This window comes from Ahaetulla prasina, chromosome 4 (assembly GCF_028640845.1).
Source record: "Ahaetulla prasina isolate Xishuangbanna chromosome 4, ASM2864084v1, whole genome shotgun sequence".
In the NCBI taxonomy this organism is placed as follows: Eukaryota; Metazoa; Chordata; class Lepidosauria; order Squamata; family Colubridae; genus Ahaetulla; species Ahaetulla prasina.
The window spans coordinates 52,000,456-52,144,634 of NC_080542.1; the positions used below are offsets into that span (position 1 = coordinate 52,000,456).

Below are 144,179 nucleotides of genomic sequence, written 5' to 3' on the forward strand. Positions count from 1 at the left end.
AATCATCACGGACCATAGACCTTTGCTAGGTCTGCTGGCAGGCGACCGCCCAACGCCCATGGCACTTTCGCCAAGACTGACCCGATGGACTATCTTCCTGGCAGCGTATTCTTACAAATTACTACACCGGCCAGGAAAGGAATTAGGGCATGCAGACGCCCTGAGCAGATGCCCGTTACCAGAGACTATCGAAGACCCCACTCCGGGGATACCAGTTCTGCTAATTGACTCTTTGGACTCTGGCCCAGTCACATCCAAAGAGGTGGCTCGGGTTTCGTATAAGGACATTACAATAAGAACTGTAATTGGTTGGGTACAAAGAGGTTGGCCCGCTGCGCCGGGCGAGCGTTTTAAAGAGTTTGTAAAAAAACGTGGGGAACTCTCGGCTCAAGGGGGGTGCCTGCTATGGGGGGATCGAGTGGTGATCCCGGAGAAACTGAGGAAAAAGGTATTGGATCTCCTTCACGAAGGTCACCCAGGGATCGTGAGAATGAAGGGTCTAGCGAGAAGCTATGTGTGGTGGCCCTTAATGGACTCGGAAATTGCTGAGAGGGTAGGGAAATGCCAGGCCTGCCAGGAGTCCAGACCGCTACCCCCAACGGCCCTGATTCGGGAATGGGAGAGACCCCAGAGCCCCTGGTCTAGGATCCATATCGATTTTGCCGGCCCCTTCCATGGCCAAACCTTTCTGGTAGTAGTCGATGCCTACTCCAAATGGCTGGAAATCATTCTCATGAGATCCATGACAGCCGAGGCCGTAATTTCAGTCCTACGGCACCTATTTGTAACCCACGGGTTGCCCGACACTTTAGTCTCCGATAACGGCCCGCAATTCACGGCAACCCAGTTTGAGGGGTACTTGGCAGAGGAGGGCATCCGACATGTCCTCTCGGCGCCTTTCCACCCTGCGATTTAACGGCCTTGCAGAACGTTTCGTTCGGAGCGCAAAGGAAGCATTGTCCAGAATCAAGCCAGGCGATTGGCAAACAAAAATTGATACATATCTAGCAGTCCAACACAGAACCCCCTGTGTAACAACTGGCCGCAGCCCGGCCGAGCTATTAATGGGTCGGAAGCTTAGGTGCCCACTAGACCGTTTAAATCCAAACTACACACCAGACGGTTACAAAGGGGCACACGGTAAAACAAGAGAGATGGCACTAGGCGACCTAGTGTGGGCACACAACTACAGCGAGGGCCCGACCTGGTTAGCAGGAAAAGTCCTAGAAATAACAGGGCCAAAATCATATCTAGTAGAGATAGAGGATGGCCGGGTATGGAAACGCCACATAGATCAAATAAGGAAACGCATAACTAATAACACAGACCCTGACTATTCAATGTATGAATACACAGCTGACCCAAACCCGGAGCAAACGCGGGACTTATCTGAGTTCCAAGAAGTCCAGCGACGCCCACCGGTTCCTCCTGAAAACAGCAGGGACGACTCTGCCAATAATCCAGGGCCGGATGGCCTAGAGGAGGAGCTGAGAGGAACGAACAGTCCCTCCGGTCAGCTCGACTCACTCCCAGAAAATGCATTGCGCAGGTCCGAAAGAGTCAGGAGACGCCCAGTCTACTTGCGTGACTACGTTGACAAATAAGATGTTAATTTCATGTAAATAGTGGTAAAGTGTTTTCTGGGAGGGAAGGAGTGTAATGTATCTTTAAAAGTTTTGGCGGGAAAATAGCACGTTGCTGATTGGTTGAAGCCCCCGGTTAAACTGTATATAAAGAGAGGTTTTCCCCAGCACTGGCTGCTGGGTTCACCATATAGTAAAGAGCTGTTGTCACTATCCTGGTCTCCTGCCTCGTTATTGCCCGAATCTAACAAAACCCACACTGGCCTCTAGTAATAACTTTGTTTGCTTGAGCACTTGCCTGTAAAGTTGCCAAGAGTTGGACACAACTTAATGTGTCCAACTTAAACAACTTATTTGTTAAGCAAACAGAAAAAGCTTCACAGATCTAGTGCTTATCTTTTCAGATATTGATCTCTGGATGATTGGGTTGCAGTTTCCTGGATCCATTTTTTGAAGATACAAACTATATCAGCTCTTTATATATAGTTTGTTTGCTTGTGAGCAATAGGGAAATGTTTGCCACTGTTTTCTTCTCCGGTTTTTCCCCATCTTTCCAGTCTAGTTTTCATAGTTAGGAATGCCTGGTGATCTTTCCAAAAACTAACCAATCGGTCTCTGATGAGCGTTTTGAAATCTGCTAAGGCCGATTAGATGCTAGCCCAGCCATATCTTTGGTACCTTTTTCCAAATAGCATCCCTTTCCTGATTTCTCTTAATAGTTGCAGATTAAAGACAACAGCATTTCCAACGATGTCCAGACAAAATAACTTCTTTTTTTTTTTTTGTTCAAAAAGTTTTTATTAGTCAAAAAAGGTTTATACAAATACATATCAGGTATGGTAAATTTTCATTTTTCTTATCTAAAATAAGAATTTTACTCAAATTTTTTAACACATACAACAGCCATAAGGCAAGCAGGTGACACGAAGTAGCAAAGTTTGCAAATTTTAAATACGTAATAAAGAAGAGTCAAGAATAAACAGAATATCGTACAAAAGAGAATAAGGAAAACCAACACAATCCCAAATATCTTTATCACTTCCTAGTTTTGGATCTCAGAACTCTGGGTTCAGCCTGACCCAACTCCAGGGCCGCAACAGCGGCAGCCGCTTCAGCCCCATGATCTATAACCTCCCCTTCTTCAATTCCTGGGTCATCTGATTCCAGGAAGGCTTTGTGTTCCTCCACATAGGCCGTAGCCTCCGCAATTGTACTGATTTTTTTCGTAATGCCCTCCCGGAAAATCATCAATCCCTCTGGCATCAGCCATCTGAAGCCCACTCCTTCTGGTACAATTTGCTTGACAAAAAATAATATTTCTTTCTTTTTTCACGTACCTGTCTGGGAATCTGCCTCAGAATGGCTATCTCCCTGCCCCTGTAAATCAGTGCCCCACTCCTATGTTTTCTAAGAATTTCATCTCTCGTCTCTCTTCTCACAAATTTGACATGAACCTCTCTGGGAACTGCATGCGTGCGTGCATATTGCGAATTAACTCTATAAACTCGATCCACATCCCAATTCATGAAATCAACACTTCTCCCAAGAAATTCTCCCAACAATTTAGTCACAACATCTCTCAAGTCTTCTTGGTCCACTTCTTCCAAATTTTGAAACCTAAGGAAATAAGACATTTTATCCATCTGTAGTCCAAGCACAGCATTGCCTGTCGTCTCCTCTCTTTTCTGCACTGCCCGCATTTCACCCTCCAGACCTTCCACTTTCTGCTTGTTTTCTGCTGAGACTTGTTGAGTATCCTTTAAATCCTTTTGGATAGTCACAATTTCTTCTCTTATTTCCGTTTGGCCTCTTTGCAAATCATCCAGTTTCTTGTCCATATTGGATAACTTTTCCAGAATTCTCTCCATCTCTCCAGCAGTTGGTCTCTGAGCCTTTGCCATTTGAAAAAAAAGAATCAAAATCCTCAGGCAAGCACAGTATCCTTGTAATTTCCTCCGGATCCACCAGGGGGCACTCACAGGAGCAACGAGTCCAGAGTACAGTTAGTCAACCAGGAAACCGAAGGGAAGTGATGTCATCAAAATTCTCATAGTGAAGGCGGAAGCTGGACGCCACCACTGTTCCCCAGAAGGAGGGGGGGCCTCAAACCTTCCCTCCTAAATTTCTCCATCACCTCTTCTCTCCAGAGCTCCACAAAACCGGTAATCTTCTTATTTTAAGTTCTCCTCTCTCCAAAATAACTCGTGCTCCTTCCAACCGCAGGGGGGAGGAAACCCCCGCACTCCGGAGCACTCCACTCACGCCACCGATATTCCTTCCTTCTCCTCCTCAATTCTTCTCCGTGCCCTGTTCACCACCAGGCTGCTGCAGTTATAAATCCAATGCCCCGGTGTCACCGGGCACAGCGGCCCAGGCGACGACCAAAATAATGGCCGCGGCCTGTGGCCTCCGAACCCCGCCAAGCCTAGGACGCGCCAGCATCGGTCCCCACAGTCCTGTATGTCGGCTGGGAGACCCCTGGCGAGCCGTCCGTACGGCAGGTGTCCTTTTCGGAACACCTGGCCCCTGAGGGCCTCGGCGGCGGCCGGATTCGGGCGCTGGAGGCAGGAGAAACCTTCCAGACGTCCGTTGCCACTGGATACCGGAAGTCGTCTCCAGACAACTTAAACAACTTATTTGTTAAGCAAACAGAAAAAGCTTCACAGATCTAGTGCTTATCTTTTCAGATATTGATCTCTGGATGATTGGGTTGCAGTTTCCTGGATCCATTTTTTGAAGATACAAACTATATCAGCTCTTTATATATAGTTTGTTTGCTTGTGAGCAATAGGGAAATGTTTGCCACTGTTTTCTTCTCCGGTTTTTCCCCATCTTTCCAGTCTAGTTTTCATAGTTAGGAATGCCTGGTGATCTTTCCAAAAACTAACCAATCGGTCTCTGATGAGCGTTTTGAAATCTGCTAAGGCCGATTAGATGCTAGCCCAGCCATATCTTTGGTACCTTTTTCCAAATAGCATCCCTTTCCTGATTTCTCTTAATAGTTGCAGATTAAAGACAACAGCATTTCCAACGATGTCCAGACAAAATAACTTCTTGTTCATGATCTCCCTCCCGCCCTTTCCTTTTCTTCCTTCCTTCCACCGCTATCTCTCCCCTTCCTTTCCCATTCTTCGGCTTCTAACCCCGAGGTAGAGGAATTGGCTCAGGAATCGTTCTCCGCCCTTTCTCTCGCAAGGGGTGGGTCTTGGCAGCGCCGCCGTCGACAGCTTCTGAAGAAACCGCTGCCTCGCCTGGGTCCTTATCCGTTTGGGTCAGCCCAAGAGGGATAAAAGCCCGGCGGCTGGATGGAGCTGCTCAGAGTGTTCTACAGCAGTTGCGCCAACATGAGCTGCCTAGCCTTCCGCACGACCACCCTACTTGTCCTCTTCCTACTGCTGGCCGGGAGCGCCTTGCAGACCCATGGTAAGCTGATTTCTGACCCTAGGCAGGAAGCTGCAGGTAAGAAGGCGAACGGGCAGCTGTCTTCTTCCATCCTGGGCTGCCCGACAGCTCTTCGCTCTGCGCTGGTATGCGCTGGTAGCAGTCGCTGCCCTTGTGCCAAGCTGGGTTTCTGAAGGGTAAGAAATCGTACAACTGTGGTTATGGAATCCTTCCCCACAGTCGAGGGAGGTTGCTAGAGAGCGCGGGGTTGACGCGGTCACAGCCACTCGTTTGCCGGGCTCCGTGCCGATTTCTCTGCAACTCTACTCACTTGCTTAGAGGTACCTCGTCTTCCCGTAGTCTTATCGCAGAGAACTTTGAAGAAGGCAGAATTTAGCTTCCCAGCCTCACACGCGCAGAAACGAACTCTTGTAGTAGGGGCATACTATATCTAGGGAATGTTTTGTGCTTCGAAGGTCATTGTGCATTGCAGTCGTCAGACTTCAAGTGTTTTCCGTTTTCATTTAGTGCAGATTGGAAGAGAAAGTGGTGGTACCTGGGTAGCGCAATTCGAATATGAGAACGTAGAAAACTTAGCACTAGGCATCTGAAAGATGAGAGAGAGAGAGAGGGAGGGAGGGAGGGAGGGAGGGAGAGAGAGAGAGAGAGAGAGAGAAAAAGAGAGCGCAAAAGTTCTGTGAACAGAAGATGCTTCTGAGGCAGAATGGTCATCCGCTCCGTTTGCTGATTAAACAACGATGACACCAAAAAACAAAGTATCTTGTGCTTGATGAATCTCTTCTTGAAAACTTATCATTTCTGTGAAATTCATATGATTTCTTGTGGTGCTTTTGTAGAACCAGGGATCTTATTGACATTCACATAGAGAACTTAGGATTCAAAGAATATTTAAGAATACTTACCCATTGAGGTGATTTCAAACTAAAGGTGCAAAATATAAGCTTGAATGAAAACAGCAAATATATTTATCGATTAAAAATTGGTATAAGTTTCTCTGCTGTAAAAATCCCAAGCAATACCACATATCACAATTATAAAAAGTACTACAAAGTAAAAATACTCCATTATTTGTGTGTCAGATGACTGAGATTGTCCAATAGTGAAATAAGGTAAATTCTGATTTCTAACATGACAAAATAATTGACAAAAAAATTGACAACTCTTTTATTAGTAAAAAGCTATCATGTTATAATAATTTGAAGGTCAAGTTATATACCATCAGTATGACAAGAGTTTATAATTTAACTCATTAATAAATAAATCAAATAATTCCATAATTATTTTTAGATTAGAATTTAAAATTATCTATTTATTTCTCTTTCTACAAAATAATTTAAACAACATAAAACATTTTAGCATTCTTTCCAAATATTTTTCTTCCATGAATATTTTTAATTATTTTGTTAAACAAATTAAAATAATCTATGTTCATATTTCAAAATCCATTTATTTCTATCATTTGATCACTATTGTTCAATCTTTCGTGCCGATGGTAAATGACTCTGACTGCTCCTTTTATTATTTGTTCTCATATTTAACCTTTGTATATTATGTGTTATGTATTGAATATATATAGTTGTGTTAAGTCCTGCTAAAGTGAAACTAACCTTTAGATGACCCTAACCATTAACGTCAACTGTTTTGGAGAGAAACTTAGAACATTCATAGCTGGGCGGGCCTTTTTCTAGTAGTATGATTAGTTGAGGCCCTATGGGTCCAGAGTAGAAATTACAGGGATTTGCCTGTTGTTGGCAGAGTTCCAGTTGAATCAATAAATGCTGCTGTATCTATGCTGGCCTATTCTTGCCTACTGTAGCCACCACACAATAGTGGCGACGAGGGTGGGATTCTGCAGAGGAGAGAGCTGCTGCTAACCAAGAGACTGAAATCATTGAGTGTCAGACAGGGTAAAGAGCCCTAGTGGGATCACACTCCCCACCCTGCCTGTCAGTAAGACACACTGGAGGTACAGACGTACCTGAGGGATCCGTCCCCAGAACTCCTAAGTGCAGCCCAGCTCCAACAGCATAGTACAGGCATTAACCAGCACTACAGGGGCCTTCTCAAAATGGCTAAACTGGGAAGACTCAATGACTTTGATATTACTCACCCAGATCAGTGGAACTCATATGTCTCCCAAGTAGACAACTATCTCAGGGCTAACCAGATCACAGACGACAATCTGAAGGCAGCAATCCTACTATGTGTCTGTGGACAAGCCACATTTGATATCACTGAAAATATGATAGCATTGGCAAGCGTAGAGACAGTGTCCTACTCAGACCTCAAGAAAAAATTAAGCGAACATTTTGAGCCTAAACTCTTGGTCATCGCCCAGCGCCATGCATTAGAGCACATGCATAGAGATCCGGGGAATCTGCAACAGGGAGGCCGAATCTTCACTAAACTAGACTTCACCCAGGCCTACTGGCAGCTATAGGTAGATGATGCTACTGCAGAATCACAAACAATAGTCACACACAGAGGTGCATTCCGAGTGCGCCATGTGCAGTTTGGGGTAAGTGTAGCAACTCTTTGGAACAGGGTTGTTCCAAAGTATTATGGAATGAACACTGAAGAACATTCCCATCCTCTGTCTGTACTTTGATGATGTGCTGATCGCGGGGGAATCAGTAATAGTCCTGGTGGAATGTCTCTGTGCACTACTCCAACGTTTCCACAAGGCAGGTCTAAAACTCAGGAAGGAAAAGTGCCAGATCGGCGTGGAATCCACAGAATTCCTGGTTTTCCGCATCGACACTGCCGGAATCCACCCATCTGAAGCAAAACTAAAGGCAATTCAGGGGAGCTCTAAGCATTCCTGGGCTTGCTCAATTTTTGCGCAAGGGATTTGCCTGTCATTTGCAGAGTTCTAGTTGAGTCAATAAATGCTGTTGTATTTTGTATTTTGTTGTATGTTGCTGCTGCTTTATTCTTGCCTACTTCAGCCCACAGACAATATTATGTATATTTTAATATTTTTGCAAATTAAAACTTTCTTCACAAAGCAGCTGTGATTTTTTTGTGGCAGTTAAAAAAATATCCATGCTATACTAGCTGAGTTAAGACAGTCTGTAGTATAACCTACAGTAGCCTGCATTATATTCAAAGCATGATGTATCCCAAACCGCATGAAAATATCACTACTTCATATCCAAATATCACTACTTTTAGAAAAAGTGGAGCCTCAGGTATGATTTTAAACCGCTGCTCTGGTTCTTACTTATAAAACCATACAGCACTATTATACCTCCTGTTAAGGTAGCCAGGCTAGCTGGAAATACTGGATTAGAAAAGGTGTAGAAAATGAAAAAAAATGGGGAGACAATTTCCCACATTTTCTTATCAGTTCAGGCATGGTGGTTAGGTTATGCATAGGTTATTCTCAGGTATATGTAAGGATGCTGTATAAAAGTGAAAACATAACAATGCAGGTAATAACTGCCTAAACCAGAATCTAAATAGTCTGAAATTTTTTACTTATAAAATGTAAAATAAAAAAGAAGATAGAGTGAACTACATGATAAATGAATATGATAGTTGGAGCTTGGATGCTAACAGATTGTGTTAACATTGAGAATAACCACACAAACCCTTCAGAATAAAGTAATATTGGGGAAAAAATGTTCTTATTTTCTGTTTTTATCAGTTTATTTATTAAGACCAAGTTTCTATAGTGATAATGCAAAAATTAAGAGGAACTGGGAAGACTAAAAAAATGAGATTATATAATAAAGGTATAAATACAAGATGTTAAGATTATATTGATTCAATTAAAAAATGAAATATCTCTCAATAAACTTCTGAAAAGAAATATGTCCTCGATTTACAACAGTTCATTTAGTGACCATTCAAAGTTGCAACAGCACTGAAAAAAGGTGACTTATGACCATTTTTCACATTTGCGATCATTGCAGCCTCCCCATGATTCAAATTTGGATGCTTGGCAAATGACTCATATTTATGATGGTTGGAGTGTCCTGGGGTCATGTGATCACTTTTTGTGACCTTCTGACAAGCAAGGTCAATTGGGAAGTCAGACTCACTTAACAACCAGGTTATTAATTTAACAACTGCAGTGATTCACTTAACAACCATGGCATGAAAAGTTGAAAAATGGGGCAAAATTCACTTAACAAATCTTTCCTTTAGCAACAAAATTTTGAGCCTCAATTAGTCCAATGTGGTCATAAGTCGAGGACTACCTATATATGGTTGAAAACCTTGATGTTGTTGCAGTTCTAATATAAGGACAAATGCTTACAATCATATAAAATATTTTGCTTGCTTGTGTGGGATTCATTTATGAGACTACTGGTAGATTTGGAGTTGTTTATTTTTCAGTCAAGGCATTTATCCTTGGGAGAATATTTGGAATTAAGTATTTGGCATGGATTTCCATATTATATCTGTTGGAAAGTATAGCCAGGGGATAGATCTAGTAATATTTAAATATATATATATATATACGTAGGATTGCATTGTGAGTCTCTGGTTGTTTTTCCTCCACAGCAAGAGAATTGCGTTGCAAGTGTGTGAAGGTTGTTTCCCATAGAATTTCCACTGGGTCCATTGCTTCTGTGGATTTCATACCTGAGGGACCGCACTGCATTAGACTTGAAGTCATGTAAGTGTTCACGGCTAGCCCGCTGCATTTTAGTTACTCTACGGCTAGGCCAGCTAAGAGCTGTTTGATCTCACTCAGAAAATAATGTTATTCTTTCCACTGTCACAGACTCACCAGGAAAGATGGGAAACAATTCTGCCTGAATACGACAATGCCATGGGTTCAGAGGGTTGTCCAAAGATTTACAAAGGTATTTATAAAGATCATTTAGTACAGCGGTCACCAACTGGTGGTCCGTGAGAAAATTTTGATGGTCCACAGAAAAATTATTTGCATTTTTTATATTGCACTAAATCAGGGGTTTTCAAACTATGGTCCCTAGGCCGGATATGTGCAATGAACGCTTGTGTTATTGCACAGTCTCCCCCTTCGGGATCTTTTTGTGTAGGTTAGAGAGGAGCAGAAATTCCTATTTGGAGTCTGCTTCAGCCTCCTGGTGCAGGACTTTGGGCGAAGGCTGGGGGAGAAGCGCCACTGGGAGCAAAGAACCGGAGGGCCTTGTTCCAGTGGGACTATATCATGGCCTGGAACTGGCTGACCATCTCAGCCCGCTGAGCCTCCAGGTGCTGGTACCTGGCCTTGCACTCCTACAAGTCTTCCCTCTGCTTGGAAAGCCTATGCTTGTAGTCCTCAGTGAGGTGCTTCTGCTGAGTCTTCTTCTTGGTCAGATCCAATCTGAACTGAGCTGTTTTGCCAACTCTTTCTCATGGTGGCTGCTTAGATCCAATAACTGTTTCCTGTTGGGGCCCTAAGGAGCCCAGGTGGGCAGGCAAGAAGTGGCTAGGAGGGGAAAGGTGAGTTTAGGCTGGCGAGGTGCCCCTCGACATGAGTGACATCAAGTTGGCCACGCTCACCCAGTCACATGACCACCTAGCCACACCCATCCAGCCGGTCATTAGGCAGATTATATTAGTGGTCCACAGGATTCAAAATTATGGATTTAGTGGTCCCTGAGGTCCGAAAGGTTGGTGACCCCTGATTTAATAGACCTGCATACAGAAACCACATTCTAGTACAGCTATAATCCAGCAACAGTAATTGTTTACTGAAGGTAGTGAGATTTTTAAGCAACCTGAATAAAGGACTGCTTTTTTGTTGTTGTTAGAAATCTGAATTCTTTTGTTCAAATTCTATTGCAATATATTTCATACATATGTGTGAATACACACACAGAGAGAGATGATTTTAATAATATCGTCAAAAGTTGTAATATAAATGCAGTGTAATCAGCAAGAAAATGTATTTTATACCTAATAAAAGAGGTCCTATAAACACAAGGTGCTCCTAAAATCTCCATTAACAAAATGTAATTAGGGTAAGATGGTCTGTTGCAGACAGAAATAGTAAATCTATCGCTGAGACTACAAAGTACATGGACAAGAAAGAAAAAGTTGTATGTGGCTGAGACAGCTTTGCCTTTTTCTACTTTTCATGTTTTCAATTATTTCTGGTCTCTTGCAGCGAATTAGTAACCTGTGATACAAACACTATTGTTTGGCTGTGTAGCTGCAAGAATAAACACTGCAACTGTGAAGAGAGAAAGAGAGAAGGAAGGAAGAAAAAAAATTGACGGAAGACGACAACCCAAAGATTTAATTATTCCTTTAGTGGTTCCAACTTTGTTGTATTTATTATTCAAATATGTTAATGTATTTATTGCTATCTCTCTATATCAGTATTTCTTGGTCATAGCCATATTAAGATGTGTGGACTTCAACTTACAGAGTTTCCATACACTTAAAATTCCAGTGCCACGCTTTTGTGAATCTAAATTTCTTCATATCAGATATATGAAAGGAATAGCAAATAGCATCGCCTGCAATACTTGTTACTCCCCTCCGTCGTTTCTCTTTCTCTCTCTCTCTGTCTCTCTCTCTAACACACACACAGAGAGAGATATTTGATTGCTTGAAAGGGACAGACACACATCCCACAATCTTTCAGAATTATCTGCCTTTTTGTCCTTTTCTCAAGCAGCAGCAACTGGGTAGAGCCCGGGGGGTGGGGGAGCTGATTCCGATGGATCACATGGCTTTCTGCCTCATTGCCGGAAATATCTGGAGAGACAAATTTCCCAGTCTTCGCTGGATCAGCTGATCTGCAGGCCGCAGTTAAGGGGCCAAGGTGACCGGGGAAGAGAAGGGCTGCCTCCTGGGCTGCCCACACCTACTCCCTTCACTAGGGCTTATTTTGGGGGTAGGCCTTATATTGGGCCTACCCCAAAAAAATCAGAAGGGCTTACTTTCGGGGTAGATTGTATTTTGGGGAAAACATGGTATTCAATGCAATCTACATGAGATATTTATAATCCATGACTTGTAGTCATTTGTTTAGTGATTGTTCAAAGTTATAACCCTGAAAAAAGTTATTTACAACTGATCCTCACACTTATGGCCATTGCACCATCCCTGTGGTCATGTGATCTGAATGTAGGCACTTGGTAAGTGGCATTTATTTATGACAATTGCAACATCCTGGGATCATATGATCACCATTTGCAATCTTTGCAGCTAATTTCCAACAAGCTGGATTCATTTAATGACCGCATGATTCACTAAACAGCTATAGAGATTTGTTTAATCGTGGCAAAAAAGATTATAACTTTGGGCACTTAATCATTTAACAATTGCCTTGCTTAGCAACAGAAATTCTGGACCCAACTGTGGTCTTAAGTCAAGGACTACTTCTGTTACACATTGAAACTAATGAATGTTGATTGCCTTCTTGAATGTAATAATAGGTTATGAGCCATAGTGGAATTTATTAAAAAAAAAGTGGGATATAAAACTATTAATACGGTAATGCATACCAAAAAGTATAAGCAGAAAAGTACCCTATACTTTCCCTGCCAGCCTTTTTGGACCCTATTCATTTCAATGGAGCTTACTAAAGGCTAAATAAGGGCGGGGTATAAATGTAAACAAAAAAAAAATGCAACAGCCACATAAAAGCATTACCATTGACTAATACTTATTTCATATTTCATAATCATAAGTGGGTGGGTTTTTTTGAAAATTTGATGACTTTGTATTTTCAGTGAATGTTTTAGAAAGTGTTTCAATATGAAAATTTATGTGGAAATGTTAAGCAATGTTTTAAAACCACTTAATATTGTTTTTAGGTCTTTACTGCATCTTGTATTGCCAAATTACTTTGAGGCTTGGTGGATCTGTTGTTTCTGGAATACTAAAAAATATAATCTTCAATGAAGCCACAAAGTACAAACTAAACATTTAAAAGTATGCAACCTGGGGCTGATTTATATTTATCACTTTGGTGCATGAAATTTATATCTGGTAATTAATTTATCAATGCTCAATAGTCCAGTTTAGAAATATTAATCAATTATCTACATGATATTCTTTTTTATATTGCCTCTTGGACCAAGTGAATCATCAAGATAATATGTGATACATTATTATTTTATATATTACAAATTTAATGAATTGATAACAAGCTTTACATCGAGGGGGGCTGTGTAGAGAGAGTCTCCTCCTTTAAATTCCTGGGAGTCCATCCCAGCGAAGACCTCACCTGGAAAAATAACATGATCCAGGTTGCCAGGAAGGCTCAACAGAGACTCCATTTCCTTAGGGTCTTGCATAAAAACAAGGTGGAACAACAACTGATGACCTTCTTTTACCAGTCCACAATAGAAAGCGTTCCTCACTTATTCCATCATGATATGGCATGCCAGTTTGACAGCCGCGGATAGAAAAACATTACAGAGGGTGGTGAGCACAGCACAAAACATTGTGGGCTGTCCCCTGATACCACTAGATGAGATTGCTAGGGCTCACTGCTTTAGAAGAATGAGAAAAATCCTCAGGAACAACTCACACCCTGGTCAGCACTCCTTTACTGTCCTACCATCTGGAAGGAGATACAGAAGCATAGCCAGCTGCACGAACAGGCTGAAGAACAGTTTTTATCCATGGGCTGTCAGATTCCTGAATGTGAAATAACATCATATCTACATAGTATGATGGACTTGCAAGGCCGGTGCAATGTGTAACATGTTCACACTGGTGCAATAGGACTGGGTGTCTGTTAATATGATTTATTGAGTTAGGGATTTTCTGTCTTCACTGTGAGTTGTTTTGTGTTGGGGGGGGGTGCACTGAGGGAGTTCAACCAATCTCATTGTAAATATGTTGTGCACTGACTAAAATTCAGAAATCTATAATTTTTTAAAAAATAGCTGCAGGTAATGTAAAATAATTGAATATCATGATAGCATGTCTTTTAAAAATAAACACTTATATCTAATATTGTTCCTCGTGTACTATTTTGAGGGCAGCTACTGTATATCGAGCCTTCTCTCAGAAGATTCTACTAGAAAAGATGACTGGAACAGATATTTCGTCCTCACTTTCAGAAAGAGAAAAAAGGCCCACTAAATTTTAAACCCATCAATTTCTCATTTTTACCAGGCAAGCAGATTATCAAGCAATACATTTACGAGCACTTGTGCAAGTATGCTTTAATTTATAGGAGTCAGCTTGAGTCTTCATGAAGAAATCATGCCAGTCTAATCTTATCAATTTCATAAACTGATTAGTAGATCAAGGATGCCATACACTCAGTGGAGCCTTTGAAAGAGTGTCTCATGATGTTCTCTTTCATAAAATGGTAAAATATCGGCCAGAAGTTACTTCTATTAGATTCAGTTGGCTGAATGACTGCATCCAAAGAGTCCTCATCAATCACGCCACTTGTTTGCTTGCAGATAACACCAAATTTGGAGCGATTCAAAAATATTTAAGCAGTTTTAAACACTGAACTAGAGTAATTCCTAAATGGGTAGGAAAAATGTAAACACGTGTATATATTTGGGTAGACTTGGCTTGGCAGTAATAGATCTGAAAGGGGTACCATAAGTTAAACCTAAATCAGCAATGCAAGGAGGGTGTAAAAAGGGCAAGTACTATCTTATAGTGCATTTGAAGAAATGTTGAATCAATGACAAATAATTGTTTCATTCCAATTGTTTTACTATATTGTTGTGCCCTGGTCAAGTCTCATCTGTCACTATGTGGCATGATAGTTCCATAGGACAGTAACAAGCTGGAGGAAATTCAAAGAAAGGTGGAATGGCTCTCAGGCTCTTCATGATAGTGAAGAGTCTGTAGGTCACACCTCATGAGGAGCGTATGGGCATGTTTTGCAAGCAGACAGATCAGTTAACAAAAGGTATAATAGCAATCTTCATATATCTGAAAGGTTCTCACAAAGAAAAGGTTGGGGACTTGTTTTCTATTGTCCTAGGACAGGGATCAGCAACCTGCAGCTCTGGAGCCACATGTGGTTCTTTCTCCCCACTGCTGCGGCTCCCTGTCACTCAAAATTTGTGTCACAACCACTAATGTGCGACATCCACTGGCACACGATTTATTGAGCTTTTCAACCTCCGTAGGCCAAATCCAGTTCAGAAGAAAACAGGACTTTTAATTCAACTACATATGCTAGTTTTGTGGCCGCTCAAGAATAGTCAGGCACGGGAAGGGTTTTGTGGCTCCCAGTGTTTTCTTTTCTGTGGGAAATGGATCCAAATGGCTCTTTGGGTGTTTAAGGTTGCAGACCCCTGTCCTAGAAGTTATGACCAGAATCAATGAGTTAAAAATATTCATAGAAGAAGGGTCAGGCTAAATAACCAGAACAGCTTTCTGACTATAGGAGCTACCAACCAGCAAAACAGGCTGCTGCATGAACTTGTGAGTTGTGACCTTCCTGAGAGGTCTTCAGAAGAAGAAACTCTGTGATTATTTGCAGGAGATGCTCTAGTACAGAGGTGTCAAACTCACGGTCCCCGGGCCAGATGCATCACGCACTGGCCATGCCCATCCCCAGTTTAACAAAGGGGGGGAAAGTCACGATACGTCACGTGACGATGATGTGATGACGCGAGATTGACATCCTTGCTCTAATGGATTCTACTAGAAATTGGACCAGGTGAGATCTAATGTCAGATTCTATGGTTCAAAATAAGACTTGGATCATGCTATCATTAGATAAATGAATAAAAATTTCAATCATCATATAATATCAGTGATTCTGCATCAAGCTGGAAGGAAATACAGCATCAAGATTACATTTAGAATATTGCATGTGGGTCTAGGCACCGCATTTTAGAAAGGATTCTTTTGAATTGGAGTGTGTCCAAAGAAGAGTAATCAAGAGGATAAGGAACTGGGAAGAAAAAAATTATGAAGAACAACCGGAGTCACTGGATGTATTTACTCTGATAAGAGGAGACATCCAGGAGACATGATAAATGTCTTCAGACATTTCAAAGACTAACATGAGGAAGGTGGGGCAGAATTTTCAGAGTTGTTCCAAAAGATTGGCATTTCCTAATAGTAAGAGCTGTTCAGCAATAGAACAAACTGCTTTGAGAGATGGTGAGCTATCCTTCATTAGACATGTTTGAGCAGATTGAGAGGCTGGATAGCATCTGTTGGGGATGCTGTGGCACTGGATTTCTGTGCTGGGCAGGAGATTGGACCTGATGATCTCCAGTATCGATTCCAATTTGAATTTATGTTTCTAGTATTCCTTTACTCCCAGCATCTCACAGCACACACTTCCCTACGCATGCAGAAGGAACATTCAACTGTGGAAGCAAAAATGTCACCCACAATTGGAAGTGGTTAATTCGCAGATAGGTTTATTATTTCAAATGAGAGTACAGAATAACAGAGTTGGAAGGGACCTTGGAGGTCTTCTAGTCCAACCTTCTGATCAATCAGGAGACCCTATGCCATTTCCAACAAATAGCTCTCCAATCTCTTCTTAAAAACCTCCAGTGATGGGTTACCCACAAATTCTGATGGCCAACTATTCCACTGATTGATTGTTCTATCAGGATATTTCTCCTTATTTCTAGGCTGTATCTCTGATTAGTTTCCATCCATTGTTTCTTATCCTGGCTTCAGATGCTTTGGAGAATAATTTGATACCATCTTCTTTGTGGCAGCCCCTTAGATATTGAAAGACTGCTATCATGTCACCCTAGTCCTTCTTTTCATTAGACAAGACATACCCAATTTCTGCAGCTGTTCTTCATATGTTTAGCTTCCAGTCTCTTAATCATATTTGTTGCTCATCTCTGTACCTTTCTATAGTCTCAATGTCTTTTTTTTACATTTCGTGGTGACCAAAACTGCATGCAATATTCCAAGTGTGGTCTTACCAAAGCATTATAAAACAGCACTAACACTTTACTTGATCTTGATTCTAGCCCTACGACTGCATTGGCTTTTTTGGAGACTGCAGCACATTACTGGCTCATATTTAAGTGGCTGTCTGCTAGGACTCCTAGATCCTTCTCACAATTATGCTTTTGAGCCAAATATCACATAAACTATACCTGTGCATTTGGTTTTTCTTGCCTAAGTGTAAAATCTGATTTTTCTCACCACTGAATTCTGTTTTGTTGGATAGAGCCCAATGTTCAAGTTTATCAGGATCTTTCTGGATCTTGAGTCTACTTCTGGAGTATGGGCTATTCCTGCCAGCTTGGTGTAGTCTGTAGATTTGATCAGTTCCCCTTCTATCCCCTATCTAAATCATTTATGAAGATGTTGAAGATTACTGGACCTAAGACAGAACTTTGAGATACTTCACTGCATAGTTCCCTCCATATAGATGTTGTTCTATTAGGAACTACATGCTGAGTGCAGGGTCAGTCAGTTATGAATCCATCTAGTGATGATACTATCTATTCCACATTTTTCTATCTTACCAAGAAGTAGACTGTGGTTTACTTTGTCTAAGATCTTACTGAAGTCCAAGTAAATTATGTCCACAGCATTTTTCTGGTCCACTAATTTAATCACTTTTCCAAAAAATGCAATAAGATTTGATTGGACTTATCTATTTTTGACAAAGCCATGTTGGCTTTTGTTCTAACTATGCTTGCCCATAGGTATTTGCAGATTTGTCGCTTAATTATACTTTGTACCATTGCTGTCAGTGTGATTGGTCTTTTTATTTATTTATATATTTGTCAAACACAACAATATATATAAGCATGAAATAACCATATGAATTGGATACAACCAAAGGGAACATTAGGACAGCAACGGTAGCACCCTGGTGCTCTTATGCACACCCCTTACAGACCTCTTAGGAATGGGGTGAGGTCTATAGTAGATAGTTTTTGGTTAAAGCTTTGGGGATTTGGGGAAGAGACAATAGAGTCTGGTAGTGCATTCCAGGCATTAACAACTCTGTTACTGAAGTCATATTTTCTACAATCAAGATTGGAGCGGTTCACTTTAAGTTTAAATCTATTGTGTCCTTGTGTACTGTTGTGGTTGAAGTTGAAGTAGTCTTAAACAGAAAGTACATTGTAGCAGATGATTTTATGAGTTATACTCAGTTCTAAATTTTCTAAACCCAGGATTTCAAGTCTGGTGGCATAAGGTCTGTAGTTTTCTGCATCCATTTTTCCTCTTTTTTGAAGATGGGAACAACATCAGCTCTTTTACTAGATTTTTATAGAGAACTAAGTTTCAGACAGCATAATGGAGAAAGAAGAGAACAGAAGAAAATAGAATAGGTTACAGACTAGGATATAGGAAGAAAAAGAAGGATTAGAGTGAATAAAATTCAAAAAGATCGGTGTTTGTGCAAAACAGGAAAGAAGGAAGGGAGGGAGGGAGAGAGGAAAGAAGGAGATAAACATGAGATTAAAAGCTTAAAAAAAATAAGACATCTGAATTAGTTAATCATAAAAGTATTTACTAATTCAGTATTAGTTATACCTATCTTTCTCATTGCCCTGAAACAAATCAGGAGAATTTCTTGCCCATTCCTGTAGTTACATTGATAACAGGAAAAATGTATTCATTGCTTGATATAAATATTTGATTATTTCTGCCCCACCTATGTCCACATTATTTCTAAACCCTTGTTAATTTTTAAAAGCTCAACATCAAGCTCAAAAACAATCAAGAGGCATGCTTACTTTTTAGTTCCTGAACCATGCTTCTATATACATAGTCACATACTGTAATTCCTAGAAATATCAGGAAAAATGTTCCTAAAACCAAATCGAATATTGTATGCTCCTTTTCCCTGTTTCTGCTAACCGCATTGTCCTCTATTGCATTCCAGTGTGGAAACTTCCCACAGTACCATTGTTTATGAAAGCAACAAAGCCACATCCTAGAATCCAAAATTAAGGAAAGAAAACAAGGCATTTCACTAAACTTTTTCAATGTACTCCTAGTGTATATAGTATAATGTTTTTCACTCGTCATAAAAAAGAAGGCAGGACAGACTTATTGGCCTTTGTAGCAATCTAAGACTGTGGGACTTTTGACAATGAATTACAATTATTTCCATTTTCATGTTTGGGCTGCAGTGTTACTACTATATTCTACTGTAAAATATTTTGGCTATTTTCTCTCAGAACATCCTCAAACCCTCAGTAAACAAACAATAGATTTCACCAGTGAACTACTTGACTGGCATAGATCAATGCACAAAATATTGAATCACAAATCCCATTCAAGTCTCTTCGGCCGGACCACTAACTCACATATATAGATATTTTGAGACTAATCTCTTGGAATAGAATTTGATTTACTTGTATAATTATATCTGTAATTATTTTCTATATTGCTCTGTTTTCTCCAATTTAAAATATTGAATAAATTAACATTCCTTTATCCTTAGAAAAATAATAGCCCTTCATATTTAAATTATTGAAGTTTTCACATTATTGTTTGAGCAATAGCGCAAGAGACAGTGTTGCACAGTTATTGTTTATCATTGAGGCTGGTGGTTTGGTGGCTGTACCCATATTTCCAAGTACACAACCACAAAAGTTATGCAGAAACTCACTCTCTTTGCAAAGTGCCCTTGGACTAAAGGACAGAGATCTCTGTGAATAACTATTAAAATTGGTTCTAGGATTATAGGTATCAGTAGAAGCTGCTATGACATCAAAACTGTCATTATATACATCACAAATGGCACAAGCATATGTCTGTCATGACTCAAGTACATAATTCATAATGATTTTCATTATGTTTCACCACATAATTGTGTAATGATCACTGTGTCCCAATACCTGGAATGCTTGATTGAATGCTTGGTTTTCAGTGAAAAAAAAATCAAGGTGTCTAGGACCAAAAAAGAATAAATCTAGCAGAAAATGATGCGAGATATTTGAGGTTATTTTGAAAACAGAGAATTTAACCTATGAAAGAGAACAGAGTAGACCAACAAAGATGATTAGGGGCTGAAGGCTAAAATATATGAAGGATGGTTGCAGCCACTGGGCATGGCTAGTCTAGTGGAAAAAAGGGCCAAGGGTCACATAATACCAGAATTCCAATATTTGAGGAGCTGTCACAGAGAGGAGGGGGACAATCTATTTTCCAAAATACCCCAAAAACCAAACAAGCAACAATGGACGGAAATCGATCAAGGACAGCTTAGCACAATTGTGATGGCAGAGATTGTGCAAATATGAGATGCAGCACTGCAGCACTGCAATCACCCTGGCTGTTTGACCTTATAGCTGTTTTGCAATCTGGGGAAATCCATATTCTGAACAGAAGGCTATAAATATTCTCTATCAGCTTCACAGCCTAAGTGAAAAATTGCTAAGATGTAGGAAGTAACTGGGAACTAACCTCACTAACCTAGAAGACCTTTCAGGAATTCCAGAAATGAAAGAATTATGAAAATATGAATTCCATTAATAGTTCATTTTAATGGCTTTTTTCCCTTTAGATTTCAGAACTAAAGTTAATTTTTTGAAACAGTGGGTAATTTTTAGATCTTGACATGAGAATTTGGTCCTAAGTTAAAAATTAAACAATAGTAGTGTGATTATTGTGTTGGACCATTATAACCAAAACACTGAGTTGTGAAGCTCAGGGCACATAACTACCACTGAGAGGACTGGGGAAATCTTAAGGTGACTCTATCACTATGGTTAATATTCACTCTCTCTTATGCTTTGTATTTTTTATATTTTAATAATGACTGTTTTAATATATTTATCATTCTAATTAATTGTTGTACACTACCCAGAACCACTTTTTGAAAGAAGTAGAATGCCACACTGTATAAATTTGATAGATAGATATGTGGGGGGTGGAGTGTGTGAGAGAGAGGGGGGAAGGAGAGCGAGGGAGGGAGGGAGAGGGAGGGAGAGAGAAAATTATAGTTGGGATAAAAATAGTATAGTGAAAATATTAGCTAGCATAAGGTAACTTTCTATCTCTAGAAGTAGGGGAGGCTGCAAAAGTATGTCCCCAACCCTACATATTCCTGCAGTCTTGTGTAGAAGGAAGCTATTATGAAAGCTCCCCTTGGCAAAAGACCTGCTTGGTCTTTGCTATGAAACTCCTCTGCTGTGTCTTCTATTAGATTACTCACATCATAGCAAAAGCCCAACCAACCTAAAAAAATACCTAATTATACTCAAAAAACTATTTGCAAGCTAATACTGTGCTGAAATTTCAGATGAGTCCCTTAAAGCAAGGGTTTAAAGCAAGGCTTGGGGGCCAGATCCGGCCTGCAAAGTGCTTAGATTTGGCCTTCGGGGCCACCCTGGAAACAGCGAAGGACCGCTCCGCAATGCCTCTGCCAGCGAAAATGGAGATTGGGTGGGCTGCACACGCCTCTTGAGCTCCGTTTTCACTGGCAGTGGGTTGCAGGAGGCCGTTGCAGCTGAAAGCAGAGCTTGCAAGGAGCCTGTTTTTACTGGCAGAACTCTTGGGCCACCACAGGTTCCCCCAACACAAGTGACATTGAATGCCACACCCACCTGGCCACACCCACCCTGGCCCCCCAAGGTCAAACACAACCCTGATGTGGCCTTCAATGAAATTGAGTTTGACACCCCTGCCTTAAAGATTCCTTCCTGATATCCTTGGCTCTTCAGTCACAAAATTAGACTGAGCAGGCCCATTCACTCAGCAGTGATGTGTCACTGGACTCTGGTTTACCTTGACAAGGACGGGAAAGCTACTTGTGTGATAGTCAGGGGTTAAATGCTAGTGGTTCTCTCCGGTTCAGTGATAAAAAAAAAAAGCTACCCTTTTGGGTGAACCGGTAATTAGCTATTCCTGCAAAACCTAGGAATTCTGACATAAAAACGGAGGATTTTTAGGACTGGAATGTAATAGTGCAGGGTAGAGTCCTCCTGCTTAGGATCCAATCAGCTAGCCATGTCTTCTTAGGACCAAAACACCATTAGGACCAGTATAATTTTGCAAGAAGGGACAAATGCACTTACTATATATTGCCAAACTGTCTCATGAGTCAAGAAGGAAGACATTATGGATTGTGGAGTAGGCATCCATATTTCTTATAAGGGAGTTTCCTAGCCATCATGCTACAACCTTACTTACCCTCTCTACAGATCCGAGGAAAACAGACCAAGTATGTTACTTACTAATCACTTTAATCCATGAAAATATTCTGCTAACTGGTTTTTCTAGGAAGAAGTACTGTAAATAACTTCTTCTTTCTCTAGTCTGACCTAATCAGAAAATGTAAGCAAAGGACTAAATTTCTTTCCAAATATTTTGACTTGTTAAGTATCTTAATATTTATATTACGCAGAGGTCTAGAAGAAAATTTAGAAGAAAAGAGAGAAAGAATGAATAACTCCTTTCTGAAGTGATTGATTTTGGTCTGTTGCTTTTGGGATCTTATATAGGCAAACACACCAGAACCTCAGCTAAGGTCTCAATCCATAAAAGAAAAGAAAACATAAATCAATGCTACAATTAACTTCAGCAATTGTAGCTCAAGATTTGTTGCCGCTGGCTGAGGCGTTGCTCTTACTTGGCTTCCAGCCAGACTTGGAGGAGCAAAACAAACAAAAAAACAAATGCTCCAGACAAAAGCAAAATGGAGACTGTCTGCCTCCTTGTAAAAGACAAACAACAAATATCTGACAGGAGAACATCTAGTAAGTTGATTGGCTGCTCAAAATTTGATTTTCTGGAGGTTTGCTTTTTTCCATCCATTAGCATTTAATTTAACCCTTTCTCTGACCAAATTTCCTGAAATGTAATTTATCCATCTTACTTCTGCCAGCAAAGTAGATTGGAACTAATTACCATATTTTTCAAAGTATAAGACGCACCTTTTCCCTCCAAAAAAGAGGGTGAAAATCTGGGTGCATCTTATATTCCGAATGTAGCCCTGCCCAGCCTCTTAAACAAAGGTTTCAGAGGCTGAAAAAAGCCTCCGAAACAAAGCTTCAGTAAACAAGCCTCCAAACAGAGCTTCAGGAAAAAAGCCTCCAAAGAGAGCTTCAGAAAAAAAGCCTCAGAAAGGAAGTTTCAGAGGCTTTTTTTCTGAAGCTCTGTTTCGGAGGCTTTCAGAGGCAGAAAAAAAAGAAAGAAAAAAAAAAGCAAGGCACAGAGCTCACAGTCCTTGTTGCTAAAATTCACCTCTGGGAACAGTTGATTGGAGGTATTCCGGGAGGTCGATCCACCCACCAATCAGCTTTTTCTTATTTTCCTCCCCAAAAACTAAGGTGTGTCTTATACTCCAGTGCATCTTATACTCCAAAAAATATGGTAATAAGCACATAAGAATTTAAGAATTTTTGCGAAGTAATTTTATTATGGAAAAGCTAAGAAGCCATTATGAAAGAATTCCAAAATTTCTAAATATCAAATGTGGTCTGCTTTCTAGTGAAACTGAAGTTGAAATTCTTGTGCCTTAAGGCCGGGGAATAATCCTCTCTCTTGGGATGAGGGGGGAGGTCCATTTTCTTTGTCTTTTTTTCTGGTGACAAATTGTTTTCCTCCCACAATGTGGGGCCTAATTTTCACAGTTGCATTCACTACAAACAAACACAAAAATATTCTGAAATAAAGTCTAAAGTTACATAATATCCAGTGGTGGGCTGCCAATTTTTTAACAACTCTGCCCTAATGACTGGCTGGGTGGGCGTGGCTGGGTGAGTGTGACCAACTCAATGTCCATAATGTTGAGGGGCGCTTCACCTTGCCTGGCCTCTTGTGGCCATGGGGATGCTACAACAGTTTTAAGTGTGAAAAATAGTCATGTCACTTTCTTCATTGCCCTTGTAACTTTGAATGATCACTAAATGAACTGTTGTAAATCAAGGATTACCTGTACAAAAATACAAAAAAGACTTTGCTTTCAAAAAGCTGCCCTAAATACCAGTCATTAGATTAGAAATGGGGGGGGGGATACACACTGAAGATCAATGAGTCACAGCCGTCATTGAAAGCTAAACCATTCTGTCTGAAGATATTCCTTTTCCTCAGCAATACCTGCAACCTGGAGTTACAAATCAGGCTTTGTAATTAACATTGAGGAATTAAAATAGTTAAAATACAAGAATAACTATCAGATGCCAAGTTACAAAGGTAAGTGAAACCCACCACTGGCTTAGATTTAGATTTAGATTAGATTTTATTAGATTTTTATACTGCCCTTCTCCTGAAGGACTCAGGGCGGTTCACAGTCAGGGTAAAACAATAAAATGTGCACAATAAAACAATAATTAAAAAACTTATTAAATATAAGGCCAAATTAAAATCCATTTAAAACCGTAAAACCCCATAAAATTTACATCCAAATATTAAAAACTACTAAAAATTTCTATGCCAGTCCTGCGCGAATAAATAGGTATGTCTTCAACTCGCGGCAGAAGGTCCGAAGGTCAGGCAATTGACGGAGTCCTGGGAGAAGTTCATTCCAGAGGGTGGGAGCCCCCACAGAGAAGGCCCTTCCTCTGAGGACCGCCAGCCGACATTGCTTGGCGGACGGCACCCTGAGGAGTTCCTCTCTGTGAGAGCGCACGGGTTGGTGGGAGACAGTCGGTAGCAGTAGGCGGTCCCATAAGTAATCCAGCCCTAAGCCATGGAGCACTTTAAAGGAAGTAACCAACACCTTGAAGTGCACCCGAAAGATCACAGGTAGCCAGTGCAGCCTGCGCAGGAGTGGTGCTACATGGGAGCCACGAACGGCTCCCTCTATCACCTGCACAGCTGCATTCTGAACCAACTGGAGCCTCCTGGTGCTCTTCAAGGGGAGCCCCATGTAGAGAGCATTGCAGTAATCCAAGCGAGAGGTAACAAGAGCATGAGTGACTGTGCATAGGGCTTCCCGGTCAAAGAAGGTGCGCAACTGGCGAATCAGGTGGACCTGATAAAAAGCTCTCCTGGAGACGGTCATCAAGTGATCTTCAAAAGACAACCACCCATCCAGGAGAACGCCCAAGTTGCACACACTCTCCATCGGGGCCAATGACTCGCCCCCAACAGTCAGCCGCGGCTGCAGCTGACTGTACTGGGGTGCCAGCATCCACAGCCACTCCGTTTTGGAGGGATTGAGCTTAAATGACCTCTCTGCTAAAGGCTTTCATTCTATGAGCAAGAGTAACTTGGCGGCTGATACTCTTTGTCGGTGTGCTGCTGCCTCTTTGCCAGTGTGAACTGCCTTCACCCGCAGCCCCTTTGCCGGCACAAATGGCCTGTAGCTGCAGCCTCTTTACTGGCGCAAGGGCTCCCCTGCATCCCATTTTGGGCCTGGAAAGCCTCCTGGACCAATCTGGAAGCCAAAATAATAATAATAATAATAACAACAGAGTTGGAAGGGACCTTGGAGGCCTTCTAGTCCAACCCCCTGCCCAGGCAGGAAACCCTACACCATCTCAATCAGATGGTTATCCAACGTTTTCTTAAAAATTTCCAGTATTGGAGCATTCACAACTTCTGCAGGCAAGTCATTCCACTTATTAATTGTTCTAAATGGGGCACCGGGGCTGGAGGGTCACATTGGCAAAGAGGCTGCAGCTGCAGGCCATTCGCACCAACAAAGAGGTTTCCCACATGCGTCCCACCCCCGCACATGTGTGCAAAGACCTGAAGACCAACTGGCCAGCAGGAGGCGCATCACATGCATGGTAGAGCTGGGCTGGGGTGATGGCTGGTGTGCTCGCAGAGAGGGCTCTGTGTGCCACCTGTGGCACGCTTGTCATAGGTTCACTATCACGGAATCATTAGATCCATTTGCATCACTTAAAATACCAGCTGGTCTCACTCACTTCACAAGATCTCCTTAGGTAATCATCCAGATTTAAGGAAAGATCACATGCCCCCAGAAAAGCAGTTAAAAATCAGATAGAATGCCAAACTTGCATCCTGCCTCTCAGCCATTTCTTCCATGGCTATGCCAACCCTTCTGTAAATAGCTGTTCCAGCCGTGTTGGAAGTATACTCCAAAAACAACCCTTTAGCAATCTTTAAGAAAGTCAAGCCCCACAAAAAACTCCAGGGGGGGGGAATGGGACGGGGGAGGGGGGGGCAGGACTCAGGAGATCAGTTTATAGACAGAAAATCTGGGTGTAAGGCTTACAATGTAACAAGCTTGACCCAGAGGCAGTTTCTGAAAACACTTAAAGCAGCAGGGTAATTAAGATAAAGATTAGGCTAGAAATACAAGCATACCAGAATCTTTCCTTCCTGTGATCCTTGCCGGATTAGCCCTATAAAGTGGGAAAAGATTTCTTCCAACAATGGTTCTCTGAACTGCACAGAAAATTAACATCCAGTTAATCAGTGCGAACTGGTAGCAGCCCACCTCTGATAGTATCCCACATTATGGCTTCTCTACCTCATCCTTAAAATATTTTCTTTCCTTTTTACTTTTCAGCGTAACATCCACCCTGACAGAGAGTTGTATGAAGCCTATGGATCAGAGTGGGAAACTATGGCCCCTTTATGACTTGTGCAATTGAACTCCTAAATTACTGAGCCAGCCATGCTGGTTGGAATTGATTCCAGAAGTCATAAATGGGCCATAGTTCCAACACCTGCTATTAATCGTAGAGATTATCTTGTTGATGTTTTGTTTTATATTATTTTTATTATTAATAGTAATACTATATACATTTCATAAATCCATAATATAATTGTTTATTATAAACATTTCATGAACAAGCTAATTTATTTTAAAATTTGCTTTTTGGCTTCTTTTCTTTTCCTTCCTTCCTTCCTTCCTTCCTTCCTTCCTTCCTTCCTTCCTTCCTTCCTTCCTTTCTTTTTTGCAAAATCATTAATTATCTCCTCAAAATCTATTTCTACTGCCAATTTTCATGGATATGAGAAAATATTATCAGTTCTGTTTCATTAGAAAAATCTTTCAACTTCTATATATACTTTAAAAGTAATTTTTATATCATGTCATACTTCTGAGTAAATTTTCATACTGTTTTCCAAAATGCTGACAAACAATTTGCCCAATGGAAGATTTCACAAGGAACATACTCAGAAACACTGCATTTCCTTATGAAATTTAGTAGCTTCTTCAAAGTCTTCAAAATCCATCATACTTTCTGAGATTAGTATAAAATTAATAATATTAAATGTCTTTTGTACTATTTAGGCTGGCAGCTTTTCTTCACCATAAACTGTCACATATATGCTGGATTCACATAATGTACTAAGGTACTAGTTTTAATAAACAGTACTAGCAAATATCAAATTTAGTTTATCTGCTAAATAAGCTGTGATTGTCTGTTTTAATTATTCCTTGGTTCTCCTTGCATTTTTTTTGGAAAACCTGCCTCTCAGGTTTGTTGATTGTTTTGTTTTTCTTAAGTGATTTTGGATAAGTATGGGGATTACTTCTGAAAATCAGTTTCCCTAACCCTGTGGATGCATGCATGTGGCTACTACATCAGCTATAGAATGATTGGGCTTAGAAGAATGATTAATTATTAAAATATAGAAGCACCCAATCACAACCCACTCTAGACCAAATTCCCAGCTAACATGGTTATTTGTTTGTTTGTTTGTTTGTTTGTTTGTTTGTTTACATTTATACCCCGCCCTTCTCCGAAGACTCAGGGCGGCTTACAGTGTATAAGGCAATAGTCTCATTCTATTTGTATATTTTTACAAAGTCAACTTATTGCCCCCCCAACAATCTGGGTCCTCATTTTACCTACCTTATAAAGGATGGAAGGCTGAGTCAACCTTGGGCCGGGCTCGAACCTGCAGTAATTGCAGGCTACTGTGTTCTTAATAACAGGCTTTACCAGCATGAGCTAAACCGGCCCAAATAATTCTGGGTGAAGCCACCTAGAATTCCCAAGTAGGGAAAAGCAGAAGTTATGGATGGGGGGAGGAGAGATAAAATACAATGGTCTCTTCATTCCACTACATTGGTAGCCTAGTAGGCAAAGTGAAAAATTTAGCTGGCAGTCTGGGGTCTTTGATTTACTTCAAATCAAAGTCCTGCATTCTGAATAATATTACCACACACAGTGAAAGATTTAATACAATTTGGTTTATGATATTCTGGGTTACTTCACTGGGGAATTTCCACAAATAAAAATGAAAAGGACTCAATGACTCCAATCTGCAGTTACACAATTGAGTATTTTAACCTCCCACCATCCCATCTTCTGTTTAATGCTGAAAAAAATGCCATAAAAACAACATATAAGATGTTATTTTATTAGCAGAATCAAGCTAGTGTAGAAAGTTAGCACCCACTTCTCTCCTAGAAGAATGAAATGTTTTGAGAAATATTTAAAAGCTAGAATATTATATTTCCCTGGATGAAAAATTGAGAAACATTTTTAGGGGGAGAAAGCGGCCCCCACCTTTCTTAATAGCCCTCAGCAGATATCTACAAAACAAAAGACCTTCAGGTCCAGGGTGATGGGATTAAGAATGACCCTTCAGGATATAATAGGATTAACCCACTACCATCTACCACTGCATTGCACAATCTCCTAAGGACATTACATCACCCAGCAAACTTCAATCAAACTTAGGAGCTCAGACACCCTACTGAGCTAGCTATGACCCCTACATAATTCCTACAACACCCAATAGAATACATGTTCATGCACAGGAACAGGAAGCTCAAGTGCAAAGCCCAAGAGAAGGTAAAAAAGCCCCCACTCTCAATGCCATGTGGTCAGCTGCCCAGAACCACCCATGTACTTCTGCTTCATCAATAAATGACCCTCTTTCCAATCAGCCTCCATTCTGTCTCCAATGCCTTTCTCTCAGCTTGGAACTGAACCAGATAGATATTTCTTCCAACACTACTAAGATTTTTTTTTACTTGTTACATACGAATGCTTCAGGGTACAATGATGAACATTCCATTGTGAAAACTTATCTTTTTGGAGAAAAAAAAACTTCACTGTAAGCATAGTCTTGGTATAAACCTCAACTTTTAATCTTTGGGTTCTGCTGGTTTTGCAAACACACAAATACATCAGTGAGATGAAATGAAGGTACAGCAATACAGAATCTATCACAATTCCAAACATTTTGTATTAAAAAAAAAAACCCAAGAAAATGAAAATGTAATTGGAAATAAGAACAATCAGCAAATGCTGAACAATTATAATCATTTTTTTTAATTTCAGCTTGATTTCAGCTTCATTTAAAAGGCTACTTTATATGGAAATTACAAAACAGAGGAATAACACAGAGAAAGGAACAAGGGAGTGATTTCAGAATTGGTTGGGAACAGTATCACACTTGTATGCATAATTTCCATGCATGTGCAGTCCTTGTATCTGAAAGCTAAAATGTATTCAGATTTTGCCTTTCCTCTTGATAGTGATACTAGTCTCTTAAAACCCAGCACATTAGTCGCATATCTTGGATGCTGAGGTCTGAACCCAATGAGAGGTTCTGTGGTGAAATCTCATAAAAATTGATGAAAGAATATTGCTTTCATGGCAACAGTTTAGTGAGTCAGGACAAATACTGGCAGTGCTCTAAAATCACAGTGAGGTCTCCTTGCATAGAATCATATATTTGTCCCCTTTATTAGACCATATATTCATTGTTTCAACATAATTTCATGTGAATTGCAGCACGTGTGGAGTGAAACATTCTATGGTGCAACCATGGGATTTTACCTTCTAGTCAGATGTTAAGCTCATTTACTGGAAAGGCTGGGCAAATAGCAGCAAAAAGTGTTGAAACCAGAGAAGTCAACAAATCATTTTATCTGGTAGCTTTCTGTCTTGAATCACTTCTGAAAGATAATACAGGATTTGGTGCCACTATGAATAAGTTAAATGAAGATTTTTTTTCTAGAAACAGAATGTCATATATGTTCTGGACTGACACCACACAAATTAAATTTATTTGCTGTGGTCAGAAAGTTATATAGCACTGACAGGAGATATATATAGGAAGCAGGTCTTATGATACTCATATAAGATAACATTCCACAAATTCATTCAGAATTATGAGCTATTAAGCTTTTTTTTTTTAAAAAATGTTTATTAATAAGATCTAAAGACAAGAAGGTATGATCCCACCCCTTTTACGAGATGTGCAGAATAAAACTGTCCTTCAATTTTCAGAATACTTTACCAACATGAGAGGACATACGGCATAAAGCTAATGTTACTGGAAGATGAATTTTTCAATTCTCTCTTTCATCTCAAGATTACTTAAATGTACATGGAGATACAATAGTGACAATTCCCACTACTGTCAATTTGCCAAGTGGGCAACTCTTAGCAGATTCCCCACTTTCCATTCTTGTCCCATCATTACCATCTATCTAACTATAGGAGATAATAGTTAGCTAGAAGGATGGATTCTGGATGGATATGACAGCCATTATCACAAAATAAAATTGCCTGACAATCTTTGACCTAAATAATTATTCTGCATTCAAAATGATATTTCTTTAGGAAACAACTGAAGAAACAAAGAAGCATGCAATATTATTTAGTAAGATTTGTTACTACTACTAAATTTTTTTTTCTCATTCCAGAACAAATAATCACGGTAAATAACGAGAATTCATTTATTTTTAATCTAAATAAAAATGTTTATTGGAAAATATATCCTTTTTTTAATTCTTATTTATCGCTTTCCATGTTGTAAACCTTTTATAACGTATATTGAACACTTCTTAACTTCTTTTTCAAAACAGTTTGTATTTCACTGCTGCATATAAAATTTGATGAAGTAAAGAAAATCACAGTTTAGAGTCATATTCCTTTTAATATCTCTTGAATTAATCTATAAAAATACAAATTTAGGTTGAACAAAGAAATAATATTTGTCTCAAAAGCAGCAGCACTGTTTTTTAAAAGAGCAGATTCCAACAATATTTAAGCTTGGAACCAAAGTGGAATTGATTTCATTTTTTGCATTCACGTACTGATAAATCTTTCTGTTTGAATTGCAAGAAGAAAATAGAGAAAAGCTTTAGAAAATTGTTAAATTTGGAAAGAAACTGATTTCATTTGCTCATAAAGAGGCTTTCTTGAAATTGCTACCTTGAACATAAGTTCAAATATGGGGGATTCGACTGGAAGCGTCGCAGCGAGACAGTCGGGGAATAGTGAGCTCCTTTGAGCTCTGCTAAATCCCAGGCTGACAAACTGATGCTAAGGGGTCTTCAGATCAGACCTGTCCTGTAGGGATGGGGAAGAAAGAGAGGCATCTTGGATGACCAAGAGGAACCGGCAAGTTCCTCCAAGGTCGGAGAAAACTCTTTGACTCGGCGACGGGGGAGGTGGCCATAGGGACCATCATTAAGCTGGGGCAACCGGACCCAGGAGCGATGATTTGGAAGGAATATTGAAGCCGGGTGAATAAATACCAACTCACAAGAAAAAGAAAATAACTTTAATTTGGTAAAAGGTGTCCCGGCGGTGAAATAGTGGTTAAATTGAATGAGGAACATGAACATGAATACAGCAAAGAAAAATAAAACGGAGATACCAAGCCCTAAAGCTCGAAAGGGAAGTTGGTTTTCTTAGAATATAATATAAAAGGGCCTCTGGTGGCTCAACAGACTAATGCAGTCTGTTATTAACAGCAGCTGCTTGCAATTACTGCAGGTTCAAGTCCCACCAGGCCCAAGGTTGACTCAGCCTTCCATCCTTTATAAGGTAGGTAAAATGAGGACCCAGATTGTTGGGGGGGCAATAAGTTGACTTTGTATATAATATACAAATGGATGAAGACTATTGCTTGACATAGTGTAAGCCGCCCTGAGTCTTCGGAGAAGGGCGGGATATAAATGCAAATAAAATAAATAAATAAATAAAATAAATAAATAAAATAATTTGTGACACCCAAAATAGAAGAAAGGGGGGGGGAACCCCACAAACAGATTTGAGGAGGCTTGAAAATTTTCAGAGCATCTTTTTATTTATAAAAGGAAGAGTTGGGGGAAGTATAACTAAAGCCTGCTGAAACTTCTTCTTACTTTCTCTTTTCCCCGTTAAACTGGATTTGGACTGGACTTTAAAATGAATAGATTTGGATACGGACTTTAAATTCAATTTCTGGAAGAAGAAGAAGAAGAAGAAGAAGAAGAAGAAGAAGAAGAAGAAGAAGAAGAAGAAGAAGAAGAAGAAGAAGAAGAAGAAGAAGAAGAAGAAGAAGAAGAAGAAGAAGAAGAAGAAGAAGAAGAAGAAGTAGTAGTAGTAAATGTAGTTCTAAAAAAAATAGATACTTTCGTAACTTGTTAATTGGAATTGTGGATTAGAGAGAGACACCCTCAGGCGGGAGAAAAAATTACAACGATTAACGTGTTTTGGAAAAAGTTTTTCTTTAAAATGATAAGATCAGTGTGAACTTTGGGGGAGGATTTGTGTGCCTGCAAGCTGTTTGACTTTGATAATTAAACAAGGAGAAATACAACCCAGAAAATACAGAATGGTGCAGGAAATAATTGAAATGATGAAAAGGATGCACATGACTTTCAAATAGAAAACAAAGGAAATAATTTCAAGTCCTTATGGACAATTGAAATCAGATGAACTAGGAACTGTGTTAGAATCTACTCAAGAAAACATGGAAACTATGAAGAAGAAGCAAAAGAGTGTTATGGAAGATAAAGCAAAAAAAATCCTAATTGTGAAAAAATTAAATGATTGTGTGGGGAGTAATGATGGAAAAATTAATGATGATAAAAATAGAAATGGTGGGAAGAGACAAAGAGAGAAAGAAGGGGGAAGAAAAAAAACACAAAAAAACTTAAAAGATTACACTGGGATTGACAGTGGCAAAAGAAGAATACTTAAAAGGGGAATAAGGAGAGCAGCTGGAAAAATATTGCAAACTAAGAGAGCAGACAAAAATAGTGAGGGCAGAAAGAGACAAAAAGGAAAAAAAGAGGGGGGGGGGAAATACGAAGCTAAATGACCACAAAGGGACTAACAGTGAGAATATAAGAATGAGGGAAAAGGGGAAGAGGAGAGGGGATAGAAATACTGGACAAGCAAAGAGAGCAAAGGATTTTAAGAGAAAAAAGAAAAAAAGGAGAGAGACAAGAAGAAAATTAAAAAATAGCTGACAATATATTAAATGGTTTAAATATCAATAATGGAATCTGAAAGTATAAAAAGCCTTTAATTGTAATTATGGAATTTACTTAAAGCATTAGAAATGATATTATGACGATTTACTGAGTTCTTTTTCTTTTCTTTTTTGAATATGGTTAATATTATATAAATTGTTTTTGAATTGCAAATATATGAATGACTCTAATGTTTGATAAGTATTACAAATATTAATTGGGAAATAAAGGGTTTAATTTAGAGGGAGTAAGAAGAGGGGGGAAACAAATAGGGAAGTTGACAAATATTAGAATTCAGGGCGAAGGATAAGATTAGATATACAACATAAAGAAAGAAAGAAAATAAAAATGAGAGGGAAAAGGTAAAATATATTAATATATGCATATAAAATGTGTTGGAAGGAAACCAAAAGTTGTATAAACATGAAACCTAGTCAATATTCTGTTCAGAAAAAATGTATTGTATGTTTGTGTTTTTTTGTAAAAAAAACTTTTTATAAAAAAAAGAAGAATATAAATTCAAATATACATCCTATTTATTTTATTTTAGTATATTATTAGTTAACCCTTGAGAATTTTAAAAAATAATAATTTTCCCAATTAAGGTTTTATGAGTCTTTCATATAAAAATCCACAGGCAATATAAAAACTCCTTACATAGGTTTTCTGCAAAATTTCAGATGAACAAGCACAAAGAGGAAAGAACTACATTTATGAAGACCTGTTATGGAACCTTCTTTGGATGTTATTAAAATGTATTAGGTACTGAAAGCTTAGGGACAACCTGATGTGCATTTTAGATCCAAATTACCATAAATTCCAAGCTAGTTTGAGTATCTGGATTAAGCAAAGATGATGCTTGCTACAGAGATCATAAATTAATTATGTATAACCACAGACATATATCACTGTAATAAAGAGGGATCCATATCTCTAGAGGGAAAAGATAAAAAGTTGAATATTAAATATATAACACGTTATACTGTAATGAGAATTCTTTGTAAAGTTATAGAAGTTGATGTTTTGAAATAGTCTATCATTATTCCATTTGAAAATTATTTTGTCAATTTTGTTATTTTGTATTTTCCAGAGAGGGGGAATTAGATAACATCTAAAATTAGTCAAATTCTCCATGAAAATTCTCCATGAACAATTAGTTAAAAAAATTAGTAGGCAAATAATTATTTCTTTAAAATTATTGCAAGTAGACATTCATTTGACCATTATCCCAAGCAGTTTCACTTATGGACAAAGATACAACTTCCTGAGATAACCTTTAGAATGTCAGATAACTCATTAACCTCCTTAAAATAGCTGTGCCAAAGTGATGTAAATAGGTAAAACCACTGACAAGTGACATGATGATCTGACATTTTGTGATTAAACTCTGCACAAAGGCATTCATCAGAACAAAGCTATATAATGTTACAAACAAAAAAGTATGTGAAAGTGTCCCTGTGGGATTTGATCTTTGATCTTTCAGTGAATCATATTTAGAAGCCAAAGGCATTTTACCAATGAGAAAGGACTGCCCGATAGGATCTTCCTGAAATAAACACGGTAGGAAGACTGTCTTCTTCCTTGCAGTGCTGTCACTTCAGAAGCCGGTAATTTGGCTTTCTGACATGTCCAGGCAGGTTCAGTTTTCCGCTTCTGATGCTTGAGTCATCTCCATCTCTTTTATCACACCCAGGTCCTTGATAAACTATGGAGCCAACTGAGTTCTAACTAAACGAGTTGAGCAGCTGTGAGCTACCAATGTTACCTGGCTCATTTTTTAAACATTCCAACAGAGCACAGATAGAATAACATTATCAAAACTAGCCCTGCTTTTTGGAACATTGTGGAATCAAAAGCTTTTTATTAAGAAAGCGCATAATTCAAAATGATTCAAAAGTGCTTTAGAAACATTTTTTTTTTCAAATTCATACAGAAGCCAGAAAAGGTCAAGCAGTATTAATTATTGCAGAGAAATGCTGTATTCTCAATCATAAAAAACTGTGAACTTCACTGAAATATATCTGTTTGATGAAAACATTAACATTATTATTTCTGAACATGTTTGCTCTTAAGATATCCAAAGAAGTCTATTTTGTATTTCCCCCATTATTTAATCACCTATTGACATCTAGTGGTTAAAAAAAGAAATTAGATGATTTTGCCAGCTTTTGCTTGACACGTTTGCAAAATCTCTGGCTTGTTTACCATAATTTGCTAAATAAGCCGAAGATTTAACATTGCCCTAAGCCAGTGATGGCTAACATTTTAGGCACCAAATGCCAAAACTGGAGCTCACATTGGAACCCCGGAACCTGGAAGAGCAGCTGGCAATGGCACACATGCCCACAGAGAGGGCTCTACATGTTACCCCGGCACGCCATCACAGCCCTAAGCTATTGTTTCCCCAAGTGTGGGTCACAATTCTCAGGGGACTTGTGAGATACAGGATGAAAGTCACCACCTTAGAGGACCTTTAGGAGCAGGAATTGTGATGGAGGAAGAAAAGAAAAGAAAAGAAAAGAAAAGAAAAGAAAAGAAAAGAAAAGAAAAGAAAGGAAAAGAAAAGAAAGTAGGAGAGACAACAGTAACAGTTACAGAAACTACAATCTGGGATTGCAATTTCCAAGCTGCAGTATTTTAAGACAGTAAAAGAGAAACTGATTTAAAACAGAATCTGGCTGTCTTCAAAATGAAATGCAGTTCTCAGGAATGACGCAAAAGTAAGTAATTTCCACCAAAGTACAGTTTTGGGACTTTTTCTAATGAAAATGTTTTATTTGATAAAGTTGTCCAATTCTATTACTATTGAGTATGCAGATAACTATTTAAATATTAGAAATGGCACATTTCTTGCCCAACTTTCACTTAAAAAAACCCAATTATTTTAATCATATTGGGAAAGTACACACAAATTCATGTTATTACTTTAGAGGGTATTGTGCTGTTTGAAACCATTGTATTTAGCCGTAAACCAAACTGCTTTGGCTTACTGCGTAATGTACAAACTCAGTCTATGAACTAAACTATACATTAAGAAGCAATTAATTAATTTCTTTTTATACATTTATTATTTTAGTTTGTGTTATTTTTAACTGTAACTTTTAATGAAATTTCCATTTAAAATATTAGCTGCTCAAAGTAATAAAAAATCCCTTGCCACAAAAAAACCACAACATTCTCTTGATTTATGCTTTCTGACAGTTTACATTCTAGCCTTATATATCTTCATTAAAACGAAGAACTCTTCTGAAAGCATCCAGATTTCCTTAGGCTTTTGGTTTGGCTGTATAATCACCTCTCAGTGAAGCTGCTGCCAAAAATCCCAGTGCTCTGGATAGACTGACTGGGAAATCAGTGAGTCATCAGAAGAAAACCATTTCTGTATTGTTGCCAATTAAACTTTCAGGATAAGACCATAAAGTTACAAGGAAGTGACCTTGACCTGGAGAATTTTAGTTTTTCTCCCACAATCTTTTCATAATAATCCCTCCCCCATACCTATTCTATAAAGATATTTCTCTTGCCAGGATTCCACTGGAAAGGAGAGCAAAACTCCACTCTTTTATTGAATGCAATAGATGAAGCATATTTGAGCAATTCCAATTTTTTACAACTCCAAAATAGCACCAAGTCAGATGCACCAAGTTGTTGAAAATAATTATTTCTTGATAATTGATCGGTTCCGGTGTACCAGGGATTGGTCAAATCTGGACAACACACTTTGCCAGAACATTACAGAGCCACAATGGTGCAGTGGTTAGAATGCAGTAGTGCAGGCTACTTCTGCTGACTGCTGGCTGCCTACAATTTGGCAGTTCGAATCTCACCAGGCTCAAGGTTGACTCAGCCTTTCATCCTTCCAAGGTGGGTAAAATGATGACCCAGATTGTTGGGGGCAATATGCTGACTCTGCAAACTGCTTAGAGAGGGCTGTAAAGCACTGTAAACTGGTATCTAAGTCGAAGTGCTATTGCTATTGCTATTATGACAAATGCAAGAGAAGGTCAGTAATATGGAAAGCCTTTTTAATCAATCAATCAGTTTATTACAGTCTTAGAGACCAGAACAAATAAAAATGCTCAATAAAGATACAATTAAAAACTAAATAGCAACTAAAATCTGTAATAAAATTCACTCTGTCAATTATATAGTCTAACTCAGTGGTGGGTTTCAAAATCTTTTACTATCGGTTCTCTGGGTGTGGCTTGGTTGGTGTGGCTTGGTGGGCGTGGCAGGGGAAGGATACTGTAAAATCTCCATTCCCTCCCCACTCCAGGGGAAGGTTACTGCAAAATCCCCATTTCTTTCCGATCAGCTGGGACTCGGGAGGCAGAGAATAGATGGGTGCAGGGCCAGTCAGAGGTGGTATTTACCGATTCTCCGAATTACTCAAAATTTCTGCTACTGGTTCTCCAGAAGTGGTCAGAACCTGCTGAAACCCACCTCTGAATTTCAGAATGTCTTTGCTGCCATGAAGCAGCCACTGGGGTGGGGGTGAAAGGAGATTGCAAGCCAAATATGGTATCTTTAATTTGTCACAAAAACAATGTATCCCCGGTGGCTAAAAGGCAGTCTTTCTTGAAATTATGCTATAATGTGTGATGTTCCTGCCTTGAAGGACAATCCTCTTATCAATTAATAATTTGTACTAGTATTATTAATTATTATTAATTAATTAATAGTATTAATAGTATTATTAATTATTGTTAATTGTAATAGTTAATTATAAAGTATAATCGTCCTCCTTTAGGAGGACAATCCTTCTTTTGTAAGTTCTGTCCTCTCTTGAAAGTTGTCCTCTAAATGTCCTCCTTTTCAATATTTGAAGACTAATCTGTAAATCTCTGTATTCGTTCAATGCTGAGCCGATCCATTGCATGTGATGTAATGTATTTGTATTTGACATGACGATTCACCAATGCTCGGTACAGTGCAGCGAGACGCGACTATGAGACACATGTGTTCTGTACAGGAGAATCATTTTGAGAGAGTGCACTGCACACAAGAGGCTTTGTTTAGGTAAAGGTAAAGGTTCCCCTTGCACATACGTGCTAGTCGTTGCCGATTCTAGGGGGCGGTGCTCATCTCCGTTTCAAAGCCGAAGAGCCAGCGCTGTTCGAAGACGTCTCCATGGTCATGTGGCTGGCATGATTCAATGCCAAAGGCACACGGAACACTGTTACCTTCCCACCAAGGTGGTCCCTATTTTTTCTACTTGTGTTTTTACGTGCTTTCAAAACTGCTAGGTTGGCAGAAGCTGGGACAAGTAACGGGAGCTCACCCTGTTTCACGGCAGCACTAGGGATTCAAACCACTGAGTTGCCAACCTTTTGATCGACAAGCTCAATGTCCAAGTCCCTGAGCCACCTTTATTTACTTTGTTTACTCCTTACCAAAACACGACACGGCACATACATACACATTAGACTCACTTCTTCCTCAGTAAATATTCAATCATACACAGGTGAGCACAATAATTCACATTTTATTAATTCATTATCTAATTAATAATTTCCAAATATGTATAATTTTATTTACCAGTTTATTCGCTTGTTATTCGGTTTTAATAATTAATTTTATTTATTCATAATGAATATGCTTGCATCATTCATGTAGCTCTATATTTTATTTTAAATTTTAAATTTCATTTAGGGATAGAAAAATCAAAAAAGAGGAAATGCCATTTCAAGGATAAATTAAATAAGGAATTTCCATTCCTCATATCAGAGAAGGATAACATAGTTTACTGCAATATTTGCAGTGGAGAATTTTGTATTGCAGTTGGGGGCAGAACAGCTATTACTTGACAACCAATTGTACTAATTTAAATAATAGGCATGTTAGCATAATTACAATATAAAATGTTATTGTTATAAATGTTTTTTATTATGCATTTATCATATTATAGTGTATTTTGTATTATTGTTGCAATGAATAAATTGTTTCTTTTATCTACGATATTTTTTCCTTCAATTTATTTGTGTCCTCCTTCTCATCCTTCTCATTTGGTCATTAAGGTGACCAACTCAAAGTTGGTCATCTTAATTAAACTATATTTTGGAGATAGGGGCCTCCGTGATTGGTCCTCATTGCTCCTCCTAAAAAAGCTCTTTGCTCGTGGGCTGCAGGGTTGCATCTGTTCGGCCTTCCATGCTCTGGAGAAAAGATTCTCTTTCCTTCCCCAAAGGATACCGCAGGTCAGTTTTCAAAAATAATTGCGTCTGGCGGCGCAGGCAGAGCATCTCCGCAGCCATCTCGGAGCGGCGCAGGAAGAAGGCGGGGCCGATTCAAAGGCAGCCGGCGTGGTTGAGCAGACGGGGACCTCGCTATGGCGGCGACAAGCGTCCCCAGCCGTCTCATGCTGCTACGGGGGAGACGGCGGGGAGGCTTCTTCCTCTTGCCGGGCGTAAGAAACACCACAAAGAATTGCAGCCGGGGCACTTGTCCCAGCAACGGCAGCAGGTAGGAAATGCGAAGGGTTGGATGATATTCAGGGAGCGTTAAGCCTTCCCTTGATCTAGGTTGCAAAGGAGCAATGCTTAGAGGCTGTGTCTTTGCGCTTGTCAAGCGGGAGGGAAAGGAGAAAGAAGTAAAGGAACCGAAGGAGGGGCTGCCAAGGTAACTCAGTTGCAGGCTTCTCTCCAGCCGTGAAGGTGTGACTGGAGGTTCAACCCGGTAGGGAACCGTGCGTCTGAGCGCCTCCGGAACGGAAACGCTGGGGAACCAGCTTGGGTCTTATGCGCTTAAAGTGCGCTTCGCTCCAAAAGGCCCGAGAGAGGGACAGAGAGAAGGGGAGAGAGGGAGGGGAAGATAGACCTCTTGCAACGACTTCAAGGAGAGTCACAGCCCATGAGCGGCGAGGACATTTCCACCACAGAATCAGCTTTATATTTTTAGGATTAATTGTTTACTCGCTATCCAGCTCATTAAATCGCGTGAACCACTAATCTCTAGGTTTTGGAACTAAACTGGAGCAGAAGAGATGAAGAAACGTGACAGCGGGGACTTGTTAGTGACGACTATTTGTCATTGCATCTTCCTTCTTATGTCAAGTGTGTAGGTACCTCAATTTGTCATGAGAAATATATTTCAGTGGTGGATAGTTAGATGTCCAGTTTCTTGTATGCCTCTGATTTTGTAACCACACTCCTTCATTTATGTTATGTCATTCATGTTATGTCTGTGGGTTTTGTTGTTTGAACTTATCATGGTGATATTGCTATTAGTTAAGGAATTTTCTTTTCTTTTTTAAGGAAGAATGGATTATACATGATCTAAAGGAAAATGCATTCAAAATATTTGATTTGTCCATGACTGCAGTTTTATAAATGAGCATCCCCAATAGATAGCACTCCCTTGGGATGCCACATAAGATTTTTTAGATTGTTTTTTAAAAACTCTCTATTCTTCATTTGCCTGTTCTGTGCTTAATGTTGCAGCTTTCTGTCTGAATTCATAATTTTTCATTAATCAGATATTGAGAGAATACCTAGACAAATGTTTCTAAGGCCACCAAAAAAAGAACAGAATAAAGTTAGAGGGTTGATCCTTTCTTTACTCTCCTAGATTAGTAGGCAGGTAAAACTACCTATAGTTTATTTATTTTATTTATTTGTATCCTGCTTCATTATTTTTAAAAACAAGACGGTGAACATAATACTCCTTCTTCCTATTTTTGTCAGACACAAGAAATCAGGAAACAAGGTGGTTCAAATGCAAACAAGTTTAATGCATGCTAGCACTGTCTACAAGAATCTGAACTACTAATGGTCAAAGCAAATTGCCGGCAGATAAGAATCAACTGAATTCAAGATAGGCTGGACCTAGATTTCTTGTGGGTGCACAGGGAGTCAAGACTGATGACATGCTTGACCCCCCTACCTTGGGCTAAGTCTGGTCATCTCCTATAGTTTTCCCTACAACAATTCTGTGAGGTAAGTTGGGCTGAGAGAGAGAGAGCTGGTCCAAGGTCACCCAGCTGACTTTCATGGCTAAGGTGGGTGGTCACTTACTTTCTAGCTTGGTGCCTTAATCTTTTGCTGTTTGGAGGGAGTGAGAGTGCTTAGTGTCATTTAAAGAAATGAGAACTTTGAAAAATTGAGGTAGGTGGTCAGATATTATTTTCTGTCATGACTGGAATGCAAGATAGTCTTTGACTTTTGATCACAATTGAGCCCAAAATTTCCATGGCTAAACAAGACAATTAAGAGAAATTTGCCCCATTTTATGACCTTTCTTACCACGATTGTTAAGTGAATCACTGCAATTGTTAAGCTAGTAACACAGTTGTTAAGTGGCCCCAGCTTCCCCTCTGACTTTGTCAAAAGGTTGCAAAAAGTGATCACATGACATAGGGACACTGCAGCTATCATAAATATATGCCAGTTACCAAGCTTCTGAATTTTGGTCACGTGACCATGGGGATGCTGAAATGGTCATAAGTGTGAAAAACGTTCACTTTTTTCAGTGCCGTGGTAACTTCAGTTACTAAATGGTTGTAAGTCAAGACTACCTGTAATCATGAGCATAATCATTAACAGTTTACTATTACTCTTCTGGAGGAGATAATCAGTTACTCTATTAAAATAGGAATGAGGATTTTCAAAGCCACTCTATTATTTATTTTTCTTTTTAAAGACATCTCAGTTCAAAAGTTTTTGGCCAGTCTTGTTCAAATCAGACGGCAAACAAAGCATAAATGGATATTTGGTTTTCATATACAACCTTAGGACTGTGCTGCATTGTATTTAAGGAACTGTTTGTAACCTATCCACAAGTGGATTTGTGATCTTGTATTTTATTGACACAGTTCCAGGTTCAGATGAGATACCAGAGCTATCTCTATGTAATAGATAATTGACTAAATGGGAAGAACAAAGATTGCATGGATCTTAACTGCATGAATTAAGCTTCTTGATTTATCATTGCAAAGATCGATTTATCTATCAAGGCCATTCAGAAATTTGGCACCATCAATGAGCAGTTTGCTGGCACCTTCTGTTTTAAGTATTTCTGCTTTGTTCCTCATTCACTTTCTAATAAGACAATATCTGCAACTGTGTTTCCCCCACCTACCCATTTCACTTCCATTTGTAAACTGTTTGGGGGGGGAGGGAGACAAGCCAGGGTTGCATAGTTTGTCCAGCTTTTGCTGCGAGTAGAATCCAAACAGAAGAAAGAGAGAGAGAAATGTATATTGTTTCCAAGAAGAATACTTTCCTTATGATATCTAAAGAAGGCCATTATAAATAAATGCATTTCCCCCCCTCCCAGATATTCAGCAGAATAAAATTGTGGTATTTATGTTTAAATAGGTTTGGGACAGCTTTCTAATGAAACTGAGACAGCTAGAATGCTGCATTTATTTGGCTTGTAATAATTTTACTAGGGAGCCATTTGAGATTATTCTAGCCTATATTAATAAACTAAAGTTCTAGTAGATCTTTTGGAGTCTTTTTAATGATTTTGCATGGATGATAGACAGGCAGGCAGGCAGACAGACAGGCAGACAGACAGACAGACGTGATGTATAGATACATAGAAAGATAGATTTGAACCCTGAATGGAGGGCAGGATATATATAAATCACTCAAACTAACAAATAAAATTATGACTAATCTCTAATCATTAGAAATTCTTAACCCACCTAAAAAATCTCTGAATTTTATAGGCAATAATTTTCTAGAAATCAATGGCATAGAAATGTGTTTTCTTTTCGTCCTGGTATTATCTGTAATCAGTTGAGTCCTGGTTGAATGAAGAAGATATTAGACTTTGGGATTTAGCAGGGTTTAGAGCTGGAAATTTGTGACTTGTCCATTACATATTCTTTTTGTATACATTAAAGATAAGAATTTATGTAGTGATTTAACTAAGTGAAGAATAGAAAAGATGCTATCTCAAATTTTCTAAAAACTTTTCAGTAGAAATAAAAGAAGATGTAGATAGTTTTATATCTATACATAGTTTTTTGTTTGCTTGTCAGTTAACTATTAAATTCTTCTGCATGTTTATATTTTTAAAATGATGGCTTGCAAAAGCGTTTCCTGAACAATATGCTAATTACCAATTACGTTATTAATAATTTGTTATTGTTATCAATTATTAATAATTGAATACAAGCAGAATCAGCATTGGAGCTTCTTACTGTTTGTGAGAATTATGGTGATGATAGAATTTTTTTTAAAAAATTCTGTTCAATTGATACATAACAGCAGTACCCAAATCCCCATAATGATTGTAGATGTCAGTGTGCCCAGCAGGATTCCCTTGGCTTCTTCCATGTTTCCTAAATTCTGAAAACAAAATGAAAAACTGAAAAACTAGTACTATATGGAAACCAGTAGGTTAAAGCATATTCATAGGTAGTCCTTCAGATTTGACCATAAAGGTGCCTGCCCATTACAGTCATAACTGTAATGTAATGTAAGTTAATGTCATAACTGTCATTAGGTAAAGTGTCTCATCTAATGATCTCCCCCAATCCCTGCTCTCCCCAAAGAATTGTTAAACAAATGGGTAGGTTTTTAAGCATAGCATGAGATGCTGATTCCCACCTCATCAGGCTAAATACCCTCATTACCTTTTGAAGAACTCCAAGGCTTTATAGAGTGCTTGAGTGGATTGCTTCTTTGCACAGCCACATGGTGCAATTCCAAAAGAAGCTGCCATTTTGCCCCACCCACAAAATGGTGGCCACATTTCTTTCACCACTACACCACAGTTTGGCCCAGGGACAAACTGATTTGTTCTGCTGTCTTAATAAGGCACGCAGAAGCATTTAGAAGCTTTTGCAACCCTATGCAGACCTTGTTTAGAATAGAATAGAATAGAATAGAATAGAATAGAATAGAATAGAATAGAATAGAATAGAATTTTTATTGGCCAAGTGTGATTGGACACACAAGGAATTTGTCTTGGTGCATATGCTCTCAGTATACATAAAAGAAAAGTTACCTTCATCAAGGTACAACATTTACGACACAAATGATGGTCATAGAGTACTATTTAACACTTAATGATACAACACTTAATGATAAGCATAGGGTACAAATAAGCAATCAGGAACAATCAATATCAGTATAAATCATAAGGATTACCAGCAACAAAGTTACAGTCATACAGTCATAAGTGGAAAGAGATGGGTGATGGGAACGATGAGAAGATTAATAATAGTGCAGATTTAGTAAATACTTTGACAATGTTGAGGGAATTATTTGTTTAGCAGAGTGATGGCCTTCGGAAAAAACTGTTCTGGTGTCTAGTTGTTCTAAGGCAGCAAAATGTAGCAGTTTGTCTGGCCACCACCATTTTTCCCCCACCCACAAGTAGATGGGATAAAATAGTGGCCATGAGGTTTGAAGAGCTTCAAAAAGTAAGTGAGATAGAGGCAGGCTAAAGCACTTCAGTGTCCTGGCAGAGTAGGATGAGGGAAGAGAGGTGGTGAGTCTCGCAGAGTTCCTGTGATCAGTCACTCGTAAGGGCATGTAGGAAGGCCCCCTCCCCAGATTAAAATATTATTTATTCTTAATATTAAAAAGAGGCAGGACAGAATATTTCCCCTAAAGGAGAAGAGGAGAAAAAAATCTTAACAAAAAACAGAAAACAGCCCCAGTCTCCCTGCCATAGGGAAACAACCTTAAGGAGAAGCTTGAAGAGGCTGTTCTTTAAGAATGAAGATTTTGTATCCATTCAGAAAGACTGGGCCAATCTATTCATATGCAAGAAGAGTCCAAATAAGCAAAATTATTACGCAAGCAAAAGCTGACAAGATTAGTTCAGACAAACAACTAGTATTTGCACTTCCCCTTTTGCCTGTAGAGCCAGCCATGACTCCTACATGACCCCATAGGAATCTGCCAACAGCCATTAAAATATTTTTTTCTGAAAAGTTTTTTTACTTTTATTTCTCATGAACATACCTTAAATGTACAGTCTCTTATCTAACATACATATTCTCTTTTAACTTTCATATTAATACAATCTTATCCTAAACAATTTAAGGATACTACCATTTCATCTCCCTTGTTTTACAACAATCCTCCTTTTCCTCTCTTTCCTTTCCTTCCCTTCTATCCTCTTCTTCTTCTTTCTTCCTCTACTTCTCCTTCTCTACTTCCCCTTCCTTTCCCCCACATCTCCCTTCTTCCTTCTAACCTTCTCTCCTACTCTTATTTCCCCTCTCTTTCTTCCTCTCCTTTTCCCTTTCTTCTTTCTTCTCTCATTCCTCTTTTCTCCCCTCCTCTCCATCCGTCTCCATTCTCTCTCCATTATTTTATTCATTTTCATTATTTAATATGTTCCAAAGTGGTATTCAGGCAACCCCGATTTTTACTTTCTTTTCAGTTTCTTTTCTATTTTATTAATTTCACACATATCATCATAAATGTACATTTATATAATAACATTTTTTCTCCCCCTTTCCCCTTTTCCATTTACACAAGTGTCATCTGGGTTTCTATTTCTTTTGTTTTTGTCTTCTCTCTCATTTACCTATACCTTATCTAGTTTATTAATCTATAATCTTTTATTCATATTTCTTTTCTAACCATGCATAAAATCATCCCCATGTCTTGAAATACACCGATTCCTCTTTATCTTTTATTCTCAATGTTAACCTATTCATTTCTGCACATTTTAGAATCTTCTTTATTACTTTATAATCTCCTTCCAACGGGATTTTTTCTGTCTTCCACTTTTGTGCAGATACAATTCTTGCAGCTGTTATTATATGAATAATCAATATCTGCTTTACTATATTTCTCTGGTAATATACCCAATAAAAATGCCTCTGGTTTTAACTCTATACATTGATGCAACATTTCCTCTATCCATGCCTGTATTCTGACCCAATAGTTTTTTGCTTCCGTACATGTCCACCACGTATGATAGATAATACAATCCCGGCAATTGAAAACATTTCCAACATTTAGCTAATTTATCCTTAAACATTTTTGTTAATCTTTCGAGTGACAGCCATTGAAATATTAAAGGACACATTCTTACACAGGAACAGGCATCTCAACCACAAAGCCCCCAAAAATGTATAAAACCCCATGTACTCTCAACCCCATTTTGTCAGCTATCCCAGAAACCTGCTGCTGTCACTAGTTTCTGGTTATCAGATAAACAGAAGATAAACTGCAGAATGCCTCCATTTTATTTTATTTATCTTTTTTCCAGCTTGGAACCAGCCCGGATTTTTCTTTCAGCAAATGAATAACAACAGAGTTGCTATACCATTGTAACTTAAAACAGGATCATATATAATTTTGCGGCATCTGTTATCACCTGCCATATCTCAAGGACTACCTTTATATATTGTACAGTGCCGCTAGGGCACATGTGAATCTATTTTTAGAAGATACAAAAATAGTAAATTAGCTGTATGGTGACTAAAACTTTGTTCAGAGGTATATTCAATTGGGGAAGAAAAAGGCAAAAATGAGTGGAATTAGTGCAGAGAACAAATGCCATTTCAGAATACATGCACTTTTCACTGATGGCCAAATATAGCTTCTTGGTTCATGCCATGGTGTGCTGGACCCCAAATAAGCAAACGAGACAAGAAAAGTTATATAATTTACATTTTATTCGAAAACTTTCAATTAAAAAGGATTCCCTAAGAGAAAGGAAACTGGAACAAAGGCTTTTTTATTTTACTTTTTATTTTTATTTACTTTTTATGCTTTGCACAATGAAGAAACTTTAAAGTAAAAGTTGATTGGATTAGAAAATTCATCTGTCCAGTTACCTCATGAAAAATTAGACATCCAATAATATGTTAGAGTAAGAAATGAAAGGAGCTTTGTATTCTGAATAAAGAGTAAATGAAACATTTACATGGGAAAAATGTAAAGATACATTCATTGTGCTTTCCCAGCGCTGGGCTCAAATGTTTCCAATTATATCTGAAAGACCACAGACTTCTTAAAAAGAAACAAAATCCATGGGCAATGTCCCCAGTTCTGGACTTTCTCAGGCACTAGGTGATACACTCTTACGATACAGACAACACCCAATTTGACGTGACAGTGGTGTTAATATGGAAAGTAGACTCCACAGCAATTGCAGATGTCTACTTTCCTTGCAACATATGCAGATGTCTATTTTACCAATAGCATAATCACAGACCCAACAAGTACAAACAAAGGATTAGAGGCGCCTTTACATATTCTTCCTCCAATGTGATACAGGTAGTGCTTACTTATGACTTGCAAATTGTGATGGTAGTTAAGGAAGTTGTCCACACAATCATTTCATTTAACAATCACAATCCCCACTCTCCATTGTGTTCATTCGCTTTGGTATATTCAGTAGATTCAGAGCGGCTGCAGATTTCCAAGGCAGAATTTCTATCAACCAGTTATGAAGATGAGCTATGGGACATTGCTGGGGAAAACCCAAGGCAGTATGTTTATTGGTTTCTCTTTTCTCTTCTAGGAGCATCAGAGAGAAGAGATTCCATCTTCGGAATTCAGGCTTCTCTGCTTTCCCCATGCCCCTTAAACTCATTTACTTTATGAATCAAAGGGATGCTGTTAAGTAATAAATTTAGATAATAAAAGGTATTTTTCCATAGATGTTTTACTCATAAATTTTTAGTTTCAATAAACACGATACCACAGCTTCTTAAGTATTTAATTTGTTTAGACAAAAATCTCTCCCTTGAAATAATTATCAATAGAATTTGCATTTCACATTTTAAAAGTTGCATTATAGAAATAGCCAGAAACTCTTTTGATATGTTAATTGATTTTGATTACATTAAAAATAGCAAACCTATTAATAAATGTGAACATGTCAACATGTTGTGATTATCATGGAAGAGTGTGTTTTTTCTATATTGTTTGATTGCTTATTTCATATCTCTAGAGGATTACATCCAGAAATAGTTTTCCTTCTGTATATGAGAAGGAATGTACTTTAATATATAAAAAATTATATCAATATATAAAAATTTAATAAAACTAAAGCTAATAATGCTTGCAAAACTAAAAGATATTGGTTTTCATACAAGTAAATTAGCTGAATGTGTAACCTCAGTAATCTTATTCAGAATGCTGCCAAAATGCACATATTATACCAGTGGTGGGTTGCTATCGGATCGGGTGAACCGGTAGCTCCGCCCGCCCACCCAAATGCCTCTGCGGATGTGCAGAAGTGTTGTATGTGTGTGCCAGCACGCGCACGCCCACGAGCCAACCAGTAGCGATGGGTTTTGAAACCTGCCCCTGTATTATACATTTAATATGTGCGTTCTGTCAGCATTCTAAATAAGATTGCTATCCATCATCCCGTTGCACATCATTTAAAAGAATTGGCTCCTGGACCAGTTATATTAGTTTTCCATGTGATGATATAGACCATGGCTGCTGGTCACTGCATTCACAGCTGCAAATGTGAAGAGTTACCTCTTGCAGATATTTAGTAAATTGTATTCTGAGGATAAAATTGAGGGTGAAGAATCACTCAGTATTTTTTAAAAGAAATGCTGTAAAATAAATGCAATTAATTATATTAATAGTAGCTAAGATAACCTAAATCAGGGATCTGAAACACAAGTGTCATGGGCCGGAAGCGACCTGCGATGTGATTGGATCCAGCCCACGGGGCCATTCTGGAAAATATAAGCATCGCTTCAGCCCAGTCTACCCAATGCAAAGAGGAATACATCAGGCCAGCGTGGCTTCGGCCTGATCTAACCAATGTGAAGAGGAAACATGCCAGCAGTCTGGGGAATGGCATCAAGCTGGTTACGCCCACACTCGCCTGGCTCCCTGAGGTCAACCACAGCCCTGATGCGGCCCTCAATGAAATTGAGTTTGATACCCCTGACCTACATCAACAGAAAGATTTTTAAAATCATAACAATAGCAAGATTAAAATAAAAGTGTCTTTTCTCACTTTTATCATTGGGCAGAAGACAGAGAAGCATAGCCAGCTGGACAAACAGGTTTAAAAACAGCTTTTACCCAATGGGCTGTCGGACTCCTAATTACAACTACAATCACTCTATGCATACATGGAAACATATGACTGGTTTCTCCCTAATTACTTATATAAGGGCCATTTTTTATATTATTCATGTTGTTTTGTATTTTGTTATTGATTGCACCAGTAGAGGCTAGATCAATTTGATTGTATATATGTACAATGACAATAAAGGTTGTTGTTGTTATTGTTATTATTATTAAAAAGAACTAGGAAACAACATGAGTATTATGAAACAGAATCTGTACCTATAGGATATTTAAGTTTCAACGATAATTGTAAATGATTAGGGCTGGCATGTGTGGCAGATTTAAGTAGCATTCTCATATATAGTTGAAAGTAAACATAATATAAATTCGAATTTTGATCTAAATTCTGATTAGGCTTTTTTAATATGATGAAAATTTTAAATTAATTCATCAATGAGAGGATCCAATGGAACAGAATATTCATAACGGGGTTGAATTGTGGAGTTCTTGATATTCTCTGAACTTGGTTGCTGTTTGCAGATGTTTCATTATCTAACTGTGTAGCAGCATCAGTGCTAATGAATGTAGGGTTTGCTTCCTATTTGTATAAGATGCTTGTCTTGCTAGTGTTGATGAGGTTATGGTTTTCTCCTTGGTTGTTTCTTGATTAGGGTATTATTTTCTGCTTGTTAGCTGGATAATAAGCAGGATTGATGTCCTGTCCAGAGTGGCGGGCATGCCACTATATATAAATGAAAGCAAACCATGCATTGACTAGCACTGATTATGTTACCTAATTGAGTAATTTGCCTGCAAGCAAACAACCAAGCTCAAAGAGTACCAAGGACGTCCAGTCAGAGTGATGTCTGAAGTACTCCTTGCTTCCAAAGCCCATAATAAATTAAGTCTCTGTAGGGTTAGTAAGTCATAATGTGGCTTAATTCATTTAGGTTAAGTATCTATCCATTATGAAGTAATATCTGTGAATCTGGGTATTATGGCTTGTTCAATAAATAATGATTAAATATCCTGCCTTATTCCTTATGAAATTTGTTTAGTTTTGATAGTATTTCTCAATCCTCTGACATCCTCAAAATTTGATGGATCCTTTGCTCAGGGCTACTGGACTCTTCTTTGCAATCTAGATTTTAGCCAGAGGTTTGTCTCTTAATCTTTTGCTCCTTTTGCAGAATGCTCCAATGACACTCAGCCTCTTAGTCTTAGAACATATTCTTCAGCCTTTTTCCTGCTGATTTTTTTTAACTGCATCTCAAGGTTTAATCAGCAAATAAGGTTTGAGCCAGTGCTGTACCCTCTTCTTTAAGCACAAATACATTCTCTGCTTCACTTTTAACATAACATAACAACAGAGTTGGAAGGGACCTTGGAGGCCTTCTAGTCCAACCCCCTGCCTAGGCAGGAACCCTACACCATCTCAGTCAGATGGTTATCCAACATTTTCTTAAAAATTTCCAGTGTTGGAGCATTCACAACTTCTGCAGGCAAGTCGTTCCACTTATTAATTGTTCTAACTGTCAGGAAATTTCTCCTTAGTTCTAAGTTGCTTTTCTCCTTGATTAGTTTCCACCCATTGCTTCTTGTTCTACCCTCAGGTGCTTTGGAGAACAGCCCGACTCCCTCTTCTTTGTGGCAACCCCTGAGATATTGGAACACAGCTATCATGTCTCCCCTAGTCCTTCTTTTTATTAAACTAGACATACCCAGTTCCTGCAACCGTTCTTCATATGTTTTAGCCTCCAGTCCTCTAATCATCTTTGTTGCTCTTCTCTGCACTCTTTCTAGAGTCTCAACATCTTTTTTACATCGTGGAGACCAAAACTGGATGCAATATTCCAAGTGTGGCCTTACCAAGGCATTATAAAGTGGCACTAACACTTCACGTGATCTTGATTCTATCCTCTGTTTATGCAGCCCAGAACTGTGTTGGCTTTTTAGCAGCTGCTGCACTGCTGGCTCATATCTAAATGGTTATCCACTAGGACTCCAAGATCCCTCTCACAGGTACTACTATTGAACAAGGTACCACATATACGGTACTGGTGCATTTTGTTTTTTTGCCTAAATGTAGAACCTTACCTTTTTCACTGTTGAATTTCATTTTGTTAGATAGCATCCAATGTTCAAGTCTGTCAAGATCCTTCTGTAACTTGAGCCTATCTTCTGGAGTGTTGGCTATTCCTGCCAGCTTGGTGTCATCTGCAAATTTGATGAGTTCCCCATCTATCCCTCGTCCAAGTCATTGATGAAGATGTTGAAGAGTACTGGGCCTAAAACAGAGCCTTGGGGTACTCCACTGCATACTTCCCTCCATGTGGATGTAGTTCCGTTGAGGACTACACGTTGAGTGCGGTTGGTCAGCCAGTTACGAATCCATCTGGTGGTGGTGCTGTCTAACCCACATTTTTCTACTTTATCTAGTAGTAGGTTATGGTCTACTTTATCAAATGCTTTACTGAAGTCCAAGTAAATTATATCGACAGCATTCCTCTGGTCTACTAATTTTGTCATTTTGTCAAAGAATGCGATAAGATTAGTCTGGCATGATCTTGTTTTGACAAACCCATGTTGGCTTTTGGTTATTACTTTGTTTGCTTCTAGGTGTTTGGTGATTCGTTGCTTGATTATCTTTTCTAGAATCTTCCCCGGTATTGAGGTCAGGCTGATAGGTCTGTAGTTTCCTGGGTCTGTTTTTTTTCCTTTTTTGAAGATGGGAACTACATCAGCTCTTTTCCAGTCCTCTGGCAGCTCCCCTGTGCTCCAGGATCTTTGAAAGATATAGTTCAGTGGTTCTGAGATCACGTCTGCCAGTTCCTTCAGAACCTTGGGGTGTAATCCATCCAGTCCTGGTGATTTGAACTCGTCTAGGGTAGACAGGTGTTCACTTACCATTTTCTTCCCTATTTTAACTTGTGTTTCTAATCTGTTTTTTGTAGTGCTGTTTTTGATAGGTTGGATTGTTTTTTCCTTTTGTGTAAAGACAGATGCAAAATATGAGTTAAGTAGATCTGCTTTCTCCATGTAGCTTGTCATCTTCTTGCCACTTTCTCCCAGCAATGGGCCAATTGTTTCCTTGACTTTTTCTTGTTTTTAACATGTTGGAAGAAGCTTTTTGTTATTTTTACTTTTGTCGCTAGCCTTTGTTCATTGTGAGCCTTAGCTTTCCTCACTTCATCTTTACAGGCTCGGCTATTTGCTGATATTCTGCCTTAGTTATTTGCCCTCTTTCCACTTTTTATATTTGTCCTTTTGTCTTTCAATTTGTCAGATAGTTCTTTATGCATCCATGCTGGTTTCTTTTGAGATCTATTATTTTCTTCTTCATTGGTATTGTGCTAGACTGCGCTTTTATAATCTCACTTTTCAAAATTTCCCAAGCTTCTTGAGTTGTTTTCCCTCTGAGGATTCTCATCCATTGAATCCTTCTCAAGCTCTCTCTAAGTTTATTGAAATTAGCTCTCTTAAAGTCCAAGACTCTAGTTTGACTTTGTTCTACTACTTGTATTTGCTTAATGTCGAATTCCAATATTGCGTGGTCACTTGCCCCCAAGGTTCCTGTAGCTTCAACACCTTCTATCATTTCATCTCTGTTAGTGAGAATTAAGTCCAGTATGGCTGATCCCTTTGTCGCCTTCTCTATTTTTTGGGAAACAAAGTTGTCTGCTAGGTTTGTTAGGAACCTGTTGGATCTTCCACTTGGTGCAGAGTTTTCTGAGACTGCCTTTAACACTTTATTAAATGGATTACCTTTATTAATACCACATTCTGCTGAATACTGTCCCTCAAATAGCAACTCTATTACAATGGTAACAGACTGCTGTTTCCAACTCCCTCACCCCATTTCCTTTCCCTCCTACTTCTATTTTGTGGATATTATTAGAACACAATAATTGCAAGAAATATAGGTTATCAAAATATTTGTGAAAATTATTTTCAAAGCATTTTATTGCTATGCTAATAATTTTATCTATGAAAAAGGACTAATTTCACTCAGGGATGTTGCATGAATCTATAGTTTGCTAGGCACTTCTTAAGTAGGTCAAAATGAAGTCCTAGCTGAATCTGAAAACTTAAGGGCCATCTTCAGAAGATGTAGGAGAGGAATTTGCCATTCCGAAAGTGTTGCTTCAGTTTCCTCTCAAATACTATATGTTCACATGAATTGTCCAACAACTAAATGTGCTGCAATAAAACATACTTCATATGTTTCAAAGTATAACTAGTGCTATATTGAAATTTCCTTGGATTGTAAAAGTTTAGATGGATTCTCTTTAAAGTTTTCATTTTATCTCTTATAGGAATGAAGCAACTATTATCTCAGGGAGAAGGCTGGCTGCACAAGTCTGTGAGGAAATACAAAGAGATCTTGAATCATGGCTTACCCTTGGTCACAAGAGACCTCATCTCACTGTTGTTTTAGTAGGCGAAAACCCAGCTAGTCATACTTACGTAAGAAATAAAGTAAAAGCAGCAGCAGCCGTAGGTATGACTTCTTTAAAAAAAATAGAGTTTGTACATTGCCAACCCAAGTTGTTTATAATATATACAGTATTTTACTTGTGTGCAATTTTATTTTTTTGAATAGTGAGGCTTCAGTGGATGTGGCAGTGATGCAAAGCAGGAGATGCAACACACCTATTCAGGGACAATATTTTCATAAGGTTTGAGTGAGGTAGGACAAGATTGATACCAGCCTTACCAAGAACAACAGACAGGAAACATGGCCCGATGGAGCTTATCCTACTTTATTGTAAGGCTGCATTAATAGAATCTTGCAAACTTGTGCCATCTCCTTTGCAACCTGAGAATGGAGTGGGGATGGTTTCGTTTCTGAGGTTCTTTTTCTATCCATTATCTGTTTCCTAGACAATGTCTCTCTGCAGGTCTCCTAAAGTCATTCCTATGTACCATTACAGTATGATGCCTATTTTATTAATAAAATTTATAGCCTGCCCATCTTATCTCAAAGTAACTCTGGGCTATTTACAATAATAAAAAATAAAAACTATATAAACTAAAAGCATAAGTAAGTTAATACAAAAGCCAAGCTCCATGCCCCAATTAAAAAGGGAGGGGAGGAGTGGTGAAATGCTACTGGCTTGCACCGGTTCGGGCAATCCGGTAGTTAAAAAAAGCTACCGGTTCCTTTGAACCGGTATCTCCGATGATCAGCTGTGCCGCACAATTTAAAATCACTAGAAAGCAGGATTTCCTGCTTTCTAGTGAATCTAAATTGTGCAGCACAGCTGATTCCCCCTCGCTGCTCTACTTGCCTTCCCAAGCCTCCTTTTGGCATGTACTGCACATGCACACATGTATAGCACACGCTTGGCGCACAGCATGCATGCACGGCCAGCGAACTGGTGATAAACCGGTTCAGATTTCATCAGTGAGAAGGAGGTGGATCAACCACATTCACTCTGATGCTCCTCCATTGGAGCCCTAAGCTAACAAACTGAGACAGGTCTTTAGGATCTTCTGGAAGGTCAGACTGGGGGGTAAGATGTTCCACAAGTCAGGCGCAATGGCAGAGAAGCCCCTTTTCCTGGACCCAGCCATAATAATCCGGCTGACAGGACCTGCAGCATGCTTCCTCTGCCAGCATGGGTGGCCCCGGCCAATCCCAGTGGAATTAGATGGTTTCTCAAGTAGCCTGATCCATTCACTGATGTCTAAATTCATATATTTCTCAAAAAGGCACCCAATCAGGATGGCAATGATGCCAACATTTTAAATGTGTCATGACATCACAATTCAAGCTGTTTCAATTTCGCAGGCAAGTTTGTAAGGTGTCCTAAGAAAACCATTTCTTTAATTTTCAGTAAATTGGGTTTCAGAAAAGAGATTCAACAGTTCCAATTTGCTTACATATGTCCTAGATAGTTAAGCAATGTATGCATTTGTTTTACCTGTTTTAGAAGCTTGAGCAAAGATATATAATAGTGCCATTAAATGTGGAAGTAAATAATTTGATTTGTGTAGCAAATTTTGCAAGAGACAAAATGAAAACCATTGTTGCTAAGGATATTTCTTTTGTGGATTGTTTTAGGCATTTGTAGTGAAATAATACTGAGACCCAAGGAAATTTCTCAAGAAGAACTTTTAGATCTCACTGGCAAATTAAACAAGAATTCAAGAGTCAGTGGCATATTAGTCCAGTTACCTTTGCCAGGTAATGAATTCTGTTTCATATGGAGTCAGAAAATAAAATGACTGAGAATATATGAGAAAAATGCAGTTAAATTAGTACCTCTGTTCTGGTACAAGGGAAGAGATTTATGAATAATCTATTTCCTTGGCTCATTGTTATCTTTACTAGTATTTATTTTCCTAATGATTTTTTTCTAAATATTTGTTATTTCTATTACAATCCTTAGTCCTTTACAAGAGTAGCTGAAATCTGATTTCCAGATCGCCATCTATTTTACCAGTAGGACATCACTGCAGGTGGCAAGAGATCAGTTCTGCCCTTTCCAAAAATGTCCCAAAATTAGCAGTAGCTCCGGAGGAAGTTCAGCTTTAAATTGCCATGAATGAAGCTGAGAGAATCATAAAGAAGAAAGTCTTCCCAAATAACTTTTATTTAAGGCCATATAGGGCTTTCCTGGTAATAACCAGCACTTTTGGAAAGAAGCTGGCAGCCAATGTATGGTAGTACTGTTAATATAAAGAAATATTCTGAACTCTTCTCAAGTCCAGACTTTCTGGATGGATCCAAAAATTGCACCACTCAGAGCACATGCAAGAGTTAAGCTTAGAGGTTATCAGTGCTGGTAGCTCTGTTCTAAGATCATCTTCCAGGAAAGGATGCTATTGAAACATTCACTGAACCATTCACTAAATGACTGCCCTGGCCATTGTTGGAAAAAAAATGTATCTCTACTTGCTGCCTTGGGTTTGTACAACTACATTCACAATGGGTAGATCTGCTATCTCCTCAAATTATGAAATCTCACAAAAAGCACTTTCATTTTGCCTTGATTCTGTTTCAGCATACTGAATCCTTTGTTCCTTTTCTTAAAATACGATTTTATTAAATTTCAGAAGCATGAATAAAAACTAAACAAGCAAGAAAAATAGAAAAAAGAACCAGACAAAAATCAAGAAAAAAGTGGGAAGAAAAGAAGAAAGGAAAAAGTAAAAAGAAAAAGAATGGCTTCCAACTTTCCTTTGGTACAAACGTACATAAAAATCCAACACATAGTCTAAAATTAACAATTGTCTATATTGCTTATGTAATTCCATATAATTCTAATCATCAAATCCCAAAATCAAATTTTCATTTCTCTCATTTTTTTTTGCAAAAAGTCCAAAATTAGCTTTTAAGTACGGTAGAAATAAAACGGCTTTTTTCCCCCGTTAATCAAGGCTCTCAATTTTGCCATTCTGCCAGGTTTGCCATCAGTCTAACCATCCATTCTTCTAGATACTGCAAGTACTTCCACCTTCTTTCCTATAGGAATCTTGCTGTGGTTATTGCACATAAAATAATTTTTCATTCCCAATTGCACATGGGCATTTGGGGAGCCACTCCATTATCAATCATTATCTGGTAGGGATATAGAAAAATAATTTGAGCGTCATCAATATATTGGTAACACTCAGCTTAAAATTCCTAGTATTTAGCAGTGTCGTGTAGATATTGAATGCACAGAATTGGAGAACTGATTTATGTCATGCAGTTGTCCATTTCATAGAATCAGGGCTGGAAGGGACCTGAAAAGTTGGAGACTATTCCATCCTGGACCAATGGCTGGCCAATCGTTTCTTGAGGACCTCCAGTGACGGAGCACTCAAATTGTAAAAGGCAAACTGCACCATTGATTAATTGTTCTTAGTGTCAGGAAATTTCTTTTAACTTCCGGGTCGAAGGTCTCTTTAACAAGCTTATACCATTTACTTCTTGTCCTGCCCTCAGGTGCTTTGGACAATAAATTGACGCTCTCTTCTCTGTGATAGCCTCTCAAATACTGGTAAATAGCTTCTATCATGTCACCTCTAATCCTTTTTGTTAGACTAGACATGCCAAATTCCCATAACTGTTCATCATACGGTTTAGTCTCTAGACTCCTGATCATCTTTATTGCTTTATTGCTCTTCTTTCCAGTCTTTCTAGGACTCAGCATCTTTTTTGTATCATAGTGATCAGAACTGGATACAGTGTTCCAAGTGTGATCTCACCAGTGCAGTTTAAACTCATACTATAATTTCATGTGATTTTGATCTATCCCTCTGTTGATGCAGCCAAGGACTGCATTACCTTTTTTGGCTGCTGTAGCACACTGCTGGCTCATACTTAAGTGATGGTCCACTAGGATATCAAATCCCTCTCAAAGTTACAATTGTTGATCCAGGTGCTGCCTGTTCTGTACCTGTGTATTTGCCTCAGGACAGGACCTTGAGGAACTCATCAAATTTGCATCCAATACCAAGCTTGGTGGGGGGAGGAGGGGAATTGCCAATGCTTTGGAAGATAAAAATTCAGAAGAATCTTGACAGACTTGAGCATTGATTCAAGTCAAGATCCTTCTGAATCTTTATCTTCCAAAGCATTGGCAATCCCCCAGCTTGGTATTGGATGCAAATTTGATGAGTTCCCCTTCTACCTTCTTTTCTAGATCATTTATGAAGGTGTTGAAGATCATTGGGCCCAAGAGAGAACTTTGCAGTGCTCCACTGCAGGCTTCCCACCTTGTAGATGTAATTTCATTGAGGACTACATGCTGGGTGCAGTTGGTCAGCCAACTGCAAATCCATCTGGTGGTGGTACTGTCTACCTCACATTGTTCTGTCCCTCTAAGAAGTAGGATAGAGGTCTTTTTTTATCAAATGTCTCACTGAAATCCAAGTAAGCTATATCCGCAGCATTTCCCCGATTCACTAATTTAATCACTTTATCAAAGAAAGCAATGAGGTTTGTTTTTGTTTTTTGTTTTTTGTTTACATTTATATCCCGCCCTTCTCCGAAGACTCAGGGTGGCTTACAGTGTATAAAGCAATAGTCTCATTCTATTTGTATATTTACAAAGTCAACTTATTGCCCCCCCAACAATCTGGGTCCTCATTTTACCTACCTTATAAAGGATGGAAGGCTGAGTCAACCTTGGGCCGGGCTTGAACCTGCAGTAATTGCAGGCTACTGTGTTCTAATAACAGACTCCTTACAGCCTGAGCTATTACGGCCTGGTATGATCTGTTTTTAACAAACACATGTTGGTTTCTAGTGGTCACTTGGTTCATTTTTAGATGCTCACAAATCTGCTTGATTATCTTTTCCACAATTTTCACAGGTATCGATATTAAACTGATTGTAATTTCCAGGATCCAGGTTTTTCCCATCTTGAAGACTGAAACCATATCAGCTCTATTCCAGTTCTCTGTTAGTTTCCCTGCATGCCAGAGTTCTGAAAGATTTTGTTCAGGGGTTCACTCTGCCAGCTCCTTCAGTACCCTGGGGTGTAAACCATCTGGTCCTGGTTATTTAAACTCTTCTAAAGTGAATAGGTAGTCTTCTACCAATTTCTTATCCATTTTCACCAGCATTCCTGTTCTGTTTTCTTTCTATGATGTTTTTGATAGGTTGGGCTATTTTTTTTCTTTTGCATAAAGACAGATGCAAACAAGGAGTTAACAGTTGTACTTTCTCTTTGCTCCCTATTACCTTCTTGCAATTTTCTCCCACTAGTAGACCTATTGTTTCCTTGACTTTTTTATTTGTTCCTTTCCCATTGAGAGATTTTTTTTTCTTATTTTTGACATTTGTTGCAAATCTTCATTCTGAACTTTAACCTTCATGACTCCATTCCTGCAGATTCAGACTATTTGCTGGTATTCTGTTCTGTTTCCATTTTTTATACTTTTTTGTCCCTTAGCTTGTCAGAGACCTCTTGTACAACCATGTTGATCTCATCTGAGGTCTCTCTTCCTATGATATTGCTTTTGTTTGGGCCTTTAGTATTTCAACTTTTAGAGTTTCTCATGCACCCTAACTTTCCTTCTAGGATTGCCATTCATGGATTCCTTCCTAATTTCTCTCTTATTTTATTAAAATCAGACCTCTTAACAACATCTAAAACACTGGTCTGACTCTGCCCTTATTATGATGAATTCTAGTATGACATGGTCACTCTGCCCTAACATCCCTCAAATTTCTACTCCTGCGAACATTTCATCGCAATTAGTTAGGATTAAGTCCAGAGAAGCTGATTGTTTGTCTTCCCCTTTTTGGGTGACAAAGTTGTCAGCTAGGCACATCAGGAACCAATTCGATCTCCCACTACTTGCAGAGATTGTTTCCCAGTTGATGTCAGGTAGTTAAAGTCCCCCATTGCTACAATGGACTGTTTCCTGCAAACTTCAGCTAACAGATTAGCAAAGGATTGTTCTATTTTCTCCACCTGGTTAATAGTACATGTCTGTAGTAAATGCCTATGGCAATGCCATTTCTTTTTCCTCTAATATTGACCCAAATACTTTTAAAGTTTTCATCTCTAGTATTCTGTATTTCTGTAGAGGTCTAGTAATTGTTTTCCCCATCTGTTGAGTTGGTTCTGCTTCTTTTGAACAATTTATATCCTTCTAGCAGTGTGTTCCAATCATGGATTCCCTCCCGTTCAGTAATAGCAATAATATCATACCTACCCTCATATATTTAAACTTCAAGTTCTCCCTATTTGTTACTTAAACTCTGAGCATTAGTGTATAGCCTTTTATGGCTGATCTTCCATTTGTTTCTATGTCTCCTATTTTATACCTAAATTCCCAGTCCTTTTCACCACTCCCTTTCTCACTGTCTGATTGGTTGTCTTGGGGATTATGCTTAAAGATTGGTCTTCCTTCTCTTCCAGTTTTCTTTAAAGCCCTTTGGATGATCCAAGCCAATTATTTGCCATACACATTTTTTCTGGTTCTTATGGGATGCAACCCATTTCTTGCCAGAAATCCTTCCTATAGGTAATGTAAACTATGGTCCAAAAATCCAAAGTTCTCTTGAGCCAGTGGCTTACTTCTAGAATCCATTCCCTTGTTGGGTGTTGACTTTCCGTTGGAGATGAGAACATCACCTGTGCTTCCAAATGCCTTGCTTTTCTGCCCATAGTCCCTTGAAATTGTTCTCAGGCTCATAATTGCATAATTATGGGGATAATTATTGGTGGGCTTGATTATTTTAATAAGCCTCTCTGTCACATCTTTAAACCTTGCACCTGGGAGACAACACACCACCATTATTGTTTGGTTTACTTTATTTTTTAGAGGGTGGGGAGTCTAAGCTGTTTTATTTCCTGTCATTGGACTACTTGACAAATACACTTCTCCATGGGTCTGCATGTTTTCTTCCAGTATGAAATGGCAGGAACAGCCTTTTCAGATTTTTGACCTTTGAGTGACATACTGCCATTGCCTTTCCTGTTTCTTGACAGTTATTTCTTCTTTGTTGTGTTCGGTTTGGATACAGACTTCTGCCTTTACTAGGAGTTCATTATGTTCACCAATGAGTCTTGTCTATAGATTCTTCAGTTTTTCTTCAAGTAATTCAGATAATTTACATTTGATACTGATGGGCAGGAACACAAACATATTGGACGTAAATACAATGCTAGCCTCTTTTTCCATGGCTTTGTTATTCTTCATACAAATGCATCCAATAATACTATAGTTTTTCTTTTGTGGCATTGTTTATATCTCCATAAGAAGCAGGCAAACTGAATCTTTATAAAACAATCTCACAGTAGTGGCCAAAATTGTGGAAACCTTTTAGGAAAAGTGTATTTTCTAAAACTAGCTAATAACACCACTTTTTTTGGAGTAGTGCCATAAATTTATATATCAATAGAAAGTTAATTTAATCAAGAATGTAATGCAATAAATTTTATGAAGGATTTGCTATCACTGTAGAATAGCAGTCATAAAGAAGAAAATGAGTTAATGAGTCACATGTCAGTTAATACTTAGTTGGGTAACCTTTAGTATGAATTACGGCCTTACAACGTCTCCCCATGGAGTGGACCAAGTCTTTTAGTTCTGCAGCTATTATAATGTAAAACCAAGATTGAATGATTGCTTCTATTAACTGGGTTTTATTGCTTCTGACTAACAAATTTCTTTAGTCGGCTCCATAGATTTTCAATTGAGTTAAGGTCTGGGCTATTCTCAGGCCATTCCAGTAGTGGAATATGATTATTATTTTTTTTATTTCATTTTGTCACAACAGTATACACAAACATCAACATAAGTAAATCAACAAATTATAAAAGATATATATATATATATATATATATATATATATATATATATATATATATATATATATATATATATATATATATATATATATATATATATATATATATATATATATGTAGATCTTTGGTTATTCGGGTTTTCTCCCGCGTAAAATATATGTTTTCTGAGGTTTTCGCGGGTGTTTGTATGTAGGTCTTTGGTTATTCGGGTTTTCTCCCACGTAAAATTTTACGCGGGAGAAAACTCGAGTAACCAAATATATATATATATATATAGGCAAAAGTATGCAACAACTATGTTAATTTGATATAACGAAAGGGAGCAATAGGACAGGAACGGTAGGCACATTGGTGCTCTTATGCACGCCCCTTATTGTCCTCTAAGGAATGGGGTGAGGTCAATAGTGGACAGTTTTTGGTTGAAGATTTTGGGATTATGAGTAGAGACTATGGAGTCAGGTAATGAGTTCCAAGCGTTAACAACTCTGTTACAGAAGTCATATTTTCTGCAGTCAAGTTTGAAGTGGTTGACATTTAGTTTGAATCTATTGTTTGCTCTTGTATTATTGCGATTGAAGCTGAAGTAGTCTTTTACAGGAAGGATATTGCAATAGATGATTCTGTGTGTTAAACACAAGTCATGTCGAAGTCGGCGGAGTTCTAAATTTTCTAATCCCAGGATTTCAAGTCTGGTTGTAACATTATCTTGAAACTCCAAAAAAAAGAGGTGCTATTAGCCATCAAATGTCAAAAATACACTTTTCCCAAAAGGTTTCCACAATTTTGGCCACTACTATATCTGTGTCAAAGAATTAATTCTGCAACATTGTTTCTGATTTTTTAAAAAAGCTTTTTGATAAAAATTAGTCTTTTGCTCCCTCTTGTGATTAATGTTGAAATTACACTTCAATATAGTAAAGCAAAACAAGCTGCCTGATAAAAAATAATTTTTTGCCCTAAATCACAAAGCCTTCTGTTAAAAATTGATCTTTCTCTTAGCCTTTTGCTTCTTCTTGCAGTTAGTGTTGAAATAATATTTATATACAATGGAAAAGGACAAATTTGGTTTCTTTTCTGTCTCCTCTGTTCATAGTTTACAATCCTCAAAAAATTGCAACTTTGCTTTGTAATTAATGTAAACAAGGCCTTGCTTTGTTAGTGTAAACACAGTTTACTTTTCTCAAAAATTTGCAGTCTTACCCTACAGTTAGTGTCTCAAATAAATAAAATGTAGTCTGAAAACCAGAGAATCATTCAATTCATAAGAAGAGGAAATGTATAGGCATAAGTTTGCAGATGGTATAAAACAAGAGGTTGGAAGATAAATTCAACTGCTGTGGTGTTCTAATGGTTGTCTCTTCGTCATAATGAATGGAAGGGTAGATTATAAGTGAAAAAAGTCTCTTTTTAAATTGCAAAAAGGAACTAAGCAACAAAGCAACTCAAGGTGATTTCAATTTAGTATTTGTCGGCTTTTATTGAGGAATTTTTGGAGGGTGGAGGGGAGGAAAGAAAAAGAGAACAAAAAGAGTCCTGATAGCTACATGTCTCAGCTGAACTCACCCAAGTAAAACTTTCATTTTCCACAAAGTCTTCTCTTCTCTCCAAAGTCCAGTCTTTTCTCCATTCACACAATTTCCTGTGGGTCTTCTGAGCTTTTTTGAGGATGTTGAGGCTTTTAATCCGTTCATGCTGTAGGAGATGCCTAGCATTCCTGGTACCAGTCCCTCTACAACATCTGAATTGCAACTGTTTCCAAATAACATCGGAAACCTTTCTAAGAAATAGAAGCGGAATCACTATAAAGCAGGAGCATATATTACCAAACTTCCCAGTGATCCAGAAGGAAGATGTGATTGTCAGTGGTATCAAAACTTAGTGAAGAACCACTACCAATTCTCTATGCTAATCCTCAGTCATCATCCAGCAAGCCAACCAAGAAAGTCTTAGCTCCATTTCCCTCAATAAAGCCAATTTGAAATGTTTCAAGATACAATAATCTGTCTAAAAATATCTGTAGAGAAACTTATATTCATCTGTCTCCAGAAGATCAAAGACTGATTTGTAGCCAATGGATTTAAATCAGGCTTCTTAAGAAGAGATCTTATAATTGTATCTTTTAAACATTATTTTAAACATTATACTCAGTTAAAAATTAAATTCGCTTTGTCCCTCTTTCTTTCCCCAAATAATAGATGGTATAGATGCTACTTTCAAATATTGATTATACAATTACATTACACAAACTTATATTGATGGAGTATACACAATTTTTGAAACAAACTGTTCCACCGATTATAAGAACCAATCCTGGTCTTTGTAGTTTGTTCTCATCATAAATATATACATTTGAATGATTGTAATACAGAAAGGAGCTCTTGCAATCTTGCAACATATTCTAGGCATTAGCAAATTCAAAAAATGGAGAGAAAGATTTCATTGTGCTTGACAATAATTGAGGATGTCATTTTAGTGTTCCAGAATAATAAGGATGGGAAATTGGTCTGAAATCAGATTTAACACATTTCTAAAAACGAATTTTTTAAGGTCACCTTTATTGGCCCTAGAAGCACAGAATCTCTTACTATCAATTAAATTATTAGAAATGAGTAATTTGAATTGTGTGTTGTGTTTTTAAGCTAATGCATCCTAAAAATAGAATTCAAAGCACCCGATTCATATCAAAAGTAATATCAAATCATGATAGTACGTGAGAGGGATCTTGATGTGATCAATACCAGTAATTGTAACAGGGATCTTGGAATCCTAGTGAACAATCATTAAATATGAGCCAATGATGTGCGGCAGTAGCCAAAACACCAATGCAATCCTAGGCTGCATTAACAGAGGGATAGAATCAGAAACACGTGAAATAGTACTACCGCTTTACAAAGACTTAGTAAGACTACACTTGGAATACTGCATCCAATTTTAGTCACCATAATATATAAAAAAAAATATTGAGACAATGGAAGAGTGCAGAGAAGAACAACAAGTTTTAGCCTTTAGGGGGCTAAAGGCTAAAACTTATGAAGAACAGTTGCAAGAATTGGGTATGTCTCTAAACTAATGAAAAAAGTAACCAGGAGAGATATTATGGCATTGTTCCAATATTTGAAGGACTACCATAAAGATGAAGTATTTTCCAAAGCACCAGAAGGCAAGACGAGAAACAATGGATGGAAACGAATCAAGAGAGCCAACCTAGAACTAAGGAGAAATGTCCTAATGGTGAGAGCAATTAACCAGTGGAACCACTTGCCTTCAGAAGTTGTGATGCCCCATCGCTGGAGGCTTTTAAGACGAAACTGACAGCCATTTGTCTGAAATGGTATAGCTGTGGGTTGGACTAGAAGACCTCCAAGGTCCCTTCCAACTCTTATTCTATGTTTCATGATTCCATTTGACTAGGATGAAGAAGGATTTGTTCACTATAGATACATTGCACCCCTTTTTAGTCTCTCTTCCTGGAGAGATGGGCAAAAAATAACCAGAACAGCACCTTTCCTAACTCAAAATCCCCAATAGAAATATGACATCATAAGGGCTTTTAGTTAACAGTGCTATGCAAATCCTCTCTCTCTCTGTGTGTGTGTGTGTGTGTGTGTGTGTATGTCTGTCTGTCTGTCTTTGGTTATTCGGGTTTTTTCCCGCGTAAAATTGGAAGTGTCTTGGCGACGTTTCGACGGAGTCTCATTTGTCATCTTCAGCATTTGCTCCTAGAAGCACGAACCTGTAAACATCAGCCTGAAGATGACGAATGAGACTCTGTCGAAACGTCGCCAAGACACTTCCAATTTTACACGGGAGAAAACCCGAATAACCAAAGACCTACATACAAACACCCGTGAAAATCTCCGAAATATATATATATATATATGTATGTATGTATGTATGTATGTATGTATGTATGTATGTATGTAGGTCTTTGGTTATTCAGGTTTTCTCCCGCGTAAAATTGGAAGTGTCTTGGCGACGTTTCGACGAAGTCTCATTCGTCATCTTCAGGCTTCAGCTTCGTGCTTCTGGGAGCAATGTGTGATTGCAGCTGTTTCTTCCTTTTTAACTGCTAGTGGGGGTTTGAACTGATTGGGTGGGAGCTTGGCTGTGATCTGATTGGATGGGGGGGTTTGTGCTCTGATTGGCTGGGGGGGTGTCCTGTTTGAGTGGGGGCTTGGTTGTGCTCAGATTAATCTGAGTTGCAGGGGGATTTGAACTGGTGAGTTGCATTGCTGTTGTTTGGCTTCGTGTTTGTGGTCGTGCTACATCTTCATTGTGGGTGTCTGTCTGCTGTATGTATGGATTGGAGGGGTTTGAAATGGCTAATGTTGCAGCTGCGGTCTGGCTTCTGGTCCTTGGTCGTGCTTCCTGATCAGTGTGGGTTTGGGTCTGCTTTCTGGGTGGATGTGTGGTGGTGACATCCTGTGTGGACCTCGTGAGTGTGGGTCTGGTGTCATTCCTCGTGTTAGGGACTCGTTTGTCAATAAGGGCGGGTTTCCAAATGGCTGGTAGGCGGGAGGTATCATCTCGTTTGTTCATGCTGTGTGGGCGTTTTTCTATCTCGATACATACAGCAGACAGACACCCACAATGAAGATGTAGCACGACCACAAACACGAAGCCAAACAACAGCAATGCAACTCACCAGCTCAAATCCCCCTGCAACTCAGATTAATCTGAGCACAACCAAGCCCCCACTCAAACAGGACACCCCCCATCCAATCAGATTACAGCCAAGCTCCCACCCAATCAGTTCAAACCCCCACTAGCAGTTAAAAAGGAAGAAACAGCTGCAATCACACATTGCTCCCAGAAGCACGAAGCTGAAGCCTGAAGATGACGAATGAGACTTCGTCGAAACGTCGCCAAGACACTTCCAATTTTAATCTCGTTTGTTCATGCTATGTGGGTGTTTTTCTATCTCGATGGCTTCTCTGATTATTCTGTTGTTAAAGTGAACTTCCAATTTTACGTGGGAGAAAACCCGAATAACCAAAGACCTACATACAAACACCCGCGAAAACCTCAGAAAACATATATATATATATATATAAATATATATATATATATATATATATATATATATATATATATATATATGTTTTCTGAGGTTTTCGCGGGTGTTTGTATGTAGGTCTTTGGTTATTCGGGTTTTCTATATATATATATATGTTTTCTGAGGTTTTCGCGGGTGTTTGCATGTAGGTCTTTGGTTATTCGGGTTTTCTCCCGCGTAAGATTGGAAGTGTCTTGGCGACGTTTCGACGAAGTCTCATTCGTCATCTTCAGGCTTCAGCTTCGTGCTTCTGGGAGCAATGTGTGATCGCAGCTGTTTCTTCCTTTTAACTGCTAGTGGGGGTTTGAACTGATTGGGTGGGAGCTTGGCTGTGCTCTGATTGGATGGGGGTTTTTCTGTGCTCTGATTGGCTGGGGGTGTGTCCTGTGTTGGTGGGGGCTTGGTTGTGCTCAGTCTAGTCTGTGCTGCAGGGGGATTTGAGCTGGTGAGCTGCATAGCTGTTGTTTGGCTTTGTGGTCGTGCTACATCTTCATAGTGGGTGTCAGTCTGCTGCATGAATGGATTGGAGGGGTTTGAAATGGCTAATGTTGCAGCTGCGGTCTGGCTTCTGGTCCTTGGTCGTGCTTCATGATCAGTGTGGATTTGGGTCTGCTTTCTGGGTGGATGTGCGGTGGTGACATCCTGTGTGGACCTTGTGAGTGTGGGTCTGGTGTCATTCCTCATGTTAGGGACTCGTTTGTCAATAAGGGCGGGTTTCCAAATGGCTGGTAGGCGGGAGGTGTCATCTCGTTTGTTCATGCTGTGTGGGCGTTTTTCTATCTCAATGGCTTCTCTGATTATTCTGTTGTTAAAGTGTTCAGTTTTGGCGATAGTTCTGGTCTTTTTAAATTCAATATCATGTCCTGTGACTCTAAAATGTTGGACCAGGGAAGAAGTTGGTTCCTCTTTTTTGAATGAGTTCTTGTGTTCTTCAATGCGTGCACTTATTCTTCTGTTGGTTTGTCCAATGTATGTGGTGGGGCAGGCGGTGCATGGGATTTCTTATACTCCTTGATTTTCTAACTCAATTTTGTCTTTGGGGTTTCTTAGGATGGTGGATATTTTTCTGTTTGTGTAGAATGCTGTCTTGATGTTGTGTTTGTGGAGGATCTTGCTGATTCTGTCTGTGGTGCCTTTTATATATGGGAGGAGGGCTGTGCCGTTTTCTTGTTCTCTGTCTTGGATTTTAGTGGGGGGTTCTTTTTGGATTAGCTTGGTAATCTTATTTGTTTGGAATCCATTGGATGTTAGTACGTTAGTGAGAGTGTCTAGTTCGGGTTTTAGGTGTTGTTCATCAGCTAAGCATTTTGTTCTGGAGATGAGTGTCTTGGCTACGGAGTTGATCTGTGCTGGGTGGTGGTGTGAGAGTGTGTGCAGATAGCGGTTTGTGTGTGTTTTCTTCTGGTAGATGGTATGTCCTAGGGAGCCATTGGGTTTTCTGTAGACTAAGACATCCAGGAAGGGAAGTTTTTCTTTCCCGTGTGGCCAGATTATGAAGGTGTCGTCTACATATCTGAGCCAGAGTTTGGGTTTGTGATCAGATTTTTCTAGTGCTTGGGTTTCAAAGTGTTCCATGTAGAGATTGGCAATGACAGGTGAGAGGGGTGATCCCATGGGTGCTCCTTCTACTTGTTTGTATTTTTGTCCATTATAGATGAAGTATGTGTTGGATAGGCAGTGGTTGGTCAGATCTAGGATGTGCTTGGGGGGGTTATATTTGTTTTGGATAGCTGTCAAGGCTTCTTTGATTGGCACTTGGGTGAAGAGGGATATGACATCAAAGCTCACGAGTAGGTCCAAGCACTAGAAAAATCTGATCACAAACCCAAACTCTGGCTCAGATATGTAGACGACACCTTCATAATCTGGCCACACGGGAAAGAAAAACTTGACAACTTCCTCACACACCTCAATAGCCTACACCCCAAAATACAGTTCACCATGGAAACAGAAGTTAATAACCAACTTCCCTTCCTGGATGTCTTAGTCTACAGAAAACCCAATGGCTCCTTAGGACATACCATCTACCAGAAGAAAACACACACAAACCGCTATCTGCACACACTCTCACACCACCACCCAGCACAGATCAACTCCGTAGCCAAGACACTCATCTCCAGAACAAAATGCTTAGCTGATGAACAACACCTAAAACCCGAACTAGACACTCTCACTAACGTACTAACATCCAATGGATTCCAAACAAATAAGATTACCAAGCTAATCCAAAAGAACCCCCCACTAAAAACCAAGACAGAGAACAAGAAAACGGCACAGCCCTCCTCCCATATATAAAAGGCACCACAGACAGAATCAGCAAGATCCTCCACAAACACAACATCAAGACAGCATTCTGCACAAACAGAAAAATATCCACCATCCTAAGAAACCCCAAAGACAAAATTGAGTTAGAAAATCAAGGAGTATATGAAATCCCATGCACCGCCTGCCCCACCACATACATTGGACAAACCAACAGAAGAATAAGTGCACGATTGAAGAACACAAGAACTCATTCAAAAAGAGGAACCAACTTCTTCCTGGTCCAACATTTTAGAGTCACAGGACATGATATTGAATTTAAAAGACCAGAACTATCGCCAAAACTGAACACTTTAACAACAGAATAATCAGAGAAGCCATTGAGATAGAAAACGCCCACACAGCATGAACAAACGAGATGACACCTCCGCCTACCAGCCATTTGAAACCCGCCCTTATTGACAAACGAGTCTCTAACACGAGGAATGACACCAGACCCACACTCACAAGGTCCACACAGGATGTCACCACCGCACATCCACCCAGAAAGCAGACCCAGACCCAAACCCACACTGATCATGAAGCACGACCAAGGACCAGAAGCCAGACCGCAGCTGCAACATTAGCCATTTCAAACCCCTCCAATCCATTCATGCAGCAGACTGACACCCACTATGAAGATGTAGCACGACCACAAAGCCAAACAACAGCTATGCAGCTCACCAGCTCAAATCCCCCCGCAGCACAGACTAGACTGAGCACAACCGAGCCCCCACCAACACAGGACACACCCCAGCCAATCAGAGCACAGAAAACCCCCATCCAATCAGAGCACAGCCAAGCCCCCACCCAATCAGTTCAAACCCCACTAGCAGTTAAAAGGAAGAAACAGCTGCGATCACACATTGCTCCCAGAAGCACGAAGCTGAAGCCTGAAGATGACGAATGAGACTTCGTCGAAACGCCGCCAAGACACTTCCAATCTTACACGGGAGAAAACCCGAACAACCAAAGACCTATATACAAACACCCGTGAAAACCTCAGAAAACATATATATATATTTATAACATTATATATATATATATATATATATATATATATATATATATATATATATATATATATATATATATATATATATATATATATATATACACACACACATACATACATACATACATATATATATATATATATATATTTACACACACACACACATACATACATACATATATATATATATATATATATATATATACACACACACACACACACACATATATATATATATATATATATACACACACACACATATATATATATAGTAACATTAGATTGCTTATACTTTATTAAATCAGTTTAAAATTGTTTCTCGAGAGAGAAAGAAGAAACAGAACATTTGCTATGTCTTTTGATTCTGAAATTCTCTTGAACAGAACAACTTTTTTCTACATACCAGAAAATCAAAGACATTCTCTTTGATGGAGAAAGAAGGAATTTCTAACATGTCCTGTGGAAAAGTTTGACCATTACAGGGGAAATGGCTACTCGCAGGTGGTATTATTTGATTGAGTGTAATTAAATGCATATTTTCCACCCATCCCCACTGGATTAAATTAAGATGTGACCAGTCAGTGGAATCAAAATCAGGAGTCCCATTATAGAAGCTTAACGCTTCATATGAAATTACCTCCTTGTATATTTACATTTGCCTTTAAAAACTGGCACATACATTAAACAAGATAAATAACAACTATTAGGCTAACTATTTTAAAGTAAGAACTAAATGTAGAAAAATTCTTTTTTTCCAGATCACATCAATGAAAGGACTGTGTGCAACAGTGTTGCTCCTGAAAAGGATGTGGATGGATTCCATATTTTCAATATTGGGCGATTGTGCCTTGACCAGCCCTCCATTATACCTGCCACTGCTGCTGCAGTTTGGGAAATAATAAAGAGAACTGGTAACTGAATCAAGTGTTTTAAGGAAATGGGGGTTAAATGCATTCTGGAAATTTATCTGAGAAAAAGAAGTATAAGCTTAAATTATAAAATACCAGAACATCATTCTTTCAAATAGTTTCAGTACTAAAATAGGTTTCTTTTAAAATTTGATCACTGCTATCAGGATTCCGACAGTGCCCTAATAAAAGCAGAACCCTTAAGCCATCTTTCCCAAAAAAATTCCAGTTGTTTATTAGGAGCACCATGTCAGCACGAACCAAGTAAAGCCAGCTCTGACTTCACCCAGTTTGCACTTTGCCTCTGACCGTTTTCCTCTCCTCCTCAAGGTGTGTCACCAGTCACATTCCTCAACAAAGCAATTTCGCGGTTCGTAGAAGTCACTCTGGCCATTGTAGATTTCCGTGGAGATGGCCTTGACTGGCTGGCTACAATGTGTTTTATTTTGACTGAGGTGCAAATTCTTCAGTGCAGCTGTGAGGCACGATTTCCCATCCCCCCGCCTATAGCAACTCAGGAGCGGGTTAGGAAAGCTTCGTTAGTTGACACTAATACTATCATATCTAGACTGCAGTTTTGGAAATTTAAACTCATTCAGAATTGTTAGATATTCCCTGATCATGCAAGCGGCACTGGTAGGCAATGGGATGCGCATGCATGGCCAGTGCAAAGAACAGGGCAGTGACGACGGCAATGGGACTTGAGGCCTCTTTTAGCCTGTGGTTTTTGGTAGTTTTTGGCGCGAGAAGCCTCCAACCCAACAAAATTAAATTACCAGTAGTAATTAAAACAAAATTACCAGTAGTTTGCAGAATAATGCAATTAATTATTAACAATGCAATTAAGCAACAGGTTTGATACTGCATGATAATGTCTCTTACCCTGTCTATTTATCTACTACTACTGAACATCCAAGATATACTATTAAATCCTATGTATATATGCCATATGTGTACATACATATTACATAGTATAGCATGTATAGGCACACAAAAAGATACATTATCTACTATATATATATATACTGTATGTATACATACACACACACACACACACACACACACAAACACACACCTCTTCAACCTTACTTACTACATTTGGAAAAACACACCTAGAGTCCACTTTCTGCCACACATTTAACTATAACTTCTGTACATTTAGAACATTACACACACCTTCAGATGCTCTTCCCTAACTTGCACATGACTGTTAGAGCCAGGAGTGATCATGGATTGAGTAAAATGTGGTGAAGCTCACTTAACAACGCTCTTGCTTAGCAACCAAAATTTTGGACTCAATTCTGGTCATAAGACAAGGACTATGCATGGCAGCCTTGTCCTAGTAAACTTCTTCTCCTTTCTGGCAATTTTCCTCTCTGTTAGAGGCACCAAAATAATCCAGACGATAAAAGGTTTCCTGCTGGAGCAGGGGACCTCTTTTTTTTTTTTTCATAAAAAGTTTTATTTTTACAATCATATCAAATAATTCATCCAATGTACAGTTATATACAATTAGTCGGGCTTGCCCAGTCACCACCCCCCTTTTTAACACTCTTCCCTCTTCTACCTTCTTTTACTTTCCAAACCTTCCTCTCCTTCTCTTATCTACATCCGCTCCTCCCTCCACCCTACACCTTCCTTCTCCCTCTACTATCCCTCTTCCTTCCTCTTCTCCTCTTTCCTACCTCCTACTCTCTCTTTTCTCCCTCCTCACCGTTCTAAAATGGTAACTATGCAGACCCGATCCTACATTAATTATATTTCTTCAATAATCCCTGTACATTAACCATCACTCCATCTCTACCAAAACCCCCAATTCCCTCCCCTTACCCCCACCCCCATCCCGACTTCCCAGAACAAAATGCAGGGTATCAAAACTAACAATCATAATCCAAAATAATTCCTAAATTATAATCTCTAGTCACACCACACTTAGTCACACTCTCAATTCCCCTCTCCTTCAAAAATATATCTAATACAAAATATTTCCTAAATTTACTCATATGCTATTCAATATTTTTTTTTATCTGATACTTATTTTAAATATAATCAATCCACATTTTCCATTCTAGAATATATTTTTCTAGTATATAGTCTTTCAAGTAAGCGGAGATTTTTGTCATCTCTGCCAGATTTGATACTTTGAGTGTCCATTCTTCGATTGTAGGTAATTCTTCTTTCTTCCAATACTGAGCAATCAAAAGTCTTGCGACTGTTATTAAGTTCAAAATCAATTTAGTCTCTATAGCTGTGTAGTCCATAATTATTCCTAGTAGAAAGAACTGCGGAGTAAACTTAATCTTCTTTTTCAAAATATTCTGCATGATCCACCATACTTTAATCCAAAATGCTTTAACTTTTTTACAAGTCCACCATATATGGTAATAAGTAGCATCTTCACAATCGCATCTCCAACATTTAGCAAGATCTAATATGTGTTTCTTGTAAACAGGTAATGTCATTTTTAAATTGTTTCAAATAATGAAATACTTTCCTTCTCTTCTACGGTGAGTTCAGGCCATTAACATTCCAAGATAGGAAACTTTTGGAACACCAGCCGCAGATCACATTTTACTCTAGGCCTTGCTCCTCCCACTGTTTCCGTTGTAGTAGTTGCCAGTTGTTGTTGTGCCTTCATCTCTTGTTCCTTGCGTTTAGCAGCAGCTCTTGTCAACCTTTGTTCTTTTGAATCTAAACCCGTCGAGGTATTTCCAACACTTGTAATAAATCTTCTTCCATCACAATCTGTTCTTGTACCTGCTTCACTTCTCTTCCTTCACTTCAGCCTCCTTCCTCTAGCTTCCAATGGGGAAGACTTCCAACTTAATACCTCAACATAAAATTCTCTTGCTTTTCCAACCGTATTGAAACGATATACTTTCCCTGCATAATATACTATTATACCAGTTGGAATATCCCATCTATATTCAATCTGATGTTTTTTAAGTTCATTCACCAGGAAGGCAAATTCCTTCCTAGCCCTTAACATTTTTGGTGGAATTTCCTTTAATATCAAAATATCTTGACCAGCAATCTGAATCTTCTCCCCCTTATATGAAGCTTGCAAAATCTGATTTCTCACTGTTCTGTTTGTAAAATAAATAACAACATCCCTTGGCAACTTTTTTGCCTTGCTATCCAAGAATTCACACGATATATTTTATCAATTTGATAAGCCACATCTGCTGGACGAGCTGCTAATATCTCAGCAAATACTTCAGAAAAAATTTCCCTTAAATTCTCTTCCTTATTTTCTTTCAAACCTCGAATTCTAAGAGCAAATTCCATATTTCTATATTGTATCAAAACTATTTCATCCTCTGTTTTTTCCATTTTACTTTGAAATTCATCCATTTTATTTTCTAATTTTAAATTATGTTGCTTAATTTCTTCAACCTCCTCCTCCAATAAAATCACATTCGTTGCCAAACTTCGTACTGCCATTACAAATCCTTCTTTAACTTCTTTATTTCCCACTTGAATTTCTGATATCTGCTCTTTCATTTCAGACATCTCATCAGTTATTACTTTAAATTTTTCTTCTATAAAGCCTTTTAAGTTCTCTTGTAACGCCTCTAAATTCAATGTTCTAGTCTCTGCTGTATGAGCTGGAGAGGCACCAGCTGATAAAGTTCCAGAGCTCTTTGTTACAGTAGACTTTAATTGTTTGGCTGCCATCTTCTATAAAATTATATATTTATTTATTTCCAACTTAATATTCACTTTAAATCTTCTTAACCTCTAAAAAACACAGTCTTTTAAAGCAGTATTTAAAAATCTCCCCTAGATTCTATCAGCAGGCAGCAAAGAGTTAAAGAGTAAAAGCAGCAAGTAACATGCAAATTACCAACTGCAGACGGAACGCTGAAAGTATCGCTTTCGCTTTCCACTCGTTAACTTGTTAACAATTCGCCTCCATTTTTTTACTATTTTCAAGCTTGTTACAAAGTATCGGGGAATCGGCTTGGCTACTTGCATAAAGTTCTCCCACTTTCGTTCTGTCCGGTATAATCCTTTATTGTCCAAAATAAATCTCGGCGTTTGGTCGTGGTGATTGGTTCCGCCAAAGCAGAAGAATCCTCGGATCTGGAGCACTTCGGGTTACTGGAGGGAACTTAACCCTTCAAACCCCTTTTTTCTCAGGGGCTTTAGGGAAATTCAACCTCTGCCCTCAGCTCACCACCTTCTCCTTCTCCCGAAGAGGGGGTTTTCCGAACCGCTGGACAGCAGATTTAAGCTGTCCTAGCGATTCCACATAATCCAGAGGTTGGTGATCGTAAAGATCACCGCCATCACCTACGGTGCCAAACCGGAAGTCGAGCAGGGGACCTCTAAGGTCCCTTCCAGCCCCAGATTGCTGTCCTGTTTCAAAGCGTCTTCTGAAGCCAAGTCTAGTGCCAGGGTTTGTGGTCCTTCCTTCCTCTTCTCTCTCTCTCTCTTCTCTCTCTCCCTTTCTCTTTCTTTCTTCCTTCTTTCCTTCCTTCCTTCCTTTCTTTCCCTCTTTCTTTCTCCCTCCCTCCCTTTCTTTTTCTTTCTTTCTCTCTCACTCTCTCCTTCCTTCCTTCCCTCTCTCTCCGTCTTTCTTTCTCTCCCTTCCTCCCTTTCTTTCTTTTTCACCCTCCCTCCCTTCTATATTTCTCTCTCTTCCTCCCTCCCTCTTTCTCTTCCACTCTCTCTCCCTTCTTTCTCTCTTTCCCTACTTCCTTCCCATTCTCTCCCCCTTTCTTCCTTTCTCTCTCCCTCCCTCTTTCTCTTTTTCACCCTCCCTCCTTTTTTTCTTTCTCTCTCTTCCTCCCTCATTCTCTCTTTTTCTCTCCTTCTTTCTCTCTCTCCTCCTCCTTTCTTTCTTTTCACCTCCTCCCTTCTATATTTCTCTCTCTTCCTCCCTCCTCTTTCTTCCTTCCTCTCTCTCCTTCTTTCTCTCTTTCTCTCTTCCTCCTCCTCTTTCTCTCTCCCCTTTCTTTCTTTCTCCTCCTCCTCTTTCTCTTTTCACCCTCCCTCCTTTTTTTCTTTCTCTCTCTTCCTCCCTCATTCTCTCTTTTTCTCTCTCTCCCTTCTTTCTTTCTCTTTCTCCCTCCCTCCCTTCTTTCTCTCTTTCTCTCTCTCTCTCTTCCTCCCTCCCTCTCTCTGTGCAGAAGGACCGAACGTTGGCCATGCCAAGCCAAAAGCCTGGCACATCAGGACTTGGGGTGAGCAGTAGCTTCCCCAATCTGGCGCCCCCCATGTGCGGGGCAGGGGAGAGAGCCCACCCCATCCCCAAGATCCCACCCCTCGGGAAGGAGCAGGAGGGGGGCTCTGCTCTTTCCCAGCCCCCAGCCCCTCGCCCCCCCAACCCTTCCGCAACTCAGCTTTTCTTGCACAAGCAAGAGGTTCTATCCCCGCGAAAGCGCTCTCAGAGTTGGCGCTTCTCTCAGCTGCGCCCGCCACCCCTGCTGGCTCCTTTTGCATGGCTCCCTTCCCTGGTTTCCTGAGCAGATCCGGGTCGGGGGAGGGAGAGGTGGGCTGTGGGGGTCTTCCGCCACCTTCCTCCAGGATGCTGCCCGCCTTCCTCCCTCCTTCCCCTCGGGGGCTGGTGCCAGCCGGTACCTGCTGCTGAGAAGGATCCGGTCTTTGAGGCTCCATTCCGGCGCCAGCCACCACAGGCTGTGGATGGAAGCGGCGAAGAGAGCCGGGAAGAAGACCAAGCCCAGGCCCAGAGTCTGCCACATCCCAACGGGCCGCTGGCTTGGCTCTGCTCCGCCCAGCCTCCAGGAGCTTTCAGAGCCTCTCGCTCGGAACTCCCCCCCCCCGGTGGGGCAAGAGGCAGGGAGGCTCCAGCTACTCCCTGCAGCCCAATGCCCGTCCCGCCCCACCCTGGCCAGCTGTTTGAGCGAAGGGGAGCAGCGCTGTGTGTGCCTCTTGGAACAGTGCAGCCCCCACGGGCCCCCCTCCCCGGAACCCCCCTGACCCTTTTGAAGGGCAGCCCCTGCTCGAGCGTCACCTCATGACGGCGCGCTTACCCTTCATGTCGGCTCTGGCGTAGCAAGCAACCTCCAGCTGAGCAGCAAGCGAGCGAGGCAGAGAAAGAGCAAGGGAGGCGGCGGAGGGGGTGGCTCCTTTAAGACTTGTGGACTTCAACTCCCAGAGCCAGCAAAGCTCTGGGTATTGATTGGTCCACAAGTCTTAAAGGAGGCAAATTTGAAGATGCCTGGAGGTGGCGGGGCAGCAGCAGCAGTGGTGGCGGTGGGGATGGCGGGGCAGAGGTGGTGGCGGGGTGGCACCACCGGCGAGCAACCGGCGAGCAACCGGCGAGCAACCGGCGACTGGTTCGGGGGCATGGCCAGCCATCTTTTACTACCGGTTCTGCGAACTACTAAATATTTTTACTACCGGTTCTCCCGAACCGGTGAGAACCAGTAGAAACCCACCACTGGAGTATAGGCACGCTGGTGCTCTTATGCACACCCCTTACAGACCTCTTAGGAATGGAGTGAGGTCAACAATAGACAGTCTTAGGTTAAAGTTTTGGGGATTTTGGGATGAGACTATGGAGTCTGATAGTGCATTCCAGGCATTAACAGCTCTGTTACTGAAGTAATATTTTCTGCAATTGAGATTGGAGCGGTTCACTTTAAGTTTGAATCTATTGTGTGCTCGTGTATTGTTGTGGTTGAAGCTGAAGTAGTCATTGACAGGAAGGACATTGTAGCATTGATTGTATGAGCTATGCTCAGGTCATACCAAAGGCAGCGTAGTTCTAAATTTTCTAAACCCAGAATTTCAAGTCTGGTGGCATAAGGTATTTTGTTGTGAGCAGAGGAGTGGAGGACTCTTCTTGTGAAATATTTCTGGACGCGCTCAATTGTATTAATGTCCGATATGCAGTGTGGGTTCCAGACAGATGAGCTGTATTCGAGAATTGGTCTAGCAAATGTTTTGTATGCTCTGTTCTATTTCTATCCTAATACGCTAAGATTTTGAAGTATAAGCGGAGTGTTGATTATCTACAGTATTTCCAATATCACTTGTGTTTCCCGCATGAAACAAATAGGCTTAGATATTGTTATTGAACACTTACAGTTTTTCTACTAACTTTTAGAAGAAACCATTCTATATAGGAGCAAGCTATATACTTTTTTTTAAAAGGGACAAGAGTTCTGTGTGTATATACACCTGCGAACAGTGTCCCCCACCGCCTTGATAGCTCATCAAGAAGCAAGGGAAGATGCTGTTATATTTATGGGTAGAGAATTTGCTCCAGATAGACATTTATGGTAGTGAAGTGTTTCTTCTAAGTTCTTCTATTGAAGTGTTCAGTTTTCTCTTGCACACATGCTTTCTATCTTTGTGATTTTAAATTCCAGAAATAATAATGGAATGGCAGTTCAGTTATATAGATGCTCTTTTGAAAATGAAGACTGAGTAGCAAGTATAAAATAAGCTTTCTTGAATTATCCTGAGCATAGCTTATTCTTCTTAATCCTTTGTTATGGTATCCACCTTCTTCATAGTGGTCATATTTTGTTTTTTATATAAAGTAAATTTAAAATACTAATTTTAACAATGAACAAAATAAAATTGCAGTTGACTATTGTGGTTATTATTTGTAAATTATTGTCTTCAAAAATTCATATTAATCATATTTATTGTAATAATAAAAACTGTAAAAACTTAAATCTATCATTCTTGTCATAATTCTGTGGTGAAAAAGGAAATTAATGGTCTTTTCTTAATGGGAAACGAAAGATTTAATTTCACAAGCTTCCACATGTTTTTAGTTGTGTTTTTTTTTTTTAAGGAATACAAACATTTGGAAGAAATGTTGTTGTAGTTGGAAGATCAAAAAATGTTGGAATGCCCATTTCAATGCTTTTACATACTGATGGGGAACATGAAAGGCCTGGAGGTAGGTTGAAAAACATTTTACATTATTCTGTTATTATTCTGAAACCTTAACAGGGAGAGAAGAGAAAGAGCTCATTCCTTATTGTGTAAGCAGTAAAATCAGTTTTACTTAATCGGGAATAAGATTTTCTTTGGGTATATATCTTTTTTGTAAATAAATAAATATAGTATTGCCACTGCTGATAAATGATAAGATGTTTATTTAAAAGACTACACATTTTTTTAATCAATAATATTGCATTAAAAATAATGTTTTTGTTTAGAAATACAAAACTCCATCTTTATGCACTGAACTCTGTCTTATCTCCACATTTATATACTTTTTTATTTATATATGTGACAGGTGATGCTACTGTGACAATAACTCATAGATATACACCAAAAGATCAGCTGATGATCCATACACAGCTTGCAGACATCGTGATAGTTGCTGCAGGTGAGGAGCATTATTTTTAAAAGTCATTCAGTAGAATTAAACATCAGTACTGTGCTGTTTCTGTAATTCGAAATTTAATGTGTTTTGCTAAAAGAAAATTAGCTAAGATAATACAAAAATCAATGTAGATTTTGAAGACGTAGTAGTATGCAATTATAATTAATGCAAATTATATTATCTAAAATGGCTGTGGAGCTTGAGGGTGGTCTTGGTGACATTTGTTGGGATGAGTTTGACCCTGTGGCTCCCGAGGACATGGACAGGTTGTTGGGTAGGCTGAATGCCACCACGTGTTTACTGGACCCGTGCCCCTCCTGGCTGGTGCTGGCCACTCAGGAGGTGACACGAGGCTGGCTCCAGGCGATTACGAGTGCCTCCTTGTTGGAGGGAGTCTTTCCGGCCGCCTTGAAAGAGGCGGTGGTGAGGCCCCTCCTCAAGAGGCCCTCCCTGGACCCGGCTGTCTTAGGTAATTATCGTCCGGTCTCCAACCCTCCGCGAAGGTTGTAGAGAGTATGGTGGCATATCAGTTTCCTCTGCACCTGGATGAAACTGTCTATCTAGACCCGTTCCAGTCCGGTTTCCGGCCCGGTTACAGCACGGAGACGGCTTTGGTCGCGTTGGTGGATGATCTCTGGAGGGCCAGGGATAGGGGTTGTTCCTCTGCCCTGGTCCTATTAGACCTCTCAGCGGCTTTCGATACCATCGACCATGGTATCTTGCTGCGCCGGTTGGGGGGATTGGGAGTGGGAGGCACCGTTTATCGGTGGTTCTCCTCCTATCTCTCTGACCGGTCGCAGACGGTGTTGACAGGGGGGCAGAGGTCGGCCCCGAGGCGCCTCACTTGTGGGGTGCCGCAGGGGTCGATTCTCTCGCCCCCTCTGTTCAACATCTATATGAAGCCGCTGGGTGGGATCATCAGTGGCTTGTGTGAGGTACCAGCTGTGCGCTGATGACACCCAGCTGTACTTTTCCACACCGGGCCACCCCAATGAAGCTATCAAGTGCTGTCCCGGTGTTTGGAGGCCGTACGGGCCTGGATGGGGAGAACCAGGCCCAAGCCCAATCCCTCCAAGACTGAGTGGCTGTGGATGCCGGCATCCCGGTACAGTCAGCTGAGTCCTCGGCTGACTGTTGGGGGCGAGTCATTGGCCCCGATGGAGAGGGTGCACAATCTGGGCGTTCTCCTGGATGAACGGCTGTCTTTTGAAGACTATTTGACGGCCGTCTCCAGGAGAGCTTTCCACCAGGTTCGCCTGGTGCGCCAGTTGCGCCCTTTCTAGACCGGGATGCCTTATGCACGGTCACCACGCCTCGTGACGTCTCGCCTGGATTACTGCAATGCTCTCTACATGGGGCTCCCTTGAGGGGCATCCGGAGGCTTCAGTTGGTCCAGAACACGGCTGCGCTGGTGATAGAGGGAGCCTCGGGGCTCCCGTGTTACACCTATCCTGCGCAGACTGCACTGGCTACCTGTGGCCTTCCGGTGCGCTTCAAGGTGTTGGTGACAATCTTTAAAGCGCCCATGGCATAGGGCCGGGCTATTTACGGGACCGCCTACTGCTACCAAATACCTCTCACCGACCGTGCGCTCCCACAGAGAGGACTCCTCAGGGTGCCGTCAGCTAGGCAGTGCCGTCTGGCGACACCCAGGGAAGGGCCTTCTCTGTGGGGCTCCACCTCTGGAACGAACTCCCCCCAGGACTTCGTCAACTTCCGGACCTCCGAACCTTTCGTCGCGAGCTTAAAACGCACTTATTCATCTGCGCGGGACTGGATTAGATTTTAAAGTTATTGGTTTTAAGGGTTTTTTTATTATTTATATTGTTTTTTAAATTCGGCAATAGAATAAGTTTTTTAATTGTTGTTTTTTAATTTGTATTTATATGTATTTTAACTGCCTGTGAACCGCCCTGAGTCCTTAGGGAGATAGGGCGGTATATAAATTTGAAAAATAAATAAATAAATAAATTCACAGCCAAACTTCAACCTCAATTTACTATTCTTTAGTTTTTCTTGGTTTGCTTTTATTTTGCTTTTTTTTTAAATTGGCAATTTGACAAAACTCTTTTGAAAAAAAAGCCCTATAAACTACATCAGATAGGCATGGTTTTGTGCATCCCAAAATCTCGTATATATACGTGTGGTTACTCACATAGATAGATAGATACACACACACAAACATAAACCCACACACATGGATATAACAGTAACAGAGTTGGAAGGGATCTTAGAGGTCATCTAATCCAACCCCCTATACAGGGGGACCTATACAGAAGACCTATACTAGGGATTCGAACTGCCAAACTGCCAACTTTACTTTACTTTACTGACTGACATTCACATTACCTCATCCCAAAACAAATCCTTGCACACAGTCATGCAACATATCCATGCAACCCAATATATTACTTAATGAGCTTATGTTGGTTGCATGGGAACTAATATTTCCCCACCCCACTAACTTTCCAGCTTGATTTGTTGACATTCATATAAAGTACCGTAATAGTCTTGCATGGATAAATAATGCCATTGCCATACTACGGTAGATGATAAAAACAAGTCACATTTGTGTGACTGAGTGGAATTTTTCTTTGTATTTCTAAATCACTAAGTTTTATTTAGATTAATATACTGTTTCTATTACCTTTAAAGAAAAAGAAGCATATTTCAAAATTAGTATGTTTGTAATAGGCTAAATACACCAATATCTTTATAGAAAAAGGTTAACCTCAGACTTGCTTTTCACTTAATTACATCTGAGAATTTTTGGCATGCAAATATAATGCAAATGTCAAAATCTACCATTATTCCGCCTCCCTCCTTTTTCCCTGTTCCTTCACAGGCATCCGATTCTCCTGCCTAAATTGCCATAGAAGTAGGGACCAAACAAGGGGATCTGGCGTTATTTTCAGTTCTGCCAGTCTCAACTTTTGGCATTTGTCTGATGAGAACCATTTGCTTTTTAAAATCTCTGTGGCACTCTTCTACAACTGCTTTTGCTTTCTTTTTTTCAGTTCAGGAATGGAAGTTAGGTTTGCTTCCTTCTCATTCAGCATTTATGTTATTATTCCTCCCTGCTTTCACTTATGGTGCCTGTCATTCAGTCTTCATCTTTGGAAGGCTACTTCATGCATTCTTAACCAAGAATTGTACTGTATCGGTCTCTTCTGGATTTGCCTTTTTTCCTTCTTTTTATCATGATGGATATGAGTCCTTCCCAGCCTATGGTTCTCCAGTAATGTTGGATCAGAACTTCCAGAGTTCTCTCCCACATGATTATTTTTATTTATGTCTTTCATTTGTAGAATTTGGGTCTCATTTTCCTTTCTGATGGTCCAGATAACTAATGGAGTTTATCTCTCACCACTCAAATTTCTCTTAAGAACGATCCTGTGAAGAAAATTTAAATGGAACTAGTCATACTAAGTGGGGAGCTTTATTGCTGAGTGGGGAGATTTTAATTTCAGGGCAGATCTATACTTTGTTCTTGCTCCAGTCACTGATATGGATCATCCTCCAGTTCTTGAGTACAGAAACTGATACACTCATCCTCCACCCACTCCTAGCCCCGTCACAACTGGCCCTCCTGCCTGCTGTTTCCAAGCAGCCCAGAACAGTGGCTTCTGTACTGAACTGCCAGATTTCTATATGCTCTGGTGGTTGACAGCTGCCATTTTAAAAACAAAGTTATGGTCCATTAAGCCAATGAACTTGCCTCATTCTGTGTTTTCCTATCTCTTATAGAAGCTCGTAACTTTATTTAGCACTTATATATCTCTGTGGGCACCATTTTTGCTTGTATTCAGGCTTGGTGAAGCATGTTCCCCTTGTTTTCTCATTGCTTTCTCACAGCAAAACTTCCATTTCTTTTGTTTTTTTTCCCCTAAAAAAATTATTGCAATTAGGCACATTGAAATGAAATTTCAATACATGCCATTTCAATTAGATGAAGCACGAACCATAAGTTTTCCTTGCTGCAGAGTTTCCCTGGATCTATGGTAGAACATAAAAATGAAGGAACAATCTGTTCCCCTTGCTTTCATTTTTCCAGAATTACAGCAACAATGGAACAGTGGAAGAAGAAAAAAGAACAAAAGAAAGGGGTTTCATTATTTTTGACATTAATGAAATATGGAAAAGAGTTGTGAAGGCATGCATGTATGAAAACATCTGGAAAGCAAATTAAAAGAATTACGACTAGCGAGGAAGGACTACTGAGGAATAGTGCATCTGGGAAAGCAAAGTAAAATTTAATCTTAATTGTAGGAAATATACAATTTCCTACAATTGAGTAGGATATTGTATATTACTACTCTGCAATAGAGTAGTAAATGTCTGGAACACTCTACCTGATCCTGTTGTTAGTCTCTCTCATCCCCATACCTTTCACGGTAAACTGTCTACCATGAACCTTTCATGTTTCTTTTTTTTTATTTTTTATTTTTTAATACAAACAAACATAAAAACATCTTTAATCCAGATATAGTGTGTTGGTAGGTTAATTACAAATCTTTTGTGCAATTTCAACATATGCGTATGTTGACTATCTATTTATCTAATCTTACGTTTTATCAATCTAATACAGTGATAGTCAACCTGGTCACTACCGCCCACTAGTGGGCATTCCAGCTTTCATGGTGGGCAGTAGGTGTTTTGTCCGATACGGAAGCACTTTCCTTTTTTTTAATTTAATTGACTTTTTAAAAAAATTTCATAGCATTATTTAAAAACATTTTCATTAGGTTTTCATAAAATTCCCCGTGACAATTTAAATTTCTGAAAATATACTATTTGTATCGCCAGTGCATAAGTTTAGTTCATGTTACATAAGTGAAACTAAATGGTAGGTAATCATTATTATATGCTTTAACTTGCTGTAACTCTGCTTTATAAATTTTATAAAGTAAAGTTACTTCCCTACTTTATAAATCACCATTACTGTAGAACCGGTGGGCGGTTAGAAAATTTTACTACTAACCTTCCCCCCACCCCGAGATTTCCCAGAGCAAAATACAGGGTATTGCATCTAACAATCATAAGCTAAATTATACCAATAAACCATAATCCATAATCTCTCCTCTCCCCTTTAAAACCTTAACTCCCCTTTCCCATATAAACAAATACATTAATACAATACAATTCTTACAATCACTCATAAACTATTTGATACTTCAGTTAATATTTGATTTAAATATAATCAATCCAGTTTTTCCATTCCAATATATATCTTCTTGTGGGTAGTCTTCAAACATGCTGAGAATGTTCTTTCGTAGACATTCTTTTGAGTACGCTAAAGTTTTTACTTTCTCTCTTAAATCCATTAAAATTAGTCCAATCTTCCACAATAAACAGTATTCCATCTTCCAATGTTTCAGTAACGAAAGTCCAACTGCCAATATTAGATTTAGAGTCAATATACTCCTTATTATTCTTCATAATATCTTATATAATCCACCAAGTTTGTAAATCTACCATACATAATAACAAATAATATCATTTTTCAATCCTTAGTACTCCATTTCTTGTTCTATTATTATCATCACCTTATTTAACCCCAAATCTATTTTTATCCAAAATGATTTACAATACTACAATCACTCAAGCATTTAAATTATAAATTCAAACAATACCATTTAACTTTAATCCAGATTCTTCCCCATATCTCCATCACTATAAATTACTAAACCTTCAGATTATAAATTCAAACAGTACCATTTACATTTAATCCTAATTGTTCCCCATATTTCCATCACTATAAATTACCAAATATTTTATAACCATTTTTCATACATTCCCTAACTGAATCCATTTCTTGTTCTGTTTTTATCAAGGCACTCCCAAATCAAATAATTCAGTTGTTAACAATTCAACCATATATAAACAAATAACATCACTACAATCATATCTCCAACATTTAAATTATAAATTCAAACAAATACCAATAATTTTTTACAAATTCCAAATAACTATTCTTACAAAAACCATTATATAAATTAACCTTTCTTCTTATATTATATTCAATGTCAATTATAATTTATCCTTTCCCATAAGAAAAAACTCTTTTCGCCTAAAACTGTTTCTTGTTTCCTCTTTATACCTCCCTATTTTCCCCACTATTTCTTCTTCAGTAATTACAAGCCCAACTTTATCTTGTGTTTGTTTTACTTCTTTCTCCCAGCTTTTTTATTTATTTATTTATTTATTTATTTGTTCCAATTTCTATACCGCCCTGCTCCCGAAGGACTCAGGGCAGTTTACAGCCAATTTAAAACAACATAGATATATACAAAAATTAAAACATAATTAAAAACTAATTTTGAAATTAAAACCCCCTCTAAAAGTTCATTAGGCTAGCCCTGCACAATGGAATAAAAAAGTCTTAAGTTCGCGTTTAAAGGTCCGGAGGTCGGGGAGTTGACACAGCCCTGGAGGCAGATCATTCCAAAGGGCAGGAGCCCCCACAGAGAAGGACCTCCCCCTGGGGGTTGCCAGTCGACATTGTTTGAGTGACGGCACCCTGAGGAGGCCCTCCCTGTGGGAGCGCACAGGTCGATGGGAGGTAGTTGGCGGCAGTAGGCGGTCTCGTAAATAACCCGGTCCTGTGCCATGGAGCACTTTAAAGGTGATGACCAACACCTTGAATTGCACCCGGAAGACCACCGGCCACCAGTGCAGCCTCCGTAGGAGAGGTGTTACAGGGGAGCATCGTGGTGCTCCCTCTATCACCCGCGCAGCCCCATTCTGGACCAGCTGGAGTTTCCTGGTGCTCTTCAAGGGGAGCCCCATGTAGAGAGCATTGCAGTAGTCCAGGCGGGAAGTGACAAGGGCATGAGTGACCGTGCATAGGGACTCCCGGTCCAGGAAGGGACGCAACTGGTGAATCAGGCGCACCTGATAAAAAGCTCCCCTGGCAACAGCCATCATATTTATTTATTTATTTATTTATTTATTTATTTATTTATTTATTTATTTATTTATTTATTTATTTATTTATTTATTTATTTATTTATTTATTTATTAATCGTATTTGTATACCGCCCTATCTCCCGAAGGACTCAGGGTGGTTACCAGGCACATAAAAACACATAAATACAGAGTAAAAACAATTAAAAAACTTATTCTAAAAGCCGAATATTTAAAACAATATAAAAATAAAACCCATTTAAAACCCATAAATTTAAAATCTAATTCAGTCCTGCGCAAATAAATAAGTGTGTTTTAAGCTCGCGGTGGAAGGTCCGGAGGTCCGGAAGTTGACGAAGTCCTGGGGGTAGTTCGTTCCAGAGGGTGGGAGCCCCCACAGAGATCTTCTCTGTGATCTATGATCTTCTAAAGACAGCCGATCATTCAGGAGAACGCCTAAGTTGCAAACCCTCTCCCTGGGGGCCAACGATGGAGTCAGTTGGCTGTACCGGGATGCCGGCATCCACAGCCACTCCGTCTTGGAGAGGTTGAGCTGAAGCCTGTTTTTGCCATCTCCACTCCTGTTCTCTCTTAGCTTCTAGCAATAAAGGATTTCCAGCCTTTAATACTTTAGTGTAAAAATCTCTTGCTTTGAAAACTGTACTAAGACAAAACTTTCTTCCTTTATAATTCACTATTAATCCAGCTGGAACATACCATCTATACTGTATCTGATGTTTCCTAAGTTCATCCACCAAAAAGGCAAACTCCTTTCTATTTCTTAACATTTTAGGAGGAATTTCTTTCATCACTAATACTTGTCCTAATATTTGAATTTTATTTTTATAAAATGCTTGTAGAATTTCATTCCTAATCTTCTTGGTTGTGAAATAAATCTTGGTAGCTGCCTTTGTCTAGCAATCCAAAATTAACTCAGTAAATTTTTTCAATATGGGCTTCAAAATCTACTGGGTACTCTCCAATTATACGTGTAAAAGCCTGTATAAAAATCTCTTTAAATACTCCTGCTTATTTTCCTTCAATCCTCTAACTCTCAAGGCATACTCCCTCAATCTATATTGCAATATAACAATTACTTCTTCCGCCCTATCCATTTTACTCTGAGCTTCCTCTATTTTATTTTCCAAATTCAAATTAACTTGTTTCCTCTTTATACCTCCCTATTTTCCCCACTATTTCTTCTTCAGTAATTACAAGCCCAACTTTATCTTGTGTTTGTTTTACTTCTTTCTCCCAGCTTTTTTATTTATTTATTTATTTATTTATTTGTTCCAATTTCTATACCGCCCTGCTCCCGAAGGACTCAGGGCAGTTTACAGCCAATTTAAAACAACATAGATATATACAAAAATTAAAACATAATTAAAAACTAATTTTGAAATTAAAACCCCCTCTAAAAGTTCATTAGGCTAGCCCTGCACAATGGAATAAAAAAGTCTTAAGTTCGCGTTTAAAGGTCCGGAGGTCGGGGAGTTGACACAGCCCTGGAGGCAGATCATTCCAAAGGGCAGGAGCCCCCACAGAGAAGGACCTCCCCCTGGGGGTTGCCAGTCGACATTGTTTGAGTGACGGCACCCTGAGGAGGCCCTCCCTGTGGGAGCGCACAGGTCGATGGGAGGTAGTTGGCGGCAGTAGGCGGTCTCGTAAATAACCCGGTCCTGTGCCATGGAGCACTTTAAAGGTGATGACCAACACCTTGAATTGCACCCGGAAGACCACCGGCCACCAGTGCAGCCTCCGTAGGAGAGGTGTTACAGGGGAGCATCGTGGTGCTCCCTCTATCACCCGCGCAGCCCCATTCTGGACCAGCTGGAGTTTCCTGGTGCTCTTCAAGGGGAGCCCCATGTAGAGAGCATTGCAGTAGTCCAGGCGGGAAGTGACAAGGGCATGAGTGACCGTGCATAGGGACTCCCGGTCCAGGAAGGGACGCAACTGGTGAATCAGGCGCACCTGATAAAAAGCTCCCCTGGCAACAGCCATCATATTTATTTATTTATTTATTTATTTATTTATTTATTTATTTATTTATTTATTTATTTATTTATTTATTTATTTATTTATTTATTTATTTATTAATCGTATTTGTATACCGCCCTATCTCCCGAAGGACTCAGGGCGGTTAACAGGCACATAAAAACACATAAATACAGAGTAAAAACAATTAAAAAACTTATTCTAAAAGCCGAATATTTAAAACAATATAAAAATAAAACCCATTTAAAACCCATAAATTTAAAATCTAATTCAGTCCTGCGCAAATAAATAAGTGTGTTTTAAGCTCGCGGTGGAAGGTCCGGAGGTCCGGAAGTTGACGAAGTCCTGGGGGTAGTTCGTTCCAGAGGGTGGGAGCCCCCACAGAGATCTTCTCTGTGATCTATGATCTTCTAAAGACAGCCGATCATTCAGGAGAACGCCTAAGTTGCAAACCCTCTCCCTGGGGGCCAACGATGGAGTCAGTTGGCTGTACCGGGATGCCGGCATCCACAGCCACTCCGTCTTGGAGAGGTTGAGCTGAAGCCTGTTTTTGCCATCTCCACTCCTGTTCTCTCTTAGCTTCTAGCAATAAAGGATTTCCAGCCTTTAATACTTTAGTGTAAAAATCTCTTGCTTTGAAAACTGTACTAAGACAAAACTTTCTTCCTTTATAATTCACTATTAATCCAGCTGGAACATACCATCTATACTGTATCTGATGTTTCCTAAGTTCATCCACCAAAAAGGCAAACTCCTTTCTATTTCTTAACATTTTAGGAGGAATTTCTTTCATCACTAATACTTGTCCTAATATTTGAATTTTATTTTTATAAAATGCTTGTAGAATTTCATTCCTAATCTTCTTGGTTGTGAAATAAATCTTGGTAGCTGCCTTTGTCTAGCAATCCAAAATTAACTCAGTAAATTTTTTCAATATGGGCTTCAAAATCTACTGGGTACTCTCCAATTATACGTGTAAAAGCCTGTATAAAAATCTCTTTTAAATTCTCCTGCTTATTTTCCTTCAATCCTCTAACTCTCAAGGCATACTCCCTCAATCTATATTGCAATATAACAATTACTTCTTCCGCCCTATCCATTTTACTCTGAGCTTCCTCTATTTTATTTTCCAAATTCAAATTAACTTGATTACTCTGAACCTCCTGTATTTTCATTTCCAAATTCAAATTAGCTTGATTAATTTGATAGTAGTTGAGTACGGTTACCCACACTCTACTTTGATGAGGCCTGTGTCTAGTCTGGCATTAGAAACACATTGTTAGATTCGAAAAGCCATTCTTCAAAATTTGGATTGAAAATTGAAAAAGGGGCCTCAGCTGGACATCATTCAGAAATTGGGGTTAGCTTTGAGTGCTACAGATATATAGTGGCCACTTCTTGTCTTCAGGAATTTAAGGATGGTAGGTATGCATCTTATTTCCCATGGGGCTTCCTACTGCTGACAAAATGAAGGACTACTCCCAGAAATAGGAGACCTGCTCAGTCTTGTGACCATCTAGGTTCTGCAGTCTTTGTTTATGGGAAGTTGGTAGAGTGCATCAGCAATGGAACAGCTGACAGGGAAGGTTGCAAGTTGTTGGATAAGTCTCCCTCACCACACAACTCTCTCCTCTGCTCTTACGAACACCTCTGCTACCTATGTTTCCAACCCATGTTTCACCTCTGTGTGCCCTTCCCAATCTCTGCCGCACCACTTGTGCACCTCCACACACCCTTCCTGACCCATGCTGCACCTCTTGCAAATCTGACCGAACACTAGTAAGGTCTCATATTCAGACCTACCTAGTGGCGATAAGAGCGGCAAAACGTGAGTATTTTTCTGCTCTTATTGCATCGGCAGATAATCGCCCAGCCGCCCTGTTTAGGGTGACCCACTCCCTTCTTACTCAGGGAGCTAGGGAGGACCCCTTGCAAGGACATGCTGAGGATTTTGGACAATATCTGCACAATAAAGTCGCTCAGATCCGGGATGGCTGGACTCAGATTGGGTAGATTCGGGCGGGATGACGGAGGTGGATCTTGAGGATGTCATCTGGGAGGAGTTCAATACTGTGGCTCCCGAGGACATGGACAGGATACTGAGGAGGCTGAATGCAACCACATTTTTATTGGACGGCTGGAGGGGTTAGGAGTGGGGGGCACCGTTTTTCGGTGGTCCTCCTCCTTCCTTTCTGACTGGTCACAGACGGTGTTGGCAGGAGGGCAGAGATCGGCCGCGAGGCGCCTCTTATGTGGGGTGCCACATGGGTCGGTTCTCTCGCCTCTCCTGTTCAACATCTATATGAAGCCGCTGGGTGAGATCATCCGTGGTTTTGGGGTGCAGTGTCACCTGTACGCTGATGATACGCAGCTGTACATTTCCACCCCTAACCACCCCAACGAAGCCGTTGAAGTGATGTGCTGGTGTCTGGAGGCCGTGCGGGTCTGGATGGGGAAAAACAGGCTCCAACTCAACCCTTCCAAGACCGCTGACTGTTGGGGGTGAGTCATTGGCCCCCACAGAGAGGGTCCGCAATCTAGGTGTCCTTCTGGATGCACGGCTGTCGTTAGACGAGCATATGACGGCAGTCGCCAGAGGAGCTTTTTATCAGGTTCACCTAATTCGCCAGTTGCGTCCCTTCTTAGACCGGGATTCCCTGTGCACAGTCACTCATGCCCTCGTTACTTACCGCCTGGACTACTGCAACGCTCTCTACATGGGGCTCCCCTTGAAGAGCACCCGGAGGCTCCAACTGGTTCAGAATGTGGCTGCGTGGGTGATAGAGGAAGCAACTTGAGGCTCCCATATAACACCTCTCCTGCACAGGCTGCACTGGCTTCCGGTGGTCTTCCGGGTGCAATTCAAGGTGTTAGTTACCACCTTTAAAGCGCTCCATGGCATAGGACCGGGTTATTTACAGGACCGCCTGCTGCTACTGGTGGCCTCCCATCGACCAGTGCGCTCCCATAGGGAGGGTCTCCTCAGGGTGCCGTCGGCCAGACAATGTCGGCTGGCGACCTCCAGGGGGAGGGCCTTCTCTGTGGGGGCTCCAGCCCTCTGGAACGAGCTACCTGCAGGGATACGCCAACTCCCTGACCTCCGGACCTTCCGACGCGAGTTGAAGACGTTTTTGTTCCATCGCGCAGGACTGGCATAATAGTTTTTAATGGGGTTTTTATTGGATTTTTACAGTTCTCAACCAAATTTGAATTAGTCTTTTAATATTTGTTTTTAATTTTTGCATCTGTTGTTTTATCTGGCTGTAAACCGCCCTGAGTCCTTTGGGAGAAGGGTGGTATAGAAATTAAAATAATAAACAAACAAACAAACAAGCAAGCAAGCAAGCAAGCAAACAAACAAACAAACAAATCCTTCCTGACCCACACTGCATCCCATGCACATTCCCCAGACCCGTGCATACTGCATTTCCTGACCTCCAGCACATTCTCCTCATTGGTGAGACTTAGAGGTACATAAGAGCTACTATGTCAGTTGGGGAATGTTTGAGGGATATGTGAGAGGCATTGTGCAGGTCCAGTTAAGTGTGTAAGGGTGCACAAGTGGTACCATGCAGATCAGGGAGGTTGCATAGAGATGTAGCATGGATTGTGTAGGATACAAGAGATGTAGTGTAGTTAGGATCGTGGAAGGTGTGCACGTGTTGGATAATACAGAAACGCTGAAATAATGATCCAACAAGGGATGCATTGGTGAAAAATAATTCTTTCATACGGTTTCTGAAATTTGTCTTGCTTTATTTGTGCACACTGCAATACAAAGTATTGTCATAAATGTATTGTCGTATGTATGTATGTGTGTATGTATGTATGTATGTATATAAAATATTTATAATATATATATATATATAATATTTCCTGAAAAACACTTTTCTCTGGTTCTGTAAACTTAATTGCATTGATGGTTTCAGGTATTCCAAAGTTAATTACTTCTGATATGATTAAAAGAGGAGCAGCAGTGATTGATGTTGGTATTAACCATATTCATGATCCTGTCACTGGAAAGGCAAAGTTAGTAGGAGATGTAGACTTTGAAGGTAAGCCAGATTTCTATGTTCTTAGAAATGCAAAATATATTTTAATTAAAGAAATAAATAATCAGTCTTGAGCTTTATTTCCAGAGGATAAAATTAAGCAAATGCTTAACACTAAGTATATAATTAAAATTTAGTTGAAAGTTCCGCCTCTCCCCCATCTTTTGTAAGCCTAAACTGGGGATTCCAGCTACTTCAACTCCCAGAATACCTGGATGGCTCAGGAATTCTGGGAGTTGAAGTCCACAAGTCATAAAAAAGCCGTAATTCCCCACCCCGGTCTAAGCCTTCAACCTGTGCATAAAGGTTCCTCTGCCTGTTTATGGACATATATAGAATAGGATAGGATAGGATAGGATAGGATAGGATAGGATAGGATAGGATAGGATAGGATAGGATAGGATAGGATAGAATAGAATAACAGAGTAGGAGGTCTTCTAGTCCATGGTGTAGGGTTTCCTGCTTAGGAAGGAAACCCTACACCATTTCAGACAAATGTTTATCCAACATCTTAAAAATTTCCAGTGTTGGAGCATTCACACTTTCTGGAGGCAAGCTGTTCCACTGATTCTAAATGTCAGAAAATTTCTCCTTAGTTCTAAGTTGCTTCTCTCCTTGATTAGTTTCCACCCATTGCTTCTTGTTCTACCCTCAGATGCTTTGGAGAATAGCTTGACTCCCTCTTCTTTGTGGCAACCCCTGAGATATTGGAAAACTGCTATCATGTCTCCCCTAGTCTTTCTTTTCATTAAACTAGACATACTGAGTTCCTGCAACCTTTCTTCATATGTTTTAGCCTCTGGTCTCCTATATTTTAGAATTTACTTTGGAATCAAGACATTGCTTCTATGCATTGTCTCCATTAATTACATTTAATTACACACATTAATAGTTCTTAATTTAGAAGACTTCTCTTAGATAATCTGATATTTAATGATATACAGGTAGTCCTCAATTTACAACCACGTTAAGCCCAAAATTTCTGTTGCTAAGTGAGACATTTGTTAAGTGAGTTTTGCTCCATTTTACAATCTTTCTTGCCGCAGTTAAGTGAATCTGGTTTCCCCATTGACTTTGATCCCAGGACACTGCAATCATCATAAATATGAGTCAGTTGCAAGCATCTGAATTTTGATCATGTGACCATGGGGATGCTGCAATGGTCATAAGTGTGAAAAATAGTCATAAGTTACTTTTTTCAGTGCTGTTGTAACTTCAAATGGTCACTAAATGAACAGTTGTAAGTCGATTACCTGTATAAACTTTATGATGTCCTAGGTGCCCAGAGTAGCCTTTATCAGTTAGATGGGCAGCATATACATTTAATAAATTACAAATAATGTAGCTTATGGTTCTCATATATAGTACATAAACATTCTATACTATGTTACCTGTATTTAGAGGTTATACTCAAAATTTGTAGCTATGAAAATAAAATACATAATTGAAAGTCATTTCTATTAAATTTATTATTTGGGCAAAATAATCCTGAAGTTATTAGTACAGAATGTTAAATGTGCCTTATGTTTTCAAAATCTTCAAAATAATGCTCGTATTAGACTATTTTTGAGTAATTTTCTGGAATGATAAATCCGATTTGGGTCTAAGAACGAAGATCTTCTTGTGTAGAGGATTCTGTTTATTAAGGATAAATTTCATTTCTTTTGGAAGTTGAAAGTACTGAAATTTCTGAGGGAGTTGCGAAATGATAATACTATTCCCCGAGGGTAAAATTCTTAAATAGAGCAAGACAGTTTCTTAGAACCCTTGAGATAAATGCTCTGAAATCAAATATGAAGCACCATGTATTTAGAGAAAAAAGATAATACTCTGTAAATAGATGCTTGAGTACCTAAATGTGGTGGGTGGCCATACTTCCTTAGTGTCAGAGAAATGTCTAATTTGGATAACAGTCTAATTTGAGCCCAATTATAATGTTATCTGTCAGATCAATTTTTAATGATATAATTAAAATTACTGATTGGAGATTTTCCAACTTCTTGTGAGCCTTTTCCTTCTATTATTGCTCTGAGTTCTGCACCCCCACCTTATGAACGTAGTTAAGAATGAGAGCTGTTGTTTAAGGATCCAGAAGTTTGGGGAGGGCCCCCCCAACTATGTTTATTGAAGGAAGAATAACTCAAGTGATACAAACTATATTTTAAAAAATTGTGTTATTCCATTAATTCTGCTGGTGCCTAATGAAAATGGCAATGGCTGTATTTTTATCCTATACTTCAACAACACTACTGCATTTGTTGATCTGATTTTTTTTTCAGTTGGATTGGAGCAATGTTTTTGAAATTTAATGAAAATTCCTCATTTTCTGCTATTTTTGTAATAAGTAATTATAGCTTTGGTTTCAGGAAACTCAGCAAATAATATATTGTTTCCAGTGTCAATGAAAAAACAGGAGCTGTGATTTATTTCAGATATTATAAATCTGTGGTTAAAAAAAGAATTGAACCAATTCCTGGGTATGTGAATAGCAAATGAATAAAATAGAAAGAGGCAATGGCATCCATAGGGGATGTTAAAACAGGCAAGATGGCGATTGTGATCGTGAACCCTGGCCCACTTTTTATACAAAAGCGGTAGGACTTAGGATGCTGGGAATCACCATGTTGCTTGTTGGACGCCTCCTATGGATGCTGCTGAAAACAATTACACAGGGGGACATGAATGTAAACCTGCGTGCATTAACCCTGGGATTAATATATAACTATTCAGCAAGTGGGAGAAACCTCGCATTCTGATAAAGGAATACTGATGTGTCTGAATCAATCTTGAGCTGATTTATAGTTTAATATAATTTCAACTGGTTTCTATTAATTCCTATTTTATTTGAGACTCTTTGTGACAAGAATCATGCTGGAACAGGAAAACCATTGTTTTGGATTTATATTTCTTTGAAAAAAAATCTTGCTATTCAGCTAGCTCTAGACCAGAGGTCTTCAAACTTGGCAATTTTAAGACTTGTGGACTTCAACTCCCAGAATTCTCCAGCCAGCATAGCTATTCTGTGAGTTGAAGTCCACAATTCTTAAAGCTGCCAAGTTCTAGATCTAGAACTCTAGATTTGATCTAGATGCTCCCTAAAAACAACCTATGAAAATTGTTGTCCATTGTTTGGGGTAGATTGTATTTGAATATACACATATTTTAATACATATTTTTTTACACAGTTTTTCCTTTTTCCTTTTTTTATAAATATCAGAAGTAAAGAAGAAAGCTAGTTTTATCACCCCTGTCCCAGGAGGGGTAGGACCAATGACAGTTGCCATGCTCCTGAAGAATACCTTAATTGCTGCAAAGAAATTGATTTACTAAAATGTATAAATTGAAGTAATTCAATAGTTATATAAACATTTATTTTTGTTACAAATTTATTTATTAAAATGTGTTTAATTATGTTAGATTATTAAGAAATGATTTATTTCAAAATTCGTTGCAAAAATGTATACTTGCAATGAACTGATTTAAGGTTTGAATTGATGTAACTTCTATGCATAATCCCTGTCTAAATGTTTGGTTCCTGTTGGAGTTGTGCTGTTTTTCAAAGGTATATTATCAACTGGATTTGAAGTGAAACCAAAACTTGGCTCTGAGTTTCAGATATACAGTATAATGCAACTCCAGCTGACAATAATAAAGGGCTCATAATCCATTATGCACATGGGTGTGGGGACACTCAAATGAATGCTAAGAACTGTGATACTGTGAATACTAAGAACTGCTTACAGACATGAATCAGGAGTTTATCTCTGGAAACAGGTTTTGTTCATAAATATACAAAAAATTGCAAAAAATTAAATAAATTGTGTATAAATTTTAAGATGCTTTTGATCTAATTCTCAGATGTATATTTATATAAAAAGGAAAATGTTGTCCAAAGGAAATGATTGTGTTTCCAAGCAGTTTTCATCTACCTCGAGTTGATTTTTTTACAGAGCTGAGTATAGACATTGACCAAGTAAGTTAACTCTACTTAACTCACTTGAAATAGAATTTCCTTAGCAGAGCAAATGAGATTCTACCTAGGAGGTACAATAAGGTTTGATTAGTGTCAGTCAGAATTAGATCAGATTAGATCAGTCAGAATGAATATTTAGGTAAGACAACCTGTGATTGTTGCAAATGAAGCATGTTGTAAAATGTTTGATCATATGTTATTAGAAACCCAACCAGCCACTGAGCTACACTTTTTTATTCAATTGCCAGAATAGAGCTAAATTGGTTTTCTTCATATGAAAAATATAAACAAACATGTTTAAAATCCTCTCCCTTTTCTTAGTTATCACATTGATGTATTTATTCTCATTGTGTTTCTTTGTCATTGTTTACTTTATTGTTCTATTATTTTACTGCTGTTTACATGCTTTTCATTTTTTTTCTATTATTGTAAGCTGCCTAGAGTAGCTCCACGGCAAGATAATGGCAGATAAATTTAATAAATAAATAAATAAATAAATAAATAAATGGAATATGAGTCATTAGAATTTTGGGATGGAGGCTTTTAGTAAAGCTTATTTATCATTTTCCTGCACTTAGACAGACTTGTAATATTTTTTAAAAACTGTAATTAATGATAGACAATATACCAAATTATAAATTCTGAGTTTGGGATGTGATAATTTCATGCAATAATATTGTAGTCCTGTAATATTGCAATCTTGAACTTGTTTTAAATATGAATGAAGTTATTTTTTAGATATAAGATATTTGGACTTTGAAGCATATTTCCACAGTTTAACTAACATTGTTCCTTAGAGGAAAGAAACATTCCATATGGAGGAAATTAATAATGGTATTTCAGCTATCGTGGATGAAGCTGTCTCACTATAACAGGCTAAAACCAGGAGGCATGTAAGAGGGAAAGGCACACTCAGACCGAACCCGACTTTTTCTGGTTGCCTACTATAATTTTCTTGACATTGTTATGGAAGTTGTTTTTTTCCACTTATCTTTTTGTAGACTGTCTTTGGAATTCCCAAATAGTCCACACCCAACTCCTCTTTGCTTACCCTGCTTAGCTTCCAGGAAGCTTAAATATGTAATAGCAATACAAATTACAAACATGGCTCCAATACATTAGATGATTTATCTATATACATTTGTCTCCTGCTGAATTCTTTGCCATAATTCATAGCTAGAGAGACTTTATTAATATGGGATTTTTATAATAATTATCTCATTGCATTTTCTCTTTAATTTCAAATTTCCATGGGATCCTTAAAAACAGACTTCTCATTATTTATGTATTTCTAACTAAACCATTCACATTTGGTTTGTAATGCCACTGTTTTCATAGATCAACTTTCATTCTTAGAACGATGTCCTTAAAGGTACAACTATACCCAGAGTTAAGAGGAAAGTTTTTAAACATCTTACCGTATTGCAAGATAATAGATTTCTTTTTAAAAAATTGGTATTATTATGCTGAAATGTCCAGACTAGTGTAAAATGAGCAGTTCTTTTCATTTGGTAAGTATTGACATCTTAGTGATACAAATGGCCAAAACAGAAGAAGTTAGAAAAGAGGATGTAATATCTGACTTTGTTATTGGTATGGCTCTGGGAATTTTAATACATGTTTTACTAAAAGGTAGTTTTGCTCTCCTTTTATTTAAAAAAATAATTAAGGATCCAAATATTTGTAATTTAACTTAAAGATTAATTTAGGTTTTAGGTAACTAACACGTTTGGAAAATTAACTGGAATATTTTTTCTTAATTATTTTATGTGTTACTGTAATACAAAGAAATTATATCAATACTTATTTTTCTATGTATCAATACTATTGATTCAAATCAAATATATCAAAAGAGCTTAATATAATTGATTAAATTCATTTCAAAATCCCTTCGATTCACTTTCATAAAATAGCATGTAGGTTCTTACAATAATAACAGATCTATAAAAGCTGTATTTACAATACAATCTTATAGCCACCTATTAAGGACCTTTGGTAAGTAATCTCATTTAATTAAAAAAGGGGAGCTCGAGGGGTAACGGATTGATTCCAGAAGTGAAAGAAGATCCAGTAAAAAAGTCACACTTGACCTATGATTATCAATTAATCTTGATTTTAAGTATTATTAGATATGCACTGTAGATGTCTGAGAATTATTGAGAAAAGAAATGGAATATGTATGTATGTATGTAAATATGATAAGCAATTGTCCTGTTAAATGTCTTATGCAAAATCTATATATGGAAAGCTGTGAAGAAATGTTGTAATTAAATAGCAATATCAGATCTGGGCTGAAAACATTCAGACAATGAGTAAATAGCAGCAAAACCTCACCTAATGGTTATTCTTATATTAGCAACCCAGATACGGTGCCTCTAATGTTGGCAGATTTGTGGAACAAGGTTCAGAGGATGTCTGTGATGGTGAACCTATGGCACGCGTGCCAGAGGTGGCACGCAGAGCCTTCTCTGTGGGCACACGCACCATCACCAGCTGCTCTTCTTCACATGCATGCTGGCCAGCTGGTCTTTGCGGGTGCTATAGCGCCTGAAAATGGCCCGAAAAACAGGCATGCATGCGCCAGCCAGCTGGTCTTTGGATTTTCAACGCTCCGACTTGCACACATGCATGTGCATGCACGAGCGAGCATTCCAGTTCGGGCACTTGGTGCTGAAAAGGTTCACCATCACTGCTCTATGTGATATAGAAAAATGGGATCATTCAGAGATACCAAATGTGGTATTGGTGATGCCAAGACACATATACAATTTTAAAGCTGGTTTTGCTGGGGACATGCTGGGGAGAACATCATCCTACTTGATTGTGGGGGGAGGGACTCCAGCTGTCTTTGAAAAAGCACCTTTGGGATATCCTACTTGATGGCCACTAGATGGAAGCAAATAACTGTTAATTCTGTTTTGTTTTCTTCAAGTCAGGTTTTATTTGTTTCTACTCCTGGTGTCAAGGTCTTGCCGTTTTCTTGGCAATATTTTGGATGCGGTTTGCAGTTGCCTCCTTCCTAGGGCTGAAACAGAATGAAGAATGACTAGACCAAAGTCATCCAACTGACTTTGTGGCTAGTGGCACTAGAATTCATGATCTCATAGTTTCTGGCACCTTAACCGCTAGAGGGATTGGCTCTACAATGAGAATTTAGTGTGCCCTTTTCTGCCCTCTAGTGGTCATACATATTTTAGCAATCCAAATGTGCAATAGCCAATAATGGATTAAACAACCTTTAGGTTTATGGGCAGGTGATTCATGATACCATTAAAAGGATATTTGCCTGGCTCTAAACAGTGGCTGATATTTGATCCAGATTTATGCAACTGATAACTGTGCGATCTATCAGCTATTTATATATTTCCTCAGCCCTAGCTAAGTCATTCATTTTCATAATTTCATCAGCAAATAGTGCTAGATACTTATTGCTGTGCTGGGCTTTTTTTGGCTAAGTCAGAACTTTAAATAAAAATTTCGGCTATGATGAACGGAATGTAATACTAGAGGTGACTTTTAGCCAGTAGAATCAACATCAGTAGTACTAGAAATGATGATACCTAGTAGCCTCATTCTTACAGTATATGCTTAACTAAGCAAATCAAATCTTTATTATGGTTAAAGTTCTGTATAGCTTAACTAAGCATGTTATGCAAAAACAGTGTCTTAGACAAGGGTAATTTTAACACAAAATCATTTCTCCAAATCAACCCTATTGCCAAAAATCAAGACAGCTTTAAATTTTATGGACTTCAACTCATAGAATTCCCCAGCCAATAGGACTTGATTCCCATGTTTGCCCAGACTTGAAGTCTATACATCTTAAGGAGATCAAGATTGAGAAACCTTACTGGAACTTTAACTGTCCGTTCCTGGTTGTAGCAGTGAAAAAAAAATCCTAGAAAGACCGTGCTTATCTAGAAATACCATATCTATCTTCTCTTTGCCTCTCTCCTGCAGCTGCATTGGGAGTGTGCAAAAGGGAAATAAACCATCTGAATTTTGAACATGTGACTTTCCCTCCCTCCGTCCCTCCCTCTGTCTCTGTCTATCTCTATCTTTTTCTCATTAGGTTGTACTGTATGTCATTTCATATTTACATTGCTGTTTATTTGGTACAACAATAGTTGTGTGATTCTAGAAAACTCAATTTAGGCAAGTTGGGAAATCACCTAGGTTCAAAATGATATTTCTTCCATTACAGGTTTCTTCATTTTCAGAAAATGTTTCTTCCATTTTCTTGTGATTATAGTCTGAAAGAATGTGGTATGCTTGCCAATACCTTATATATGCAGATATCTATGGAGATTCTCAGTCATCCAGGTCATGGTTGTCCTGAAGGTGCTTTTTCAAGAGGCAACTGGACTTTCTGGTTGTTGTTTTTTTTGAAGATGTTTCACTTCTTGGATGAGTCCAGTTGCCTCTTGAAAAAGCACCTTTGGAACTTATATATGCACCATACTTTTTGGCTAGAATGTCATTTCACTCATACTGTATCAGCTTCTGCAGGTGTAGAAAGACCACGTCTTCCCACATAGTTTATTATGAAGAAACACCACCATGAAACTCTTACATTTAATTAACTAATGTATATAGAATGACTAATTACCAAAGAAACATGAATATTGGTTGACATCAGTGTTTTACAGATGAGTGGCTCATTGATTTCTTCTCATCCACCTTAAATTACTTTTGCAGAGTATGCTGCTGAAAGATCTTATAGCCTATGAGGTTTTGATCTTGCAGTAGAGTATTTTGTACTCTGGCAGCTCCAATAGAGTTAACAGTCAGTAACAGAGTTGGAAGGGACCTTAGAGGTCATCCAGTTCAACCCCCTGCTCATGCAAGAGACCTGTACTAGGGATTCGAACTGCCAAACTGCTGACCTTTCTGAACGACAAGCTCAGTGTCTTAGCCACTGAGCCATGCAGACTGGTCACTGCGGTTGTTAAGTGAATTTGGCTTCTCCGCTCTCTTTGCTTGTCAGAAGGTCGCAAAAGGTAATCACATGACCCTGGGAGATTGCAACTGTCATAAATATGAATCAGTTGCCAAGCATCTGAATTTTGATCATGTGACCCATCAGGATGCTGCTACAACCGTAAGTGTGAAAAATAATCATAAGTCATTTTTTGGTACCATTGTAACTTCGATCAGTCACAAAATTAACTGTTGTAAGTTGAGATCTATCTGTACAGCATGCAGAATACTCTGCTTTCATGTATGCATACGGAGTACTTTTCCAACTCAAGAATGTAGAATCATTGACACTTTTTAGATTAGATTAACAGAGTTGGAAGGGACCTTGTAGGTCATCTAGTCCAACCCCCTGCCCAAGCAGGAGACCCTACACCATTTCTGACAAATTGCAGTCCAATCTCTTCCTGAAAGCCACAACTTCTGAAGGCAAGCTGCTCCATTGGTTGATTGCTCTCACTGTCAGAAAATTTCTCCTTATTTTTAGGTTGAATCTCCCCTTGGTCAGTTTTCATCCATTATTCCTTGTCTGGCCTTCAGGTGCCTTGGAAAATAGCTTGACCCCTTCCTCTCTGTGGCAGCCCCTCAAATATTGGAACACTGCTATCATGTCTGCCCTGGTCCTTCTCTTCACTAGTCTAGCCATGCCCAGTTCCTGTAACCGTTCTTCATATGTTTTAATCTCCAGTCCCCTAATAATCTTGGTTGCTCTTCTCTGCACTTTTTCTAGAATCACAACATCTTTTTTATGGTATGGTGACCAAAACTAGATGCAGTATTCTAGGTGTGGTCTTATTAAGGATTTATAGAGTGGTATTAATACCTCACTTGATCTTGATTGTATTAATACAGTTTAGGATTGCATTGGCTTTTTTTGGCTGCCACTGCACACTGCTGGGTTATATTTAGCTGGTTGTCCACTAAGGCTCCAAGATTCCTCTCACAGTTACTGCTATTAAGCCTGGTTTCACCCAAATCTATATGGGTACTTTTGTTTTTTGTATAAATGATTTCAGAGAAGAAAAATGTGGATCAGTCAAACAGCCCACAACTCATTTATAGTGAGGAGGCATGCATTCATTATATCCTAAAAGCAAACTCTGGCAGAAATCAAGACATTTCAGAGTAACTTTTTTGCCTGGTAAAAGAGAGGAGGAATGAAGCAAGCAATAAGGTAAAGTTAGAATTTTGTTCTAGGGGGAAAAAGTTGAATTGTTAAGAAAACCAATTGAGTGGATTAGTCTCTCAATTGTAAAAATACATGGCCATTCATCAGCATCCTCTAAGGCAGGGGTGTCCAAACTATGGCCCGCGGGCCAACTGCGGCCCGCGGGTCAGTTTTTATTGGCCCGCAGCAAATTCTGAAAATATAATTGAATATGGCCCACACATGGCGCTTGAGCTCAACTCTGTTGCACTTCTCAACCAGCCCCAGTACTAGAAACTCAGCGGCAGCCTGGGGCTGCCGCCTTCACCATTCTGCCCGGCTTCCCAGGTGGGGCGGCCTGGTGCAATAGAAGGTTGCGCAACGTCTCGGGTAAAATATGTAATAAAAATCGTAGATGGCTCCTGTTTCTGTACGTGACTCTTCCGTCCCGGCGCGGGGCTGTTGCAAAGAGGGTTGGGGCAGTTCAGCCACCGAGCGGCAGGGGGAGCTTGCGCAGTGACGGAAAGGTGGCGCCTGCGTAGCTGCGCCGCCAAAATGGGCAACTCTGAGGATGAATTTTGGCGGCGGGATCCGCCGGGGTGGCGGCGGGGGCAGCGGCGCGCGGGATAGGCACAGGCGCTGCTCCCGCCGCCGCCCCATCCCCCGTCCCCCCGGAGCGCGGACTGAAGCGAGGCGGTGCCCCTCGGCCGCCCGGGAGGAAGAGGCAGCGGGAGGCGGACGGAGAGCCGCTGGTGGTTCCGGCCAAGTCCCGCTCGGAGGCCGGGCCAGGCGGGAGGCGGCCCAGGGCTGGTGAGTCAGGCGGGAGGCAGGGAGTGGGGGGAAGAGGCTGAGGGGATCGCCGCCTGGGAGCCACTGACTGCCGCCTGCTCTCCGCCTAGGGACGAAGGGCCGCGGGAGGCCGCCGCCCCCGCTGCTGCTTCAAGGGCCGGAGGACGCCCGCCACGGACTCGAGGCCCGGGTGGCCCTACTGCTTTTGGAGGCCCCGGCCGCGCCCCGCACGCCCCCGCTGCCCACCAGCCGCTGGAAAGGGGCCCCGGCTAATGCGAGGCCGGGCTGGCTGTGGGAGCTGAGCTCGTTGACGGGCACCCTGGCCATAGCTCCTTGGGAGGCCGATCAGGTGCGTGGCTGCGGCGAAGCGTCGGGCTCTTCTCCGGGGTCCTCCCTTCCCCTTGGGGGCAGCTGAGCCGTCGCTCTTTTGCGGCGTTTCTGTTCCCGGAGCATCCCGAGGCCGAGTTCGCCTTCAATCCAAAGGACAGCATCACTGCTCCCACTGAGAGCAATGTTCTTCACATTATAGGTGAGTTAGAAATACACACAGTAATCATGTGTCAATATGTCACCTCTTGTGTGTGGCCCGGGCCTTTGCTTATTTTTCTGTATTTGGCCCTCACCAAAAAAACTTTGGACACCCCTGCTCTAAGGTAAAGGAACAAGAGGGGAATAAACATGATTGAACATCCATACTCAGCAGACCAAACTCAAAGCTTCAAATAACCTTTGTGGATTTTTAAAAAAATCTTTTATTGTTACCTAGCCACAAGCCTCATGACATGGACTCTGGATATCTGAAGTCCCGAGTGTGCAGCCTCGTGACAAGGAGAGAATAAAGAGAGAAAGCATGTAAAATGGGGTTTCCGGTATTCCTTCCAAAATCTTAATAATACAGCTGTCCATGTGATTGGGAAAGAAAAGGGAGGAGTTGAGCAGTAGGCAGCATTTGACAGTTTAGCTGTCTTTTATACGTGTCCATAGGCACATATTAAGGATTTTCTTTCTGATTGTTTTCTCTGTGGTCCCCAGCTCGATCTGGCCATTTTTATTTGAACTATATTTTGCCAACCTCTCTTCCAATAGCAAAAATGGTACCATTTCTGTTTTTGGTAATTTATTTATTGATTTATTTTATTTATTTATAATTCAATTTCTATACCACCCTTCTCCCGAAGGACTCAGGGCGGTTTACAGCCATATTAAAATACAAAGAATAAATAGCAAATTAAAAAGAATTTAAAAACAAATATTTAGTAGGCCAATCAAACTGAAACTGTCATAGACTGACATAAAACCCCTTAAAATTTACAATTAAAAATGCACTTGGGCTAGTCCCGCTCGATGAAAAAATAAAGTTTCAATTCCCGTTTGAAGGTCCGGAGGTCGGGGAGTTGGCGTAACCCCAGAGGCAACTCATTCCAAAGGGCCAGTGCTGCCACAGAGAAGGCTCTCCCCCCGGGGGCCGCCAACCCACATTGTTTGGTCGACGACACCCTGAGAAGGCCCACTCTGTGGGAGCGCATAGGTCGTTGGGAGGCTATCGGTGGCAGAAGGCGGTCTCGTAGGTATCCTGGTCCTAAGCCATGGAGTGCTTTAAAGGTGGTCACCAACACCTTGAAGTGCACCCGGAAGGCTACCGGCAGCCAGTGCAGGCCACGCAGGATATGTGTTATATGGGAGCAACGCGGTGCTCCCTCTATCACCCGCGCAGCCGCATTCTGGACTAGCTAGAGCCTCCTGGTGCTCTTCAAGGGGAGCTCCATGTAGAGAACAATAATCCAGGCGGGAAGTCACGAGGCCTTGAGTGACCGTGCGTAAGGAGTCCCGGTCAAGGAAAGGGCGCCACTGGCGAATCAGGCGAACCTGATAAAATGCTCCCCTGGTGATGGCCATCAAATATTCTTCAAAAGACAGCCAATCATCCAGGACAACGCCCAAGTTGCGCACCCTTCCCCTGGGGGCCAATACTTGACCCCCAACAGTCAGCGAAGGCATAAGCTGACTGTACCGGGGCACCAGAACCCACAGCCACTCTGTCTTGAAGGGGTTGAGCTGGAGCCTGTTCCTCCCCATCCAGACCTGCACGGCTTCAAGACACCAGACCATCACCTCGACAGCTTCATTGGGGTGGCTCGGAGTGGAAATGAACAGCTGAGTATCATCAGCGTAAAGATGGTAATCCACCCCGAAACCACGGATAACCTCACCCAGTGGCTTCATGTAGATGTTGAACAGGAGAGGCGAGAGAACCGACCCCTGAGGCACCCCACAAGTGAGGGACCTTGAGGTCGATCTCTGCCCCCCTGCCAACACCATCTGCGAACGGTCAGAGAGATAGGAAGAGAACCACCGATAAACGGTGCCCCCCACCCCCAATCCCTCCAACCGCCGCAGCAGGATACCATGGTCGATGGTATCAAAAGCCGCCAAGAGATCTAAAAGATCTAAAAGAACCAGGACAGAGGAACATCCTCTGTCCTGAGTCCTCCAGAGGTCATCCACCAATGCGACCAAAGTCGTCTCCGTGCTGTATCCAGGTCTGAAGCCGAACTGGAAACTGGATAGACAGTTTCCTCCAGGTATTGGGGAAGCTGATATGCCACCACACTTTCAACAACCTTCGCCAAAAAGCGAAGGTTGGAGACTGGACGATAGTTCGCCAATACAGCTGGTCCAGGGAAGGCTTCTTGAGGAGGGGCCTCACCATCACCTCTTTCAAGGTGGCGGGGAAGTTACCCCCCAACAAGGAAGCATTGGTAACTCCCAGGATCCAGCCTCATGTAACCTCCCGTGTGGCCAGTACCAACCAGGAGGGACACGGGTCCAATAAACATGTGGTGGGATTCAGCCTACCCAACCACCTGTCCATGTCATCGGGAGTCAGAGGATCAAACTCAGCCCAGGTAATATCCACAAGACCCGTCCCCGCCATTCTGCCCGAATCTATCCAATCAGTGTCCAGTCCATCCCGGATCCGAGTGATTTTATCGGACAGATACTGTACAAAATCCTCAGCACGCCCCTGCAAGGGGTCCTCCTGAGCCTCCTGCGTAAGCAGGGAGTGGGTCACCCTAAACAGGGTGGCTGGGCAATTATCTGCCGATGCGATGAGAGCGGAGAAATAATTATGTTTCGCCATTCTCATCGCCACTAGGTAGGTCTGAATATATGACCTCACTAGTGTTCGGTTGGATTCGGTGCAGCTGGACCTCCAAACACTCTCTAGGCGTCTTTTCCGGCGCTTCATCTCTCTCAGCTCCTCGTTATACCAAGGAGCTGGTCGAGTTTGGCACCGGGTGAGAGGCCGCAAAGGCACGACGTGGTCCAAAGCCCCGGCTGCCTCCTCCTCCCAGGCGGCCACCAGTTGTTCGGCCGAGCCGTGGGCTAATTCCCTAGGAAACGGCCCAAGCTCCGTCAGAAATCTCTCTGGGTCCATCAGGCACCTGGGACGGAACCATCGAATCGGCTCCGTCTCCCTGCGGTGCAGTGCAGCGGTTCAAAAGTCTAGCTGAAGGAGTAAATGATCTGACCATGACAGTGGTTTAAGAAGTAACTCCCCTAACTCCAGATCATTAAGCCACTGTCCCGACACAAAAATCAGATCCAGAGTGTTACCCCCAGTGTGGGTGGAACCATTAACTACCTGGGTCAGGTCCAAGGCCGCCATGGAAGCCATGAACTCCCGAGCTGTCGTCGACGATTCGCCCACTGACGGCAAGTTGAAATCCCCCATAACCATAAGTCTGGGGGTTTCAACCGCCGTCCTGGCTATCATCTCCAACAGCTCAGGCAGGGCTGCTGCCATGTAGCAAGGAGCCAGGTACGTAACCAGCACACCCACCTGCACCCCATGGCCCCACTTCACAAGAAGGGTTTCACAACCGGCTATCTGCAGGACAGTGACCTCCCTCGGTTCTAGACTCTCGTTTATCACAACCGCTACCCTCCCACCCCTACCCTGGGCCCTCGGTTGATGGAATGCACGGAAGCCTGGTGGGCACATCTCAATAAGGGGAGCCCCCCCATTCTGCGCCCAATTTATCCTGTTGGTGGGCAGAATGGCAGATGCCAGTGGAGCAGTCAAGTGCCTGTTAACTGAAATGGAGTTTCAACAGTGATCCATTGAAGATTCAGTTTGTGAATCTGGTCATCCAATTAGAAGGTTCTGCCCTGGGCACAGAATTAAAATACCATCAAGAGCCATGTAATGATTAAGGTACTGGCCTAGGAATAAGGAGACTGTGAGTTCTAGTCCTTCCTTAAGCATGAAAATTCACAAATAGAATAAATAAAATCTATTTCAGATATTTTATTTCCAAGATTTGATTGGATTGGGAAGAGTAAAAACAATCATATGCTTGCTCAGTTGGAAGGAGTAATGCTTTTTACTTTAGCAGTGGTTGCAATGCCTTATATGGGTATATTATATCCTGCCCCATCCTTTTTTCCCCCAAAAAAGATTTAGATCCCTTCTTGCATCATTGAAATCCCTTATCACTCTTGCTGGGCCTACCTAGAAGCAACCGTAACTGAGGGCCAAACTAGACATGATACAGCGTGCCTAGAGATGTAGGTTTGAGGTGTTTAATCTTTTCATTAAAAGGCCCATCCTGGAGGACTGAGCACCCTCTTCCCACTGAGAAGGGTAGACCGAATGTACATTGCTGGGTAGAAAGTTTGTTAATTGAAGTAGTACAACATAAAATATGTTCCCTGATAATTATTATTTCATAATTATAAAAATAGGTTATAAAAATAGGTTACCGGCATCAACATCTCAAAATATCCCAAGATTAGTCAGCAAATCTAATTTGTCAATAGAGTAAGATGAAAAGATAGGTATTTGTGGGGCTTCATCCTTGCCCCACTCGTGCTTTACCTTTTCCCTTCATTTTGAGACAACACTCCTTTTCACTCTTCTCTATGCTGCCTTTGGCTCAATCTGTCCTTTGTGAGCCCCTGATGGTTTGCATCAGAATATTCCTGTGTATAATTTACTAAGAGCCTTTGAAAGGCTATAGAAATCTTGCTTTTTAGAGCTACGTGACTAATAGGAGAGGCTGAACAAGTTGGGAAGAGGGTATATTAAGACCAAAAGATAAGAAACAGAGAGCACTAAAATTGTAACCATGTTGATAAGAGTAGTCATAAATTTCAGTTTATTACATTCTAAACTAACATACTAGGCCAAGTACTCAAACAGTAATTAGTGCAGTTCTGAAAACTCTGCTAAAGCATGTGAACTGCTGCTTCAGTTGGCTAGACCAAAGTATATTAAGTGGACATTTGGAGTTCTAACTGTCAGGGTTCCAAGTAACAGCCCATAGGAAATCAAAACTCCAAGGCAGGGTTCCTCAAAGTATAGATTTATCAGACATGTCATATTGGCACAGTTGGTGAAAACCCGAATCTGACATCGTCTGGGCTTTCCCCACCCAGTTCAAATCCAAAGTTCTTCCCCACATTACACACAATCATCACGTGCCCCAATCAGGTTTCTCTCCCCATCCCGGATGCCTCCCATCCACACTCCTCCAGTTGCTGGTGAGAGTGTCCTTGGTTCCCAGAAGAAAGAATGTTATTTTGGCTACATATTCCCCTCAGTTATCTCTACTCCCCCTTCCCTTTCCCATAACTCCAGCCAGCCCCGCTGTGGCAACCCTGAAGACACTCAAAGATAGTTCCAGGGCTGACCCAAGCAATGACAATGAAGTTGGATTTAAACTTCAAGACACAAGCAGACATGTAAAATATGATTTCTAATTTATGTTAACTCTGGCTAGAAATGAAAATATCTCTATATGAATTCAAATAAGTTTACTTATTTATTTTACTTATATCCCGCCTATATAATTTTTTACAAATAACTCAAAGTGGCAAACCTTCTTCCTCCTATTTTCCCCACAACAACAAACCTGTGAGGTGGATTGTGTTGAAAGAGTGATTGGCTCAAGTCACCCAACTGAATAATATAACAATTTTTCCGTTCGAAAAACAGCATTTCACTAATCATTTTCAATTAATTTCCAGCAACAGTTAATTAGTCAAATCTAGTTAATCATATCCCCATTCTGCTCAAATTTCTAAACAATCAATTAAACATATAGCCAATACATATAGCCAATTCCCAACTGATTTCAATTTGGTATTGATTTGATTTCATACAAAGCCGTTTGGGTGATCAGTGAACTTTTGGTAAATGGGTGTTATTTCTTTTCCATAATGCAGCATTACCTGATCCTACAGAGGGATGAACCAAACTTTGATTTAATTGAACTTCAACTCAAAAAAAAAGTGTAACTACTTTCCTCTAAACTGTGAAGTGGTTCAGCTTCTTTTCAAGCCAAAACCAAATAATTCTTATTTCCTGAAAAGTCTCAAATCTCTTCCCTCCCACTGAGTAAGTCATCTTATCTTTCAGCTTATGACTACATCTTTAAATAGTTCATCATTGGCCAGGTTAGTGGAGCATTCAGTGATGGTCAATGAGCCAAGGGAACTTACAAATCCAATTTACCTAACTAACTGTACTTTGGATTTGGAGCCTGTTAGATAAAACTATCAGAGAAACATGAATATTTCTTTACTTCATTTAATATTTGAGAGTCAGTTTGTCCCAGTGGTTAAGATACTAGACTAAAAATCAGGAGTCTGTAAGTTTTGAGTTCTAATCCCACTTTAACATGAAAGCTGGCTGAGTGACCTTGGGACAGTCACCCAATCAACCTCACAGGACTCTTGCTGCCGGGAAAATAGAAGGAAGGAATATTGGGTATTTTCACTATCTTATTTATAAAAATAATAAAAATGGGATAAAAATAAATACTCCATTTAGAAAAACATATTTTTCCTAAAGTCAATTACAATCTGTGAATGAGGTATAACCTAAATAAAAATAGTCTTTTATTAAATGAAGCAAGCAATTTTATTATTGAAATGAGGAACATCTATCTCAGATTACAAAAGTTTAGCAAATAAATTATTTCTAAATTTTCAGGAGCTGACTTTATGTTGATCTTGACCTCAAACATGCCAATAATTCCTAATTCTCAAGTTATTTGGGAAATCTTTTTTCCACCCTCTCATTATGTAGCAAGGGTGTGTATATTTGTGGGTGTGTGCGTGTGAGAATAAATACAAGACTGTATCTTTCATGGTTTTATCAGAATGGGATGAATTTGAAAAGAAATGTTAGAACATTAGCAACATGCCAAACTCATCCCTCGTAAAGCTTACTTATAAACTTAATCCTATTCTGCTTAAAATAATTTTAAAACATTCAGCTGAATGAATGAATGAATGAATATTTTAATTTGTATACCGCCTTTCTCCCGAAGGACTCAGGGCGGTGAACAGGCAGATAAAATACAGATATACACAATAATTAAAACAACCCTTAAAAAACTGATTTAAATTAGCCCAAATATTAAAATAACTTACACCCCCATAAAATTACAAAAATTTAAAAACCCATCGAATTCAATTAAAATTTAAAGATAAAAATCAAGCTAGTCCAGCCATACGAAATAAATAGGTTTTAAGTTCGCGGTGAAAGGTCCTAAGGTCAGGTAGTAATCGGAGTCCGAGGGGAAGTTCGTTCCACAGGGTCGGAGCCCCCACAGAGAAGGCCCTCCCCCTGGGGGCCGCCAGTCGACACTGTTTGGCTGACGGCACCCTGAGGAGTCCCTCTCTTTGGGAACGCACCGGACGATGGGAGATAGAAGCCGGCAGTAGACGGTCCCGTAGATAGCCCGGTCCTAAGCTATGTGACTTCTCTCTCCATATTAGTTTATTAAAATTATATTCATTCATACATATGAAAAAACTACCTTATTTATCCAGTGGCCATATTTAGATATTATTAAAGTCTATGCTACTGTATATTAGGCCAAAACAACATTGATGGATTGAGTTACTTGAGTCAGGATAATCTGCATTGAAACTGTTGAATCTTCTTCAAAGTCAAAAACTATAGCACAAAATTCAGAAAGTATGTAACCCAAGCGTTATTTGGGTGCAAACCTATTAAGCTGATTCAATTAGCACCCACAAAGTACTTCCATATCTCTATTTCCAATACTAAAACTTGTGGGTTTAATTCTAAGTGTTGTACAGATACAACTATCTATGCTTTATATGCGACTTTTCTATGTGCATAATTTAAAATTTTGAAACAATATTAAACTATTAGCTAATGAGAGCCTGTGGCTATTTAAAATACCTTCTCCTTTATAACCAGGCTGGGATTTAAGATATATTCTAGAGACCCTTTAATGGACCATGTTCATTGGCATTGCAAAAGGACATTTTGTTGGTGACTGATTTCTAGATTTCAGGTGAACTCTTATCTTCTGCCAAGAGGAGTAATATTTTATTCAGATAGGCTTTTGGCAAGCATGTTGAGTTTGCTGACGAGTTTGGGTGGGTGGGTGCTGCTTTAGTCATTGGTTTTTAATGATGCTTTAAAACTATTTTTAGTCATTTATTTTCTACTTCGTTTATTCATTGTTAGCAAGTGCCTTTCTTTGGCAGAGAAGTAGAAATATGACTTTCATCTTCAGTTGAAATTTGTCACTCTGTGCGGCTGTTAAGATTGTGCTCTTACTTGCTTCATGCTTTCCAGGCACCATTTAAACAGAAAAGTCTATGTTTGCCTTCATTCGTGAGAAAAGTTTGTGTTGTATCTTTCTTTGATTTCTGACAGAAAGGTAGGCAACCTTTGTACCCTCAATACTTTACATTCCTTCCTGAGGGCATTTAAGTTTCTCATTCCTTTACAGTTAACATACTGTATAAAGAGCATAGTTTCCTCTTTATAGTTGCCCATAAGACTCATAAAATTATGTTGAGATTATCTTGCACACTGCTGGAGATTTAAGAAACAACTTGCTAATGGAATTTTTTTTTTAAAAATGCAATCAAATAAAACATATGTTGCCATCTTTGTAAATATAATTGCAAGTAGTACAGTTATACTATTATTAATTTAATAACCCAGTGCCTTCTATTTAAATGACATTGATTAATCCGTAGGTTAATCTGCATTACTTGTTTTTTTTGATCCAAGGCTTGAGCAAAATTCACCCAGCAACATTCCAACAATGTTTTAGTACATCTAGAAACCATATCCTGTCCTGACTGGAATGTGAAAGTGCTGATCTTCTATATTTAGACAACTCAATGCACAAAGGAAGGTACACTTCTCCTTGCCTCTGTTCACATAAATATATAGAATCTTGTTTCTGCGTCCATTGTATCAAATCCATAGAAACAAAACAAACAAAACCTAGGCAAATGCCCAAATAGTATTAACATTAAATACAGGTAATAATTCTCGACTTACGACCACAACTGAGCCCAACAAGATATTTGTGAGGTTTGGCTCATTTTACGACCTTTCTTGTCACAGTTGTTAAGTAAATACCTGCTGTCATTAATAGTTATTAAGTGAATTTGGTTTCCCATTAACTTTGCTTGTCAGAAGATCACAAAAGGTTGATATTAGTGTTCGGGTCAGGAAGTTTCTCCCAAATTCTAGGTTGGTTCTCTCTTTAATGATCTTTCACCTGTTACTTCTTCTCCTGCCCCAGGTGCTTTGAAGAATAAGTTGACCCACTGTTCTCTGTAACATCATCTTAAGTACTAGAAGACTGCTACCATATTGCCTTTGTCTTTCTCAATTGAGTAGACATATACAGTTTCTTCAATCGTTCATCATATGATTTAACCTCAAATACTTTATCATCTTTGTTACTCTTCTCTGAATTCTTTCTAGGATCTCAACATGGTTGTTGTTTTTTGTATTGTGCTGACCAGAAGTTGATGTAGTATTCACAGTATTCTGCTGATGCAACCTAGGACAGTATTGGCTTTTTTTGGCAGCTGCAGCATGCTGCTGGCTAATACTTAAACAGTAGTCTAGATCCCAAGACTACCTAGGGATCCCACTCATAGTTACCAATGTTGATCCAGGTACCACCTATTCTATATGTTCATTTGGTTTTTGTTGCCTATGCGCAGGACCTTATTTTTCTTACCACTGAATTCCACTTTGTTGGATAGGGCCCAGTGTTGAAGTCTGTCAAGATCCTTCTGAATCCTGAGTGTATCTTCTAAAGTGTAAACCATTCCCCCAGCTTGGTGTCCTTTACAAATTTGATGATTTCTCTTCTATCCTCTCATCTACATCACTTATGATGATATTGGAGAGTACAGGGGCTAAGATGGAACCTTGAGGTAACCCACTGTGTGCTTCCCTCCATGTAGAAATAGTTCCACTAAAGACCTCATATTAAATATGGTTAGTCAACCACCATCTGTAATGATGGGTTCTATCCCACATTGTTCTTACCATGAAATAGGCTGTTGTCTATTTTGTCAAATGCCTTACTTAAGTTTAAGTAAGGTATCCAATTTGTCAAAGAACGCAGTAGGGGTCCTTGACGCTCCCTGAGCTTGTGTGTTTTCTTACAGACATTTTATTACTCAAACTAGATAAGAGTGAGTATGTTACCTAGTTTGGGTAATGAAATGTCTGCAAGCAAACACATAAGTTCAGAGAGTATCAGCACTGAGCTACAAAGATTCTTCTTTATTGATAGACAATAGTGTTTGTCTGGATTGATCTGTTTTTGACAAACCCATGCTGGCTTCTAGTAATCATCTTGCTTGCTTCTAGGTGCTCACAAATGCACTGCTTGATTATTTTTTCCAAGATTTTCCCAGATATTGATGTCAGGCTGATTGTTCTTTAGTTTCCCGGATCCACTTTCCTCCCCCTCTTTTGTAGATTGGAACCACATCAGCTCTTTTGCAGTTCTGTGGCATTTCCCTGGTGTACCAGGAGCTTGGAAAGATTTTGTACAGTGCTTCTGAGATTACATGTGCCATCTCCTTCAGAATCCTGGAATGTAATCCATTTGGTCCTAGTAATTTGAACTCATCTTAGAATGGATAAGTATTCTCTTACTGTTTTCTTGCATATTTTGACTTGCGTATTTTGACTCGTATTCTTAGCCTGTGTTCTATGGTGCTGCTTTTGATAGGTTGGACTGGGTGGTTGTTGTTGGTTTTTTTGTTTTTGTTTTTTTTGTGAACAATTAAGCAGTTCCACTTTCTCCCCCCCCCCCACGATATAACTTCTTTCAAAAAATGTAACTAAAAGTTATTTATCCCAATCAGAAGTAATTATCTTTTAAACCTTGTTCCTTCCTGTAAGCTAATTGGTGGCTGATATTTATTCAAAATTGTTCCTTCCTGTAAGCTAATTTGTGGCTGATATTTTCAGCTCACACAAAGGTTTCTCCTGCATTATGATGTCAGAATCAAGATTTCCCAGCATATGAGCAGAATTAAGTCTGCTAAATATAGCATTATACATAAATTTAGCATTTCCCATCACATCATTAGATTTTTTTCATTAAAGTTTATTGTGAACATTGAAAGTCAATTGTGCTTATTATTTATTTACTGCTTTTGCTGTTTTGGAAGTATGCCTGTTCAATAGTTAGAACATAGAATAATATAGTTATCATGTTTCCCCAAAAATATGTCTTACCCCAAAAATAAGTCCTAGTGAAGGGAGTGAGCATGGCCAGCACAAGAAGCAGCCCTTCCCTTCCCCAGTCACCTCATGGCTCATTAACTGCAGCCTGCAGATCAGCTGATCCAGCAAAAGCTGGGAATTCTGTCTGTCTGGGTGCCTGGAGATGCTTCCAGCGCACTCTTGCTAGGCCCAGCCCTGCCTACAGTGCCAGGCAACTTTGCAGCCAAGAGCCCCTCGGTTCCATAGCTCATCTTGTGGCTATGGAGCAGTCAGCGAGCACCGTTTGCACTCCGCCAGGCCTGAAGCTTGGCTATTGCTTAGGCTGCTGCTACAATGAGGCAGAAAGCCATGTGCCCCGTCGGAATTGGCTCTCCACCCCCCCCACAACCTCTATCCTACTGTTGCTTGAGAAAAGGACAGGCAATTGTGGAAGATTGTAGGAAGCAAAGCCAGCCTGTCCCTTTCGAGCGATCAAATGGCAGTGTGTGTGAGAGAGAGAATGAGAGAGAGAGAGAGAGAGAAAGAGAAATGATGGGAGTAACAAGAATTGCAGGCAATGCTGTTTGAAAGGGTTTCCACTCTGCCATTCCCATCCCTCCCTCCCTCCCCCCCTCTCTCTCACACACACACATACACACAAAAACATTTGATGAGAAATAGCAGAGGGCAACTGGGTAAAGGGACTGACCCTCTCCTGCCTCCAGCTCAGCACCTGCTCAGGGTGGTGCCCCAAGGCATGGCCTCTGCATGGGCAACCCCCACATGGCCAACATGAGAAATTGGCTCCTGTGCAATGCCTCCTCTCTGGACCTTGCCTGCCTCAGAAGCCAGGGATCCTGCAGGCATCCTGGCCACTTAAATGCCTCCCAAATCCCCGTGTTTGAGGAGAGATGAGAGTGAGAGAGAGAAGGGAGAGGAGAGGAGAGGAGAGAGGGACAGAAGAAGGAGAGGGGGAGATGAGAGAGAGATGGGAGAAATGAGAGAGAGAGATGATATGTGAGAAAGAGAGGGGGAGAGAGATAGAAGAGAGAGGGGAGAGAGATGAGAGAGGGAGAGAAGAAGGAGAGGGGGAGATGAGAGAGAGATGGGAGAAATGAGAGAGAGAGATGATATGTGAGAAAGAGAGGGGGAGAGAGATAGAAGAGAGAGGGGAGAGAGATGAGAGAGACAGAGGGGAGGGAGAGGAGAGATGAGAGACAGGAAGGGAGGAAGAGAGAAAGAGAGAGATACAGACAGAAAGAGAGAGAAAGAGAGAAAGGAAAGTGAGAAAGAGGAGAGAGAAAGAAAGATACTGAAAGAGAGATATGAGAGAGAAAGAGAGAGATCCCAGTGTTTTGTTTTCTGTGGGAAACAGGTCCAAATGGCTCTAAGGTTGTCTAAGGTTGCAGAAACAGGCAGCCAAGCTAAGTGCCTGAAAGACCCCATCCTATCACTGGAAGTCTAGATGGGACAATGGGGTGGAAGTGTTTCAGATTTTTTCTTGCCAGAGATCTTGGCTTCTTTTCTTCAGATTTTCTGCCTAAAAAATCCATTCAGGCCATCTGTATGTGCTTTATAACTGCAGCAGGCAAATATTGCATTTTTCTTGTTTCTTGGGCTACAACGGGAAACTGGCAGAAGTCTGGTCAAATTCTCATAGTTAATAAACAAAATACAAAGATGGGTCCATTGTTATAATGACCATAAATGAATTTGTAAGAAAGCACAAGTAGTCTAAATTTGTACTGTTCCAGGCAGTGGAAGTCAGTAAACTTCCCATTATAGGGAACAATAACCAACTGGAATATAGAAATTTACTAGAGAGGATTAAAGCACAGAGTACCAAGTAGAAACCATGGCTTGAGTCAGCAGAAAATATTTTTTTTAAAATGATATATATTTTTTTACTTGGAACCTGGAAAAAAAAAAGGATGGAGAATACTGGCTGCTGTTAGCACACAGTCATGTATATCATGCATACTGCTTTCTCCAAAAGTTGAGTAGCTGTTATTCTTACCAGAGTAAGATGAAAAATGGATCTGCCCAAAAGCAAAGATTTCACCAATCTTCTCTGCTGGTGAGATCATCTTCAATGACTCTGTTGCCCAACATATCAACTGTTTTCCTGGCTGATTTTTCATTCTAGCTATATTCAAAGGTGTTTGATTGGTCACAAAAATTCTGAGGTCCTTTAGTTCCAAATAAACCTTTTTTGCATTCTTTATTTAATAAAATATAACTGTTTCCATTGTCTTTTGCCTGTTTGTGTTCCTTGATTTGGCAAGCAATCTATTTCTGTCAAGGATCATATTCATTTTTATTTGATTCTGTTGATTTACTTCTTGGATTAAATGGCACTTTTTCTGATCAACTTTCATTTTAACTTAATTTCTGTTATCTTTGTTTTGAATAATCTTCAAGATTAAATAATATATTTTGAAGATATACACTTTAAAACTTTGTACGGTTCTATGAATCCTATACACTATATGGAAATTTTATTTAAAGTTACCAAATCACTCCTGAATAAAGCTATTGCTTTAGAAAGGGATTTTTAGTTTGCCTTTTTGAATGACTGTTCCCTCTCCCTTTAGTTCTTTGCTTGTTTCTGCAGAAAAATTGTTTATTAGAAAGCTATAGACACATGGATGATGCCATTCTCTACATTTGTAGGAGAAAACCAAAGTCACAGAAACAAACAAACATCTATTTTAAACAATCCAGAACATTGTGGCCATTAAACTCCAATGAAGTTATTCACATCTTTATTGGTAACTACGTAATGACTGGAAACTAACTGTTAGTGGAATAAGAAACATTTACATCAAAAATTAAGAAATATGAAACGGTAAACTACAAATAGAATGCAATAGTATTGTAGGGCCACACATGGAATACTGCATTCAGTTTTGGTCATCACATTACAAAATGAGACATTGGAAAAGTGCAGAGAAAAGCAACTAAAACAATTAAAGGCCTGGAGACTAAAACATCTGAAAAACTGTTGCAGGAATTGGGTTTGGCTAGTCTAGAGAAAAGAAGGACCAGGGGTGACATGACAGCAGTATTCCAGAATTTGAGAAGTTGCCATAAAGAAGAGGAGCGGGTCAATTTATTTTCCAAAGCAACAGAGGGCAGGACAAGAAACAATGGATGGAAACTAATCAAGAAGAGAAGCAGCCTGGAATTAAGGAGAAACTTCCTAACAGTGAGAACAAGTAACCAATGGAACAGCTTGCCTTCAGAGGTTCTTGGTGTATCATCACTGGAGGATTTTAAGAAGAGACTGGTTGACAGCCACTTGTGTGAAATGATATACAGTCTCCTGCTTGAGCAGGGGTTAGACTAGATCTAGGTTCCTTCCAGCTACATTCTGAATTGAAACTATTTGCCTTGCCTACGGAATAAGAACAATAACAGCGTTCCCCTTTCCCCCAAAGCCCTCCAAGGCCATTAAGAGAGTATAAAGCAAATTCATCATCAAACTGATCATTGGTGACTCACACGGAAACAGGCCTGTCAACTGCCAACTTCTTGGCAACTGTATGGGAGTTATTTTACTGTGTTTTTGGGAGGGGGAGGGGGAAGGTTCAATTTCCTAGCCTAGCCTGCTATCTTTTATTTCTAAGGTGCTGACTTATCTGAGTACTCTCCAGACCAACCCTGCCTTGGGTCAGCCTAAACAAAGAGCATATGTTGCTATCACAAACTGCAGGACCAATCCCATATATTTTGTTTCCTGCAGCAGGATAGGAAATGGCATTTTCAAAGCCAAGCGCTTTTTTTCCATGTGAGACTAAAAAATGAAAATAAAAGACTACAGGTCCCTATCTCAGGTAGTAACATTACAGTAAAAACGATGAAAATAATAACTGCTGAACTTCTGTCATGTCCCAAACAAGAGCCATTCTACATAAGGCTGACCTTGTATAAATAAACAAAAATGTAACAAACTACAAAAACGAAAGTGTTACAAATTACAAATAGTTTTGTTCTTTAAAAATATCATCTGTGCCTGATATGATGCCAATGATGTATAAGTGGAATGCAAAATAAAGAAGAGTTGAGTAAGGAATAGGCATAAAGTGGGATTTTGTTAAATAAAAAGTCTTGCTTCTTCAAAATAATAGGAACAGTCTAGTTTGTTTAACCAAACCTGCTGTTAAAGAGCTACTATTATAGTTTAATTTATGTGATTGACATTTTAGCTGCTGGTTTTATTTGTGGTTTGTATTTTCCCAAGATAGTTATGTGTTAAAGAAATTAAATGATTCCATTTGTATAAATAAAAGCTGGGATGTAAGCATATAAATTTGATCTAGTGGTTAAGGAACAGGATAGAAAGCAGAAAAGCCATGATTTCAAGTTCTGCCTTAACTATGAAAGCCAGCTGGGTGACTTTGGATCAGTCACTCTCTCTAAGCTCAACCCAACTCACAAAGTTGTTGTGGGGACAATTGAAGGAAGAAGGTGTATTGGATAGGTTCACTGCTTTGCGTTATTTGTAAAAATAATAAAAGTGACATACCTGCATACATACTTACATAAAAAGTTCTACAATTATTAAAGAAAATAGTGGTTAGTTCAAGATGAATTTATAGACAGACTTTGTACTTGAATGAACAAAGCTTATATTTGAATTATAATTAGGGGTGGTCCCATAATGGGACCGTTTCCTGGCCTTCCGCCTAATACTTCCCAGTTCTGAATTAGATCACTCCCCACCCATCCTCAAACTGGCAGAACATACGCAAGCATCATGGCCAATCCCTTTTGTGCCTCCAATTGCTTCTGTCACCTGACTTCTTTCCAGGGGAATGTGTGACAAAGGTTAACAGATTTCACACTCCTTGAGCTGCCCTCAGACGATGTCAGAATAAGAGGGAAAATATTCTTGTAACACTTGTGCAGCTAAGGAGGGATAGCAATAACAATAGCACTTAGACTTATATACCACTTCACAGTGCTTTTACAGCCCTCTCTAAGTGGTTTACAAAGTCAGTATATGCCCCCAATGATCTGGGTTTTACTGACCTCAGAAGGATGGAAGGCTGAGTTAACCTTGAGCCAGTGAGAATCGAACTTAGCAGAATTAGCCTGCAATGCTGCATTCTAACCATTGCACCACCACGGAATTGTGCCTCTCTCATTGGAGATGGTAGGGAGATGAAGACAAAGTCACAGGGAGGGGGCAGAAAACCATGGCAATGACATGGCTGGCATGTGGTTAAATGTTAGTAGGGATATGACTAAGAAACACCAGTGAGTCTGATACTAATCCAGCCATAAGCTTTACCTCTCCCCTCACCCCTTCACAGGCCATCCACCTTTATTTGTATTATTGTTTTGCTGTAAGCATCAAGGATGAGTCTGTCATCTGCATTTCTATAACTGTCTGGTTTGGTTCTGCAACCCAACAAGACAGACACAGACTTCAGAGGTAATTAGAACTACAGAAAAAACAATTGCTACCAACCTGCCTTCCATTGAGGACCTGTAAACTGCATGAGTCAAAAAGAGGGCTGTGAAAATATTTACTGACCCCTCACATCCTGGACATAAACTCCTACCCTCAAAACGACACTACAGAGCACTGCACACCAGAACAACTAGACACAAGGACAGTTTTTTCCCGAACGCCATCACTCTGCTAAACAAATAATTCCCTCAACACTGTCAAACTATTTACTAAATTTACTAAACTATTTATTACTATTAATCTTCTCATCATTCCCATCATCTTCCGTTTATGACTGTATGACTGTAACTTTGTTGCTTGTATTCTTACGATTTATATTGATATTGTTTCCTGATTGCTTATTTGTAACCTATGACTATCATATAGTGTTGTACCTTATGATTCTTGATGAACGTATCTTTTCTTTTATGTACTGAGAGCATATGCACCAAGACAAATTCCTTGTGTGTCCAATCACACTTGACCAATAAAAAAATCTATTCTATTCTATTCTATTCTATTCTATTCTATTCTATTCTATTCTATTCTATTCTATTCTATTCTATTCTATTCTATAAATACATCTGTTTGGTCTTACCAAAGCACAAGCATATTTGAATAATAGAAGATGCATTTAATTCCAATTTATAATTCAACACTCATTTTCTAAATTTCCCTTTACAAGTGTGATATACTGATGTATGCCATTGGACTAGGACAAATATTAGCCATGGAAGTTCTCTGAATGCCTTGGGCTAGTCATTCCGTCTCAGCTTAACCAACTTCATAAAATTGCTGGAGAATAAAATGAAGCCATCTTGAACTCTTGGAGAAAAAGTGGAATATAGACATACACAACAGCAACCAAGGACAGCAATTATGTTAGTGATTTATAGTACTGATCCTGGCCAATAGATACTTTTCACAGCTGGCTTCCTCCAAGTTCCAACACAGTTGTATTGAAAACTTGCCAAACTTGTTTTTCAGGTCTTATATTGGGACAGGAAAATAGCTTTTTTGCATTACACATTATTAATTCAGTTTTGAGCAACCCTCTTTGCTTCTAAATACCAATTTTACACCGATCACTCCATAAGGAGATTCCCTCCTATAATGGCACCTACAACTATGTAAGTGGGAATGGAATTGCTTCCAGCCTTATACTCCAAAGCTTCTTGCTGTAGAATGCTAGAGATGACCGGGTTCTGTCTGAAAAAATTTCCTTGTTCCCTGTCCTATCCAGAGGTGGGTTTCAGCAGGTTCTGACCAGTTCTGGAGAACCAGTAGCAGAAATTTTGAAGAGGTCGAGCAAAAGCTTGAAGAGGTTGTTGAAAAAGCTCTTCACAAACTGAAACCACTCCTATCTATAGGACTATGTACATACTTCTTAAGAAAGCTTTCCTCTAATATAGCAGAACCCCTAAGCATAATGTTTGGAAAAGCCTTCACGACCAGTTCCCTTCCCAAACTTTGGTCATTAGCCACGGTCATCCCTGTCTTCAGAAAAGGAGACCCCAGCTTAGTTGAAAATTACAGATCTATCTCTCTATGCTATGTCACCTGTAAAGTTATGGAATCTATCATCAACCAATCCATTACCCTCCACCTAGAAACAAACAATCTACTCTCTAATAAACAACTTGGTTTCAGAAAAAAATTATCATGTAACTTACAACTTCTTCACTGCAAAAACATATGGACTACAAATCTTGATCAAGGCAAAAACAATAGATGCAATTTACATAGACTTCTGTAAAGCTTTTGACTCAGTGGTACATGACAAACTAAAACTAAAACTAAAATCCTACAGCATCTCCGGACCCCTCCACAATTGGATAACAGTGTTCCTGTCAAACAGACAAGTGGTCAAAATAGGCAGTGCCCTATCAAATCCTGTTCCTGTCAATAGCGGCGTTCCCCAAGGCAGTGTTCTTGGACCAACACTCTTCATATTATACATTAATGATCTCTGTGACCATATTAAAAGTAACTGTGTTCTCTTCGCTGACAATGTCAAACTATTTAACACTACCAACAATACAGCTACCCTTCAAAAAGACCTTGACTTTGTGTCAGAATGGTCAAAAACTTGGCAACCCCAAATCTCAACGAGCAAATGTTCTGTCTTACACAGAGCATCTAAACACTAAATACAAACTTGATGGACATTACCTTACAGATGACTCCCACCCTGTTAAAGACCTTGGAGTTTTCATATCCAACGATCTAAGTGCCAAAGCCCACTGCAACTACATCGCAAAAAAGGCGTTAAGAGTTGTAAACCTAATCTTACCTAGCTTCTTCTCCAGAAACACTACACTGCTAACCAGAGCTTATAAAACATTTGCTAGACCAATTCTTGAATACAGCTCACCTGTCTGGAACCCATACCACATTTCAGACATCAATACAATTGAATGTGTCCAGAAATATTTTTCAAGAAGAGTTCTCCACTCCTCTGAATACAACAAAATACCTTATGCCACCAGACTTGAAATCTTGAATTTAGAAAACTTAAAACTCCGCCGCCTTCGACAGGACCTGTGTTTAACTCATAGAATCATCTATTGCAATGTCCTTTCTGTTCAGATTCAATCATAACAATACAAGAGCAAACAATAGATTTAAACTCAATGTTAACCGCTTCAATCTTGATTGCAGAAAATATGACTTCTGTAACAGAGTTATTAATACTTGGAACACATTACCTGACTCTGTGGTCTCTTCTCAAAATCCCCAAAGCTTTAACCAAAAACTCTCTACTATTGACGTCACCCCATTCCTAAGAAGTCTATAAGGGGCGTGCATAAGAGCACAAACGTGCCTACCATTCCTGTCCTATTGTTTCCTTTCATTATATCCAATTAATATAGTTATTACATACTTATGCTCATATATATGCTTATATATTATATAGTTATTTTCATGCTTATGCTTATATATACTGTCGTGACAAATAAATAAATAAAAAATAAAAATAAAATAACCGGTAAATGCCACCTCTGACTGGCCCTGCCCCATCTATTCTCTGCCTCCTGAATCCCAGCTGATCAGAAGGAAATGGGGATTTTTCAGTATCTTTCCCCTAACATGCCCACCAAGCCATGCCACACCCACCAAGCCACACCCACAGAACCGGTAGTAAAAGGTTTTGAAACCCACCACTGGTCCTATCCTAAACTTATCCTAGTCAAAAGCTTGGTGGGTGTTCTTCTCCTTTTCAAAGGTTTCCTTACTATAGGAAACAGAAAGCTATTCTTGGGTGGATGGGGCATGTTACAAGGAATACCAGTCAAGGAATCAATTTTGCAGCTCCAAGTAGCCTTGATCTTGATCATGGGGGGAGAGGGGGAGGGAAAGCTGACCTACATACTTAAGCAACAATGGAATATATTATTAAGTGAGAAAGAGGGAGATTTAACATTCTAGTTTATTGCTAACATGTAAGTTAACCTTTGAAATGTAGGAAATGATTTAAAGATGGACTTTTTTTCTGGGCGATTTTAATCTAGTTCACAAAAATATTTACAAAAAGCTTGTTTTGATTCTTCAAATTCTCTCGGAAAAGATTGTAACAGGATATTTATATTTTCCTAACATCCTGTTTATACATTATTCCCAACTTACACATGTTCTTTTTATTTAGGATCTTGCAGACTGCATATAAATTTCCAATATTAGTAATAGTGTAGGTAGTAGTAAGGGGGTGAGGGAAATGTTCTCAATTGCCTAATGATAGTGCGTAAGGCAAATGTAACCCAATTTCTTAAAAGGTTCCCTTTGAAGCAAACAAAAAATATGATAGAAGTCAATGGCCCAACAGTCTCCTTGCTAGCAAAATATATTAAAAGTTTTTGTAGTTTATCTGAGTGCTTTTTGCCACGTGCATATAAATCTTTTGCCAGCATTGGCAAAATTTGCCAATTGTAACAAATTGGCATTTGTTACTTTTCATTCTCTGGTTTGGGGAAAACCTTTCAATTTTTAAAGGAAAATTTCTTGCTTGATCTGTTCTCTTCTATATCTGAAGAACTAAACTGACCCAAACTGATGGTTTTTTTCTTTACCTGAAATCTACATTCTAACAGAAATTCTATTCCTGTAGTTTTGAATAATCTCCTAAATAGCAGAGATAACCATTTTACTCCATTTCTACTTTCTTTGAACCTATCTAAATTGCTCTTTTGAAATTGAATGTGGCCATTTTGGGGTTAACTGCAGTTTGAAGGTAGTAACATTATGATAATTGTCCTCCATTGGTGTCTTGAACAAGATTCTGGGTACCACTAAATCTACTAAGATTTTGTTCAGTAATCTTGCCTCATTGGTTGCATGACTTGCTCTAGGTTGCTGTCATTTAGGGTGCCTAGAAATTTGGTCTCTTTCTCATTCCAAAAAATACATTTGCCACTCTGCGAGTCTAATTGAATTCACCCATTTCTATTGCAGCATTTTCTCATGAATCTCTCTAATTTCATTTTGAATTTGCACATTATCTTTAGCTATTTGGGCAGGACATCAAGGGCCAATCCTAGTACTAATTTGCTGTTATCAATTGTTATGGACATTCCCATAGTGAGTTAATGGAAGTGCTTCTCATTTATAAGCTCTCTCATGTATAGGGCAAAGCCAGTTTATCTACTGCATGCTTTGATACTGCCGCCTACAAATGATTGAGAATTTAAAAGTAGCTGGAAAACTCTCCAGTCCAGCAGGAAATGAATTTCCATACCTGTCAGGCTTGTCCCAACTTGAGCATTTAGGCAAGAAAGCTTCAACATCATGGTTGAAGTGAAACATTTACTTTTACTAAAGTCAAGCAGTTACAGCATAAGCGAAGCTGGATTGGAATATTCCCAAGCAAAGCCTACAGTTTCCCTCCTTTCTCTGCCCCCTCCCACCAGTCTGTTAGTGTGCAATGATAATCGAATCAGAAGTTTTGGGAACGGCTTTGAGGTTTGGCACCTCTCTGTCGGCATTTTGGATTCCATTCTCACAGGTCTATCCTTGATCTGTCAATCTGTTCCAGATTGGGACCTCTAGTTCCCTGTCCCCCTCCTGCCTGTTCAATCTCCCACCTCCTCTTGCATTTTATGGCATAATGCCGCTGAAATGAAGTAAGCCGGCAGACCTAACAATACCCATGACTCACATAATTCAAGCTGCAAAACCTGGTTTGTAGGGCCTAGAAGAGAACACTGCCTCTTTTTGTGGATATGGCCCACTTTGAGTACCAAGGTTAAAAAAAAATGTATTGCTGATTACACTTGTCAAACAAGATTTGAATCAAAGTTTGTGTCCTTTTTTTGGGGTTGTATCACCTTGCTACCTAAATTATATTCTCACATCAAAATAGGTTCTCCATAAATCATGGTGAAACAATGAAGTCAGTACCTCAGATTAATGGATATTTCTCCTTCCTTAAAAAGCATCACCTTCTCCCCACTTGGAGAGTCTGCCCAATAAAACAGAAAAAATGCAGTGGATGCAATTATGTGATGAAGAAGGAGTTGAGCTAACTCAGGAGTAGTCCCAAACAACACAAGGGAACTTTGGGTTAAAAGTAAAGGTAAAGGTTCCCCTCGCACATACGCGCTAATCGTTCCTGATTCTAGGGGGCGGTGCTCATCTCATTTCAAAGATCTCCATGGTCATGTGGCCGGCATGACTCAACGCCAAAGGTGCAAGGAACACTGTTACCTCCCCACCTATTGCCAAGCTTCAAAGTCCCTTTGGTCCCTATTTTTCTACTTGCATTTTTTACGTGCTTTCAAAACTGCTAGGTTGGTAGAAGCTGGGACAAGTAATGGGAACTCACCCCATTATGTGGCACTAGGAATTCGAACTGCTGAACTGCCGACCTTTTGATCGACAAGCTCAGCGTCTTACCCATTAAGCCACCGCATCCCTTAACTTTGGGTTAATTACATATAAAAACTACTGATTACATTAGATCAACTACTGATGATAACAATGAGCTTCTATTATTTTTGATGTTAAAAGATATCAGTTGCTCCCCATTGGCAGTATTTAAAATTACAGCATTTATTTGGATCAAAGGCATTTCCAGCCTCAGAGATCACTAAATTATAAGATAGGGACATTCCCTGCTATGAGACCAAAAAAATCCAGAGTCAGCTTTTATAAACATCTGTTATCAGTAAGCTGATATGCAAACTTTAGAGATTGAACATAAGAGACTGAAGATCCCAATTTTGTCTAAACAATAGGAAAATGTTTAAATCTCAATTATAAAAACTTCATTAGATCTTAGATTATGGTTTATACAACAAAAATATTTTAGAGTTACTAGATTGCATTACATTTGCATAAAAAGTATGAATAAATCACTGAATTTTTTCATATGCAACAAGAATAACACTTCATTAAAATATTTTTTGCAATGTTCTAAAATAATTACACTCTAGAAAGTTGAAATTACACAGATTAATTTTATTTTGAAACTGTTTAATATTTAATTAATTTTTAATTAATTAAGTTTAATTTTATAATATACTCATTCTTTTGAACTATATATCTGTTGCATGGAAATTGACAGATGGACAAAAGATATGGATTGTCTACGTCCTTACTAGTGCAAGACATAAGTTCTTCAGCACTGGAAAAATGACTATGGCCACAATAATTAGTGTCTTGAAAACCTAATGTCTATAGACAGACATGGACAAGTACAATAAGGTATGCTTATCTTTTATTGAAATGTAAGTTAAAAATTATATAGAGAGTGTACAGATTGCATTAAATATTCAGATTGGTTGCCATTTTCTTCTAAATACTTTTTAATTCATTTAATACATGACTTTTAAACCTTTCTAAGTATAGTAACATTTTCTCTGGAGAAAAAAATATAGTGATTGGCATATGGGGGTCTGACATTTGATAGGTTATGTGGGATAGTGGTGGATGTGTGAGTATATGTGAGCGTGTGTGTAGTTAGTCCTCGAGTTATGAGAGTAATTGGAACTGGATTTTCTGTCGCTAAACAAAATAATTATAAAAAGTGCAACATTATGCAATTGCATTGGTTAGCAGCAGCAACCCCAGCACTATTGTGAACCAGCTGTTAACCAAGGACCCCAATCCAAGCCATTCAAACTTGAGGCACCCTGAGCCTCATCCTCCCAAGATAAAGGAATGCTCTCCCTCCCTTCAATTCCATCCCATTTCTGCCTTTCTGGCTGTCTTGTACCTGCCTTGTTGAATGGCAAACAGCCGGTAACTGGGGCTGCTTACCGTGCTGCAACTCAGGAGCTTCTTGGCATACCATGATTTTGAAACTGGAAGAAGCCTATCAGCCACAGCAAGCGTGGAAGCCTCAGTTGCCCCAGCTTGACAGCATATTGCAGTAGTGACTCATTCTCAGTCATAGTTGCCCTCGCCACCCTGTGCTCTTGAGACCCCTGCCACTCTGCACTTTCAGCTGACCTTTCCATCTTCTTGCCCAAGCTGTCAAGGCATGTCTACCCTGGCTTTTCACAAGGCGACTGCTGGCCACATAAGGGCATGTTCCTCAGGTCTTATCAGGAAACCATGATGCATGACCTGGGGAAGAAAGTCTTGTGTGGCCAGAGTGTGAAGTGTTAGACTAAGCACGCTTTGTAAAGAGCAGGAGCAAGAACGCAGTGAAAGTCAGTTGGGGCAGTAGAGCATAGGGTGGCAGGGCCCAAAAGAGCTCAGGTAAGGGGAAAATAGGCTGACAGGGGAAGTAGAAATGCCTCTGCAGTCGTAAGGGCAGGCAGGACACCAAGAGCCGTAATTTTGACCATGTGATTGCAACTGTTATATCTTTTGGGACTGGTTGTAAATTCCTTTGTTCGGCGCCGCCTTAACTTCAAACAGTTACTGAAAAAATGGTCATTAAGCAAGGATTATCTGTATACATGAGAAGCCTACCTACCTACCTTTCTGCCTGTCTTTTCCCCCTCCCTTTCTGTTTTCATGATTGTATCTAGATGATATAATCAGCGTTATCAATGAGTACCTTAGGAGCTAACTCTTAAACTTCACGGACAGGGAGCCAATTATAGAATTAAATTTTAAATGTTGAGGAAGAAATGTGAACAGAGATCAAAAATTAAAAACGGGAAAAAAATCAAACTGGATATCAGAACAAATGATGAAATTTGTCAAGACACAGTCAAAACACACAAAAATCCAGGAAGGAAGGAAGCAGTGAGTTTTAAAGAGCTATTACACAAGAAGCAATATTATAACATATGAAAACAACGAAGGTGAAAACAAAAAAACAAGGACAATCCTTCAAAAGATCTCCCAATTCAAAAAGAGGTCACCTTTAATAAGTATGCTAAAGGATACCAATGGAAGGATAGTAAACAAATTCAAAGAATATTAAAAACAGATGCGAAAAAATTCTGAAATTCTGAACAGTAAAGATGTCAACATCTATGATACAATCAAAGATCAAAAGAATGTGTCAAACTAGAAGATAACATTAGATCAACACTTTGGTCATTATCAAGTAATGGGAATTGATGGAATACCTACAGAAATATAGTAAACAACAAAGAAAAATCAGTAAAGGTCAACTTACATGCACATGCCAAAGAAAAAGACTTACTATAATGGAGTGTGCTAACTATTACATGGTAGCTTTAATTTCATATAGGTGCAAAATAAAATACAATGCAGATTAGATCTCTACAAGGAAAGGGAAATATCACATATTCAAATTTATTTTTAAGAAAGCTGAAGAATAAGATACAATGTTGCCAGATAATTGAGAAAGCCAAAAAGTACTAAAAACAGTCAACATGTTCTTTATTAGATATAGAAAAATGCTTGGTGGTGTTGATTATGTAAATTTGTAGAATGTCCTTATGAAAATTAAGTCCCAGAATATCTCAGTGTCCTCATGTGAAACCTATAAGGCAGGAAACAGAAAACAGATTGCCAGGGAAAATACGGTAAAATAAGCTGGCTCCATGTCAGCAAGGGAGTGGAACAAGACAATATACTCTCTCCATTTTTATTCAACATACATGTATGCTGAATACACATTAAGAGAAGCTATCAGTCAATCAATATGTATTGCAAACATACATCAGCCAAATATGACAGTAAAAACACAAAATAAAAAGTTTTGTACAATTTGTAAACACACAATATAAAAAGTACAAATGATATAAAAATTCAAAGAGGTGGGGTGGGAACATTAGAAAGATGGGGTGATAATATAATATTTAGAATAGAATAGAATAGAATTTTTGATTGGACACACAAGGAATTTGTCTTGGTGCATATGCTCTCAGTGTACATAAAAGAAAAGATACGTTCATCAAGGCACAACATTTACAACACAATTGATGGTCAATATATCAATATAAATCATAAAGATTGCCAGCAACAAAGTTACAGTCATACAGTCATAAGTGGAAAGAGATTGGTGATGGGAACTATGAGAAGATTAATAGTAGTGCAGATTCAGTAAATAGTCTGACAGTGTTGAGGGAATTATTTGTTTAGCAGAGTGATGGCCTTCAGGAAAAAACTGTTCTTGTGTCTAGTTGTTCTGGTGTGCAGTGCTCTATAGCGTCGTTTTGAGGGTAGGAGTTGAAACAGTTTATGATAAATATTTATAGATAAATATTTATCATTTATTATATATATAATAATATATCATCTATATTATTATAGATAAATATTGTATTTACTAGGTTACAGAGCACCCTAATATGGCATATTAGGTGCACTTTGAATCTAATCTATAATATTGAAGTCCAACATTAGAGCCAGAAATCATCATCCAACAAATTTTGAGCCCGACGACACAGAATATGGCAAGGTTGTATATCGTAACTGGATCTGTATCTGAAAACAATAGACTGGTGTAAATTTATTCTGTGCACCTTTGGTATTTATGTATTGGTGGTAAAATTAGACTAATACAAATATTGCTATATAGTATGAACACCAGAGAAGCAACTGCTCTGTATTGCTATGTGTCCAATAAGATTGGGAAATGACTGCTGCCATGGTTGGGAGTAACTTCAACTATCTTAACACATTAAGTCCTAAGAGTAAGTCCCTAGAAACAATATAGTAAAAAAAACACAAAACATTATGGGTCCAGATAAGAACTGTAGGTGAATTCAGCTGGCTGGTCACTTTCAAGGGCACTGTTTACAGTGAGAAAGTTCATCCTGAAGATTGTTTGAGCCAAGCATAAATCCACAAAATTTGATTTCTCATCTTTTGAAAAAGGCAGAATCTGTTAGCCTCAGGTTAGGGGGCAGATGCCTGTTCTGTGTTTGTAAAGTGTAGTTGTTGGGGCTTAACCTAGTATTAAGATTTTCTCCCAGGATTTCAAATGTGCTTTTGGATTCAATAGTACATTGAGTTGCCAATTCAATCCCAAGGCTGCGATTTAGGGTTTCTGCCTCATTGGTGCAGGGCATTACCAACAGGGCACAGTGGTTGAATTATATTAACACTGCCATGGCATTTGATTTGAGTCGGAGGGTGGGAGGGGGAGAGGCCTAGTTAGAACACATAAGGTGTTGGAAACCAGGACATTCAGACCACCTTTGGCTCTTCCATGCTCCCAGGCTCAGTCCCAATTGAAAATGATTTGCAAACTTTGAGATCACTGTCAGTGCATGTTGCCTGTATTCCTCTGACATCACAAGGAGAGGAATTCAGTAAGGCAAGCATTCCTGATTGTGCAAACTACACAGAGACATTTCGGGTTAGAAGGGTAATGCTGGTCACTTGGATGTCAAGCAATTGTGCTGCAAACCCATGGTTGGGCAGGTAATCTACGAAAGGGCAATAGCTTCATCTTAACCAATGAGAAGGGGACACGGTGGCTCAGAGGCTAGGATGTTGAGCTTGTCGATCGAAAGGTTGGCAGCTCAGCGGTTTGAATCCCTAGTACTGCCGTGTAACGGGGTGAGCTCCTATTACTTGTCCCAGCTTCTGCCAACCTAGCAGTTTTGAAAGCACGTAAAAATGCAAGTAGAAAAAATAGGGAATTTGGTGGGAAGGTAACAGCATTCCCTGCACCTTTGGTGTTGAGTCATGCCTGCCACATGACCACGGAGACGTCTTTGGACAGCGCTGGCTCTTTGGCTTTGAAACAGAGATGAGCATCGCCCCCTAGAGTCGGCAATGACTAGCACGTATTTGCAAGGGGAACCTTTACCTTTAACCAATGAGAAAAGTGGCTGTAGATGGCTCCAGCTATGGGAAGGAAGGAAAAATACTGACAAATTCTTGCTTTCCCCTTTCTTCCGTCTATTGGGACATCAGGTCTCTCTTTTTCTCAGAAAGGATCAGGGAAGCTTGTAGTTCAGGAAGGAAGTTGGAAGAAACAGTGCAGAAAGAGCAGTAAAATGGCAATTACCGGCAAGAAGAGATCCTATCTCTTTATCAGAGAGATACTCCTTCAATGGAATAACAGTAAGGGGGACCGTTTTGCTGTGAATCATGTTCTTAACCTGTGTTTCCCCAAAAATAAGACCCAGTCTTATATTTTTTGGGCTCCAAATTAAGCACTATAGCTTATTTTTAGGGAGACACAATTTCAGGGTGATCAGCAGCAAGCACATGGGGACCGGTGGTATCCAGTAGCAATTGCAACCCACCAGTCCCCTGGTCGGTGAATTCTGGGGCTGCATGGGAAGGAGGCAGGTGATTTGGATGTGATGTGCAGGCCACAGGAAAGCCGAGAGTCGGTGGGCATGGGAAGCTCATCTGGGATTTATTCTGGAATACAAAATCTATCTAGAATGGATGCCATTTGTTTCTATTGAGTGAATAGACACCATAGTATACTTTGATTTCTTAGCAGGAAAATAAAATCCTTCTTATAAACACCCAGGCCTCCAGTGTAGCACCCACAGATATTATGACCATATATAACTCTCTTGGCCTCCACATAGGCACATACCCCGCCATATCTTTTATAAAGATGTCTTGATTTTTTTTTTAAATAAATAAATGGAAAGTCAGCATACTAAAAATCAAAGTATGGAGTCTTTGGTATTCAATGAGCTTGCTTGTTTCCTTGCAAACATTTCATTACCTGTCTTGATAACATTTCTGGTACTAAAAGAAGTGGACTTAGTCTCTCTGCCATCCCTTTCTAGCATTAAAGATATTACTTAGCTGGGTAATGAAATGTGTGCAAGAAAACAAGCTCAGAGAGCATTAACAATTCCATAGTTCAACCCTGAGCAACCCTGCAGTCTCAAATATATTTCTTGGCCTCACTTAGAAGAATTATTATAAGAGAAAAGTGATGGGAATTTGCAATGCAAAGCCTGATTTGTAGGTTAAGTCCACGAAGGGAGAGCAAAAGACCAAGATAGAAATAAACTGGTATGACAGATACCATCCTAGGAAACTTAAAAAGATGACTGGAGATAACTAGTTTTCTTTTTAGCATATGAAGATTTTGTAATTAGTTATGGCAATCATACTGTAAGATTGCCTAAATCATTGTCTTAAGATTCAAAATGTATTCACTAACTCTCCCAAATGGAACACTGGACATCATATCAGATAAACAGAAGTAAAACAGTAGGAGAAGGACTGGCAGAACCAGAGTTAAAAGAGGCATCAGAATAGAATCATTACATAAACACAAGCAAACTAAGTCCAATTGCTCCCTGAATGCTGTTTGACCCTTATTCAGTTTTAACCAGCTGCTGATCATCAGTTGAGAAGATTCCTGTTTATAAACTTTTAGCAATAAACCAGTTAATTTGAACCTTTGTGCATGGATTTAGTATTTTGCATCTGACATTAATCATCTTAATTCAACAAAAAAATTAAAACAATGGAAACAACTGGTATGGCATCTGACCCACAAGCAGGAACAGCAGCTAACCAAGCAACAGTGAATGCTGTCCTACACCGTCAAGATGGTGTAGAGAATGAAGCGTGTAAATTGACAGCAATGGTGTCCAGCTAATGCAACAGATGCAGAATTTAGCACAGCTGGCACCACTGGTGTCCTGGTACCCACAGCAGCTCTGGTAATATAGCCTATGTTGTAGTGAAGTCATAGAAGTTTGTCAAAAAAACTTCATAGTGCAATGTGAGCTGGTTTTGTGGCAGAATTCCTGAATGGCCAGTCATAAGTCTCCTTCATATTGCCTTCCATTGAGGACCTGTATACTGCACGAATCAAGAAGAGGGCCGTGAAAATATTTGCAGATCCCTCGCATCCTGGACATAAACTGTTTCAACTCCTACCCTCAAAACGACGCTATAGAGCACTGCACACCAGAACAACTAGACACAAGAACAGTTTTTTCCCGAAGGCCATCACTCTGCTAAACAAATAATTCCCTCAACACTGTCAGACTATTTACTGAATCTGCACTACTATTAATCGTTTCATAGTTCCCAACACCAATCTCTTTCCACTTATGACTGTATGACTGTAACTTGTTGCTGGCAATCCTTATGATTTATATTGATATATTGATCATCAATTGTGTTGTAAATGTTGTACCTTGATGAACGTATCTTTTCTTTTAGGTACACTGAGAGCATATGCACCGACAAATTCCTTGTGTGTCCAATCCCACTTGGCCAATAAAATTCTATTCTATTCTATTCTATATTGAATCTATCGACAACCTCAGTGGCTCAATGGGCACTTCCAATCATCAGAGGCAATGATCTGATTATGAATAATTATCAGAACTTCACAGTCAATTTCAAGGGCAACTTTGGAGATCTAAGAGAGGTTACAGCTACCTCATGGGCAGAAAGAAGTGATTACAGCATTAGGGGACTTTGGGGCAATACCAATACTATAGACTATGTAACAGTCAAATTTACAGATCCTTACAGTCACTCTGGATACACCAATGAAAACAGAAATGAAAGATAGTCAAGTGCACCCAATTATATATGCCACAACCCCACTTCAAGTATCAGTAGCCCAGCATACTGAACTGTTAACCTGCAGGTCATGAGACACATTTTACTTCACAATTGTCTTGGGATCAGACAGCTGAAGCTTCCCAAATCCACGATAAAATTGGAGGCAGGAACATTTTTACTGCCGCAACTTGCCAACTTCACCATGTCCAAACAGCAGTCTCTGCACCAACTGAAAGACAGTCCCAAAAAATGAAATGCAGATTTCACAGATGTATTTGGGGATGAAGAAGCAACAGTCTTTCCCCCCAACTAGACTCTATGGTTATGCTGTAGATCTGGTTCAGAGGGCTAAAATACCCACTAAAAGATAGAATAGCTAAAGAAGTGTCAGTTTTTAATTAGCATGTTGACTGTAACCTGCAAAAACCAGCAAATGGCTATTTTTTATTTTATTTTTTGTACCTAAGAAGCCAGACCCAAACAGAGAGGTTCCCCTGAGAACTTGACTATACAGCCCTTAACACTGTGAGGATCGATTGCTTGGTTTTTCATGCCTGACAAAGTGACAGTCTTTAACAGAATTTCCAAAATGACTCTTGTAATAATGGCATATTATTTTATGCTCCTGAGTACAACCACTCACTGAACCTTTGATATTATAGAAAATGTTTCTACAGCACCTAGAGAGTTAACTGTCTTTTCCATCTGGTCTTTTAGTATATATAGAGAGAGAGCAGGACCATTTGCCCACTGTTCTTTGAGTCTGAGATGCTGCAAAATAAAAAAAATATAGGTATCACAGATTTGGATTTGAATCTGACCATTTTTCTGAACATGTCATCGTGTTTCATGATGAAATAGATTCACTTATGGATACATAAACAGTGTTCACAGAAAAGCACAGCAAGATTCTTATGACAGAAGAGCTTAGGAATTTCACTCTTTTTTGAAGTGACATAAAGGCCCTTAATGAAGTAGGAGTTGTTTTAACATGTTCAAGTAGTTCTCGTTTATCAACCAGAATAGGGACCAGCAATTTAATCACTAAGTGGTGTGGTAATTAAGTATGATGTCCCATAACCACAAATTAGAATTTCTTGCTGGCTTCTCCATTGACCTTGGTTGTCAGAAACAAGCTATGAAGGTTGCCAATTGTAATCATGTGAGTGCAGGATGCTGCAACAGCTGAAGGCCACTCATCTAATTTTTCCATGATGCTGTAACTTTGAATGGTTTATAAATAAGTAGTTGGTGAGCAAGGACTACCTGTATTTTAGATGCTCAGAGATCAGTTTCAGAAATCCTTGAAAAAAAATTCAAACAGAAGAAACCAGAAAATATGGTGAGAAATAACAGCTAAAGAGTTGCCACAGGTCTAGTGAAAGCCAAACAGGAGAAACCAGTCCCTAAGGAAAATTACCTCTTAGTCATGCGGAATTCCTAGTCATTTATTTCACCAGTGTTGTCATTCCTTTTCCAGTGGGCTTTCTTTGTAATATAAATGGCTATTTACTATTTTAAAATTGTTGTGAGGCTGATCGCATTAACAACCTACAACAAAATCCTAACTAAATATCTCAATTAATCTACAGTAGGGCATCTTCCCAATTCCATTTGTCAGATCTTGATCTTGCTGGTAAAGTTTCTAGTCCTCATTCTATTGTAGGGATCTTTTTCAGAACTTAATTGTAGGGATCCCTCTATTGTAGGGTTCTTTTTCAGAACTCAAGCACTGCAAGCAATACAAATACGCACAATAACACATGCAGAGGTTGGAAACCGAATGATTGTGGATTGACTGGTTAGGTTCTATTTTTTGTACTGGTTTTTTTAAACTTGTTTTTGCTGTTCTAGTTTCTCAGGCTATATTAGCCAACCATATTAGCAGGGTTACAATCTGCCAATTGGCTATACATCCATTAAATAAAGGAACAAACAAAGAAACAAAGAAAGAATAGCACAGAGAGCACAATTTTGGCATGCTGGTGTCATGGAGGAGAACTGTAATTGTAACTGTCTCCAAAAGACTTTGAGTCTTTTTCCAAATGGCATTTTAAAATAGGTTCCTTGTCCTAATTTTTAAATAAATCTTTTCTGTTCAAAGTTTCTCTCACTCTACAGCAGGGGTCTCCAACCTGGCAACTTTAAGCCTGGCGGACTTCAACACCTAGAATTCCCCAGCCAGCAAAGCTGGCTAGGGAATTCTAGGAGTTGAAGTCCACCAGGCTTAAAGTTGCCAAGGTTGGAGACCCCTGCTCTACCGTTTTCTTATTCTTAAATTTATTATATCAAGATGATGAAGAATATTCATTCTGTCTGAAATATTAGTAATTCATGGCCAAGGGCATTCACAAAGTTGTTCACTCAGTTCAAAATGTCGGGCACAACTAGGCAATCAAAGCCTGCCTCTTTTTAACATGCATCACACCAAGTGCACGGATGTAAAAGGGATTGGGTTTCAGTTTCCTGGCTGTGTTTGTCATTTGGCAATCAATGTGTTGCAGATGCCCTCTTTCATAGCACTCCAGTAATTGTGAGGTGTTTTTTTTCCATTACTGAAATAATGAGGCTTTTTTTAAAAAAATGTGCTGGTATATTCTAATTATTAGCTGCTTTGATATTTCTCATCCAGAAGGCTCTTACAATGAATAAGTCAGGCTTGGTTGTTGCCTAATTTAGATAACACCCTGGTGACTAAGCAGCATTCCCCTCCAGACCAGATATAAATTCTATAATTCACCTACAGGGTCATAGCAACATGCTTTCTTCCCACGCTGAGATGGAAGGAAGATATATTGGTATAATATATTGGCCAGCTTTTTACTATGTTTCAAGCAAGGAGACTGTTAGCATTGCTGTTCATGCAGAAAATGATGCAGGATACTCTCAAGGAAAACAAGGACTTTAGGACTGACAGTCATGCTAACATATTTTTCTTCCTTGGAATGAAAGGAAAGTATGTTGGTTCGAAAGATGCTGTTCCCCTAATCTCCTCTATCCATATGGCCAATAACTAAACTATTCATATTTATTCTTTATCTGTTATTTGAAAAGAAGCTGTGAATTTTGTCTTAAATATCAGTATTGTTATGGATGTCTGTTTGTTCCTGCACATTCCAATTTCACTTCTATGCACAATGTTTTTTATTTCAACCAACAAACATTTATATTTTCAAGGACTTAACTTTTAAAACTTTTTTAAAAATGTGCTGGTATATTCTAATTATTAGCTGCTTTGATATTTCTCATCCAGAAGGCTCTTACAATGAATAAGTCAGGCTTGGTTGTTGCCTAATTTAGATAACACCCTGGTGACTAAGCAGCATTCCCCTCCAGACCAGATATAAATTCTATAATTCACCTACAGGGTCATAGCAACATGCTTTCTTCCCACGCTGAGATGGAAGGAAGATATATTGGTATAATATATTGGCCAGCTTTTTACTATGTTTCAAGCAAGGAGACTGTTAGCATTGCTGTTCATGCAGAAAATGATGCAGGATACTCTCAAGGAAAACAAGGACTTTAGGACTGACAGTCATGCTAACATATTTTTCTTCCTTGGAATGAAAGGAAAGTATGTTGGTTCGAAAGATGCTGTTCCCCTAATCTCCTCTATCCATATGGCCAATAACTAAACTATTCATATTTATTCTTTATCTGTTATTTGAAAAGAAGCTGTGAATTTTGTCTTAAATATCAGTATTGTTATGGATGTCTGTTTGTTCCTGCACATTCCAATTTCACTTCTATGCACAATGTTTTTTATTTCAACCAACAAACATTTATATTTTCAAGGACTTAACTTTTAAAACTTTTTTAAAAATGGAAACAGTACATACATCCTCTCTAACATTAGCAGAATTATTGGTCAACAACCTTTTTTATATGTTCCTAGTGACCACTGCAAACAATGCAATGTTTGGTAAATATTCATCTACATCAGTCAACAAAAAATAGATTTTTTTCCCTAAACTAGACTGTTTCAGTTGGATTAAGAAAGAGACAATGAATCTAGCTCTAGATTCCTGATATAATTTGCAATGCAGTAAGTAATGGTTTAGATCTTTCACTTGTGAATTATCATAAATGCATAAAAATTATGCTACACATCCATAGCTCCCTCAACAGTTTGTCATATGATTTAGCCTCCAGACCCTTTGTTATCTTTGCTGCTCTTCAAAACACATTGCAGGATATTAACAACTGTTTTTGTATTTTGGTGACCAGAATTGGATGCAATATTCCAAGTGTGGTCTCACCAGTGTGTTTAGGACAGTATTATCACTTCTCATTGTCTTGATGTTATCACTCTGTTGATACAGCTTAGGACTGCATTTTTTTGGCAGCTGCAGCACACTGGCTCAAAGTTAATTGGAGGTCTACCTTTTATATGATAAAGTTATCAGATAGACACATCAGGAACCTGTTTGATCTTCCACTAGGTACAGAATTTGTCTCCTAGTTGATGCCAGAGTAGTTAAAGTCCCCCATTACTATCTTGGTGTTTTTTCTTGCTCACTTCAGCTAACTGATTAGCAAAGAGTTCCTCTATTTCCTCTGGTTGGGTAGGTGGCCTGTAGTATATACCTATAGCAAAACCATTTCTTTTTCCTCTAGTATTTACCCAAATACTTTCAAGACGGCTTTTATCCCTAGCATAGTGTATTTCTGTAGAGATGTAGTAATTCCTTGCATACAGTGCAACTCTTCCCCCTTTTGTTGGGTCCGTTCCTTTTATATCCTTCTGGTCACCATCTGTGCTTTTAACTCTTTGGCTAATCAACCTAGTTGCTCATACTCTTATTGAAATTGTTTTCAGGCTCTTAATTGTATCATTCATACTAATATGAAAGAGGAGAAAGGGATGAGAAACCCTGATGACACAGTGGTTAAAATTTAGTATTGCGGGCAAATTCTGCCCACAGCCTGGAGTTCAATCCTGACAGGGCTCAAGGTTGACTAAACTTTCCAATGTTTCCCAGTTGGTAAAAAAAGGACCCAGATTGTTGGGGGTAAACTGTCCAGAGACTGCTTAAAGCACTATGGGATAATATATAGATCCAAATGCTATTGCTATAATAATTGATCAGCTTGATTATTTTGGTAAGTCTCTCTGCCACATCTTTAAGTCTCTCTGGAAGACAATACATTTCCCTTAAGAATTTATCTGTTCTATAAACTGTTGATGTAATCCATCTGGCGGTCCAGGTGATTTGAACTTCTCTAGAGTAGAGAAGAGACTGAAGAAATATGATGAATTGTTGCAGAAACAGAATATAATATAACAATATAAGGGCTAGGGGTGAATGATAGCAGTCTTTCAATATTTGAGCAGCTTTTCCAAAGCACCTGAAGACAGGACAAGAAATAATGGATGGAAATTTATCAAAGGGAGCTCCAACCTAAATTAAGGAGAACATTCCTGAAAGTTAGAACAATTAGTCAGTGGAACAGCTTGCCTTCAGAAGTTGTGGGTGCTTCCACACTGGAGGTTTTTAAGAAGAGATTGGTAAGTCATTCATCTGAAATGTTATAGGGTCTCCTGTTTGACCAGAGAGTTGGACTAGAAGACCTCCAAGGTCCCTTCTGAATCTGTTATTCTGTATTCTGACCACGGGAGGTGGAGGAGCAACATCTTACAACAGCTTGAAAAGTGTCATGTGCCTTAAAGCACCCCAAGGCCATTGTAACTCTGAATAGTTATAAAATAATTAGTCATGAATCAAGGATAACCTATATTGCTTTCTTTAATATATTAATTTACGGAAGGCTTGCCTTTAATCTCAGCATTGCTGGTGGTATACATGGGGTTAAGGCTAAAATTGATCTCATAAATTTATTCTGGACTGCTTGTAATTTTTCCATGGATCGGAGGGGGGATAGTTTTAATTTTTCTTCTTTACTGAACCCCATATTTGGGACTTATATGTCAATTTGTTTTCCTCTAGAGCAGGGGTCCCCAATCCCTAGGGAACCAGGCCACACAGCCGGTGAGCAATGGGAGAGCGAGCAAAACTGAATCTATTCCCCCTCCACCAGTGATGGGTTTCAAAAAATTTTACTACAATTCTGTAGGTGTGGCTTGGTGGGTGTGTCATGGCTTAATAGGCATGGCTTGGTGGACGTGGCAGGGGAAGGATACTGTAAAATCTCCATTCCCACCCCACTCCAGGGGAAGGCTACTGAAAAATCCCCATTTCCTCCCAATCAGCTGGGAATTGGGAGGCAGAGAATAGATGGGGGCAGGCCCAGTCAGAATTTTTACTACTGGTTCTCTGAACTACTCAAAATTTCCGCTATTGGTTCTCCAGAACTGGTCAGAACCTGCTGAAATCTACCTCTACCCTCCACGCTAGTCTGTGGAAAAATTGTCTTCCACACAACTGGTCCGTGGTGCCCAAAAGGTTGAGGACTGCTGCCTTGGAGGATCTTGAGCACTGGCTGCAATAACTGGTCTCTTTTTTAATAGAAGGAAAAGTAAATGGCTCTCATTTACCTCATAGCTGTTGCTGTTGCTAATGCTATAGATGACTTTCATGATAATATTTCAATCAACTGGATACTCAAACACTATCTCTCTTTTGTCTTTTAGTAAGTATCACTATCTTGGCTTTTGTACTAGTTTATCTCTGTTTCCTAGAATAAGGGCGAAATTCTCTTAGAATTCTTCTCAATGCTATCCAGAGCAGTACAGGGTTTGCATCATTCCGAATAGCTACTGCCCCGAATTTTGCTCCTGTGCCAGAGCTTCCCCAACATACACCCCTACTCCCACAGCATACCTCCTTAGCCAACTGGGTGAAAACTTCGCAAAATACCTGGCCGGTTGTCTGTAAAGTGCTGGAAGACGTGAGAGAGGCTTAGAAGAAAGATGCAGATAAAAAGAGGGTTCATCAAAAGGAATTCAAAGTTGGAGATAAAGTACAACCTTTCCACCAAGTTTCTGCAATGCAGGCAGCCTTGCAAAAAGTTGAGGCCAAAATACAACATCGGACCTTTCCCCATCATCAGAGTTATAAACCCAGTGAATGTAGGACTGAAATTGCAAAAAAACAAAACAAAACAAAAAAAGCTTTAAATGTATCCACCCAATTCTCCAATGCAGCCTTCTGAAGGTGGCAGTGCCCCGTGCCCCACAATGAAATTGCCAACTCCCCCCATATTAATTGAAGGGAAACAACATTTTGAAGTCAAGGAGATTCTTAACTCCTGCTTTCATAGAGGCAAACTACAATATTTGGTTTTATGGAAAGACTTCCCCTCCACTTCAGACACTGAATGTGTTGATGCTCATTTCGTGCACTTGCCCCATCTCTCTCGCCAATTTCACGACAAATACCCTGCAAAGCCTAAATAATCATTCTGTCAAAAACCTAACACTTTCCTTCTCTTCTCTGTAGGGCTGGTCTTTTCCAGGAGGAGCAGCCTGTCAAGGCTGTCATTCAGCAACCTTATGCCTTGCTTGCTGCCAGCCTGCCATAGCAACGGGGGAAGAGATTGGTGGGGTGGGGTAAGAGTTAGCATGAGGAATCAAAATTAAGCAACATACCATCCAATGAGAATTGCCAGCCGTTCCAAGTCAAGCCAAGGAATGCAGAACCACTAAGCCCACAAACACAAGCACCTAACTGGACACTCTTTTATAACAGGGAAGTGGGCAGGAACAACCATATGCTTTGTCCAAGAAAATCTCAGATCCGATTTCGCTTCTTCTATAACTACTTGGCTTTAGTAAAGAATATCTTGGGCTAATCATGGACCTGAAAGTCTTTCTTTTTTAACTGATCGAGTTTGGATGGTTGACAAAATTGTATTAGAAACAGTAGTCAAGACTTAAGAAAATGGCAAGTTAATGGAAATCAGTGTTTATATAGAATGATGCTTGCTACTTATTATATTAAAAATAAGAAAGGAGGAATTCCAATGAACTGCTTCAGTTGTGTTAATACTAAGTAGATGCCTGTCCAGGGCAAAAATTGTTTCCCTAGCAATAATAAACAAAGAGTCTATGAAAGAATTTAATTATAGAGTAAGAGATCAGTGAATGATCCTGTCCTACAAGTAGGATGGGAAAATTCCTGTATGAATAACTGGTTTCACAATAATTTTACATCTCTTTGTTTAGCACAATGGAATATTAACCAAAAAAAAATATCTCCTGCAATTAGCATATAGCAAAGGAGACCCACCCTTCAGACTAAGTTCAAAAACTCAGGTCAGAAAGCTGAAAACCCCTTTAATGGCAGTACTAAGCAAAAATCCACTCCAGAAAATATCTCAACATTACTATAGGCTAACATCCCTCTGAGAACATATGGGCCATATAATATCCTGTGAACATGAACTAACAAGCAGTATATTACTCACTCAAACCCATCAGCTAGAACTCTTGACGATAATTGTCTGCATTTCCTAAAATTCAGACAACATCCTCCCTTCAATAATATGCACTGATATCATAAAAGCATGTAGGAACACACTATATTCTGCCTTCTCTCTTGACCTTCTTTAGACTGCAAATAAGTTGCATGAATCACCAGCAAGAAAACTCCATTTTATAATTCTATGTCCTTTGTAGCTAGAAAACAATGGCTGCAGGCTATTTGTGAGCCATTCATTCAATTTCTATAGTCACCCATCTCAGTCAATGACTTTGGACAGCTTACAATTAAAAAAAATTATTACAATCAAATATTGAAAACATTTAAAACAACAGAAAAATACAAAATAAGCATACATAGCAACCCAGGTACTTTGCCAGGTAGCAATGCAGCCAGGAAGCAGGATCTTTTATACATACCCTGGATTTCAGGGCCTTACAAAAAAGTAACACAGTTGGGCCCTAACCTAATCCTAATTTGACATCACTCATGTCGAGGGGTGCCTTGCCTCACCCCGCTTGCCTGGCCTCCCGAGCTCTTCTGGTCTTTGTCTATTAATTTGTATCTGGTTGATTATCTAATGCCTGCCTGTCTTGTGGATGTGGAACTCCCACAGATTCTTAGCTCTATTATTCTCCACAATCTTCTGTGGAAAGTGCTTGATGGCTGGCTGGAGAATTCTGGGAGTTAAAGTCCATACATCTTTCATCTGAGAGACACTGATCTACCCCTTGGGTTCTATCTAGTGTAGTAAATCCCTATTTCTATGGATCTGGTGCTTAGTGCCTGTTCTCATGCTATTATGATCAGTAATCAGTGCTGCCTTTTACACCTACACCACTTCAGGAATAATTATAAAAACGATGATTTCTCACTCATTTCTTTACTAGTAGTAGAAACAAAATAAGTAGCCATAAATGATTGTTTCCTGATTGCTTATTTGTAGCCTATGACTATCATTAAGTGTTGTATCATTAAGTATATAATTTGTACCCTATGACTACCATCAAGTGTTGTAAGTGTTGTAATTTGATGAAAGTATCTTTTCTTTTATGTACACTGAGAGCATATGCACCAAGACAAATTCCTTGTGTGTCCAATCACACTTGGCCAATAAAGAATTCTATTCTATTCTATTCTATTCTATTCTATTCTATTCTATTCTATTCTATTCTATATGTTACCTAAAGTTGGAACCCTATATTTGGATTCTGATGCATATTTATTGTTGTTGCGAAACAATGGCTGGAAAGACTTGCCACAGATAAGTTTACAAAGTACCTATTTCAAATAACATTTCTTAATTGTGTATTCTTACTTACCCTCTTGCATTTTGGATTCTAATGCAAAAAATGTATTTTGGAGAGCACAGAGAAAGCTATGCTGCATCTGTTTGCAATTCTTTAAGGCAGCTGCATTTTTCCCCCCTGGGATTATAAAGCTGTCTTTCTTCCCCAGAAAAGGCCGTATTTTGTTTAAAGACTTGCACACAAATGCATCCCTGTCCACTACAGCAATGCACAGTTCTATGATAATTTTTCTGCTTTTTCAAGACAGGTGGATGCACTTCTGAACAAAATACCTCCTGCAGATAGCTCTCTTTTTCATATTGCAGGAAAGTTCAGAAATGGCTCAGTGAGTTAACAACTGACTGACTGAATTTGGGCCAGTCATTCCTTCTCTCAGCCCAGCCTACCTTCCCCAGGACTGTGGTAGGGAAAATAGGAGGAGGAGGAAGAGGGATATTTGGAATGTTTGCTGTTTTGAATTAGTCATACAAATAATGATGGAATATAAATAAAGAAATACATGGTTTTTCTGGAGGATGATGTTTTGTTTTGTGGCAAGGCAGCTTCTCATTTTTTTAAAAAAAATTAAACATATTTTAAAGAATATATAAATACAGGTGGAATAGATAAATTGCCAAGGAACTAGCAAGGTATATACAGGCATACATTGGCCCTCTGGGTGGTCCATGTGGGGATCCCAGGCCTCAGACAATTGGTAGAGCATATAGATCAGTCATTAAGTCACCATTCTCTGTCTTCTTTTTAAATACTGCAAATCCACCTTTCTCATAGACCCTTTCTGCAAATTCAGAGAGACCTATCAAAATAGTCAACATGAACAGTTTGTAGGAAAAGTTATCGCATGATAACTTTTTTAAATAATTGGAAAATACAGTGCAAAGTAATTGTGTGGAAACAGGGTCCAATATTTTTTATTTTCATTCTAAATTCTAAGGTACTGCTAGGGATAATGCAAAAAGTGAACAGCAATTTCAGCTCCTACAAATTTCCCACGCCCTACTTATTCCTTTGTTAATAAAATTCGTTT

The 144,179-nt window shown here is 39.4% G+C and overlaps 2 protein-coding genes across 5 annotated transcripts; both read left to right on the forward strand.

Annotated features, from left to right (window-relative positions):
- Positions 1-4,772: 4,772 nt before the first annotated feature.
- On the forward strand, positions 4,773-13,863 carry LOC131198655 (interleukin-8-like). Its single transcript, XM_058183528.1, has 4 exons — positions 4,773-5,006; positions 9,498-9,612; positions 9,721-9,802; positions 11,074-13,863. The coding sequence occupies exons 1-4, from the start codon at positions 4,889-4,891 to the stop codon at positions 11,089-11,091; spliced, it is 333 nt and encodes a 110-aa protein (XP_058039511.1). The 5' UTR covers positions 4,773-4,888; the 3' UTR covers positions 11,092-13,863.
- A 25,015-nt stretch (positions 13,864-38,878) lies between these two features.
- MTHFD2L (methylenetetrahydrofolate dehydrogenase (NADP+ dependent) 2 like) lies at positions 38,879-97,446 on the forward strand. 4 transcript variants are annotated; one of them, XM_058182820.1, is made up of 8 exons: positions 38,880-39,399; positions 53,216-53,400; positions 54,967-55,089; positions 70,290-70,442; positions 78,217-78,324; positions 78,667-78,759; positions 91,587-91,712; positions 94,927-97,445. In XM_058182820.1, exons 1-8 carry the CDS (start codon positions 39,266-39,268, stop codon positions 95,037-95,039), a joined length of 1,035 nt encoding a protein of 344 aa, XP_058038803.1. In that variant the 5' UTR covers positions 38,880-39,265; the 3' UTR covers positions 95,040-97,445. The 4 variants fall into 4 exon arrangements, with proteins under 4 accessions (XP_058038805.1, XP_058038803.1, XP_058038804.1 ...); XM_058182821.1 differs by lacking the exon at positions 38,880-39,399 and adding an exon at positions 39,439-39,993 and having other exon boundaries at positions 94,927-97,446; XM_058182822.1 differs by lacking the exon at positions 54,967-55,089 and having other exon boundaries at positions 38,879-39,399.
- Positions 97,447-144,179: the final 46,733 nt, after the last annotated feature.

Coding starts and splice junctions, on each gene's coding strand:
- MTHFD2L (XM_058182820.1), top strand. CDS start 39,266: ATGGCGGCGACAAGCGTCCCCAGCCGTCTCATGCTGCTACGGGGGAGA. Junction 70,443..78,216: donor GGAAATAATAAAGAGAACTG/GTAACTGAATCA, acceptor TTTTTTTTTAAG/GAATACAAACATTTGGAAGA. Junction 91,713..94,926: donor AGGAGATGTAGACTTTGAAG/GTAAGCCAGATT, acceptor TATAAATATCAG/AAGTAAAGAAGAAAGCTAGT.
- LOC131198655 (XM_058183528.1), top strand. CDS start 4,889: ATGGAGCTGCTCAGAGTGTTCTACAGCAGTTGCGCCAACATGAGCTGC. Junction 5,007..9,497: donor GAGCGCCTTGCAGACCCATG/GTAAGCTGATTT, acceptor TTTCCTCCACAG/CAAGAGAATTGCGTTGCAAG. Junction 9,613..9,720: donor TGCATTAGACTTGAAGTCAT/GTAAGTGTTCAC, acceptor CCACTGTCACAG/ACTCACCAGGAAAGATGGGA.